Source organism: Eleginops maclovinus, chromosome 21, assembly GCF_036324505.1.
Source record: "Eleginops maclovinus isolate JMC-PN-2008 ecotype Puerto Natales chromosome 21, JC_Emac_rtc_rv5, whole genome shotgun sequence".
Classification (NCBI taxonomy): Eukaryota; Metazoa; Chordata; class Actinopteri; order Perciformes; family Eleginopidae; genus Eleginops; species Eleginops maclovinus.
Genome location: NC_086369.1, coordinates 12855654 through 12999832, shown reverse-complemented (window position 1 = coordinate 12999832; position 144179 = coordinate 12855654). Strand labels below are relative to the sequence as shown.

General features: G+C 41.1%; 3 protein-coding genes and 1 non-coding gene across 7 annotated transcripts; 3 read left to right on the top strand and 1 right to left on the bottom strand.

The window, feature by feature from the left end:
* The first annotated feature begins 33431 nt into the window (after positions 1-33431).
* Positions 33432-38154, top strand: c21h11orf65 (chromosome 21 C11orf65 homolog). The gene is given in 9 exon segments (XM_063874055.1): positions 33432-33460; positions 35019-35109; positions 35186-35278; positions 35352-35405; positions 35506-35715; positions 36029-36159; positions 36379-36549; positions 36691-36746; positions 37298-38154. Coding segments are annotated over 9 exon segments (903 nt in total). The 3' UTR covers positions 37366-38154.
* Positions 38045-38116, bottom strand: trnac-gca (transfer RNA cysteine (anticodon GCA)). Its single transcript has one exon. It is a non-coding gene; the product is annotated as a tRNA-Cys (tRNA).
* Positions 38155-38272: 118 nt separating the features above from the next.
* pomp (proteasome maturation protein) lies at positions 38273-40329 on the top strand. Its single transcript, XM_063874106.1, has 6 exons — positions 38273-38385; positions 38701-38798; positions 39308-39368; positions 39592-39693; positions 39816-39909; positions 40002-40329. Exons 1-6 carry the CDS (start codon positions 38323-38325, stop codon positions 40067-40069), a joined length of 486 nt encoding a protein of 161 aa, XP_063730176.1. The 5' UTR covers positions 38273-38322; the 3' UTR covers positions 40070-40329.
* A 33280-nt stretch (positions 40330-73609) lies between these two features.
* LOC134858051 (matrix metalloproteinase-16-like) lies at positions 73610-138813 on the top strand. Of its 4 annotated transcripts, none has more exons than XM_063873915.1 (11): positions 73610-73714; positions 97588-97736; positions 98746-98760; positions 99223-99345; positions 103591-103895; positions 118990-119151; positions 122598-122815; positions 129298-129436; positions 132809-132959; positions 133395-133510; positions 136708-138813. In XM_063873915.1, the coding sequence occupies exons 2-11, from the start codon at positions 97633-97635 to the stop codon at positions 137040-137042; spliced, it is 1668 nt and encodes a 555-aa protein (XP_063729985.1). In that variant the 5' UTR covers positions 73610-73714; positions 97588-97632; the 3' UTR covers positions 137043-138813. The 4 variants fall into 4 exon arrangements, with proteins under 4 accessions (XP_063729985.1, XP_063729986.1, XP_063729982.1 ...); XM_063873912.1 differs by lacking the exon at positions 73610-73714 and adding an exon at positions 84177-84661; XM_063873916.1 differs by lacking the exon at positions 98746-98760 and having other exon boundaries at positions 73612-73714.
* The last annotated feature ends 5366 nt before the right edge of the window (positions 138814-144179 follow it).

Sequence of the window (144179 nt, the reverse complement as noted above, 5' to 3'; positions counted from 1 at the left end):
TTCCTGTTTACACCCACTCACACACTTTTCCATGCATACAGAGCACATACACACACACACACACACACACACACACACACACACACACACACACACACACACACACACACACACACACACACACACACACACACACACACACACACACACACACAAACACACAAATAGAGATGTATTTATTAATACGCTTTGAATCTACACTTTTTGATTTGAGCTCGTCTAATATGCACTCATGAAAACACTCACAGCTGTAGGCTTATGCAAACACACCTGGGCTGATTTATTATTCTGTCTTTATGTGAATATTTCATGATGCATATCATTATTGTGATCTTCTTCATGTTTTTGCCTACTGTGTGACCTCCCACAATGCACCAGTAGACCAGATGAGCTGTCTCTAAACAGGATTTCCTGTGACATCACCAGCCCCTGCATCTCCTTTTGTATTGGGATGATTCTTTTCACATCCCGTGAACAAATGAAACGTACAGTAATATAAAACAGTCATTTGATTTATTAGCCATTACACTTACCTTTCTAGACACAGAGGCTCGTTTGACTTTTTAGGCCGCAGGAGACAGAAGTAGTGTCTGAGACTTCAGATGAGTAACGCTGGACAAAAACAATCCCATCCCACCACATAAGGATGTTTTTAAACTGTAAGGAATATCTTAACACAAATAAAAACAGAAAACGTTTTTTTAGTTTGCTTCACTTTTTGTCACGTAACTTCGAGGTGGAGTTTGTGGAGAAAAGTAAGAAAAAAAAGTACAGGCTGAAAATAACCCCCCGGAGATATCCTTTTTGAGGCCGTGGCTTCACTTAGGATCATAATGGCCTGAGGGTAAAAGCTCTTCCTAAGCCTCTCAGTGCTGACCTTCTTCAAAAGCCCAACAGCAAGAAAAGGCTGTTATCTGAATGCTTATTCTGTTAGCGCTTGGTATAAATATCCTTTAAGCAGTTTAAAGCAGAGCATATTCGATGTTCATCCAAAGTAACAACTCTTTGCTGGGCTGTGCAATCCAGTTCAGAGCAGTCAGGACCCTTCCGAGGGTGCATGAGTGGAAATTCCTCAGTATGTGTGGAGATACAAGGTAACCCCAAGGACTGAAAAGTGAAACGAATGTGGATATGACTTGTGCTCGGATTATCTCTTAAAGCCAGCAGGAGGTGACTCTACTGTTTGGGAATACTTATATTTCCTGTCCAATTGAATGGCACTTTCCTTTTAAAACTCCTGAATAAGTTGGATCATTCAGGGAATAAAAGTAAACATCATTGTTGTTTCTGAGTTTACTGTAGGTCAAGATTCAGAGAAACTAGACTCCCAATAACCTTAGGTGCTGCCTGTGTCAAAACTGTCCAATGAAAGCCCTGTTAAACGCGTGTTACCAAGCAACCAGAGATGATATAGAGTGTTTAGTGCCACTAAGTGTGGATGTGAAAATGCTCTTAAAGCTCGTTAAACACCTAGTAGCTGGCTCTGTTTTGAGAGCAATTGTACATTGGGCTGGTAAAGTGCTAAAAGTACTTCCAACATTTTATATCTTTTCAAAAACACTATGTTTTGGAGATTCAACCAGCAGGTATTCTCAAGTCCCACCAACCCCTCCACTGTAAAGGAATGTTTCCACCTACAGTACATTACGCTATGTTTTCATTCAAAGTGACAAGCTGCAACAACGTTAGCTTTTTAATGTTTAAATCAAAACAGTGGCCTTAAGCTTGAATTAAATAGACATACTGGGATTTAACTGCTCTCAAGCACAAAATGGTATTTATTTTATATGACGGTAAAGGCCTGACATTGCCTCTCATCAAAGCATACCCATTCCAACGGCTCGATGAAGTCTGTGTTTGTGTGTCCTCATGAGTAATACTCCACATGTCAGCAGCAGCCTGTGGGTTTTTTATTTAATATCCTTATAAAGGCTGCAGAGTCTGCTCTGACAGTCAGTCTGCTATGCGTAGAATGTGTTGCATACACAGATTAGGTTGTACTGACCTACTAGAGCTGGAACTAGCACACGCATGCAAAAACAAACAGTCTATATGATCTAAGCAATATGGTGTGAATCCCATGAGAGCAGATAGGACATCAGTTGGAGGTATGGACTGCAGACCCCCTCCATCTTCGGCTCTGCAAATCTAGCAAGTCTTTGTATTACCCATCAGTACCTGTGAGCGGAGAGGCAGTCGAATGTCACTTAGTCTGAAGCAGTTGAAAGTGGAACTCCTCCAGGACATCTCAAAGGCCACTGCAGACTTTGAAATGCAATGCATTCCTGCTGCATTTGTATTCATATTGCACACTAACACGCATGTTGGGCAGGTGTTCCTGCATGCATAAAATTATATCGGATTTCTCTTTTTACAGGAGGTAAAGGAGGAATAATATGTCAGTTGACTACAGTTAACACACTGAGCAAAAGGCTCTATTTCTATGAGGTGTGCAAATTCTGCTTTTACAGATGGAAACGGTGTAATGTTTTTTACGCCTTCCGAGGACTCGCAACCTTTTATATAATCACATTCCTGAATATGTAATGTTTTGAAAACCTATAATGTTTTTTAATGGAATGAAACAGAAATGTTAAAGGGAGCATTTCTCCTGTCCTTGAAAGCTACCAACACTGATCGGATGTTTCTTTGTAGCCCTTAGTTGTTTTTCCAGTTACAAACACCAACGCCACAAACCACACAAAGTGATTTCTCCGTTTTGGGATTGACAGCCTGACAGCTTTCATTGAGTGTCATTAAATTGCCATGGCGAGCTGCCAGCATCCCACAGGAAGAAGGTTTGAGTGACATGCAGAACCCGCCATAGTGTGAAATGTGGGTTTGCATATAAAGATAATGCAAAAGGAGAATATTTAGGTGAGGTACTGTGAGAATCTGCCCTGAGGCTGGGATTACTGTGAATCCATAAAAAAGAAAGGAGCTGCCATTGTGAGGAATTGTCAATATTTGTGTGCAGCACGCCGCTGTAGGTATCATTATAGGGGACACTCATTTACATATGCTAAATAACCCATTTCATCCCTGGGACTGAACATCATTATCAGATCATTTTCTCCATTGCTTTATATGAAATCACTGCCTCTTAGTCAACAAACTGAAGCAAAGCAAAGCACCAATGATGATGTGATGTAAATATGGATGTGTTTTTCATGGATTATGTTGTAGCATGTCCTTATTTCCTCATCAAACCACAGCTGTCTCTTTGTCCCTTGTCTTCATTGTTATTGTTTCCTATGGCCAATCCAGCACCTAAACTTGTTGTCCTTTTAGGAGCTGTATGGAGGTTTCTGCAGAAAGTTAAAATGACTAAATCATTCATGCAAAGAAATCCCTCTGACAAAGTGTTGAGGATGGTCAGCAGAGTGCAGAATACAGACTTCATAACTAAAGGTTTAAACAACTCAATCTAAAAGCTCTCTCTGTCTACTCTATAACCTATACATCAAATATAAGATCAAACTGTGAATGTATTCAGGCTTTGTATTTAACTCATCTCAGCATATCCTTTTTGTAGCTTTGATATTGCATTACGTTTATTATTGAATTACATCAGAGAGTAGTCATTCAGCACAGTCCTTTTGTCCAATAATTAGTGGCATTATATCTGCAGTATCTGAGAGGTAGGTGTGTTTGTGAACACATTCATTATTATTCCACTGCTTCCAAATAACCCTCTTAGCTGTGATTTTTTTCCATCTTGAGCTTCAGCACATCACAAAATGCACTTTCTGAAGACAGGGGTATGATTAATCAAGACTTCAGAGGATCCTTTAATCTCCTGTAGTTCGCTGCTGTGCTGCAGTTTTCAACCTCATTTACAAATTTGAAGAGCCTCAACAATGAGCTGCAACAAGCAGCCTGAGATTCACCAGGCCACACACTAAACCCCACACAACTGTCACTTATACAGATTTGTTATAGGATTCTGCAAAGCCAGCTGCTGCAATGTTTATTTCTGAGAAGTGTGTGTAATATCTGTATTTGTGCAATTACAAACACAATGACAGAGGCCTTGAGGTGCTTCCAACACTGACAGAACACTGGAAGATTTATCTTGCCCCAGCTTTGCCTTTCACACCACAAAAGACCTCAGTCGCCGCAGACTGTTTTTATGGACACAGTTTAGCATGAAATCCTCTTCATCTTGTCGTTGGGGACAGGAAATAAGCGTGGGAACATACAGCTCACAGCCAATGATATTCTAAAGACCGTCTGATCTTATGTTTGTACTGTTGAATGCCGCTTTTTCATTTAAGTGATTCATCGATTCTGAAGGCATGACGCAGATTCTCCGGTCTGAGGGTCAAAACTACTGCTGACCTCATGCCGTGTTTGTCTCCAATCCTTCCTTTGAATGTTAATGTACCATTTTAAACTCAAGAAGCTCGAAGTGATGGTAAACTCACATGCACTTGGTAGAGCTTCATTAAAATGTGTCTCTCAAGCCATACAATATTTTATTTAAAAAGTTTAGATTTGAGACTACAGTACTTCTTTATCTCTCTGCTACTACCCAACACAAAGTTCTAACATGAGTATTTCTTTGATATCAAACTGAACATTTTAATAAACATCAGTACTTGTACAGCTTCCAATACTGAAGTCTTCTTCTGTGTAAAACTTTTCCGAACAGACTGCAATAACAGCCTTTTATATACTTTATTATCTCACCACACAAAGGATTTTTGCATTTTGCTTCCAATTCAACCAGTAATTCCCAAGCCAGGATGCTCACTGGATTTGGATTTAGGATTTGCTCAATCCCATTTAACTGGGCTGAAGAGTTTTGTCCCAACAACAACTCAAATGTAATGTATTCAGGGTGAATTCATTATAATAACACGTCTAAAATGCTGTCTAATTCAAAATTGATCAACACTTATTTTTATTTTTGAAAAACCACTGATCTTTTTTGGCTCGCAGAGAACTTTTTAAAGTTTAATGAGGGAGGCCAATACACCTCGCCAACTTATGCCCTTGTGTCCATCCAATCACTGCGCTTGTAACTATCATGTCCCCGTCTTTTTGGAGCCAAGAAACTTCCCTTCAATTTACTTGCAGGGGTAAACATATTTACAGAAACACTGAAGGCATTGATAGCTCCCAGTGTCATCCCAGTGATCTTTGGCTATGCGCCACACACACCACGGTATAAACTGACCTAATTGGATCCTATTGTATGTCATATACACATAACCCCCCCCTTTTCTCTTTACTGTAGTTCTGGGAAGGATGTTTGGCTTTATCTTGTGTTTGGGCTAAAGGTCCTGAGGAGATTCCTTGTGTTTACACACAGATAATGCAGTTTGGTTTGACCACTGGCCTGCATCCTGCCTGTCGCTGACTCGACATGAGGAAAACAATGGACCCCCAGAGATGGTTCTCAGGGGTCCCAAAGTGTCTGGTCCCTCCCTAATTTGGATCTCTCATGTATACTTTTGAGTGGTCACAATCTAATTCAGTTGTTTCCGGGAAAATATATTCTGTAAATGAATGTTATAAACATGCACAGTATAAAAGAAGCCTACGTAGGACATCACCATAACATCTACCTTGAGGAATATCAATTTGAAGCGTGTTTTTTGGGGTGGGGGATTGCCATTTTGACTTTTCTTTGTAACCGGAAGTGTCATAGGATGGTGGAGTTAAGTATACGACCAAACCCTCAACAAGATATTTAAGGCTACCAAAATGTTGAAATAACACAATACAGGCATCAGGGAGTTTTTGAGTGAGGTCATGAATCCTGAAAGAATTGACTGAGGATTTATTTCAGACAGATATATGCTGCTCATTATAATGTAGCAACAGTTATGGGAGTTTATTTCTATGTTCTTTGCGATTTTGGCTATTTTTGTTTGCATGCTACACTACATCATAGCTGCTAAAAATCAGATAGGCATGTTTGCAAGATGATGTTTGTGTTTAGCTAGCATTGGAACAAGCAGGAGGAATCGAAGTGTGTGATCCATGCGCTAGAAAGAGCTTTAATTTATCATGACAATGCTGACTTAAAATAGCAGCAAACAAGCATAACCCAACACTTGAACCCATCATTTTTTCTCTCCTCTTTTCCTCCTCCATGCTTATGAATATTTATTTGAACCAGGACTTTGCATGCCTCCCACTTGACTTCTTGAGATGAAGTGTATGGCCTGACCACAAATCCCAAACTGTCTGATTGAACTTCTTTAGATTTGGCGATGACATGTCTGAGTGTTAGTGTGGTGTTCAGCCTGAGCTCTTCCATGTTTAGTTTATTTAACATGCTTCATCTCTAAAGTCCGACCATGACATAGCGAGCTCTCCCTATAAACAAGCTGCTCAGTTTCATCACCTTCAGCTTTTAGTATTGTTTAGAAAATAACCACAAGTTTTGACTTCTTTTAAACTTCTTTAATTTGTTCTCCTTTGTTTGATCCCTCTGTCATGTGAACGCCACATGCTTTTATTATTAACCCCCAGCATTTAAGAGCCAATGATCGATGAGACCTTTAACTCAGTTGGAATGAGGTTTGAATGAGAACTCAGTGGTTTGTGATTAATGGGATCTTTGGGTGCAGGCGCGTTGTGAACGTATATAAACCTCAGAGGCGATTACTAGCAGGAGATTGGTTTTATGGGGACTTTACCGAGCAATAAGCCTCCATGAAAGTCCTCTCAATGTGGGAAATCATGCTGAGAACTATACGAGGCTACTGAACATTTATTCACGATAGAGTGGCTGAACAGGTTTCTTATCCTCCTGGCATGTCATTGTATCGCCTCCCTTAGGGGGAAAGTCTCTACTTGCAGAGCGAAAAGTTCTTGTTGTGTTCTTTTGGAAAAATCAGTTTTAAATGTATTCTCATCACTCAGAGTCGGAGTCTATTTTGGTGATGATTTCATGGATCTGACTACAGTGGCGGGGGCAACTTTTTCTACTGAAGATCCAGCAGACAGTGAAATGTTTTAAGGCTCTGAGAGAAACTTGGAGCAATCACTCTTATCCTTTAGATAAATGTCAAAAGACGTTGGTGCATGCACCCTAAGGTGACAGATCTGTTTTATGATGGAACACCCCTAACAACAATTTGACGCCTCTCTTTCTAAAATAGCACCATTAAATGTAACACCATTAAAATTGACCACTGAAATTAAGACACTTTGTTGTAAAGGTTTTCCGAGATGTTATGTGTACATGTGCAAAGGAGTCATGATCTAATGCTTTGGAAGAATTTGGGAGGAAACAACACAGACGCAAAAAGACAAAGGGATGCACAAATAAACATCAAATGTATTTTAGATGTTTATTTTCCACCAGTCTGAAAAAACTAATACAAGCAAAAAAGCACATAATCTGTTTTTGCTTGGGGTGTCTCATCTAGAGATGGAAACTATCCTAAAAAAATCTGGAAACCGTGGGCTGCTGTTTTTAATTAACCATGCAGCTTCTGCTTCATGCCATTTTGTTCCAACCCTTCACCAAAACCTGACATAATATCACAACCTATATACCATAACCTTTCTATCAACCATGAAAGCTGTGTTTGTGAGTATTCATGCTTCCCAAAGCTTTTAAAGAAGCTTTCCTGGAAATGTTGCCAGAGATGACACTGATGTGTGGGAGACGGAGGACTAAAGACACCCATGAGACTTCTACCAACCACAAGGTTTATGAAATGTGCAGGAAACAGATCAAATGTGTGCAATAAGATGTGCATTGCGGTAGGCGGTGGATATAAACAAACTGAACACATTTCTGTTTGTCTGTGGGATTGGACTAGCAGCTGTAATGCTTCACATTGTGTTACACAGTGAAATACACACACCAAAGCCCCAAAACACTGGAGAGTCTCCGGGTTTTCATGTAAGGCCAAGCATCACTTAACCTGATTCCATTTTCAAACTCCAGGCAAGTATGTTGCATGTGTGTACTGTATACTACAACGGGTGTTGTGTTTATGTTCTCTTCCTCTCACCATCCATGTTCTATATCTGCTTATCCTGCTCAGGGTCAAGGGAAACTGGAGTCAATCCCAGCCTGCAATGAGTGAGAGGGATTTACAGCCTGGACAGGTCACAAGTCTGTTACAGGGGTGTGTGTGTGTGTGTGTGTGTGTGTGTGTGTGTGTGTGTGTGTGTGTGTGTGTGTGTGTGTGTGTGTGTGTGTGTGTGTGTGTGTGTGTGTGTGTGTGTGTGTGTGTGTGTGTGTGTGTGTGTCTGTCTATGTGTGTGTGTGTGTGTGTGTGTGTGTGTGTGTGTGTGTAAATGAAGAAGCATCTTTACCATCTCGACAACACATGTGCAGCTTTCACTAATAGTGCTGCATTACCGAAATGCTGCAAATACAAAATGAAGGCCAATAAAACTTACATTTTAGATAAGTTTGCAGTGACACTGACAGTCTGACAACTTTAGAATCCCATAGTGTCAACCAGCCCCCCCGGTCCAAGCTTTGTACCTGTCGGAAAGCATAAACTAATTAGGCTAACATTAGCTTAATTTGCTAGCTGCAGCTGATAAGACTTGCTAGCATCAGTTGTTATTTCATTCCCCAGCTACAAATGAAAAATCAGAATGTCTGAAATAAAGGACACATTTGTTACGAAGATTTCAGAGCTGCTGAAATTACAAACATTTCATCCAAAAGAAGTAACGTGTTGAATGGGGATTGGTTTTACGCGCATTGTGAATTATGAGCTGACTGTTATGTGTAGTAACCACTATTTATCTGTTGAGAGAAATGTGAACAACTAGGGGAAAGGTCCAGCTCGAGGGGAGTAGTAGTGATTTCAGCCATATTTGGCACAGAGAGTTGTTCTCCTTTGGTTCGACAAGATATCGCTGTCAAGTGTTCTTGACGTGTCAAGTAAGCATTAGTGATGGGAGGAGACCACTCGATAACCCCCGAAACAAGCTAACGCTGCCAGCTTTTAAGCATTTAGATAAGAAGACTCTTGAGCAGAGCTGTCTGTCTGCTGCTGCTACAGATCCATGGTAGAAGATGTCCTGAAGCCGGAGAGACACTCATCATTTGGAGGAGTATCATGAGATACTGTAAAGCTCTACAAATCAGTTTCAGTATAGATTTCTGTTTTGTTGTTGTTGTTTTTCAGATGTTTAATAGAAAAAAACAGGATATTCAGAGACCAGTGTGGTTTAGCATGTTTATCATGCAGACATCATGTCCCATCATGAAGCTCACTGATTCTTTTAATAGCATGGCAATCTTGAATTATGCAAACAAAGCAGGGTAAGATTGCAATATTTTTCGCTCCCTTTTTCTCTGGTACTCAGTACTGATTGAATGCCATTGCTTTACGTCTCACATTTTCTGTGTAATTTTTCTCATAGCTTCTTCAATGCTGACCTATGGCTGTCCAACAGTACGGGGCGCAACATTCTTGTTGTGAGTTGAAACTTGTTTCCTCATCCAACCATGTCTCGTATAGAATAGAGACAAGACGACTTTTATAAAGACAACTTTTTGACTGACGGTGATTATTTTCAGCTCCAGTTGCTGAAAAGTCAAAGACTGCCAATCTTTACGGGGCCATGCCATGTGTTTAAGAGCCCGCGTTTTAATGGGAAAACCAATGCACCCACACAAATAATGTCCACAAGATAAGCTACTGGATCTACTGAAGCTTTGAATGCTACTGCAGTGAGGTGCTGTTTACTCAGTGAGCTGCTGTCAGCTGCTGAGTGTGAGAAACAACAACCAGACAACACAGATTCCCATATGTTGGGGCAACAATAATAAACAACTAATGGTGTCTGTTATAGTACGTGCATGTGTGTGTGTCAGCCATTTTAATTGGACAACCAGAGAGTTAATTATGAAAGCCTCTTTCTTTAAACTTTGGAAAGTTCTCTGTGCCTTGTTTTCTTTTGTTGCCACGTATAAAAAACACAATAACAACACAATCAGTTTGCCTAATTGTATTCCCTTCTGGGATACATTTGACTCCGTCCCTCCTGGTGGATTGTAATTCTATGTTTCTGATTGTTTTATCAGTACACAGCACATTGTGCTTGAGTCTAGCCTGCAGCGCTGTGATTTCTCTCACAATTCTCAGGATGTTGCAGTCGCACTTTGGTTGATTTCCACATTACGATATCAATACAGCATTGACTTCTTTTTAGTGAGGGAAAGTCTAACATTGGGATGTGAGCCAGAAGCATTGTTAACAGGACCTGGTGTCCAAATGGGTTTGAGTCATTGTCAGGATTTTCCCCACACTCCCCAAGGAAGTGACTGGGAGGGATTGATAGTAACTGGAATGAGATATAAAGGCATTTCAGACGCTGCCTCGAATTAATGAAACAAAATAAAAACGTACATTTTAACTTAAAGGCTAAGCAGGGCACACAAAGTCTCTACTCTATGCAGGTTAGAAAAGGGGTGACATACATGACTGATTATACTGTGTACATTAACGTCAATAATATCTGACCTTTAAAGGCCTCAGCAGGTCCATAAATCTAGGCAAAGACCATGAATATTATTAACATTGGAACCTTTAAAAAGGACTCTCCTTTTGATTATACAGTCTTAAATGCAGTAGATAAAGATCGTGGTACGTGGTATTTCTATGGCGCTGTTCCTGGTGCTCAAGCAAGCAAACATATCAATTCCAAATGCTTATGTGGTGTGTAATGAATGCAGCTCAAGGCCTGACTCCTCCCCCAGCCATTCTCCTAATTAGTGCACGTTATATAAGGCACCTGTTGGTCATTGTTTTCTTTGCCCTCTCTAAAGTCTGGTGTTTGGTGGTTCAGGTCAGCACTTTAATTGAATACATGCACACGTTTGCCTCCTTAGACTGCACTCACCTCCTGCTTTCTTGTAGCTGCTGTCCTGCTAACCTTTAGGAGAGATTTGTTAAGAACCATTACCTGCCTTGGTAAGTAGGGCCACAATATTTAAATATGTTCATATGCAGCATGTTGAGGGCTTTCTTAACCTCCATTTAACCTGCGATTTTGATATTCAGTTCTGTGATCAGCGTTGTAATTGTTTAACCACAGTTTGCCTATTGGTTTGCCTTTGTGATTTGGTGGAGCTGAGTGCTGTTTGCAGTGTGTGAATTGCCGTGGCTGCCATTGGTGAGTAATTGGTTGCACCCTAGATACTTTGCTACCCATTCATAAAGGTTATACTGTACCTTTTTCCCCTGGTGGTGTCGGTGTTCTATCTCTGACAACAGATATCTCCTTAGACACTTCCTTCCACAAATTGGATCCCGAAAAAAACCATCTTGGAAAATCAGCAAAGGTTAGGTGCACCACCTGCAGAGTTGAGGCCATATTATGTTGTTTGTGGAACTCTGTAAATCAAAAAGAGAAACGCTACAAACGTTGTTTCTAAACCTTTGTGATTTAGAGACCACTTCACAGAACTGCCATGGGAAATGATTTTTCGTAGTTTATGAAAAATGTTCATGCACAAAACCCAACTCCAAAACCCAGTGCTGGGTCCCAGTCTTGTTGAAAAAACACATTATCAAAGTAAAACTAATTTCAAAGTGGAATGGTTGATACTGTATCGGACCTCTAATTCAAGGCTGTTGTGACAGATATTGTGTAAAATACCACCATGCTAGTAAGCATGTCGGAGAGTGTTTGCGGGGAACTCCACTGCAGCAATTTAGCACTCAAAGAGTACAACTACATTAAAGCTGCAGCGCTATTAAGGAAACTGACCGTAGAGTAACCCTGAGGAGACAAAAGGAGCGAGGATCTGCAATCATGTGCCTCAGACAAACATGGTTAATTATTGGGTCCCACACAAATGAAACCTTTGTTCCATTTGTTGGGAACTCTGGGTCACTGTGGCATGTAAATGGTCGAGGCAGTCTGGTTTGTAGTTGTGTACTCTATTTTGTGTTGATTATAAATCCCGGGGCTCTTGGTCGTGTGGCCTTCCACAAACGAGCATCCATCTCATTGTGGGTGTAATTACCCGTAGGGTCAAACACAGGCTATGTGGACTCTCTGGAAATGCACACTTGAGTAATGGGGTCTTCAAAACCTCATGTACATTTGAGAGGTATGTCACCACTTTTAAATTCAGCTCTTATTAATTGAATCGCTTTCAGTCCCAGTGGTTTTAACGGAAGTTTGACGGTGGGAAATAACTCGTAGCACAACACTGATGATGTTCAAAGCCTTCTTTGTACATTCATAATACGCCTCCTGATACACTTATACTGTAGGTCGATTATAGTCAAATTTGTTCTGTGTAATTTTTCATGCAGTTTAACTTGGACCTCAAAATGAGTGTTTCATCCATCAGACTAACAGGAATGTTGTCTCAAATATATCACTACATTATTATCTTGCAATAACCGGGGAAGATAATAGTTTTCATTAAGTCCATACATCAATTTTCCATATATCCTGCTTCAGGGACAAAGGGAGCTAGAGTTTTTATGAACTGATTCGTATCCCATCTTAACGAGCTCACTATAATTGTATGTGATATAACAAATAGCATCAGGGAATGTATAATTTGCATGAAGACAGAGTAGCTGATACATCTGTACTATTTGAATCTCTTGAGAGAAGCTGCCTTCCACATTCAATCTTTCTCAAATGTAAAAGTTGTTCAAACTCATCTTAGATAAAACTTTTGAAGGATATTATACGAGAAAGCTCGACAGTGAAGCGGATCTGTGAGAAGAACTAGACTTCTCATTAGGTTTCGCTATTAGCTTGTGACATTTTAAATCCATTTAGTGTCGCCTCTCTCTCCGCTGCTTTCATGTTGACTTATGGCTTCTTCAGGAAGCAAAGATGCGTAAAAAGATCAATGACGTGTTGACATTTGAACAATGAGAACATAACGTTGACGCTTATTAGATTGAAAACCGGTCTAAACTGAAGAACAGCTGCTCTGATCATTTATCTGGCACAGCAGCAGAGCAAATGTTCTCCTTTGTTTTGTACTATTGAAAGGAGCTGCTGGTTCGTTTTATTTACCATCAAAAGTAAGAAGGTAAATAAAGTCTGGCAGATTGAGATGATGTGCTGAACAAGTCCCAACTTACCTCCATTTCGGTAGGCAATGCTTTTTGATAGTTTGGGTTATTGACTGTTCTTCTAATGAGAAGTGAAGAGATGGCAACAGTTCAAACATAGAAATGCTAAGCCTCGATACCCAGTAAACGTTGGTACCTTTTGTATTTTAGATCAGTTTGAATCTCAATAGTCCTGTTAATAATTATTTCTGTTCATGACACGAATGGAAAAAAATGACTTGCAATTAGCGTGAGAATGAAAAGACACACACACACACACACACACACACACACACACACACACACACACACACACACACACACACACACACACACACACACACACACACACACACACACACACACACACACACACACACACACACACACACACACTACAGTCTTGCGTGTCATTACACTAAATAGTGCCTCAAGGGTCAAGGTCTGTGTGAATTCACAAATGCCTGAGACACACACGCAGTCCACCATGGAATTCCTCCAGATCATTGAACTCTTCCAGCCCTAATGTACTGAGTGGTGTTCCTCGAGATGAACAGACCCCTGCTTGAAGGACTTGTGTGTGTTATGATTTTAAAACGAGTGTCAAAGTGTTTAATATTAAACAAAACAAATCTCCTGCCCAGATTATTCAAGGCATTCCTGTTTTAATGAGAGAAAGTTTGGAGTGGAAGGAAGAGGTGCTGTGATGAAAGCAGATCAGACTTGAATTTAGTAGTGTCAGTAGTCGACTGCAGAGGCCCGGACACCCCGTGGTGAAGAATTTAAATACTGCAGATGTCATGAAAACTTGGTATAAAGTTGCTGAAATGAACAGACTTCCTAAAGAATTATATAACCTCCACATTGCTCATGACAGTGAAGCAGCTGGGCTCCTCAAAAAGTGTGATTTATATGTGACTCATTTGACGTTATCAGAGGACAATTACATTGCACCAGGGTTTTCCAGTTAAATGTATTTATTGGATATAAAAGAAGTTGATTCTGTAATGTGCGCTGTTGAGCTTAGACTTTACGTACATGTTTTTCTATTGCTGTAATGTCATCTGTCAAAGTTGTGACACTTCAGCTCACTAATTTACACTTCACTGTAAAAGAACTAGGCTAACAGAGTGGATTTACAGGGTCCGATTAAACGGGCATGGTGCACTCTTTTCTGCTGCAACCCCACATCCTGCCAGACTGGTGTTTGGGAAAGAAATGATCATCCATAGTACAGTTTTAAATCACTGCCATTTTGTTTACATGCACAAAGAGCCAGTCATTTTTGCAGCTTCATGAGGAGTAGGAAGAAATATTATGCCTCAAACTTTGGGACAAATAACAATTCCAGTGGCTCATTATGGGCTATATTCTTTACCCAGATAGGATAACTGATGTCCTTGCTATAGGCTTTACAGGCTTGTCTAGACCTATATGCAAAACCTGCTAATTACCTCTCCCTTATCGCGCCCTTCATTCTCTTCCTCTAACTCTCTCGCTCACTTCATTGCAGTCGTCAAATGTTTGTTGCGTTATCTTTTCCACAGGCAGATAAACCTACCCCTGACCGGACTTGCTTTCTGACAAAAGAGCATTGGCCTGTATGATTGAAACACACAAACACAACTAAACACACACACTAGCACGACATAGACTGACAGGTTTACAGTTTGTTAGCCTGCTCCATCTCTTGGGAAACAGGAAGTTTACTGGAAGCTACTGGCTGAGGTTCCCAAGGAGAATTATGGTGTGTTGGGATGTCGGTATGATGTCTGTTTCCTAAACAAAGAGAATACAAGAGAACACAAATATGGGGTATTGATAAAGTACGCAATGAGTACCTACATCCTACACAAAAATGGATATTAAACCTTTGTTAGTACTCTTCTAGTATTGCAACAACTATAGGGGGCTACAACTTGTCTATTTTGTATTACAATTAGACGTAACATGGTGTATTTTATGGTACGCTCCATCGCACGTAAAGTACTTACCCAGTATTTATTTGAAAGAGCCAAACGAGGATCTTTTTTATTGAAATAATAACTTTGAAACATCTGCATATATCTGTAATGTAAAAACTTTTTGGCCAATTTAATTTCCTCCCTGCGGACAAGCTTACAGCTCTCGACTCTGTGGGGAAAACAAAACAGATGACAGCAATTTACTGCTCGATGCTTCTCGCTGAGGGAACAGACTTCGAGTCATTTGGTGTGTCTTTTTGTTTGTGCCCCTTAAAATGAAAGTTTTTGACAGGTAATATGATGCTACGCCGCCCCCTGAGAAGTCCCCTCAATACTTTAACAAACCAAAGCTGTAATGGTGGAGATGGATTACAGTGGGTGTGTAACGGATGTTTTTTGTAGATCGTTGGCTGTAATATTTGCCGTCATTGTATCTGCTCTTATGAAAGACATCAATCTCAACTGAGCTAATCTGTGATTTAGATTTCAAGATGCAGAGAGTAATGAACGCCTCGAGCAAACATAAACGCCTTTGAGTTATGAATGCAAATCCTCGCATTCACGCAGAGTCTCATATTGCTGTATTCCATCATAACGCAGTCGATCTGACAGGCGGGGTTTGTTGGTGGTGTGTATCTTTTCTAAGGCTTTCTGATGCTAGTGCATACAGGACATTTAGGAAAACACAGAGGGAGAGAAATCTGAAGAATTTAGATAGCACTGGGGTGTTGTGCTGATAAAAGACCTCCTGTGAATTCAGCCTCTATGTCTGACTCATCATCTTATCTTGCTGACTGCTCCATCTGACACCTCACCCTTCATGGCAGCTACGTCCGTGTGGGCCTCTGTTTTTCATTATGCTAGTACACACACACTCACAACATTACACAGGCTGCGCTCCAATTTTCTTTTTATGATCACCTGCACACCTGCGGCCTCAGCTCACGCATAGTGTGTGAAATGCCATCAGAGCCAGTTGAACCCACGTGGCAGGTCAGTGACACGATCAAAGGGCCTTTTCTTGTCCTTTTTTAAAGGTGAGGAACAAAAGGGTTTAAATATTATTTAAAACACCTTTTATAAGGTTGAGAACAAACCATTTATTTAAAAGCTGTTAGCGTATTTATTTCCCTCTTCTTTATACCTCTGTATTGTTTTACTGTATACTTGATTTCAGGCCTCATGTGTTGCTCATATCCTCGCCAGCCCAAAGAAAATTGCTATGGCAACCTTTTGGACCAGATCAGCTGGAGAATGGGAGAAACCATTGTTCTTTAGAGGAACGCTGCCCCGTTGCTCTAACGTGATTCCCTCTTTTTTCTTTTGTCCCAATAAGACTCAAATCTTTTTCCTGGGAAAGCGTCACGCTGGCACAAACACAGAGAAAGTCCTGACCCGCTTTAATGGTTTCTTTAGCACATCGTCTTGACCTGTCACATTTCCCATGTGCTGGTACAGAGGAGCGAGGTCAGAAACCCACTGACCTGTGTATAACTGGCAATGCTTCCTAGCAATGGTCGCCCTTTTCTCATTCATCTCCGGTCACATGTGCACTGATGTGAAGGTACAGTAGTGTGTGTGTGTGTGTGTGTGTGTGTGTGTGTGTGTGTGTGTGTGTGTGTGTGTGTGTGTGTGTGTGATAATGAGTCAAAGTTTACCTTTACTTTTGCACCTGCTGGGTTCAGATGACCCTGCAGGGAGCATGATTGAACACACACATGTCAGGCAGTGATATGCATGGCTGGATGAATGGTGAGTGTGAGAGCTGAAAATAATGTCTGTTTGTGTGTTTCTGTATTTATACATTTTTACTGTTACGTTGCTTCATTGAACAGCCCCACTTCTCCCTCATTAGTATTCAGATAGTTTTACATTAATGAAACATGTTTTGCATTTTTCTTTGACTTGTCTTCAGGGAGCGCCACACATAGCATGGCAAACATCTTATGGCTGTTGATGTGTTTTTCTAATTAACGCAACATTCATTTTAACTTCGAAGGATGTCCATAGGTCCTTTTCAATGTCAGAGAGAGAGAGCTACAGTATGTTGTAATATTTTGACAAAGGAAGCAGCAATATTGGGAGACTATTATCAGACTTTATCGATACAAAATGAAAGGGAAACATTTGTTTATCAAGAAAACAAAGTTAATATCCTGTATTTTGAATATTACTTTTTTTATTAAACATTTGGGGAATCAAGTTATTTATTTTAAAATATGGGGGGAAAAGTCATAATTTTGAGTACATTTTTACGAGATTTTTCAAGAAATGATTAGAAGATCTTTAAAATCTTGGGTATTAAATCATAATAATTTGGCCAAAAATAGCCTTTTTGGGGAAACGGGTTGGAGCAAGTATGTAAGAATAAAGTATTAAGTTAACAGTTTAAACAAAAGCACATCAATTTTCAGGACAATAAGATGAATTGTTTAATTATTTCATTGTCTTTACAAACTTTAAGACGGCAAAGAATGGATTATAATCTATTTACTATTTTGTCTTTGATTTGGAAGCTGTCTGATCATCCATCACATTTTAATCAAGACGTCATGGTGTTCTGCCTCGCCAAAGCTTGTGCTGCAAAAGTCCCTGTTTGTGTCTTGGGTATAGTGCTTGATTTGGGAAGAGAAGATTGATGGTAGAGGAGTGAATATGCACCCAAAGCCCTTCCTTGCTGACTCAGTTTTAGCTGTTTTGTGCTTTACATAGGAAATGACCAAGCAGGATAAAGGACGGAGAACAGGGTGTGGATGGAGGGTGGAGAGAAGGGGAAGGCAGACAAGAATTGAAACAAGGAACCAATGAACTCTGGAAAAGTGTTGCAACCTGGGAGGAAACATGAAAGCTAGGAAACAGTAGGATGAAAAATGATGGAAGCATATTAAGGCTTCCAAGAAAAAAGCCTGCAGTTTTCCAATAACCATTCACTATGTTGGACACCTCCTAACATTTTTCACAACACACTTGCATTATTCAGGCTTTATCCCCGAGAAGAGAACTTATGAATACAGTTTTGACAAATGATCTAATATTTACTCAGCCAGATGGGTTTGGTTGGAAAAAAACAAGTCATATTATCCGACTCTCAGATGGGAGAAGTAGCTTTTGAGAGGCTGCTGGTGAGGCATTAGGACTTCTGTTATATTGTTGAATTAATGAATTGAAACAGCTTATCAGTGTTATCCCCCCCGTGTGTCAGGCTTTTCCTTTTGTAGTCCTTTGTTGTGTTTGACAAAGCCCTTCTCTATCTCTACACTCTTTGTGAAGATGAATATAATCTTTAAATGGGTAACGCAGTATTCTCAGTTATCCATGTAGTAATGTGATGTGTAGAGTTTTGACAAGCCGACAATGCTGCTAGCTGTGCAGGGCACTCTGTCATGTTTGATTCCTCTTGTGTCTGACTCTTCTTAACATCGATTAATCATCTGAACCCCTCTCTCTCTCTCTGTCTCCGCGTCAGTTATTATAAGGAATTCAAACAGACAAAACTGTCTGCATTAAAAGGCACAGCATTGGAGGAGATTTAAATGTGAATGTCTTTTTAGAGGAAAACCTTGACAGTGTGCTAAGCTCTGTGCTGTTTTTGCTGTTGCTAAGCTACCCCTCGAGCGCTCTATTCTTGCATATACCGTTTACAATGGTAATGGCAGCAGATTTAAACCACTTGAAGTTCTTAAAACAATTTATCCATGATTTTGTACGATGGTAGACAATGTTTATTACAACGTCTGCAGCCATTGTTCCGGCTGCCCTTTATTTTAAACCAGTGTCTCTGGAAAAAATATCCAATTGGACGGAAAGCCATTTATCCAATAGCCTTTTATGGATAAGAATCAGGAAAACCAAACTCTTCTAATCTATATTTCGAGACCAACAACAGCAAGTGTGTTTTAATACATCTGTCTCATTGATTATTTTTGAGGGAGAAGGAAATGACTGTGTACCTCATGATGTGAGGTGAAAACACTTGAATTGATCTCAGTAACAATAAGAAGACTAAATGTGTTATCAAGGTATGTTCAAAGAGCCAACGTTTATACAAATATGCTTTAGTTTGACTGTTTGAAGTGAATTGGACTCTCATTTCCTCAACATGGACACCAGTGGTAACATGGCTTACAGAATGAACCATTAGTGTCACAAAAGTAGGTTTAATGTTAACCCATGGATTTATAAAGTGAAGTATAGTTTGCATTACCATATGTTGAAAAGTGAGTATAGTCTGTACCACTTCTCTAGTTAATTTGAGCTTTCTGTGCTGTAATATATGTCGTACAAGGTATGAATTAAAAATGATTGTTCAGGTGTCTCCAACAACCTTGTATTTCAGTGTAAATCATAATTAGCCAGAAACGGTGTCCTTTGTGGTGTGTGAGGATTTTAATCAGTCTGTAAAACACGTTACACCTCACCTTGCCTTAAGAAGCTGTCCGCCTACTATAATTAATTTCATTAGCCTGAATATCAAAGAAGATTTTTAAACCTCCCAAAGGGAGTCTGCTGTTTCAGAGGCTTATTTTCTGCTCACAATAACACAATAACACTGCAGGAATAAAAAGAGGTAAAAAAGTTACAGGTTTGAACTTTGTTCTCTTCTTCAGTGTTATGGTCTCTCCATTGTTTTGTAGCTGTGCTTGTTATATAAGCAAGTGCATTTCAGAAGTCAGCTGCATGGTTCAGGAGGGTGTGAAGTGTGACATCCTTTACGTCCACACTGTTCAGGTGGAACACAAGCTGGCCACAGGTGCTGCTGTGGATACATCCATGTCATTATGTTGCACTGGACAAGATGACATGAATACCAAAGCTATGGAGCTGTGGCGATGTTTATTCAGAAGCATTCAAAAAAAGCCACAGGTTTTATTAGCAGAACATGTTCCACAACATGTCTCACCGTCAGGGGTGCTGCCCTCACATCATCATCTCTATTATCATATCTATCGCAACACGCTAATGATGCACTCTTGAATCGGATCATTGAAGCGGCAAACACAACAATACAGCAATGGGAAAACTATTGATTTATGCAGGGTAATAAACATGGCATGCATGTTATTTAAAATGAATTATGCAGAAAAAACATGAAGAATGTGTTTGGATTTATAGAGGCCCTGTTATGCTTATGGTGGGTTTCCCGTTCCTGTCGTCTGTTATATTGTTGAATGTAAATGGTCTGCAAAGGCTTGATTCTCTCCCACACACTCAGAAAAGAGGTGCTGCAGGACAGGCAGTACGAGAACAATAAAGACCTTTTTGAACATTAAAGCATGTCAAAAAGTCACAGAGAATACAAATATGAAACCTGGAAATTAGCATAATAGGGCCCCTTCAAAATAACAGCAACTCGTTATGTTGCAGGATCAGAATCTGGTGGCTGTACAGATAAATGTCGTAACCACTGATGTTGATGATTGAGATTCAGGTTATTGTTCATTTATTTCCCCAGTATCAGCACCTCACAGTACTTATACCCTAAGACTCATGGTTTAAGATATTTACTTTCTTAGCGTGACTGAAGAACATCAACACACATTTCAGCCTCTTGAGAACGACCGCCCGTGGGAGTGTAACATCCACTGAAGCCCGACATAATTGTGACGGATGCCTGGCAATCTAAGCCCTTACCAAATCATTCCTCTTCTTTTCAAATGAGGCAGCAGCCCCCCTAACGCTGCCTCCACTCTGAAACACAAAGCAAATATCATGTGATTAATGCACACATGCTGTGGAGAGGCATTAATGGAAATGTATATCATGAGTGTAGTCATTTCTGATTTAGTTTCCAGTGCTTTGTGTAGTTACAGCACTATTTGTCTTCAGGGGTTTTATACCTTTCTCTCTTGCACACACGCCACCAATGTTACAGTTTGTCCTAGGTCATCTCAAATGGCCTTAACTGCAGCCCCACTTCATTTAGGTTATTTCCCATGGATGTATCTTATTGTTGGCCTCAGAGGACGTTATGAGCAGTAATTGGATTAAAGGGGTCGTTGACGAATCCATCTGAGGAGAGGATGATGCGTACAGGAGGAGACACAGGAGACATGGAAACACAGGCGCAAATGTGAGGTACAGGGTGGATGAAGAAGCAGCAGCAGGGGAGATCATAAGACTGATGTGACACAAAGCAATGAAAGACTGAAAGGGAAGGGAAGGAACAAAGGACAGTGGGTGGAAAGTAAGAACAATGAAGGTGACAATGTGGAGGAGGAGGAGGAGGAGGAGGAGGAGGAGGAGGAGGAGGAGGAGGAGGAGGAGGAGGAGGAGGAGACATTTACAACTGCTGTGAATCATTGAAAGGGAACTGTGGGAGATGTTGAGGCAAAAGTCCAGAGACATGTGAAGGTTATGGTGTTATGTTTGTCCTCCACTAAGTGTATTATTGTATTTTGCAGTTACTTTTTGGGCATTTATTTGGACTATTAAATTACTGGGACATGTCTCCATGCCTTCATGTTCCAAAAGCTCTTTATTGGTCTCATACTGCCTGTGCTGCAGCACCTCTTTTCACCCTCTGTCTGAAACCAGAGCCCAGTCTGCTCTGATTGGTTAGCTGGCTGACTCTGTTGTGATTGGTCAACCCCTCAGCCTATCATGTGTTAGAGCGCTAGCTAATAAAAGTGTGAGTGTAACACAGTGATGTCACTATGTAACAGAAAGTAAAGGAGTCCAATGGAGGCAATTCAGGCAAGGGGGAGTGTGTGGGAGAGAAACTCCCTCCGGAGGGCACACTAGCCTTTGCAGACCATTTACATGCACAGCAACCTATATAACACACTACATGATAGGGAACACCCCCCCCCCCCCCAAACATAATAAGGTCCCTTTAAACAAAACATAGAAACAAATAAAGGAATAATATCCAATCCAGCGCATACTGTAAGAATATAACAGCACCTTATATAAAGAAAGGTTGCTTGTATTATTCAGTACCACAGACTGTTGTATACAGTAACAGATAAAATACTACATGTTCAATTCACTGCTATTGAAATGATATAGATTACAAAACTGTGACGGTTTGTGAAACCAGGGACACGGTTTACATATTCCTCTGTAAGGATTAACTACCTGCGACCCCACAGGGACTTTACTCTGTTAATAACAGTGTTTTCTGCTTTTAAATTGAATTGCAGAGGACAAGTCGGGAAACAACTGAAGATGCCTGTTTTATGAAAGTAGCTCCCAGCATGCATCATTCAGTGCTGTTTTCCTCTTATTAAAGAGATGGATCAGCGATTTTGTGGAAACGCATGTACATGTAAATCTAAAGCTGCCTGTTAAGCTTCCATTCATCATATTCCAACACGTATACATTATGAAGCTCAAACTCAGCAACAATGCATGGATTCACATTACACTGTCCGCATAAACTACCATACATTAGTAATAAAATGTCATGAAATAATCCTGCGTACGTCTTCCATTGTTGCACCAGGGAGCATTGTGCTGGTGAAATGCATAGCTATGTCTCATGTCTTTATGCTAACTGACATCAGCAGTTCATATATAATCCCTGACTGTACAGTGCTTGTATGGGTGAGAGTTAACCCTGAGCTACCTGCCCATATTATGACATCGAAAAAACAGCGGCTGGTAGGCTCAGTATCACACGGTTGACATAAATTACAGCTCGTCACTTTGTCCTAAGAGAGGCTGTTTATAACCCAACAATACATCATCATGGCAGAGTAAGACCTTCTGTACTGACTTGTTGTACAAACAGAAGTTGTATGTAATATTAGCCGTTGTTTTGTATGGAAGAGGAAACTCCTGTCAGAACTGGTTTTTCTTTCACTGCTTTAGTTTTTCTCTATTGAATCAGTACGTCAATAGTTTCCTCTCTTAGTGGTTATGAGTGATGACAGCCTGGTCCCTGCTGTCAGGACTGCAGTCTGCAAGAGTGCTCCCTTGGCATTTCCAATTTTCAGAAAACATTTTTTACTTTTTATAATGTAGCTCCGATGATGTCAAAAGGAAGCAGGTTTTCCTCCAATGCTTAGAATGAATTAAAGGCTCTTAAAGCTCCACAAACACTTGGTCCAACCGGAAGACACCAACCTAAATGGATTTAGATGTTATGGCTGTGATGACCATAAATCATCTTCCCGGATGAGTCGATCTGTTCTTGACAAATAGTCTGTAATTTGAAGCGGGCAGATAATGGAAAACTAACTTTTTCAAGGCTTGTGCACATACCGTTGGGTATTTGATGTGCAAACCAGTTCGTGTTTTGTAACAGCCACATAATGTATCCCCTGAAATAAATTGAGTTACACTTTGTAATTACTTGAAGCTTGTTGTGTTAAAATGTGAATTCTTTTAAACACAGTTCTGTTGGAAATTGGAGCAATCGATATATTTTCCAACCCATTCATCATTGTCCCTGAGGTAGACGCATGGCTGTTGTTGTTGGCTTTACATGCACCTCGCATCCACAAACAAGACTCAAAAGAACTAATTAGAACAACTAAACTTCAAAAGATATTGATGCTCACTTCATCATCTTGCTTATTCTAATTCTGTGTCAATAATTCTCACATCATAAATGCACACACACAACACCCTGAGGAGGATCAATGTCTACGCCCTATATTTTTCTTGGATGCTTTCAAAGACTTTCCATAAGGACGGAGAGAAGTGATTTAACTGTGAGTTCATTTGTAGGATGTGTAATGTTTCTGACAAATTGGTGTGGACATTATTAATGTAAAAAACATCCCAAATAAAATCTGTAAAAGCTGACATTTAATAGCTTTTGTGTTGTTTAGATGGTAGACTGTGACTCTGAGCTGAGGATAACACCTATCTTCAGACAGGTTAAAAAAAAGCCAATACGAGATTCATTTGAAAGATTGGCAGCACTTCAGGGAACGATCTGAACCACCAGAGTGCTATGGAATTCACAGGGGATTGGATGAAGTCTTGTAATAGTGTCTGCTCTGACAGAACCTGAGACATTCTCGCTTGTGTGGCAGAAACCATTTGGAGGTATATTATTTCACACCAGTCCTGTCCTGGAGTTTCAAAATCACCGGAGGTGGATCTCTTTTTTTTAAGTGAAGAAAGAATAAAGGATCCAGAAAAAAGCTTGGGAGGGGGCTTGAGGGTGTACAACTCTTTACAACATGTTCCAACTACAATCCAAGCTTTGAAGTAAACAGAGAGGATGTACGGCATGGATCTTTTCAGTGGACTCCTTCAGGGAGAATACATTGACTTGAGCATGGCAAATTTGAGAAACTTAGTAAGAATTATTATATGACATACACTCTCTGCCCTTTCTATTAGGTTCACCTTGCTAGTACCGGGTTGGACCCTTTTTACCTTCAGAACTGCCTTAATTATTTGTGGCATAGACTCAACAAAGTGCTGGAAACATTCCTGCTGGAAGTAGCAATCAGAAGATATGCAATATGGTTATTAAGGGATGGACATGGTCAGAAACAATACTCAGGTAGGCTGTGGAGGGGTTAGTATCCATGAGTCATGTCATCCTGCTTCATCCCTCATTATTGTCTGCTCTTTAATATTTCATTTTTTGGTGACAGCTTTAATTTAACAAGGTTTTCTGGGTAAACCCTTTTTTAACCTGCCTTCCTCCCTTCATACCGCATTTGGGTCCTGCCTTACTCATGACAATCTGTCCAGGTAATGTGTTCCTGTAATATCCACAGTAATGAGTATGGACCGAATTGGCTTGTCATTAATTACTTAAGGTAGCATGTGTTTATGATGTGACCATGTACATTATCTTACTAATTGCCACAACCAGTATGAATAAGTGGCACATATACCATGCCCATGAATGTCTCGAGGAGTATCAGCACATATTTGGGCAAATTTATGATCTATTTTGTAACACAACAAGGTTTTACCAGAGGGTGGATAAATGATACCGCTGCCAATGACCTAGCAGGGATGTGTGCATGATTAGCATAGAATAGTACAGGATAGCTATGCAATTAAATATCTGTTCTCAGTGAACTTCATCAGCTCCTGAGCAAAAGCAGGTCTAATAACAGCTTCACCTTCTCTTTCAAACTGGTCTGCAGGAGCCACTTATTTTTACTGCCGCCGTCTGCTATATCAAAACCTTTTCCAAGGTGAAAAATAAAGATGAATAACCACTGACTGAAGCCTAGGAAACATGCAACAATCAGGAAGTTTTATTATCATTATATCATCTGTTTTTTACTCTGTTGTAGTCGGAGAGAAATACTCAGTGTTTTGCATTTCCTATTAATCCTACCGCACTTTAATGAAGCCGCACAGCCATTAGGAGTGATCAAATAGCATTTACGTAGCAGTGACTCACTTATGGACTCACTTATGGACCGACAAGAGCATTGTCATCTTGCATAATTTAGCAACATGAGAAGGATTAAGTTTGAAAGCAACACATGAAACGGAGAGTGAATATCGGACTTACTTTCATCGGGTTATTTGGAACACGACTCCACATCAATGCTCATGTTCTCTGTCTCAGCTGTTTGTATAATGAGGTGATGGTTTGTAATGTAATAACATGTCAAAGTTGTGTGCTATGTTGCTGACCCCAAACTACTGTAGCTTCTAAAATGTAATAGAAATTGATTTTCACTGTTGCAGATACAAAGTATAAACAACGGCAATAAAAAAAGAGAAGAAGGAACGTGTTGTGGGTATTAGCTGTTCTTTAAAGCTCCTTGAAACATGGTTTCAGATCTTGCGTATGTTTGTCTTAAACATTAAATATTCAAGGTTTACTTTCATTGAATTGCATTCATTAAGCTATCATCAATAAATATGTTCCTATAGAGGTGATAAATTACTTACAGCGACATGAAAAGTTTCCTCTTCCTTTCTTATAGAGGATGTGGCTCAGTCTGTGAACTTTGTGAGGAGTAAAGTGAGACACACTGTGTAACCATTGACACGGCAGCAGCCACTGGAGCAGATGTGTTCCTGTTTCCTTTAATATAAGCATCGAGCAGCTCAGACCTGGTATCCTGCATCCTTTTGGAGTAGAGCAGACCTGTGTGCTGTGCAGGAGCTCTTTGGGAAGTTCTGGACAGATTGAAAAGCCATTAACAGGGTTATTCTGCACGTGCCTGCACTTAGTCACCCATCCTGTGGAAACCATATCTTTGTGAAGAGTGATGGCTGAGGGAGAAGAGCTGGATGTTGTATCTTGCTGTGGCAATTTTCACTGATGTCTAGCTTCAGATTCTTCAATAAATATATTCACATTCACACACTATTTAAAAAAACTAATACGAGAGAGATATAACCAAGGTGTCACACTTGATATTCAAGCAAGTACTCCTTTACCAATGTCAGTGATAGGATTTGAAAATCAACTCTGTTTTTACCACCCTGACTCCCCTGCTTATGTTGCTATTTGCACTGATTTGAAAATTAGCCCAGTGGGAAAAATGCGATACAATCAGTGTCTCTATTCAAACCTTTACAATGGTCACAGAGGGGAAGAAAACATTGTTTTTTTTGGTTCGCGGTTAAGGCCATGTTAAAATAGCAACAAATATTCTACCCTGGGATAACAAAACAGACTGAGGCTATTCTGCTTTGACAGGCTTTTTCAAATATCTCATAAACAGCTTGGAACAAGTGTGTTAATCTTGAACAATGGAGGAAACCATGACTGAGGCTGCTAAAAATAATGAGGAAAAAAGGTTTATCTGGGCACAATCTGATGTGTGTGTGTGTGTGTGTGTGTGTGTGTGTGTGTGTGTGTGTGTGTGTGTGTGTGTGTGTGTGTGTGTGTGTGTGTGTGTGTGTGTGTGTGTGTGTGTGTGTGTGTGTGTGTGTTCTGGATATCAGTACAAGTTAAGTAATTCTCTATAAGGGGAAGGCCAATGGAGTAAAGCTGTAGAAGGAGGAAGCACCTGTTCTCTCCACACACACACACACACACACACACACACACACACACACACACACACACACACACACACACACACACACACACACACACACACACACACACACACACACACACACACACACACACACACACACACACGTTGTTGCTGCTGAACAATCCGACTTAGAAGGGTTTCATTAGTCTGAGAAATGTGGTAAATAGCAAAACCCCAACAGGCTTTCAGTGGCATTGGGGGGGCCCGGGGAAATCAAGGCAACTCCAAATTCAGGTGCAAAGCTTGACTGCTCTTGAGTGCAAGTAACTAAATCCCTTCCAGTCTATGCAGAGTTGTTCTACAGCTGATGTTATATTGAGCAAAGGAAAGACACATTTCTTTTCAGGGAGCATGGAAGAAAACACAGTCATTTCTTATACTCAAGCTAAGATTGGCTTTTGTGTTGGCCCTAAGTAAACAGTTTCCATCTTTCTTAAAGACCTGGTAAAACTTTTCCTCGCTGTCAATGAGGCTCCCAAAATCGATATGTAAGTAATCAGCCTGCCACTTGCGACTGTTTGAACCTTGCTACTGTTTTCTTAGCCAACTTGAGCTCGTCCATTGCTTGCTTGCTAGGAATGTGTTGTAAAGGTGGAGGCTCCTAGTACAAACCATAATGAACAGTGCACATACAAAACACACCAAGCTAACAATGAAAAATGGTTAACAAGTTCAAGCTTGTTCACACAATGTGTATGCTGAATAAAAGGATATATGGGTTTTTGATTTATTTATTAAACCATCAATAAGTCAATATGATCAGGGAGTCTTTATTTTGGGCGTCCTCTTAAATCAATTATAAGTACCAGAGCAAACGCAGCACTCTTAGACAGGCTTCTTGTGGTTTGTGATGTTTGTGTGCTATTTTCAGTGTGTCTGTGTGGTTGTGCAATCAACCCTCTTTATGTGGACAAAAAAAAACTTTATACTGATTGAATACACCTCCGCCTGACACACACACACCTTCCAACATGATTGCATACTTCTAGAAATAGTTTTGCAAGCTGTGATCACAATGATATAAGCATTAAATACATATTATAACAGACAGGAATGAAAGTAGCAGAGAGCCAGTGTCAGCTTGGGGTCCAGCTTCTGGCTGTCAGTTGGAGCTATTACACAGCAGATAGCATCTTTAATTAGTCCTCTAAAAGAATAGAGACATGGATCTCCCTGTCCATAATCTGTGTTTAATTGGACTGGTTGGTATTGTTTTAGCTGGACTACTCAACACCAACATTATTATCCAAAGTGTCTGTCATAAACAAGCCAACTTTTTAGATATATTTTGAGATAATCTAGACATTAAGTGCTCTCGCTCTTAGCCTTAACACATATTTAAACTATAGATAAAATATACACAAATCAAGATATCATTATTTACAACATTTCAGATAATCTCACGTCATTGGATTTTATTAAAGGGATAAAACTGCATTTCAAGATCTGTGATAGGACTGATACAATTAATTAAAACATTTAGGAACTCCGACTCTGGAGGGAACTTTGGGATTTTAGTCTTTCCATTTACATGCACAAAAACCTATATAACACCCTAGAGGAAAGGGGAAACCCCAAAACGCATAACAGGGCCCTTTAAGTTAAGCTGATGCAGTTGTATGTGTCCATACTACTACACCCAAAAGGTAAGGCCAGTTGAGCCCAATATAACTATCCAGTTCATGTTCAGTATACTCTGTTATTGAGATGTTTTAAGGCGCTTTTAACCTTTAATCCAGTTGGATTTCTGCATTTGTACCACTCACAAGTGTCAAACATGTTTGAACAGCCTGCTCTGGATCTGGATCTCTTTGGAGAGCAACACATTCTTTCTTTCATCAGATGGACAGCCTGATGAAAACCAGAATGGGTCGCTAAGTTGTTCAGAGAGGGAGCGCTGGATATCAGGCAAAGATAACAACGGGTTAGAGAGCAAACAGACAGATGGAGGAAGTGCAGATACAGTAGGTAAAGATTGACTCTTAGCAGCTAATGGCTTCCTCTGAAAGCACTTTCAAAGGAAGCTATTAAATATAGAGCCCAAGAAGGGAAAATAAAAGGTAAATAAGGAAAAAAGCCAAATTAGTGTTTGCTCACTTAGTCTATTTAATCTGAGATGAAATGAGGAGCTAAAATAATATGAGCAAAGCTGTTAAAACAGTGGCATTAATTTGACTTGCATGTTGCTTCAAACCACAGATATACACCGTACTGCCACTCTCAGAGGACAGGAAGTTAGGAGGATAAAGACATGCAAGGAAAAAGAGAAAATGAACAGACTGTGCACGAGAGTCAGAGATATTAGAGACGATGGATCAAAGATGAAAAAGTACAAAAAAGCAAACAATGGAGCCGGTGAGGAAGCGAGGGAATAAAAGGACAAAGTCAAGATCTTACTGTAAGTGCTCCGCCTCCGCCCTCCTGAGTCTATTATTAGTTTTATTGGAAGACGCTTGGTTTATTGTCCACATATTGATTTAAGAGTGTAAGGGCGGAGTGACTTTAATGAAGTACAGGGCATTGTTCTCTATATCTCTGCTACATCTTAAAGGTCAGTACCTACAGAAGCATGTCGTTCTTGTCCTTTTGATGTACAGTCCAACACTGGAGGAAACCCGAAAACATATATAATAGAATATTAAGTTAAACAACAAGACAAGCGTTCAACCAAGCTTGTCATGCTTATTGGAAACTATATTATTCTGTCCATAATAGTTGTTGCAGCCAAATCTCAATGGGTCACTGAGTCAATAAAAATCTACCCTGGAGCTATCTGTCCCTTGCAGATGCACTTGTTTATAGGGTAACTCTTAACTTCTGATCAATAAAGGCTGAAAACAAGCACAATGGAAGAATGCAAAAGTAGTTCTGAATTTTTAAAAATCAAATCCTTCACATTCTTTTTGAAGAAAATACCTACTTAATTGCTTTTTTGAAATTTCACATTTCATATGAGCTGTGTGTTCATCCTTTGAAAGCATTTGAGCGACTAGTACATTTGTTTGCAGATGCCTCTCCTATTATAGCCCACAGATCCATGGCTACCTTTATGTTTATCAATCAATAACAATGCCACACATTATCTTCGCACATTACACAATGCTCTTGTTCATAGAAGTTGTTCTGAAAGAAGGGACCAATGTGAGTTATTAAGCAGAATTAAAAAAGGGATCTGCATTCACCTGTAGTGTGAAGGCTCCTGCTGGTGAGTAATTTATAATTGAATGCGGGCATCACTAAGGACTCTTTAATAATAAATGAAGCCTCCATGATCTTGTTCAGACTTGTAATTGGTGTCGGAGGCAACAACCTGGAAGTGTCTCTATGTTTGAGTGTGTTCACGCTTGTGTGTGGCCACATGTGTAATTAAAGTTTCCATTTATAAACCCTACGAAGTTTCAAGAGTAAATAAGAACGTAGCTGCTGACTCGCTCTCACACTTTGGGGATGATGAGACAGGAAACTTTTGCTCCATCACCACACTGCATGCAGCACTGAGTCATGGTCCTCCACTGTGTTTTTTTACAGAGAGCTTGTAACCACCAGGAGTTACAATGAGCGTGTGCAGAAAACAGTGGAGTGTGTGACGACTGTGATTTTGGATGTAGCTTGTCTTAATCTGCAGGTCACATGGTCGCTCCTTATGAGCATCCTCTGAATATATTCTACCTGTTTAATGTCATATAAACGATAATATTTCAGTAAGTTTTTGTGTATGATTTGCTTTTAATTCTGCAGGTCTTTATCTTGTATATCCTCAGATTACCACCCATCATTTTACACATGTAATATTTCATTGATTTCAAACTGGATGTTATTTGATGTACACTTTTTATTTTTAAATTAGGTCTACTCAACCTTGAATTCATATTGTAACCTTTAACAGAAGCTGTTGTTTCAACCATTTATCCGTTCATTTGAGGGTGTTTGAATTAAGCATTTGGTGTTACAGCTGATTCTGGCTGGTGAGGGTTCTGTGCAGTCAGTCTATTATAACTGCTAATTTAAGGTCAGGTACCAAAATAACTTAACAAACAAGAAACCCCTAATGCAGCAACAATAGAACTAAATACAAACAGAGATACAATGGAGAACAGTTTCATTGCAAATGGAGTAAAGGTGTGTCTTTGGAAAGATAAATATGATTTCCTCACACACTTTGTTTCAAAAGAAGAGAAAGTGCAGTCGCCTTTATTCTTATTACTGGCCTGACCTATCAAAAGGGTTGCTTGGGGATATAAGGCTCATAGAAAGTTAAAAGGTCAACAATAAATCTAGGGGCTAGGCTTTTATGTGCTTGAAAGCCGATTATTAAAATCTTAAATCAATGCTAAATAATAGAGAATATATGCTTACACTGGGGTACCATGGTTTCTGGGTTTAGTGCCAGTTAATATTCACGCTGCAGCATATTGAACAAGCTGCCGGTGTGAGATTTATTTTCTCATTGAGGCAGGTAGCGAGAGATGTAAAAGTCTAAGCAAGACAAAATAAATGCATGATTTCTCTTCTCTAAATCAGCATGGGATTAGAAAGACTTCATTTATGAAACATTTCTGAGCAGAAACATATTGCCCAAAACCCCAAATAACAAATTAGCCTCAAGTAGCTTTACAATTTGTTCAGCATCTGTCCTTAACACTTTTGGTAGCTGTTTATGGTAAATATAATCAAAATGCTCCTCAAGCAAAACATTTCTCATTTGCTTTGTTTATTTTGCTCCAACTGGAACCTGTGTAAAAAATATGAAATCTTAGATTGATGGATAGATAAGTCATTGCATCATCATCTGAATACACTGTACAAATATGAACTTATATTTGGTCATCTATATAATTAAACATCTTCTTGTAACTCTGATGTCTTCCCAGATGTCTTTACACCTTTGTGTTGTTTAAAGCATAAACAGCTACCCCCTTTTTGTGAATGGCACAAGATGCCCTGCAGTAGAAAAGAACAATGCCCAAGAAATCCAAGGAGGAAACACCACAGCTGTATGGCCGATGAGCTGTGCATAGCTGAGAAGCTAATCAGTGACTCTCAGGCTAAATGCGGCACACCTAGTTAATATGCAGAGTTGATATGATTCCATGGTCATGGTGTGAATATGAATTGTGCCTTTGTGTTATAAACAAGGACACGACAAATTCATCTTCCTGTTTTTATATGTGCCAGTGACAGGTCAAGGGCAGCATACCACAATGACATCCATCAATCAATCAGAATATATGTTTTCTTTCCTCACACATCCATGATTTTTATTCTGCTGCGAACGGCTCAATGGGGACCGGTGAGGCTGGGAATTGATGAATCTTGGATTAAAGTGTGTGCAGATAACACAAATCTTATCAACTCTTCCTCCATCAGCTCAGATATTATCAGGTGATTTGGAAAAAAAAATCCTCCTTCTCTTTTCATCAGGTCCCTGCACTCGTTCAGAAGGGGTTGGTGTTTGTGGCTTGCCGTTTCTCTCGGCAGCCAGACAAGTAAAAAAAATTACTAGAGCTGTGATTTCTAACAATAATGAACAGAACAGGACTGTCGGCCAACCTAAAATGAAAAGCCAATTTAATTTCACACTCATTTCACTGCTTATCAAAACTGATTTGTCTCACACACTCCAAAATGTATTGTGTGGTGGGTAATTGACAATAGCTTGCTTATCCTCTTCTGCCTTCACGACACATTTTGGCAGCCAAACCCAGGCAGTCAAGCCAACAAGAGATTTAGAAAGCTAAATTTAGTCCTCAAAAAGTTGGATTTTGAGGGTATTTAGACATATAATAGTTCCACTATGCTGCAAGTCTGGGAATATTTAAATACAAATGACTGTCCTTGTTAAAGGTCAAGATGACACAGCATTTGCCCTGGAGGAAATAAACAGGCTGAAAGAAAAGGCTGCTTTGAAGAAAACTCGACGGAGTTTTGAACATGCCCAAAGGCTTTAGTTAGGAAATGCATCCTGCAGATATTTACATAATGGACATCTGTCTAGTTAGCAATTCATATCAGCAACTATTTTGGTTCTGAATTATGAGCACAATTTGTTTGGGAAGCACACAGGTCTATCAGATGGGTTATCTGTGAGAAACAAACATGTATATTTGCATATCCAGCAGCTCATAAATACAGAGAGCTTCATACTGGGTTTTTTCTTCTTCTGATTTAAGTGTTGTGTGAAACTGTCACAGCTGAGGGCGCTGAAATTGAAATTGAAGGTTTTATTTTTGTGTCTGACTAGATTTCGTTTTTTTAACTTGGATTTGGCATGCATGCTATTGGTGACAAGTTAGTGACTGGCCTTGTAACATTTAATCAACTGAAAACATGAAGCACCAGGAAAACGGGCATGGTGTCATGAGAGTTAAATAAATGTTTGTGTTATTTTATTTCCCCAGGACCTTTAATTGCACCAGTGCCTTTTGAGAATGAAAATGAAAGAAACCATGTTCCTCGTGTGAAGACTTTACTTTATGTAAATGCATACGTTTCATTACTCTGAGACTTGAAGGCAGATGCCAAAGCAAAGTCTAACGGCAAACAGGTAACATTACATTTTAATTTGCATGCACCTGCCCATAGTATTTCTCTCAGAAGTAATCAGTAAATTGTTTTAATAAATAATGTCTTTTTACAATAAATTGTGTTGTTTGGCAAAGGTTTGTGCAATGTGTTCTTTCTTTTTGCTAACAGAGTTTAGTGTGAGTAAATACATTCAGGCCTCATAGATACACTATGATAGTTTAGGATTCTATCTTTAAAAACCATACATTTTGGTCGTATTGAGCAGCATTCCTATTAATATCACAAGGTGAGTGACCTACGTTTATTTTTAGTATTTTGGAAGTCTTCGCTGCTGCAGGTGTTTTATCAAGCTAACCGTAACAACCCTTTAGGTTTGAAAGTCTATCCTGCTTTAGCCACTTGTTGCTAGGTAGCCTGATGAAAGGATCTGTCGACTCGCGTTAGCATTTAGCTTGAACTAGCTAGTTAGCTTTTTAACCTTAGGCATTCATTCCAGTACAGAGGAAGTTATGTGGTAGGAATATTTTCTTGTTGTACATCTTGAGTGTGAATGCAAAATAACAACGTTTTATTCACGTTGTTAAATCTAGCATTATCAAATCATTTGTTATTATATATGTTAGGCTATTGTGTAGCCTGTGTTTTATAACCGGTAGCTAGCATAGGGTACTCTCAACAGCTTGTATTTAATAATAATTATTAATTACAATTAAAGTTCTGCTTTCAAAATCAGGGCTACAACAGTTGTATAGGCAACATCTAATTCCATGATATCTCATTATTTTGCTGTATGGGTGCAATAATTATAAGGAAGCACTATAAGGCTGTAAAAAGGTGAGGTGGGGGTCATTTTGCTAACTTTACTGGGTAGTTTTATAACCAATAAATGATTATTTTCTATAAAATGATCAAGTTTGATACGTTTAAAAAAAAAGTGATATAATGACCAACTGTAGTTAATACAAGCTGTAGAATAGAAAGTATGCTATTTCCCTCTGAAGTGTACTTGAGCTAACGTGTAGCGGATAATGATTCGTACTGCACTAATATATACAATACTTAAATAAAAAAGGCACCTGCTGTAACGCCATCTGCTGTTTAAATTAAGTAAGGACTACCAATGCTTAATTTATAGTGTATATCTAACATACTGTAATACAACACCTATTGGTGAACATGGCTTTGTTTCCAGCAATTTGCCATTGATGTGTTCTCATTTGCATCTGTTTTTCTTTCTGTCTTCTCCCTTTTATGTATGTTTCTTTTGCCCTCCTGTTCCCCTTACAGCTTTGTATTCACATCCACCCAGATAAGGTCAACACGAGTTTGCTTCTGTGACTGATGATGACGGCTAGATTAAACAGAATAAAATCATTTATGCTAAAACCCTCCCAGTGCTTATGTGATGGTTTCACTATATAATATTTAAACATGTTCAGAAATCATCTCCATATCAGGAGCAACAGTGCTGTATCTATCCTTACAAGAAATATTGTTCATAGTTTCATCTCATTGCACCTGACCTCTACTCATCTACGTGTCCTTTTCTCTCTTCACATATCTCAATATGCCTCCAGCTCTCAGGACGAGGGTTCCCAGGAGCCCCAACAGGAGACCCTGCAGCAGATAGCAGCCACAATCATCCAGAAGGCCTGGAGAAGATATGTGGTGGGCTTACACACACTTCACAAAAATAAAAGCAAACAAGCAATAACTTTAACTGTTTTTCCGATCCAAACTGTAGTGCAGAGAGGTGTTCAAGTATGTCAAAGAGCTTATCAGCGACTGCAACCAGCGGGATCCCAAGAAGATCCTAAAATTGGTCAATCCAAGAGAGGTAACAGAAATGATATTCTCCATAAAATGTAAAAAAAGAAATAAAATAGTGAGATTACATTTTCCTGTGGCAGGCAGAGTTGCTGGATGCTGCCGCTGGCGTGTTCATCAGATTTCGACTTGGAGGGGTAGGAGTCACATAATGAAAAAGTGTTAAATCCCCTACTGTATGTATATGTGCTAATCCAGACATACCTGATAACATTTAGCTAATCCTTTTTCCTCAAGCTTACCTTTCCACCCAGCATCTATTACAAGATCTACACCCATCGACCCATTACTGACATGTGTGCCACTAGCCCAAAAGACTACACCCAGCCAGACCTGAAGAAGCCTGTGGCTCAACTGAATAAAAAAACCCAGCCTCTTAAGCAGGAGGACCGATCGGGATGGTACCGACGCTTAGAGAACAACTGCTGGAGGCTCTTCTGTAGCAAGGTGAAGAGTGTGTCAGAGGAAGTTATCTGTTCTGCCTGTTATTTATCAGGAAACAAAAGTAAGCACCACAGATGCAAGGTTTTATTTTCATTTTGTGGCTTGAAAAAACAAAACCAAAAAACAGCCACAAAAGGCATTTTATGTCAGCATTTTGCCTTGATCATGCCAGGGTAGTTTAATAATTTAAAACAACTTGGAAGGAGAACCACCTGTCATGTAATCTACGTAACAGAAAGATGTTCAGATTTGAGTTCAACAGTTAACCACTAAAAGCTGATGCCAGTGTTTTTGTGTTTCCTTTCCTATCTAATAGGTGGTGTCCAAGAGTGAGCCTGTAGAGATCGGCACTAACAAGGAAATGGAATTTCACTATTCCAAGTTGCAGCGGCAACAGGATGTAGACATGTGGAGGAAAAAGAGGAAAATAGAATGGCTGAAGCACATGTGAGTTTTATGTATTTGTCTAAAGCAGCTCTTAATTTTGAGTCAAAGCTAAGAATCAGTTTTCCATAGACACATTCCTGTTGACTTTTGAAAACCCTTAACAAAAACCATTGTCTTTGTAAGTGCTATATTGAAAGATGTGGGACTTTAATTGAAAACATGAACAAAATAAAAGTCTAAGGCATGGTTATGCGTATCACCTCTGTGACTTGCATACAGGTATAACCAGGGTCGTCTGCAGACTCACCCGGTGCATCGACACATGGCTGCACTGGTAGAGAACTCAGCACAGGAAGTGATGGAAACCATTAAGGAGAAAGGGGATGATGAGATACTGGAGTGGGAGCTGGATGAGCTGCTGGCCTGGACCAACACTCTGAACTATGAGGAGTAAGATCCTCTGATCCACTGTAAAATTCTGTAGTAAACTGCAAATGTTTGTGACATTCTGTTGCTTCCTCTTGAAAATACTGCTTTTCATTTGAAACTATTTAATTATTTGTAAGAAATAAATGATTTTTGCCTGTGCAGGTACATGCAGGATTGGAGAGGATTGGCCTGCAGTGACTCCTCTGAGCAAAGCAAAGGTAAATATGTTGTGCTTTTACTTGTTTAGCTACTTATTTAATGCCTCATAGCAGAGGTTTGGAAAGCGAGCAGGTGGTCTCTCCAAGGGGGGCTCCAAGCAGTTTCAGGGGAGGTTCACTGACTTAAAGTTAAAAATAAATACTACCTTAGTTACATTTTTTTTACTGTTTTCCAGAAACTCTTGAAGACAGACCTCTTTTTATGATTTGTAGAAATTATGCCAGACAGAGTTATAACGCTGTCTTGAAAACGAATAAGCAAGTCCCAAAAGAGGTAAACTACGGGGAAAGGGGAAGCCTTTTTCTAATCTTTGTCACATTGGAAATGTTGTTATGTTCTATGCTGTAACGCCATCTGCTGTTTAAATTAAGTAAGGACTACCAATGCTTAATTTATAGTGTATGTCTAACATACATTAATACAACACCTATTGGTGAACATGGCTTTGTTTCCAGCAATTTGCCATTGATGTGTTCTCATTTGCATCTGTTTTTCTTTCTGTCTTCTCCCTTTTATGTATGTTTCTTTTGCCCTCCTGTTCCCCTTACAGCTTTGTATTCACATCCACCCAGATAAGGTCAACACGAGTTTGCTTCTGTGACTGCTGATGACGGCTAGATTAAACAGAATAAAATCATTTATGCTAAAACCCTCCCAGTGCTTATGTGATGGTTTCACTATATAATATTTAAACATGTTCAGAAATCATCTCCATATCAGGAGCAACAGTGCTGTATCTAAAAGCAGGGACACAAACCAGTGTAATTATAAATTCCTGAGAGACTTATTATTCATGCAATCAAGTTATTATCAATGCAATATTAACTTTAGAAAAATGTGATCAATGTGATTAGCTTATGTTGATTTGTGCTATAACAGCAGTTAATTGACGATATTCCTCCTGTGACCCGAAATCAACATTCTATTATCGAATATCTGTGATGTCGAACTGTATCAAGACAGCTCAAGACGTCTGGCTGCATCCACAGAATGGATGGATCTTACAATATGATAAAAAGGGAGGAGTTGCTCCCAATATCATGGGGGGGGCTAACCCTACCTCAATCAATAAGATATTGTTTTTCTACTAACATTATGACATTTATTAGATGTCATCAAGTCTCATCAAATGATGACCGTTGGTCTATTACTGAGTCCCAGCTATGAATGTTAGGAGTGTATGATGAGGATCATTTTAAAATAAAGGATTGTGATGGATCGATTTCACAAATGTGGAATGTGTCTGTCTACCTTTCTCTCTCAATGTGTTTAACATACAAACATATCGCTCGAAAAGAGGGGGCACCCGGATTTGAACCGGGGACCTCTTGATCTGCAGTCAAATGCTCTACCACTGAGCTATACCCCCATTCGTTAACATGTTGACGTGGTCCTTTTTTAAAGATGTTAAAGACTTTGACGTTTGCTGTATTATTGAGGTATGGTGGACCTATCATTCATAACAAAAATGTTAAAAACAAATCAACTACGCATACTGTGCGCGAATGTAAGAAATAAGGTTTTTTTTGTATTAGTGAAATGTACACAGCGTTGGCTTGAACCGGATGTGTCGTAATGAAAACGGGACCGGATATTCGAGTGTGTTCAACAGAAAGTGGAAGAAACGGAATCACAATGGTATGGTTACAGTCTTATATCTTGTAACATGACTTATTCTATCGTTACCATATTTACTTTAAAGTTATTATTATCTATAGTTACACGCATATTTATTTCAGCTGTCCACATCTTGGATTCTATCCTTGAATCATCTGAATCCATTTACGTTGTGAATTTGATTAGTCACTCGAGCTAATGCTAGTTAGCTGTTAGCTAACTACGAGGCTCCCTAATTTAGATAAGGATGATTTTAGCTTTTGGACTTGTAACTTCGCTCTTCTTACTAGATATTACAACTTGTAAACGGTGAATGTGAATATTTTTTTGTTACAGAATACACGAGGACTCCGCTCTCAGCTGAAAGACAGCGTACCTGTGGCAGGCTTGTGTCCACAGGGAGCTTATGGTGTGCAGGACTCTCTGCGTAGTGGGTAAGACATTGCCACAAATAATATTGCTGTGAAGTAACCTAATGCTTTATATATGAACCGTCTTCTACCATGTTTGCACACACTTGGTTAAATTGTCCGGTTTTAGTTGTAGTTGTTGACACTTAATTGACATGGATGATTGTCAAATCACGATTGCACTTCTCACTTTGTTTTGATGTAAATATTATTGTCCATCCATCCATCTACTGCTGCTTATCAGAATATTTAAACATTATAATTAATTAAATAGTATTGTACACTTATTTAATTACATGTCGAAACTCTAAAATATATCATTTCCTCAATATTGGGTAGTTTGTACCTGATAATGAATCCCATCCTGCCATCACAGTTATTTGTCTGACAACTTTCTCTAGTTGAAAATAATTGAAATAATGTGGTTTTTTTTTTGGGTCATAGCTTATAGTAGTACCAGCTCTTAAACCACAGTACATTAACATTATATTGAATGTGTCCTGGTCTTTGTGTTTCTTTTTTTTGCAACACAGATTTACCAGCGTGAAGAATGAGCTCCTTCCAAGCCACCCGCTGGAGCTGTCCGAGAAAAATGTGAGTAATCTTAAGAAAAGTAAGCACAGTATATTTTATTCATGGTGTTTTGACAAAATGTTGTTGATTTACACTATCTTTACTTCTAAAATAGAACACCAAAAGCCATATATTACTTGTTATAGCCAGATCAGTAGCAGTAAGAACCAGAAAACATTTTAATGTTGGGAAATGTCCTTGTTGTCCCAATTACTGAACATTTTTGTGTTTCTGTGGTGTGTAGTTCATGCTGAACCAGGACAAGATGAACTTCTCTTCACTCAGAAACATCCAGGGTCTTCATGCTCCACTTAAACTACAGATGGAGTACAGGGCAGCTAGACAGGTACCACACGCTGCATGTTCCTACTCCCAAATCCTGACTGTTGATTTCTTGCTTTCTCCTCACCCTGTTCATTGTTTTAAAAACTCTCCATAACTCTTGATGTCTGTCCCTTTTCCTTACAGATCCAGCGTCTGCCGTTCTTACAGAGTTCAAACCTGGCTCTAGATACGCTGCGAGGAAGTGATGAGTCCATCGGCTTTGAGGACATCCTCAACGGTGAGAACCTCACCCCTTCATCTTCACACAGCCATTCACACAACTTTCTGAATAAGATATTTAACCTGTGTTTGTATCCTGTTCCCCTGCAGATCCAACCCAGAGTGAAATGATGGGCGAGCCACACATGATGGTGGAATACAAACTGGGAATGTTGTAAAAGATGATGGACATGCATATTACACAGCTACATGCATAGATTTAGGTTTATTATTTGTCTGCATACATTTGTTTAATGGGTTGAGGATTGAGTTGGTCATCTTTTGGGAAAGAAAAGGGTTTGATGGGGTTGTGTGAGTGTTGGGTCACCCTGTAAATCAGATATATCTGGAGTTTTAAACAGTCATTCAGCCAAGCATTCAGTGCTGCTTTTGTATGATTCCAATCCAATTGTTATTTCTAATAAACATCATAACTTTCCTCATGTGATGTGTTGGGTTCATTTGACTAATTGTCTAACTTGCAAGACAATAACAATCGTTCATGTCCAAGTATTCTATCACACATTCTGAAAGTGTTCATCAGGTCACAGGATGTTGTGTGTATTCTTTAAACAACTGCTATTCTTCAGTTTTGGGTTGTCTTTAAAGATAATCTGACCTTATTTCATAGATGTCTGCTGTTTGATACCAATTATGCTGCACTGCAACACTTAACACTACTCCTGTGTTACGCTCTACTTTAAATGTACAGTGGTAAACTGTCATATGCCCTAAAAATGTGCTACTGGTAAAAAGGAAATGGTGTCCCTATACACATATTTTGGCAATGGAAGGATGCAAATATTGATTTGTCTTTAAGTACATAGTTCTATGATATATCATACTATCCAATGTATGCAGTTTTCTCAGAAAGCATTTTAACCGACCAACCTTTTTAATCTGAGTACATTTAAAAACCATGTAATTGAACTTTTACTGGAGTCCAATGCTGTACTGCTCACCATTGTTGTTTATAATGTATGCTGTTCTATGTTAAGGTGTTTTATCAATGAAATAGCAATAATGTTATTAAAACAAAAGCTAAAACAGTCAAAAGGCTAGTCAAAGGCGGCGGTGAGGGAGGGGAGAGAAGAAACGTAGAGGTTCTGTTACTCACTGTAGCAATCAATTGAAATCTCACCGCCATCGGACCAACCGAAACAAATCTCGATTACGAAGTGTATTTATAGTGCTGTCTAGATATGAGTACTTCAGATATGGTGGGAAATAATTAACACGACGGTCCACAAACGGATGTGAATTATTAGAATATATCAATGCCAATACAATATACACACTTCAGTAAATAAGCTTGAAATTGTCAAAATGTGCAACAAATCCTGCCCTGTAGAGCATGCTGGGAAAATACGTCACAATAGAGAATTTAGCTCTAACTGTTAACAAACCATATTTTCTGATATTAATGTGAACTTTCAACAACAATGTAAGTCTGAACTATGGTGTAAACGCAAAACAAGTACGATAGTCCGGCTGTATTTGAAGATAAAACGGTAAATAGGATGCTAGGCAGGCTGACAGTTGATCAAAGATGAATTAATTGTCAAGAGAAGAATCCGTCTCTAAATCCCAATCGGTCACAGAGCTCCACACTCAATGACATATAACTCCCTGTAAAACAGCAAATAGTACAAAACATAGCAAGTTGTTGCGACTGCTGATACTTTGTTCAATAAGCCATAACGACTTAAGACTTGTTTTGCCCAATTGAAACACTATATAAAGAAGTTATTCGAGGAGCACCACTATATGTCATTACTTTTACAATGAAGAGAAAGGTGGGATTAATACATCAAAGTATGATAAAAAATAAAACCGTTTGGTTATCCTACAGCAAGGCTTAATGTGCACACTGCAGGTTAAATACACATGACATCCATACATGTAATATACTGCTTGATGGTTTTAATAGTGAACCAGTAACATACTTGTTTCAGGCCAAAGTGATGCTGATGAAACTCTGATGAAATGGCATAAAAGGGAGATTTAACCACCCCCTTGGATCTGTCTTGTGTTAAATATATGTGAAACCTCCCCATTGATTAAAAATTCATATAGTATACACTCTCTTGGGAAACGCTGAGTCAGTTATCTCCCAACACAAACAACGTGCATTTTAAAGCTACTTTGATCATGTTAGAAGACAGCCTGGAGAAAATACAACACAACAAACACAGTGTAGCTTGAGCAAAGTGTAAGGGAGAAAGGATTCCTTTTGTTGTGGCATGAGCTACAATTCTAATTAAAAGTAAGGGGCCTGACCTACTTTGGTAAAATGTTAGGCCTGTTATTGGTTTTTGGGGGCTGTGGATTTGGAATAGTTTTATAATTAAAGTTCAGCCTATTTAAATTATTTTATAGGGTATGCTATATTTGTTATGTTAACCTGTCAACATCCAAGTGCACATTTTCAGTGACGTACCCAAGTTGAGTCTAACTATATAGGAACGAAGGAATCTCATCGCGACATCCATGCGACACGTGGCGGATGTATCCCTGCTGCAGACCAAATGGCGTGCAGTTAATTTCACGTTGAATATTAATACGCCTTGATAAACAAGCGACCATCATGTCGTCAGCAGCGGGCCTTGTTGACAGCAGTTCACTAATGCCACTATATGCTAGATAGACTAACGTTACATGCTAACAAAAAATAACATGTCATACATAGATGATAGATGTTCAAGAATATAAACTATATATTTTCTTCATGTCCTCGGAGTGAACGAGCGCGAGCAGATATCCTACAGGAAGCAGATTGTACACCTGCACGTGAGTTAACAGTTACGTATTTGTTACACTGTTTTTCTCCGTTGTATGAACTCATACTAACGTATAACAATTTACCGAGTCCGACCCTATAACAACTTACCGCCACATACGTCAGGTATTATTAACAAACTATGATTGGTGTCTCGCTAGTAAGGCTGGAAAGTTATTGCAGTTATATTTGCTTTAGCGTACTACCTTTGTGACCGTTTTGACCTATTGGCGGATTTCTCTCTTGACACTTAAAATCCTCTTTGGTAAGTCAGCCTTACTTTCCTAAAACGAAATATGAACAGGTGAACTGCAATAGTCTGCATTGAAATTATTATTTTAAGCGAAGATAGAAAGATACGTATTATCTCCAAAACATTTACTTAATGTCTGTATATATCTCTCAATTTTATTGTAATGCTGGATATTTACTGGTCTCGATTGACATCTCCTCTTTGACCACAAGATGGCAGTGTTATTCCACATTGAGCTGTTCACACATTGGCCTGCAGTGTTTTTGTTAACCTACTTTCTGATCCAGTACATCAGATAAACAGGTCCTGTGTTGGTAAAGGCTCGGCTATGGACATTTAGTTTTAGTACCTAAGGGGACTCAGCTGACAGCCTGATGTCATTCTTCATACATGGCTGGAAAGCAGCTTAGCCCTAGGCTGTTAAAGGCTGTCTTTGAAAACAAGTAACACTGTCGGTTAGCCCGGGCCAGCCGGTAGCCATGATACATACACAAGATATGTTTTCCCCGGATCCTCAATGATTTTTCTGCTAGCATTGAATGTATCCTTCACTGAGCATATCAAGATTACACAGCATGTAAAAGCAATGCCTGAAAATACAAAGCAAGCATTAAACAGTGCATTGCTCCAGTGATCTCAGTGAATCTGAAAGAACACTTTAGAAAAGAAGTCCTTAACACCAGGATGTTTTACTCTCAGTGCCTTATGTTAATGAATAGCTACAGTTTACAGCTTTCTTCTGAGTAATTAAAATATTTCCTAGCTTGTGGGCATCACTTAAGACTGACACTGCGGAACCAAGGATTTCTCATTAGGCTGCTAAGGCTCCTTCATTCTCTTCAAGGAAGAGGGAGGGAAGCGAGCAGACAAGCATCATAATTATGCCATAGAGTGCTCCTTTTAAATTCCCAATGGAGCTTGTAATACACACTATTGTGCTACTGTAGTCGGTAGAGTACACACAATTGATTGTTAGAGCTCAAAATTGATCTTTGCACAAAATATTCATCTGTGACTGTATGCGTTTGTCTGTAAGTAGACAGTGCACTGTAGTTGCTGCAGCCTGGCTTATTTGCTACACACAGCTTGTGTGGTGGCCTTGTTGGTCGGCTGGTCGGTTCACCATGTCGGTCCAGGCTGGAACTTTTGCATGAGTTGCATGAATTTTGGTCCAGACATTTATGGTCGACAGGATAAATCCTTTTGACACAAAGTTTATGCTTTTGTTTTTCAGGGAAATGTCTTGACAACTGTTGGGTGGATTGCTATAAAACTTCCTTTACATACTTACATACTAGAATTGCAATAATCTTTGGTAACACTTCACATTTCATCCAGCCTTATCTTCGGCCTATATTTGAAGTTGTCCCTTCCTTTGACCAAATATCTGCAAAACGTATGTTAGCGTTTGATGCAGGTTGTATTTAGTGCTAATTTGCAAATAGGAACTATAGCAATACCTGCTTTACCATTAGCTTTGACATTTTGATCATGTCAGCATGCTGATGCAGCTCAAAGCACCACACTGCCCATAAAGCAGAGCCACTAGAGCTGCTGTAGGCTTTTGTACAATCAAAGAGGGGCAGTTAAAACATAATTATGATGATGTCAGGGAGAGGCATTTATTCGCAGGCGAAAGTAAAAGTTGTTTTGGTGTTGGGAGGGTATCTTCTCTTGTGAGATTCCCCACACACTGTCTCTGTGATTTAGCTCTTGTTTCAGGGCACTGTTCACTGAGCTGCAGAGCTATTTTTAATCCAAGTTAGTAAACCAACACACTCTCTGCTTGACTTTATATCTCAGCTTTCAGACACTCTGGGATAACTGCTCACACAAAGTAACTTTTCTCCCCCATTTCCAGCTTCAACTCACACATAACATGGGGTTTCGTTTCCACTCCAGACTCAGGTGCTCGCCCCTGAGTGCGCGTGGTAGCAGACACCGCCAGGATGTCACGCATTAGGCGGGACACCGACTTGTCTCGCTGAAGTGCTGCTTCTCCTCTAGCTGCGTGGTAATTGCTCCACAAATCACAATGACTGCCGGAGGAAGTGCAGAGCCTCACCGCCACTCACCATTTGGGAGCAGGTTGCCATGGCCACAGATGCACTTCAACTTTCTGGGAATGAGATTAGTCTTAATTAATCCTAATGATCAGCCAACACGCTTGCTTTCCGCTTTATACCGTACACACACTTCTCTTCCTAACAGTATATCAATACACCTCCCCTGATTAACAATAAGCTATACTTCTGTTTACACCTATGGCTGATAACCACACGAGAAGAAGTTCTGTGACAACATCAAATGTTGTTTCATCTGTCTAGTTTCAGACTTGAACCCACACTCAGTCTTTAAATAGCTGTTGATTGGAGCTGCTGCACCAGAATATCTGCGTTCCCGCGGAGCCTCAGTGGGTGGTGGATGCTATTCTGCACGCTGGCCCTCTCAGCCTCCTTATTGACGGCCTGCGCCTCAGCAGCACCCACTGACAGGAACACTGGAGGCTTCCCTTCTCCCCTTTTAGGCAAGTTGATGATATAAAAGCTGCTTGAGTTGAATACTTTGAAACTCTTAAATCTAATTGTCAATAAGCAGAAACACATAGGTCGCCGTGCAGATTCATCGCAACGACAGCGTTACAGGCGTGTGTGATGTGTGCAATCAAAATAGACAACTTCCTGTCCTCCTTTCGTGGGAATTTGACTGATGATGCGTAGCCTAACATCAATTTGTCGTGGGTGTTAAACTCTCCCTCCTTCTTTCTCTTCATGTCTCCCTTTTAGTGGGTGGGGGAAGTCTCTACATCAATCGCAATGCAGCAACACAATTTAAACCTGACTCCCACACCTTGTAAAGGACAGGCCTCTCCTGCCACGCTATCATCAAATGTCAGACACCCTCGCAGTCCCCGCTGCTTCCGCCACATCTCACAGATGGGTAAAATGTCATGCTATATGTCTCACCTGCCCCTTCTTCCCTTTTTTTCCCGCCTTTCTTTCTTTACAAAGTCAAATGTCAGTTCAAGTCAGACAGGTCCAATCTAGAGAGGAACAAACTGAGTGGCGTTAGGCCTACCACCATGCTGCCTGGCTAAGTGGCTACACATTTGGTCGATATGAGCTGCTTTGATTCACACCAGAACAGCTAACTGATGCTTCGTAGCTAAAGCAAGAGAGCTGACTCAAGTTGAAGCTACATAGCTGGTGAGGTAGTTTTAAAGCTGAAGCTAAAATTAAACTTCCTTCCTTTTCTTTTTTCTCTGTTCCTTAACAAGACATTTATGTTTATTTATATTTATAGTTTGGTAAATCAGTTATGTACTCGACTTATTGTGGAGGTACCAGATGAAAAATACTTGGCTTGTAGCTAGCTTAGCAGAGTAGCAGTAGGCCATCTCAGCTTTTGACTATAGTTCCATTTATGCATCGGTTGATGTTAAGCTAAATTTAAATAGGCATGTGTGTAACTTAAATTGAAGGTATTAACTTAAATGAAGAAGTAGCAAAGCAGAGACAACATGTTAAATATAGCTTGTAATTTATTGAGCCTGTAAGGTCAGACTCACACACTGCAGCCCTGCCTCTCAAATGTTTTTCATAAAAAGGTTTGACAGTTTCTCTGTCACTTAATATGGCGTGCAAACCATTTCCAGTAGGGCTGTAAAGGCTTGTTTATTCATAATGACAGATAGGATACCCTGCTTCACTTGCTGAAACTTGCCACATGCAAACGTCCTTTAAATAAATGGACCAACATTTATTCGGGAAATCAGTACTGTGCTTTCTAAACGCACGCAGCCTGATAAGCCTTCTCTAAAACACAGCTACGAGACGAATAGCCCGACATGAATCACTCTGACACTGGAGGATGTTGCTGCCCGCTTTGAATGTTGTCTTTTTAATGAGATGGAAAAGAGAACTGCTTTGCCTAATGTTATGTGCTGATCCATCTTTATCAAGCACGACATCGAGAGCCACGCCGGCATCCTCCTCGACTGAACCACTGCCAATAAAACCAATCGGAGCGTGGAGAGACCCCCTCCGGCAACCTGGAGATGTGGGAGGCAAAGAGAGGGTGGAGGGGCATAGAAATAAAAAGTCTTTCAGTCACACTACATGATGCCTCTCAAGGACACAAGGAGAATTCCTCCGAGGCACAGCAGTTTGGAGAAACTTCTCACTTTTTCTCTTTACTACCCACCTCACATAAATGCAGCTCTGCAAATCACACTGAAGCGCGATAAGTCAAACAAGGAGGGGGAGAAAAAGTGCTGTTGCATGCTTTAAAAAACACCCGTCTTTGATATATTGTGTTTTGTTGGGAGTGTGTTCAATTTAAAGAAGTTTAAAGGTCCCCTCTGCCAGGTGCCTTTCTAGATTCTCGTGTCTTTACACCTTAAAATGCAAGGCAATTTTATTCTGATCGCTATGGGTTTTCAAAGGCAGATACCGTCTTTGAACTTGCCATACCAAAGCCTTTTTAGTTTTTTGAACATAAATATTTTAAGAAAAAAAGAATCCCACAAAAACAAACTGCATTTATTTATTACACCATATAGTTTAAAGGTTTCCGTACTCTGAAGAAACCTAGTTTCTTTGCAAATGAGGGTCGTTAATAGTAGCAGCTCCCATTTAGAATAATTCCATGCGTGTAGAAATAACGATCACTGTTTGTTACTGCAGGGAACTTTAAAGTGTGATTATTCTCAAGAAGCGTCTTATTTCTGTCATTTCAAAGCAATCTATGGGCTTTTATCCGGAGATTATGATCATACTGAAGCTAAAACTATGTGTATTATGTCTGACTGATTGGATTTAGTTATGACTCGGAGAACTTTCCCAGACTTTAAACATTGAGGTGTGTTTATGAGCATGTTAGATCACAGCAGTAGATGTGTGTACCTGCCCCCCCGGCCTGGACTCCCCTCTGCTTTTATCACAGTCAGACGACACGACTCAACCTTTTATTTTCCTTATTCGATTCATCTAATATGTCAAGGCAACAAAGCACTGCTCTGGATAGCCACCAACACACCCTTTTAGAACAAAAAATAACCTCCTGTCTCACAGATTAAAAGACTTTTGACGTCAATGCTACCTTTCCTGCTATTTTATTCCTCATCGTCACTGTTACAGAATGGTGAAAATGGCCCATGTCCAAAGTCACGTAATCCCACAGAAGAAGTTCATTGATTATTTGACATTAACTCTCCCTTCGAGTGTCTCAGCCCTGCCTGGACGACCAATCAGAGCTCTCACCAGTTCCTACAACTTATTTAGAGACTAAAAGAAAGCAGCAGTGTTTTTATAACCTCTCTAATATCCATTTATTGACTTGGTTACTTTCAACGGCAAAGGTTGGCAAATTCTATTTTGCACCATTCAGTGCAGCTTTGAAGTGATTTACATTTAAAGTTAATATGGAAAATAATTGGATATCCAAAGTGAGCCAAATCCAATATTTTGTAGCCTTGAGTAAAATCCTGTTTTAATGGGACTTGGGTGTTTACGTGTTGACTTTCAACATGTCTAAAACTAAACCAAAACTGGCCATAATGATCACAAGGCATTAACCGCATCATTATGCAGCCATGCCTCCAGGTGAGTGCAGAAAAAACAACCGATTACTTTTACATTAGAAATGGTAATGGGGAAATATTAACATTATGTCCTCCTGATTTTTATTTGCATATTTTTGTTCCTCCGAAGGGCTTGGATAATCATATTAATATAAATGTTGTACGGTATGTGAGCTGGAATTATTGTCGTTAAAGGTGACTCATGTTATGAGCACACTGCAATTTTCTGGTAATCATATGGTGATGAATCATCACTCGAGTTCACAGCGTGCAGCCTAATGCATACTGATTAGTATTTGGGGTAATACTCAGTCTTAAAAACAGGCAGAATTATTGCTTAGAAATTTAGCTGCGATTTGCCGTAAAAAGTACAAACTTCTTCAGTCATTGACTATCCTTATCGTCCCTCTGCTCCGTAGGAAATGAATGAACTTCCTGTGAATTGTTGATCGTTTTTCTCACAGTGCAAATGCAAAGCTGGCGTTCACTGATTTATCCCTGGATTGAATCGATGCTGCTTCTGCATCCTTGCCCCATACTTCAGGTTGGTTGTGTTTCCCTGTGTGTCTCCAGCATGCAGTGATCTCTTTCCTTTCCCCCCCCCCTCACAGGTATGGTTCCTGAGTGTGTCCCCCTCTGGCTGTCCGTTGGTGGTGAGTTGTTATTCTTATCACATTCTCGCTCTGAAGTCCCCTCCAAAAATCACAATCTCTCCTGGGCCTGTGAACTCAATCTGACTCCGGCCCACACTGGGAGGAGCTCAAGTGGGTCAATTCTTTTTGTTTTGTAACAGCCAAACCAGTGCTGTTAGGTATTGTTATTGACAGATTATCATGTTAACAGGACTGGTTTTGTATAGCTGAATGCGTGCCGACGGGAGCCTTTTCATTAGCGTCACTCATCCCTGCGTGCGACACCTTTCCCAACCTGTCACATTGGACACGCACAACATCTATTAGGGGAACATTTCTGATGACGTGACATGTGAAAATAAACTCCACCATGCAGGCTTACAGGAGGTGTTTGTCGGGGAAGGGAGGGAAAATAGACCCCATACTGTACTCTCTAGTGAATCACGTCAGCTGTCGCCTTGACCTTAACGTAGCCTAAATGCGTAGTTAACTCCTCAAAGATGTCCATAACAACATTTTGAGTCTGTGTATTGTTACATTTTGCAGTCGGAATAGTTTGTATATAAAGAAGGGATGAGGAATGAGCCAGCACACAGCAAATGGCAGCGGTTTCCTGTATCTGCAGAGGAGAAAAGTTTAACTACAGGGCTGATTTCATTATTGCAATTCCTTGAGCACCACTCTCAGTCAGAAATCAATCAGCCTCTGCGCAGCCAGGTCGCCTTATAACGGAGGAGTATTGAATTAGCAGATTTAAAACCATGGTTACTGCAGGAGCTGATAATCCTGCTCTGATTAATTTATGATATCATTTACAATTCCAATGACAACTGTGGTTGTGAAAGTATTTGCAGTCTTATCAGTAGCAGAAGCAGTGGGAGAGGTCGGTGTGTGGGAAGATGTATTTATAATAATAGTTTCAGGAGTGGTGCTAGCATCAGTTGTGTTTTAGTATGAGCGTTTAGTGGCAGATGCACCTTTTCTGTGGGGCCTGGGGTTAGTAATTCATTTGTATGTTTACACACAAATGTAGTTGTTCCTTTTCTAATAAACACCATGTAAGTGCAATATAAACAGAAATTAGGAAGTAGATAAAAAACGATATACTATTAATATAATATCTGTCCCCCTCTGCAAATGTTTGCCTCAATATTATTCCACTATAGAGCTACTACTCCTGTGGTTTATAAGCTTTAGTTGTTCACACTATCTCTACGTTTTGTTAAACCTAAAGTATCCTGGGCGTTTCTGGTTCAAGAGTAAAAGAACTTAGTGTCACAAGACCCAAAACTTTTTTGCTATAGTAAGGTTTTATCATGTATTCAAATGTTGATCATTGAAAGAAGGGATACAACGCCGACATCTTGCAACCATTGTAGTTCTGACAGGATGAAAAGTAAATTGTCAACTTCATTATTCTGGGGGCGGGGGGTTGTGACTCACTGGATAACCAGCGAGCTCACAAAAGTGCTGTAACAGTTTGGCAGCTTTCCTTTGTTAACGTATTGTTGCTTTAGTCGTCAGCAGCAGTTGCTTCTAAAGGTTCTTCTCAAACTCTGAGAGAGTAACGTAGCTCTAACACCAGTGCTAAAACGCACACATTGAAGCCTTCTGTCCGCCGTGCTCACCTCTGTCCTGGGATGGCCCGCAGCTCTGTCCCCTGCCGAGCTTCAGTGCCCGGCCAAATCAACCATTTGTTTCCGTTTAACCTTTCACATAGACGTGACATCCAGGGGCTGGTATTGATGCTGACATGCCATTTGTGATGCAGGATGCTTTTCTACTGGTGTGTGTGTGTGTGTGTGTGGTGACTATTCCACTGTGTAGTCCTCCATCCCTCTCACCCTAATGTAATGAGCTCCCCGACCCATCAGTCTCCGGCCAGAGAGCGACTGCAATGCTGCGTCTCGTTTTTCTCTCTGCTCGCGTTCCATGCTCTGCTTGCTAACAACGTGGCAGTGTGTGTGATCACGTTTGAGTCAATTGTTTGTCTGGACAAAAGAGCTTTCGGAAAGTTTCATCTTTTTTCTCCCGACACCTGAAGTGGCATACAGCTTAGTTTTATTTGTATGCTATTATTTTGTGCCAGTACCCCTGGCATGGGTGAAAGCAGGCTTTTGGAAAAGAGACAAAACAGAATCAACCACCATGGAAGGCCTTTATCAGAAATTCACAAATAAAAGTCCTTCACTGAAATCTCAGTTTGTGAAGCGTTTGGATTCCTTTTATTCTTGTTGTGTTTTCCTCCTCTTTAATCTGCCTGTGTTTGCTTCTTGGTACGCCACAGTTTCTGCAGATGCAAACTGCTCAGCCCGTTCTCGCCTTGGCACAGGCACTACTGGCAGATTGGCGGCAAACAAAATAAAACCTGTTGCTTTTTTCTCCCTCACTGCCATTGAAAAGCCTTTTTGCGGCCTTCATAAGGCTACAGGTCTCTTAAACAACTTCATGGAGTGGCAAATTGAAAAAGAATCAAAATAGGCAAGGCCAGCTAGGTTCTGCTTCCATCTGTGGTCCAGAAGTGAATCAGCAGGAAGTTGGACGACACTATAACTAATGTCAAACACAGCTTCGGGAAAAAAACACACCAGCAGAAGACGGCTGGTCAGGGGTGGAACTGTAGCTGGAAGAAAGAGACGGGATTAAAGCTGCTCTGTGGGTGTGCATATGTATGCGAGCATAGCTGTGTGTTTCACCATGTGTGCACCAGTGTGTGGGCACTCCAACATGCATAATGAAAGTTTGCAGAGATGTGCGTATGACAAGCTGACAGCTAGCACATTAGGCAAATCTGACAGGAATTCAATTACACAGCACTTGTCTCCATGTTGTCAGTCGGTCTTCCGTGCTGCAGAAGCAGAGCCTTATTTTGGGCTGTTCGCTTCTTTTGACCATATTGGTGTTTTTATCTGTAGGCATATGAGGAAAAAGCCACTGAAAAGATTATAACGCGTCTTTACATTAGGCTGACACATTTACTGTGGACTGCTTTGGTTAAGCCTCCCCAGGCTGATCAACATGTTTGAGTGGTGCATGCTGGGAAAGACCTGCAGGTTTTAAATTCTTTGTTGTTATGCTCTAACTGATGCTGAAACTCTTTGTGTTATTGTTTGTGTTTGCCGCCACGCTCCTTGTGGATAAGATGCGTGACTTCATCGCCACGTCAACAGATGTCTGAGAGATGCTTTATGCTAATCCTAATGCTAATCTGTTGCCCCTATCAGAGATTTCAAATCCTGGGTCACTGATGGAGAGTTTCCTCACACCACAGAAAAACATTCTGTTATCCCTTTTTGTTTACGGAGCGCCAAAGAAGTAAAGTCAAGTAAAATCCAAGGTTTGGCCATGTGTGTTAGTAGGCTAAGCTTGGTGTGTTCTTTACGTCTTTGTGCATCAGATGCTGGGGTGAACTGAGGTCAGTCTCTTGATTTTGTTTGTCCAGAAGCCACAGATTGCTGAGACGCTGACATCGGCACCACAGGCTGTTCAGGGATCAGCTTTCACCCCCCAAAGTGTTACTCTTAATCTCCCCCCACTAGTCCTGATGAGATTTAAGTCCTCCACTCTTCAAAATACCATCAACAGCAGCTCTGAATTGGAACGAAAAAGAAAAAAGTTCTCCCTATAAATAGATATTAAATCAAACAGGGTCTGATTTGAGTCTTCTGGACCTTTTTTGAACTTAGACATCAGGGCATAATGTCATATTCTTCCTTTCTCTTGTTTGGAGAGTTCATTTGTGGTCGCAGCAGGCGGCTAAAGCTCTGCCTTGCTGTTTGATTCTGAGGGAGGCTTTTTCAGGACATTTTTCAAAGCTTAGATACAGTAGACTGACCATTCCTCCATCCATTTCAACTACTTTTTATCAGCATATGCACAACCCTGTCTGTTGTTGCTTCAGAGGAAGCGCTTTTTAAAGATAAATTAGTTATAAATAATTCTCAATTTGTTGTCGGCTGCCGATTGTTAATTAAGGGGTTATGCAGTTTATCACAAAACTGCTGTTTAAGTGGAAAATAAGCAGTTTCTGTTTGATGGAACATGCAAAATGCTTATCTTCCAGACTAAAAAAGCATTTTATGTACAGAAATATGCATGTGTGTGTGCTTAAAGGGCCCTATTTGGCTTTCTTTGGGATTTCCTGTAGTGTACTATATAGGTTTTTTGTATATGTTAATGGTCTCCAGAGTGAGCTTAAGATTTGTAAGAAAATGCCCTTGTCATTTCAGTAAGTTGTGTCTTGAACGTCATTGGGTCTCTTGGCTTGTATTACATGATTTCTGATTGGTAATCTATTTCCAGTAATACACACGGTTGCTGAGATGTGGCCATTAGTTGATGTGTCTTCAGGGAAGGCGAAAGAGTGCGTGGACACCATGTCAACAGCTGATGATAAAAGGAATGAAGGTGAATTTAATTCTAACAGCACTTCGGGGTAGCAGCTGCCCATAGCAATACTCCACATTCCTCCGAGTCTAATGAGAGGTTTCACTTACAGAGAATCATTTGATTACATGCACCTCACTCCAGCAGAACTCATGTGAGCAGAGAGGACAAGAGGAGCTTTATTTGGGTACGACTGGCCAAAGCTCAAAATGAATTCAGAATTCAACTGCAAGCTTTTATTTTCCTGGAATATGTAAATGATATTAAGATGCTCATGCACATGCTCTTAAAGTAAAATGAGGTTGAAATTGACTCTTGAGCTGCAAACTGACCTAACATCCAACAACTCATCAGTCGGACTCACGTTGTCAATCTCCTCATATCCCTGTGTCCGGCTGCTGTGACTCGATAACAACTGAACCATAAACACATCAAACTAATAAAACATCTCCTTCTCAAACACTTTGCCGTCCTGTTCATCACTTTTAAAGTGTGGAGGCCGGTCAGGGCATAAACAGATCCTGAGGAGAAGCAAAGACTATAAAAACCGAAGAGATGTGCTGCCGCAGATAAACACAAGAGACAGAGCACGGGGAAGCAAAGCAGCTTTGAGAGCCCTGCAGGATCTATTCAACATAAAAAGAGAGGGAGGAAGACTAAAGGGTTTTCCCATATGAAGAGGTGTTGTACGTCCACATAAGGGAAGTAAACAACATCATAAAATAAACATATCCGCAAAACAAAAAGCGCCATAAAACAAATGAGCATTGCAGACAACGGACCTCATTGCTGTGGGGTACCTCATAAAAACAAGCCATTGTGTTCTTAAAGTTCTCACTCCTGCGTGATGTGAATGTCTGCCATAGTCTCCTATTGTTCATTCAAATATTGTTGTTTTAATTTGGCCCCGGAGTTGTTTATGCACACTCGCATTATCCTCAGCAGATAAGCGCTGGTTATTGCCAGCTAATCTAATCAATATTAATTACAGCAGAATTACCGATTCAGAATGGCGCTCATCATTCCCAGCGTGTAGCTTTATATCTTTTCAAGTCGTACAGTCATTTCATCATCAGAGTGATTCATCATGCCGGAGCTGTAAGTCTTTAATTTTTTACAGAGGGCAGGACAACTTTTTAAATTGAATATCCTGCAGGGCCAAATTGACATCTCCTCCTCTTCTCTCCCTCTCGCTGAAAGCCGTCTTGTAGCTAAATGTCCAGGCGAGTTGACCTTTTTCTGCTGATGACTCATGCGCGCCTGTTGTCAGCTGAGTCAGCAGACGATCACCACTGATCACATCACATCACTGGAGACAACAACAAAACTCGGTACAGTTTTGAGATACTTACTTTACATACTTACTTACTTTACTTGAGTATTTCCATTTTGTGCTACTTTGTTCTTCTACCATACTACAATTCAGAGGTAAATGGTGTACTTTTACTCCACTACATCTATTTAATCCCTTTGGTTGCTAGGCAGATTTGGATTCATGATGGTAAATATAATCAACCCTTAAATCAGACTTTAGTTCACCTGTAGTAAATCCAGCAGCTACCCTGCAGTATACAAAGCCATTCAAACTAGCTGCACCTTTACCAGCTCTGAGAACACTTTAATGATCAATCATTATAAAACATATCAGAGATATTATTCTGAAATGGACCAATCAAACAATGACTACTTTTGGTACTTTTAAGTATATGCGGAACATTTTGAAAGCAGGACTTTGACTTGTACCGGAGTATTCCTACACTCTGGTACTTCTACTTTAACTCAAGTACAAGACCTGAGTACTTTTTCGACCTCTACCTTTTGGCTATGTTGTAGCCTCTACTTGTGATGTTTGCAATTCAAGAAATCTTTGTGAACTTGGGTCGTCATTTTGCGGGCAATTACCCTTAATATAATTTATAGTTATGCATAAATAACCAGGGGCAGGGCTAGCATGTAGAAAAAGCTCTAATAAATGTAGGATGGAGTGACGTATTCGTAAAGGGAAAACATGAACGATCCTACCATTCATCGGTTTCAAGGTGCTTCCTTTGCCATTGTAGTCACTAAGTTATGAATATCAACATATGACGAAATGTAGTTGTAGCCGAGCAAGCGCTGAATACAAGTAATTGTTATTTAATTTCTAGATCATAGTCACAAAACCGTTTCCAATTCTCTGGTACTGCACCAGAATACACAACTACGCAAACCAGCAGTCAGTCTTGAAAGGCTGACTATAGGAAGCTCCTATAGATGTATTTGTGTATGCAGTGTGTGTTCTGTGTGTGCAGAAGTGTGAGGTCAATGCGATTGCATGCGCCGCAGCTTTAATGCATTTTATTAAGGTAAATGAGAGGCAGCGGGGTGCCAGTGTCACTGTGGTTAACATAAGTGTTTTGGTATTTGGGCGGAGGTTGTTGTGCTGAAAGGTCAGACTCATTGCATCGCTGCTTTAAATATGTGGCAAAAAGATGACCTTCAGCTCTCCGCTTTCCGCCATCCCTCAGTGAATAGACATGTGGCTTCAAGGATATGGTGTGATCCCGGCCTTTCTCTAAAGTTAAGAACCACTATCTGGGGAATCGCAGGCTTGTGTACAGTAGAAGCAGTATATTGATTGAAGTCCTCACATTGTTTGTAGACAACATCGTATTATTGTCTCTGTCTTGGCACATTTTCGGACTTGCAATCCTCAGGCGGTGTTCGTCTCAAATCTTCCTGGAACATAGACGCTCTCTCCTACCGTTTCTGTTTTCGTGTGCTCTGTTTTTCTTTACTTGCCGCTGATTTCACACTTACACGCAGTGCCCTCTGACGTCCCTGTGTTTTATTTTCCCCAAGAAGTGCTTTAGGGACACTAAATGTCCCACCAGATTCAATAGCCTCGTGTTTCCCTTTAATTACTTGCTCATTTTGAAATGGTTTGCTCTCTCTGTCATTTAACCATTTTTTTATGGCAAGTTAATGTGCAAACATTTGCACTATTTAATTTCACAGCTTTATTATTCACATAAAGAGACCATTTTAAGCAGAAATCAACAAAAAGTATCTGAAAATTAAATCAAATCACATCTCTGAGTATATGCTAATCTTTTACACCTTTAATCACAATAATAACACACTGCCATGTATCAGGTTTTGCTCTGAAGTGCTTCAAGAGAGAGAAATATAGCACGGCATTACAAGAGGGCTGGTAGAAGGCGTGACTCACTTGACATTTAAAGTTTCTTATCACCACATGTGTTTGACTGTAAGCGCTCTCCTGGCTGTGATCATGTTACTGTGAGTAGAGGCCGTATGGATTCATGCTACTCAGACTGATATCATCTGTGACTTTCTATTGGATGACTGCTCCTCTGATGTGCCTGTTTGGCCCCTGAGTTAATTACCTGATACTGGATCTGAAAACTGTCGTAACCTGAGAGGTAAAGGTGCATCACAGCAGCATGATGTCACAGAACATTTAGTCAAGATAAGGAGTAGGGAGTCTCTATTCTTTATTCACCAGACAGACATATGAATGTTTTCTTTGATGTGGAAAACAAAGTAAAAAAGGTACAAGGGAACTGTTCTGGCAAATACTCAGAAAGCCTTTTATATCACAGTGCCTCAGCATGCTAAAATAGAGCTTGGTTAACATCCAACACATAGTGCCACAAACATATGCTATTTAGCCATTACAAATACAGTATATACACTTTAATGATAGAACACCATATGAGTAAAGGTCTTCATCTGTCCAGAAATTTGGACCAGAGTATAATTTGAGCAATCCAAAATGCAGTCCACAAAAAGTCTTCATCTGTGCTGTCTTGTCACAAACAACAAAACTGTATCACAGTTGCAGCAGACCAACACAGTAATCATACAGGCACAGCTACGAGCAGATCGTTTATAATCTAGCTTTAAGCTCTTTTTCAGGATCAAATCGTCAGCTGACAATTAGCATTAGTATTCAGAAAATGGATTTTGCACCTAACGTTATAGGTCAATACTAAACGGACTACCAATGCAAACCAGAAAGCTCCTCTGACCAAAATATTGTCCCGTCATTCTGTTTAAAGAGATTACTGAGATGGTATGAAGAGTAATCTGTAGATCCACTTCCTGTTGTTGTCATCAAGCTCTTCATATCTGTTCAACTATAAACACTTGTTGATCACTTGGCAATCTCTACCTTTTATTTCTGGTCTCCATGTCCGTTTGTGTTCTTCTACCATGTGTTTCCCACTTCAATAATAGGGCGTATTTCCTTGACCTTGAAAGAATTTAATCAACTCTTCCAAAGCGAAGCAAAAAGACACATAACATCCACCCACAAGGACTCCGTAAACAAAGGACTAACAGCTTTACTAATAGTGTTAGTGCGTAGAGCAAGTAAGGAATAAAAGTGAAAATGAATAAGATCACACGCATAATAGGCCTAAATATGTAAATATGTGGACATCAGCTCAACATTAAACCATATGGCAGTCGTCACCGCTCCTTTTAGGATGTTTGGAACATGTCGACTTCTACATGTCGGGCTCTTTCCACAGCCGTACATATTTAATAATAGAGCATATGGTTGTCATCGGAGGAGGTCAGGGCTAGAGGCAAAGCGGCGGCTGCGTCCTGTTGGCTTTACATCTGCCCTCCCCTCCTCGAATGGGGGGAGGGAGGTATCAAAGAGGTGAGACACTTGAGCTGCACGAAGGAATGCCTGCCGAGGAAACTATGAATAAAATCCAGACAAAATAAACTTTAAGTTACTGTATTGTTGTCTCCTATTTTACAAAGGCCAGCTGAGTTTCCTTTTGAATCCCACAGCTTTATAGGACAGCAATACCAAACGGAATAAACCAGAATTTGGACAAAAATAAACCATGTAGGGTTAAATAAAACTGAGCAGCATAACTTCTTTTTCGAGTTTCAAAACATAAATGCTTCTATGAAGAAAGGGGGACATTGGTGACGCTCCTTTGGGTTTATAACAGAATCCATAGCATGTTAAAAGGACAGCTGAACTTCCACTGACAAGCTTAACATTTTCCTTATTTCGACTAAATGCCTCCAGTGGTCCTACAAATGATATCCATTACTTTCAGAAAAATGACAGCAATTGCTGCTTAAGGGAATGCATTTGAAAAAATCGGACTGCTAAACATTGTTATATTGCACAGAAAGTCCACGTGATGTTTAACCAAGTTAAGCAGCTTCAACCCACAACATGAAGAATAAGATTGTGAACACTTGTCCTGTCTTATCTTTTGTTAGGTTGTAAAATATTTATAGCCATATAAAACCCAAAACACTTCAAAACATGTCTTACTGGCTCAAATTTCATTATCATTTTCAGGTTTTCTCATTGTGTTTGGAGCAGAAAAAACACACTCATCCTTAATTAAATACACATGCCCCCCCCCCCCCACACATACACACACTGTATAGCGGTCTGTTCTTTTGCATTCTCATGGTCGCTTGTTGCAGCATGGCTGAGGTTGACGAGGCTGATCTTCCTAATGCACCCTCCTCTGCAGAGGTCATAAATTAGTCTGAAATACGGAGCGGTCCGCCGTTGCCAACCTCATCTGCAAAGTGAGTGAAGTGAAGCAGAAAGAGACAGCCTGAGATGCAGCGTCAGGCTGTTCTCAATACAGAAGTCTGGCATGTCTTCAGAGCCCCTCTGACTCAGAAATGAGATATTACATTTTGTCATGTCAGAGTCCTCGTTCTGCTCCACGGCGAAGACTGCATGCAGCTCCCACTGTAGATAATTTTGACTGATCGGCCTCATTTTATAAACCCAGCATTAATTAGAATTTCTATGAGTAATAAAATGTATTGGATTTCCATTATTATAGAGAGAAAAGATAAGGAGCTCTTTTTGTCTGAGCGAATTTTCTGGGCTTCGCAGTGCCTCAGGCATGAGCGACTCTTTAAAAGTAGAGAAAGGAAAAAGAAAAGACATGAAGCAGACAATGCTTTTTCTAATTTTCCATTGTAATTTCATTTCTCTAACCTTTTGGACCATAATGGAAATTGAAAATTGAGCATTCAAGAGAAAAGACTAATTTTATTTTGACCCAAAAAAGCAACCTTTCATTTGAGTCTTTGTATCGTGTTCCCAGATTGTCTCTTTGTTTGGCTTGATTGGAAGGTAATTGCACACGGATTGATATAAACTCAACAGTAGTTGCTTTATTTCACTTCTCGACCAAGACGTCTGTTTATAGATATTTCTTTCGCCAGCAACTATGATAATTTACAAGCCACTAAACTAAATTATACATCCACAAACTGCCAGCAAACATCACTTGAAAACCAATTAAAATAAGCTGTAGGTCATGCTCTACCATTGAAATGATTTGTACTTTTTGCCTGAAAGACTCCCTTAAAGAGTGAAGATCGGTCTGTACATCAGCATGTTGTGAGTATTACGAGAGAGTGTCTATCCTGCAGTCTAGACGGTGTCTCTATCCAGATCTCCGTAAGATTTTACAGCACTCTTATAGAAAAGAGGTTACCTTGGCAGGGTAACATTTATTTCCCTGAGTTGTACAAACTAAGATTGATTAGCTTCCCGTTCATGTGGCTGAGTAACAATTCATTTTGATGATGCAGATAAATCAAAAGTGTCTCTGCTTGGTTGGCTGCATTGCTTCTGCAAGTGTTGGCTTTGAGGGAATGTGTCTTATGCGCACACTTGCACCAATAAAGTGAATTTTCCAGGCAGTGAAACATACTAAACTCATTTGATTTGGTTACAAAAAGTGAAAATACATCTGTTTTTTTACACTTAGGATACCAATTCTCCTCTTCTCTCAGGATAGCTTCGCCACTTTTACTAAATGCGAACGGTGATGTTTGCTGGACGAGTAAATTCACCATACACACTCGCAGACAGAGCAAAGTTCCTCCTCCTGTCTCACCTAACAAATATCAACCATTTAACATTACTGTATAATCAGCAGGAGATGAAGGAAGTCAGGTACAGGATTAGTTTAATCAGCCTCTTCCTCTTCCCGGCTCATTACAGTCATCAAGGTGCAAATTAACAGGTGAGGCTGAAACCTTTCCTAATAATTCCCAGCATAGGACATTAATATTAACTTCAATAATAAGCAGCTACAGCATTGCCTCATGCACGTACTGTTCGATACAGAGAACTACCTGAGAGGCCGTCTCTGAAAACTGATTGGACAAAGCAGGTCCTTTTTGGCATGTAATTGCATAAACCATCTGTCAATCAAACTCAAAGCCAGTTGAGATGAGAGCAAACACATATTTTAAATCGAGAAAGGCCTTCAGTTAAGTTCTTTGCCCTTTTCTCAATTAAGATATGCTCTTAAGTTGTGATTTAATTAAGGCTATTGCAGCGTCTACCCTAGCTTTTATGAAAACCGCCTTTCTTTGTTTAGAAAAAATGCTCACATCTCTTAGTCCTTGTGTCACATCATACATCTTGAAGCATGACAAGACAGAATTTTGTGAAATGGGATTGTATGATCTGTGCTTTCACCATAATCCAGCTGCTGTGAACAACGAATACTGTGGCTACAACCCTCAAATCTGATGAGTTAACAAGACGTTTTGCCAAGTTCTGTACATTTGAGGCAGTATCAGACTCTAACATGTGGTAATAGATGACCTTTTTTAGAATACAAAACCTAATATTGGTACATCAACAAGCTAATGTCAGCCATCCTAATCAGACCATCCTCTTTTCATTACCTGCGTCCTGTCAGATCTTCCCTTCTTTTGAAGTGCTCGTTTCAGCAGTCTTTCCCATCATGCCTCTGAACGCTCCCCGCTCACTGTCTGCTGCAGACACACTTAAGGTAATGAATAGCTGGGGGAGGCTGGCGTTCTTTACTGCAGCCCAGTAAAAGGGCACCCTGTCTGGATCCACAAGGCAAAATAAAATAAGAAATCTGTCCGCCAGTATCTGGTGACGAATTAGCACGCTGAAGCTCTTTGGATCTAAATGAATTCAGATGGTTGTATTACAGATACTCATGTTGCTACGAACAATCTGTAAAGGAGAACATATATTCTTTACCTATTTTCTATATTCATCCTCCTGTATATGCCCATGACTCTCTACAGGAAGTTCAGCTGTTTCTGTTCTTTGCCAATAACTTAAAGGGGTGAGGGGGTTGGAGGACCTTTAGAAGAGGCTGATGACAACACTGGTTTTTAATTGTCATCATATTTTTCTGCCAAGATGTTGTTGGCAGCGTCTCTGAAACCTATTTTAGTGTGTACTAATGAATTCATCTCATTGAGCCAAATTGTTGGAATTGGCACTTTTAATAACCCTATTTGGAGTCACAAGAAAGTATGGCTGCTAGATGCTGCTGGATCAAAACGTGCAAAACGTGTTGTTTGGCATCCTTAGTGTCGGATCATAAGTTCATACAGACTCGTGTTACATAGTGATGGAGGAAAAAACACATTCGATTTTAGGTTTACATTTTCAAAAAGTGCAATTGAAGTGTCCATGGAATCCTTTCATACGATAAGAGTGTAAATAATCAAATAAATACTTAACTTTGTAGAGTTTATGATTATAACTTTTGAGCTTATCAATAACTCAAAGAATAGAGAAAAAAGAGATCAAATTCCTGAAACAAAGACAGTCAGAACAGTGGCTCTATTTAAATACATATAACTATACATATTATTTCTATTTAAATCTGCTCATATTGTAGACTGATAAAACTCAAGACTACATCATTAAATCACCCCGCACACATGGCTGACATATTTGAAATACAGAATCTGCTGAATCCTCACAGTTAATAAACTCCTTTCTCTCTCTTTTTTTTAATGTTCACATTTCTATATACAGCTGTAGTCGAAGAGTCCTTCAGACTGCGTGTTATGCAAGACGTGGTTAAACGTCTCCAACGAAAGCCAGAAATGGGTCAGGGGATATTCGGGGAGAAGACAGTGCTCGGGGAGTGTAGACGGGAGGATTCGGAGGGATTGGAAAAGCTGTTTGTTTCACCACCATTTGTTTTTGAAGCAGAGGGGATTATGATTAGTTTTTTTCATCACTGTTCTCAGCAGTATACTGTAGAGTGAGCTGAATTGGGTCAAAAGGGCACTGTAAAAGGCAAGAGATCCTTTAGAGGCAGCCGGTTTACTGTAAGCTATTTACATAAAATGCTCCCTGGATAGTAAGTGTTCCCAGGATTGTTCAGGGTAACTGAGGCTACATTGTGCTGGGCAGATGCTAGCATACTGAATAATATTTCACTATGAAACAAGATGTTGGAGTGAAAAATATAAGAACCTCTGTTCTGTTTGCTTTTGGTAATGTTATTTTTTTTAATTAAAGATCGATAGCTCAGGATTTTACTGAAAAAACATGTGTACATCACCCTAAACTCTCAATGTGTGTATTATCAAACACTAAAACAAATAGACTCATCTTTATCTGCACATTGATGGCAGAACATGACAAACACGACCTTCCTAAGCAGAGCTTTAATGAGGGAGATGATCGCAACACATATGCTGAGAATGAGCCATACAGGAAGGGGGTTCCAAAATACATAATTACACAGATCACAATCTTTTCAGGATGTGTCCAACACTCATTTGCAACATGATATTTTGCCTTGTAAAAATACATTGCACACTTTGACGGATAGAAAAAGTAAGAGGCAGCGATATAAACATCAGAATATTAAAGTAAAGGTAATAATGTGTCTGAACATTTCTTGTGAGGGCAATACAATGTTCAAAGCAGTTTCTTTTGGTCAGAAATCAAATTAACTCTTTGTTCAAGAATAGGAAATCCAATTAAAAGGAAGGTTAACCATTTCTGTGACGAGAGTATATTCTGTGTAGAGAGAAATTGGCACATACGTTTGGCATGGGTCTTCAAGAACTCTCCAACGTAAAAAGCTACAAAATGGAACAATAAGTGATGATAAGATGAAGTTTCTCTCCCGTTCCCTTAGCACCCCTGGGTGTCTTTAGCAGCCTGTACCGTCAGTATCACAGATGTGTCCCCATTGACTTATTTCAGTCCTTATTCAGGTCAGGCAGTGAGACGCACTGTAGCGCCGAGGGGCAGTGTACACTTCCATCCTCACACTGTACATTGACATCACACACACACACACACACAGACACACACATACTGTAGCCATGCATGCATGAACTAGCAAGCAAACACAGACTAGCGGGCACGTACTCACACAAAAACACTCTAACATACACAAACACATATACCGGGTCATTTCTCGCTCTGGCGCGCTTCCCCTCGCTGAAACACACACACACACACACACATACACACACACACACATGCTGGGCGAGGAAGCCAGATGGAATCACAGCGTGGGCTGTTGGCCTTTCACACTCCGGAGACTTGATTTCTCACTGTTTCTTCTCCTCCACCGGCCCTTTTCCCTCTTCTTCCTCCTCCCGCTTACCCCCTTTCTTCTGCCTTCTCCCTTCTTTTTCAACTCGCTTTCACCTTTCTTTGTGACCTTTTTATTCATTCTTCAATTGCCTTTTGCATTTCACAAACAATACATGACAAAGGTCAATCGTATTGAGCAGATTTTTCCATTCACTATGAGGCATGCATCTCTGAAGACAGGACAATAGTGGAAAGTCAGGAGTTATCACATGGATCCTATAGATACAAATCTACATTTGGTCATAAGCTCTAACCAGTAAGCGCAGTCTGCCCGCAGTCTTTCCTAATCAAATCAGAGGCAAGAGAAAAGGAAGAAATGCTTAGTCCTTCAAGCTTTTAGGTTGTCTGTGTCGTAAATATTGATTACAGGTTAAAGGCAATTAGAATAATGGAGCTGAAAAACCTTGCAGCCTCTGCCAAAACCCTCTTGGCTGTGGTGTGCACTTCATAGAATAAAGATGGTGGAGAAAGCTTGCAAGCAGGCCGGGTTCTGATTTAAAGAGCCCGAGTGTCTTACCGAAATAAGCCCTTAATACATCTTAGAGAGGATAATGCACATTTTACACAAACGATGAACATCCTGAGCAAGGGAAATCGCTTGCCGATGCCCAAGAGCCAAACTTAAAAAGGTAAACCCAAAATTACACTAGGAAGTGTTTAAGGAAATCGACTGCCCGAAAACACTGAAGATTTAATTAGCGAAAAACAAGAGAAAGTGTTTAAAGTCCCAATAGTCTCTATTCAGAAGAACAGGAAGCCGAAGAGGCAGACACGCTGCATCCTGTAGACCAATGAAATCCAGAGCTTAACTGTCTGATGTTCCCCACAGCCAAACCTAACATTTCTTCAACACACTTTTTGTTCCAAATGTTCTTTTTATTGGATTCTTACATGGATGGTATTCAACACTTCTGGATATTTTAAAGTAGATATTGTTACGCTATTTCTTAACTGTCACTTGTTGAGTCGGTTAGGTTTTATATTCGTACTACCACTTGGTGTGAATATTAACTTTGTATTTTTTAAGCTAACTATTGAAACACTTAACTAATCCTTTAAAAAAAAATTCAACTAGCTTTACTGTCAGCCGTAGTTAGCTAAAAGATACTTAAGTTAACAACTATATTAATTACGCATAGCATTTCAACATTGAAGCTAGCCAGATATTCAATTGGTTTGTTGATAACGTTTAAAGTTTTAGGTGGTTATTAGTTTTCACACACAAAGTACCAAAGTGTTTTGGCAGACTATGCCTAAAAAAAGAATCCCTAGTTCAGTCTTTTAAGGTTTTTGGTGAGTAGCACTAAATACATTATATTTGCTTTTAAATGGGGAACAGAAACTTAACATATGATGGTGGGAAATGTCTTCTTAGCACACATCACAGTCCAGTTCTGTCTCTGTGTGCCACACAGCTCAGGGCAAAGTCTCTCGCTCTCTCTCGCTCTCTCTCGCTCTCTCTCGCTCTCTCTCTCTCTCTCTCTCGCTCTCTCTCTCTCTCGCTCTCTCTCTCTCTCTCGCTCGCTCTCTCTCTCTCTCTCTCTCTCTCTCTCTCTCTCGCTCTCTCTCTCTCTCTCTCTCTCTCTCTCTCTGTCTCTCTCCATCTATCTACACAGTCGCTGTCTGTGTCAAAATGTCATAAATATTTAAAGTGTGATCAGGGGACAGCGGGCAGCCAAAGATTCCCGGAGGGTCGAAACTCCCATTTCTTACTTTCAATGCAATCCATTTTCTGGTCAGACTCCATGCATTCCCACAGGTCCGAGTTTCCAACCCACACTCGCACACGTACACACAAAGTCACTTTCTTTATCAATACAACCATTCAATCAGCAGCACAGTGGGAGAGCGCTGTGGAATACACTTTAAAACTCACATTGGACTGAAAAAGGTCTTCACTAGATAAATGTTGGCTCTATACTGAAAAAGTTTCTTTGCCTTTTTAAATGAAAACTCTTCCAAAACTGCACCTACTCCTTGTCCTTGCTACTGCAATATCGACCAGATGTAAATCCTACACTATTTTCTAAGTTGCAGCAACCTTAGGGGGCAAATAAAAGACTCTGCTTGTAAATAACAAACACATATCCACCTCCAGTAAGAATCAACCCACTGTGAGCCACTGAAGGATTCATTTTCCAACTGGGACCAAATAAAGCGTACTATGTGATGATGATTCAGTCTCTAAAGCCTAACTCAGCTCTGGTTTTACAAAATAAATCAGCCTTGCTTGTCCATTGAGTCCCACCGAAGGCAGGAATGTAAACTGGGTGACGGTTTGACCCTAAATAAACACGGGGACCCCTGTGGCCCCTCAAGTCTTTCCCATAACCACCGTCTTGCCCTGTGAGGAGGTTTTAAGGATGGACTGTCAGGCTACTCTCAAACCGACAAGAGAGTATGTGCAAGTGCAGGCATGTTTGCTAACTTTAGTAAAAATACGTGGGCAAACATGTGTCCTCCGTGTGATTGATACACTATGTTTGTATGTGCATGAGAGGGGGGATGCTGTGCAACTTTTATGAATGCTTGTTTGTCATGCTTCTCTGGGTAATCTTTTAATCACACGGAATAGTATGACATTTCAGAAAGACATTCATTTGCAGTCTTTCCTGGACTTAGATTGATTCCACTCTAATGTTTATCAGCTAGATATGTCAGCAAACAATTGGCTGAGTTTATCATAAACATTAGGGTTTTAAAAGAAATCCCTCTCTCAGCAGCTCTTAATAAAAATAACAGAAATGGACCAACAGGTTTAAGCTAAGCTAATAGCCTGCTCTATCTTACTGTTTTGTTTGCAGAGATGTACCAAAACACAGTCCTCCACTGTGCAGTGGATGCCCAAGCTCCAGCAGTAACTGGACTAACAGCATTTCGCCAAAAATCGCTGAAACAAAATGTAATTATAAAATATTCAGGTTTATTTCCTGCCAGCGCTGATTCACAGCAGCCTGATGGCTGATAAAGGCAGCAGAGTGGTCTTATAATTACCAGACCACATTGAGTGCTTATTTTATAGATATTATAGCTGTCTACTAAGTATATGTTTGCCTGAAGAGTGATCATTTACCTGATGTGTTAATTAAGAGCTATTCACAACACAATTTAAAAACATAGAATGACTGTATGCTCTTCAGCAATAGGCTATTATTTCAATTTAAATAAGGAAACTCTGTCAAAGCTAAAACTACTGCTGCTTTGTCAGAGACTTGGACTGAACTGGTTTTGTCACAGTAATCCAGATTTAGAAAGAGAACGAGTGTAGCTACATCTTAACAACTACTCTCCTCAGATGCCTGTTGTATTTCCAGGCTTCAACTTAAATATGTGTGAAGACAACTGATGTTATACTATGTTCATTTTGCGAGTATAGCATCTGCTTATTAGCTCTAAAACCAAAGTGCAACTTAGTGTTGATGTCATTAGTTTTGAAGGCTTTAATTAAGTCATAAACCAAAACGCAGATGGTGGGGGTAGATGGAAAGCTTATTACACCAAAGTTCATCCTGAGGGGATCATGAGCGTGCAGATGTTTATGATATGCATGTTTATTGTAATTGTTGTCAATTGTTGGATGGGTGGGTGGAAGGTGAGATTCTGGGAGGGCAGAATTGAAATCAGCTTTGTGTGTGTGAAATATATATTTGTTGAGGCATATTGATGTGGCATGTGCGCTTTTAAATATCCCATCGTCTGAGAGTGTAAAAAAAGTTTCTGTAGTGCAAATATGCTTAGTTCTTGTTTGTGTTTGCACGGGACAAAGGTGAAATGATATAGGATATGCCCGGAGTGAGGGGAGAAAGAGAGAGTTGGCAAACCCACTTGGCTAAAATTGCTTCCAGCTTTAAAAGAAAAGAGGAAATACCATTCTGGAAGAGAGATCCTTTGCGTCTGTGTTAAACATCATTGGCATTGTTCATGTCTGCAGAATTTAAGCTGAAACACCTGCTTAAAGAGGCCCTGTCAAGCTGAAAAGCCAGTTTTTCCCTGTTCACTGTTGAAGTTTGTCTTTCATACAAAAAGATTTGGACTGCAGAGAGTTGTCATAATGGCCTCGGGTTAACCCTGCCAGGGCCATTAGCATTTGCTTCGGCTCAGGAAGGCAGAAATGTTCCACACACTAAAGCACACCGGCGGTTTGAGGAGAAAATCACAAGGATCTGCTTGTATTGAACATGTGCTGCAGACAGAATCTTGAACATTTAACTACTTTTTCAAGGTTACTCTAACAACTACCGTTCTGTTTTTACAACTCGGTGTAGCGAGGTGGGCGCGCAACACGCTTACATAATACGGCACTGCTGAGCCAGCTCCTACTGCACAAAGAAGGATTTCACCCTCTGCTGGAGATGTGGATCCAATTGATTGCAATATAATGAGGCGACCTGATTTTGAACTATGTTTGTTGAATCAAATATAGAAATAAGTCAGTGCCAGCAGACACAGAATAATGAAAAACTTGCCGGCGTACATTAAGGATACACGTGCATATGCAAGGTGGTAGCTCGATGAGCTCATGTCCTCAGCATGTTGGTGACTGTGAAGGTGTTTGTTACTGTTTTTAAGATAATGTTTAGTGACTAAATCATCTTTTATTTAAATATGTAGACTAGTGTGTCCTCCTTCCCTGTAATGTAGATAGCCTTATAAGGTTGTTTTGGTTTTCTGGAATATATGCCATCCCATCAGTGATGTAAGACTTTCTTTTCTTTAGAAGATTAAACATTTGAAAGGGCCTCTTGTTTCATGAAGTTTGCATCTCACTTTCAAAGTGGAAGCTAGCCTTGGTTGGTTGCTGCTCTCTGGTCACTCAGAAAACTGTGGGTACAGCTTTCGTTAGTTGTCACTCCTTGGTCCATTTGTGGTGGTGGAAGATGACCAGTATGTCAAAACTCACAGTGATGGGTAGTCCGGTAACACCCTCAGCACTTCAGAATTGGTTTTATTGCCAAGTAGGTTTACTTTGGTATATGTGGTGCATACTAGAAGTAACATAGCAGCGTTTAAATCCCAGATGAAATAAGCAACGTGGAACCTTGGTAAGCTGGTTTATGGCCTGCGTGTCTGTTGGAATTTAAGTGATATTCCAAATATTTTTCCGCATGCTTTAAAGCAGTCATAACAAATACAACAAATATAAAATCAAATAATTGACCTTAAGAAATGTGTCTGCTGAGGATCACATAGTATAACTAGACTGGTTAATACATTTTTCTAACAAATGGCGTTGTGTAAATGGAATTTAAAGACCTGAACATATTGCGTTAATACATTCAGCTAAGCAGACAATGATTGAAAGGATCCGTGAACGCGCGGTGTTCACGGTGTGCCGGCTGATCCAAAGTACAAATGCATTTTTGTGGTAAAGCTTATATAGAAAGCAGCTGAAAGGCAAACCCCATTAAACCACTGAAAATATGCCAAGGAGGGAAAAAAAGTCAGACATTTCCTGAAAAGAGGGTGATAAAATCAAAGGCACATGTTGCACATACCATGCCAGTGAACAAGTATAGATGTATAGCTGAAAAACGTTAACCACTTGGACACAAATGTTCTGGGTTTGATGTCTTTTGATGCTCGGCGGACAGGTTGCGATGCCACACGATGATCACGCAGTACAGGACATAGTTCACCCACCCACCTCGTCTCATGTCCGATTCTTTGGCTCTTCATCTCTCTCTTTCTCTGTGTAGAGTGAACGGTGCACACGGTGTCTCGTCATCGCCATTTGGGCCCAGACTGCAGCGCCAGATGGATAAAACGAGAACCTTTAGTACTGTGAATGGAAAGGAACATTTTCTAACTGATGTGATAAGAAGCAGGATGTTTCGACATATCCAACTTCTCTTTGCCAAATTGTTTCTTATACAACCTGCCTCATTGATTATAAGACACATAACTCAGCAATAGTCAAAGACGTATCTCAAGGTCAGTCTGTGACTCTTTGCAGGGAACGGTGGGTAATTATGATGTGCTAAGATATTTATTGAATATATGTGAATTAATCACAGGGAATGTGTGAAATGACCTTAAGAGCAGAGTGTAAACTGCAATGATAATAGCATCGGCACATACATCTAAGGTGCTTATGAGGGGCCTGAATAAAGAGGAGATTAATAACAGGGTAAATAATGTGTCATTGTCCCATTCATCATTTGCTATGAGCCTTTTATGAGCAAATAACTAATTCTGTTCTATCATAACAGCTGTGCAGCATAACACTAAAATGTGTTTCTATTACCAAATGTATCTTTTTCTCGCTGCACGCGTCTGCAAAATCACTCATTGTAATACAGTATCTCCACTACTCGAAAATAGCAGCATGTTGCATTTAGTGATCCAGTGTTTTAGCTTGTTAACACCTTAGCAGAGGTCCACGTTCAAACCTCAGGTGAGAAATGAAAAGGTTGTACTTTTATCCAGCAGCAGGTCAAGTCTTTTGAAGATATTTCCGTGATATCACAGTTGTCTTCTGTATGCAAGTGTTGCATTTGGATCTCGATGTGTTCAACTCAGAGTTACAATAACCGAAAATGGGATTTAGTCTCAAGCTAAGACTAGAAGAATATTATGGTGACAACTAATTAATCAAACCAACCAAACCCTCAAAATTCTAGAAAATTGATCAATGACTAAAATCTGTCTACAGCTCAATCTAAATCATGTGCCAAAACTGCTTTTCATCTTGTAAACAACATCATATAGCCTTACGTGCACTTCTAGTTTAGCCAAGCTTACTTCTTCAAAGAGCTATTGCCACAAGTACAGCTTTCCTGTGTGACTTCTCATGGATGTATCGCCTAATATCCTCACGTGTCCTCCTGTTCACCCCAAGGGGCCTCTAGCCATTCTTCAGTGTCTCAGAGAGCCCATCGCTCTCATGATGAATAAGCTGTTTGGAGGCAGGGATACCCTTGAGGGGCACAGTTAACCTAGTGAGTCTGCAGATATAAGCAAGGTAATATGGAACCCTTTGGTTGAAACCTTGAAACCTTGAAATGGAACCCTTTGGTTGGCTAACGAGAACGCTGCTTGGTGAAGTCCTCATTGATCACTGGATGCTGTCACGATGATGAACACGGGCTTAGATTTACATTGTGTTGACAGTGAGTTAGAGTTGGAAGTGATGGCTGAACATTTGAAATGGAGGCAGGCAGACGGGGAGTAAAGGTGAGAGCTCAGGAGAGTGCGACGAGATGGTGATGACAGGTCAATGGGAACCTCATCAGGAGAATGTCAGGTATATGTCAAAGGCTGTTGACAGGACTGAGTGCCATACACTGCTGTCTTACCTACTACTTAGATTTACAGCTTTCTTGCCCTTGAGAAACCAGCCTTGAGACACAGGAGCAGAGTCTGTACCGGACTGAAAAATACCTCTCATCGAGAGAAATTGAAGACTTCGACTCTCACAGTTAACTGCACATATAGAGCTCAAATGATCTCCGATGACCTCCCTTTGAGACACAGAGAAGCATTTCCTGCCCCTGTGATTGCCATGAAGTTGAATCAAATTCTATTCAATTACTCTCTTCTGTAAGTGCACCATGACCCCGGTGAAAATCACCACTGCAGGGCTCGCAGAAGTGAAGAGATGGGACTCATTCGGACCATCTTTAGCAGAGTGTCAGGGGCTGACAACACCCATAACCTCCCGGTGAGTCAGAGTTTCAAGGTTCCACAGGAATTGGACATAAAAACAGTCCCTTAGGGCAATCATACCGTCTTGATTTTTATGCCACAGTATACTCAGTCCATAAAATGGTGTCCTCTCGTAGCTGACCTTGCCACACTTGAACGGTGTGTTAGTTTTTTTATCGATCACGTTTAGATTTCTCTCTTCTTCAGCCACTTTCACGGTTGCTGCCTAGAGCGTGCGACGCAAACAGTGGGGGGTTAATGTCTTTTTGTTGTGCCTTCATAACGCCTTTCTGCGTATTAAGAGGAGTTTTATTATTATTGCTCTCATAGGTGCGCTGTTTCACCAGTTCAGAAATGCACGAGCAGCAGTGATGGCCACAATGCAGGCTTTCAGCAACTTCTGAGCGTAACTAATGTGCCTAAAGGACAGATAAAGAATAATGGAAGAGAAAGCTGTTGTTTTATGATCCTTTTTAATATTTGTCAGAAAGTAAACTTTTGACTTTCAAACTCATTCAACAAAACCACTTCTGCTGGCAACAGTTTGCTGGTTCATTGGGTTTAATGTCTAAGTTGTGATTTTGTCACAAAGGTTCTTCTGATGTTAATCTATAATCATCCTTTTGAAAAGTTTGGCAATGTTAAAAATATGAAAGGAGAAGAAAAATATTGCGAGCTTTACGACACACAATCCCGTCATAAAGACAAAGTTATTGCCTCTCGAGATATAGCTCTGGAGATTATATCCTTGGGTCAAAAATCAAGTTAAAGTAGAGGATGTTCACACAGTATTTAAAGCTAGGGGGAAAGAAGTAATCTTACCTTTTAATTGAGTAAAAGTGTTGGAAAAGTTGAATTCTAATAGACTTACATGTTGGAAATGTGTTTTTATCCCAAATTAAAGCAGTTTTTCCTGAAATTCGACCTTTTTGTTAGTAATATGATTGTATTTTAGCTGCATTCTAAATGGCGTTTAAGACCAGTCATGTTGGTGATTGTTGTAAGCTGACAGTTATGTTGATTTAAGGCATTAAAACGGCAAGGAAATGATTCAGGCCAAGTTTCCTATAAAAAGTTAATGGGAACCTGTTTTAAACCATGTGCTTTGCCAGAGGGCATTAACAGAACGGCCTCCCAGATTTCTCCTCGGTGAGATGAACATTTGGAGGAGCCGGTGTTCATTTTCTGACACAGCAGGCCATAAAATCTTCTCTTGAGTGTTGACTTCACTAGGAAGTGAAGACGGATATATAAAAATCATGAAATTAGCTATTAATGACCAGGGGAGCGTTGTGTCATAAGCCCCAGTCTTTTTATTGGTTCTGTTTGAAGATGCTGACTGAACCTGCATCCAAATTGGTAGTATTTTAGTTTATTCACAGCCTTTCTTTGCCTATTGTTTGCAGTGAGTTTGTATTGTCTGGACATAATGGAGTTGTATATGAAAAACAAAAAACATGCGTGCAACGGAACGGAATAAATACGCTAATCATTCCTCTCTATCAAAATGCATTTGTTAGCATTTCTGGATAGCTATGTTACTTGCGATACTTGTGATAGTTTATAGTTTTACCCTAGAACAAGCGCAAATGTATCTAAATTTCAATAACACATCGTTTTCTGTAATACGCATACTGCTCTCATGCATGTAATGAATATTTATTTCCCTAGATTATCTCTCCCTCTTTGGTTTAACTAATATTGTTTTATTAAAGAAATACATGATAAATATTCAGGAAGTCCTGAAGCAACGTTTTAATCCACCCAAAAGTTGAGAGAGCGTTTTTCCTCCATGGCCAGACGTCTGGCCTTCGTTAAAGCTAAGGGAAAAGATGTATAGTTCAACACTTCCTCTGAGAAGCAGGGAAGAGCAGCTGACGCCTGTACAGAATGTGAGGGAAGATGTGTTTTGAAATGACCTGTAATCCAATCCGAGCTCCGCAGTTCCTCCCTGATGGGACTCCCTCTGCTGCCTCTGTTGTTTTCCTTTCTGACAACATGCTGGAGCACATTTCATCTCCCTGCAGTGAGCGAGCTCCTCTGAAGGCCGACATGTTGGGGTGGTGTTGCTGAGCCAGGTGCCCTCGTTCAAAGGAGGACATGCATTTTCGGGATGGTTGTCTCCTGTGGTGAGCAAACCGCAGGATTTTACGATAACAAGCTTTACACACTGAGTTTCACAGGACCAGAGCGCTCATAGCTGGGAACTCTGACTACCCTGCAACATCGTTAGACTTTATTCCAAACCGTAAGTCAACGGAAACACGAAACGTTTTAGAAGGCGTATAGGGAGGTCACTACCACAGATTCTTAGCAGGTACACTGTTAACCCATTCCCTCCATCTTGGATGAGGCTATTGCATGCAAATGGTGGCAATATAATTAGTTTGGTAATGATGATAAACAATATACTTTAGTATCTGTGTCTGCAAAGAAGATGGTATTTTTGTTTTAATTTCAATACCTTGGTGGTTAAAGCAAGTCTTTACAGTTCAGCTTGTTCTCCCAGAGACAGGCAAAACTTTTCATTGGTATCTTTTTTCTTCTCTTTGCCCTGAAGCTTTTTTGTGCAAAAAGTAGGCTGCACAGCTTCAGCTTGCTTCTCCAGCAACGGCTCCATCTGGGCACCAAATGACAAGTGGGTGGAGGGAAGGGGGAGAGGGGGAGAAAGAGGAAAAAGAAGTGTGCAAAGTGACCGGTGTCCCTCCCCAATGTCAGCTCTGTAACAGAGACAGATTGAGGTGGGAGGGGAATGTCCCATTTCTGAGTGTGAGTAACACGGAAAGCAGAGGACAACATGATCCCATTCAAAGAGGCTGTCAGGGTTGAAGGGATGGACACCGAGAGAGCCAAAGAAATTGATGTACTGTAAAACTACACACACACACACACACACACACACACACACACACACACACACACACACACACACACACACACACACACACACACACACACACAACAAAGGTTTTTAGTGGGGCAAACCAAAATCTGTTGGGATTTGTAGCAACTGTGTCATAGTGAGACCATCCATCATTTTTTAAACATAGGCAGCAATCAAATACAACCGTATTTTGTAACAGGTCTGTCTGTTGCAGGAAAGACAAAGAAAGGTTGACTTTTGAGACCAGGGAACCCAAAAGTGCTAAAATCCTAACTCATTTTGTTTGTTTAGGACTGGATTTACTGCACTACTGCATAATGCTCATTTGCTCAAATTCTGTTGTGCAATGGATCCATTGTTATAAACTGTTGTTGACTTGCAGTTCAGCATAAGAACACACAGGGTAATGAAGGCAACACATTAAACATTACGTGCAAACATTACATTTGAGATACACATGATAAGCAGCCTCAGTAACTGTCTCCAGATCCATTTTGAACTGTATTTGCAGATCATAAACGCTTCTCCCCTCTTAGTTACCCGGCACACTGGCACCTCATATCCGTCAGAGTGATTATTGTCTTCCCACTCGGAACATCTACCCTGCAGCTGGCCACTACGCTCAATACCCGCCCTGAAACATCGTAGAGGACCCAATCCGATAATCCAATCCCACCTGGCCGTCCAAACGAGCGGCCGAGCTGCATGGATGGTCATTAGCCATTGATTACAGCTCTCAATGATTGCCTATCAGAGCTTTGGATAAAGCTCCAAGCTCCCATGTGCTGCACACCCACACTGGGTTAAATGGTTGATAACGCAGACAGCCATGTGCAGCATTGATGGGGATATTACAGCTACAGCCGTTGGGCTCAGCAACAGGCTGGGGGATAACACAATGGACTCTTTACACAACGGATTGGGAGTAAATGAGCAATGTACACTGGTGCAGAAATGACACTTAAACCCAGAGAGAGGTTAGCTTTTTAGCACTTCTGGGTTCCTGTTCCTGCTTTCTGCAAGGAAGTAAACACACGGCTATTTGTTGATTGGTTGAAATTGTGTTTGTACGTCTGTACAGCGTCTAGCTTCAAGGGTTCAATACACAGATAATATCATGTTTGCAAATATCTTCAGTTGTCTATTTCACACACCTGACCTTTTAAATGATTATACCTTCTTACCATGATCACACATTTGACACATTTGATAGAACCTGTGCTGCATACAAACAACAGTGATCCCTTTGGCTGCTGATATTTGCTGTGGCATTGTAATGTTACAGTAAGCTGTTCCTCATCCTCTGGGAGGAGAGATAGCTGACCCACACCACACACTCGAGACCAAAACAGAGGGTAGATATCTGCTCTTCCATCTGGGGTCAACAACCTTATCCACAAACCTGTCTGGATTTACATATTAAGAAAGTCATAGTGTGGAATGTACTGTTGGTAAACACATGGCTGTCTATCAGCTGCTGTCATGGTGCTCGCCTTCTCTATAGGGAATCTACCAACATCAGTTATATAAGGGAGATTTAACTGCTTCAAAATTGTTGTACACCTACAGCATGCACTTGCTTGACCGTCTTTCTCTTAGAATTGTATGCTAATGGAACTTTTAGATTTAAACATACAGTAGATATGGACTTTTTAGCTACTACCCGAGAAAGCGGTCGTGTCATGGAGAACTACTCGATCAAACTGTCAACAAAGACGCATATCATCGGAAGTTTCTTATTAATACTTATTCAGCAGTTCATAAAAAGTCAAACTGCGTGGCACTTTGTTTGGATTGGACTTAAAAGGCAAATACACAGTAAATATCGGAGGATGTGACCTATCACTTCCTCTGTGCAGGGATGCTGATGCAACACACGCATAAACACATTCTCACCCCAGTTGGCAGTATGGTTTATGAGTCAGGGTCAAAAGCAGCAGGCGAACTTCCTGTGACTTCCATAACTAGTGTGTGTCGGGGGGGGCAGCCAGGAAATGACAGGTTGTCTAGGAGGCAATGCTGCCAGGTTGCTCTCTGACATCAGCGGAGGCACATATTCTTTTTGTCTATGCGTGTATTTATCTGTGACGCTCCCCCTTATGTTTCAGAATACAATCTCCATCCCTTAGGATCTTTCTTACGTATCATTCCCGTATGGACCACATGATCCCGGTTGTATGCAGGGCGATGTTGTGGATGTCAATGGAGCTCGAAGTATCGCTAGAACATATCTTTATTTTGGGCATTTGATGCATTTGTGGAAAATAGGCAACATGGTGTACTTTGTAAAGATATAGCGATACAAATACTCAAGTATTGGATTTAGTTACGCATGTTTGTCGGAAAGGATCAAAGTAGCCGTTCTAGTGTGACCACAAACACCTTTAGTTGTAATCGTTGCAGTCTTTGGGACATAAAATAAATATTTTCAGCATTACATTATTTGGTGTTAACAAGCGCAGCGAGCCCCCACCCCTTCACTCTTTTTGTTTTTGTTGCTCCCAGTAGTTTTTCCACTTCTCCTCTTTCAGCCATCTGGAAGTTGATTTTATTCAGGATGGTTTTCCTGTATCTGTGTCACGGTGAGACACAATACTGAACCCTCTGTACTCCATTTGACTCTGCACCAATGTTCCCAATTCACCCAGCTCATTAGCAAGGCACTTCTCCCCTAATGATCACAGTCTGAGAGTCTTCCTCTTCATATCAGCTGCAGCATCGCTTCCTCCTCAAGTGTTTCTTAACTGTTTGAGCAATTTTATCTTTGAATGCCCAGGGCTTTTTGCTTATAATTAACATTTTTAAAGGCCTCTCGTGTCATAACACCTTTGTTTTAATGTGATCATCCATCTGGGAAGCATCTGCAGGATAATGGTTTTCCCATGGCATATTCTTAGCTCACAATTATTCTTGGCTGAGGGCTAATTTAGCCCATTACATTTTCTTACATTTGCATTTTAGACGGGTAGCTAGCACTTCCACTATCTGGAGCTGCTTACAGTGAGAACTGGAAGAGGCTTTAACTCCAAAATTACCAGAAGTTAGTGTTTGAAATTATGTATATTCAAAGAGGTGAGAATTGGCGCACATTATTCATAAACCTAGCACTCAAAAGAGCAATGAAATGTCATAGAGTTCAGCTGCTCTACTCAATATTGCTAAAATAACAAAAGGTCCGATGCATATGTGTAATGTCACATATGCATCGGACCTCAGGAGTTGGAGGAGACCAATCTGGAACTAAAAGGAGAGTGAATATAGACTAAGTCTATTGAAGTAATGCAGATTTAAGAAACAATACTTTTAAAGACAAAAAACGGGCAAAGCATTATCACATCTCTATTCATTCTAACAAATCGATCTGTGCGAACAAGCATGAATACTATATTTTATGAGACCCCTATTACAGAAAGTAATTGAAAATGGCACAATAAGGTTGTTTTATCCTGATAAAATGTCACTAAATAGTATTGAGATTAATTTAGAGTATCTTAGCCTTTGTCCAATGCAGTAGTCCGGTAGTTCCTGTTCATTTTAATTTCTCTCCTTGGGAAAACTGCTAAGTCTTGCACTGCTTCACACTACATGGACCTGGCCAGTCTGGGCGAACAATGCAGACACAATTTTAAAAATTCATACAGGGCTGTGTCTGCAGTCCGGACCCTGCTCTGCAGTCAGAAGTGTCTCGGTGTTCAACACCGTCAGACTACAGGTTAATCTGTGCTGACAGCTAGGGTACCGCAGTCACACTCTTGACACGAATAAAACTCATTTAGTGTATTGTAGCATTAATTCATATGCAGACTGTGACAGGTATAAGCTACCCTCCTCTGCAGGCTTCAGTCTGCTTTAAAAGGAGGCTGTGCCAAAAGCCAAGAGCCAATTTGGTGTAGAGCAAAGAGCGGTGTGAGAGGGAGCTACAATCAATCAGAATTTCTCAAAGTAGGGTGGTAAGTGCATTGCTCATCTTTCTGCTGTGGCATTCCCCTCACTGCTGAACCTGCATCATTCAGTTTTTATTCAGCAGTATGTCGAGGTGGACGACAGGTGGGGAACAGCAGCCATTAGCTGCAGGTGATGGATCCATCACTGAAAGTATTCCCACCTTTACAGCAGCTGGATTAAAGCATATTGGCCTTATGTCATATCACTCGCTCAAAGTCTGTGTGTTTCCTTGGAGTCTGTGATGAAGAAAGAAGCATCTGGCTGCAATTTCAAACATACAGGAAGTTGAATAAGATGCAGATATCATTAAACTCTGACAGACTGGTAAATTATACATGAGTAAATCCTTAAGCCGTAAGAGAAGAGCAATTTTTGCTTCTTCTATGCAACGTTTTGGGGAAAAATACACTATGAATAATGTATTGGTGACTGTATTTTTACACTTTTTTATTTATGTCTGTTTACTAAACCCATGCACTTCTGCTGCTTCTTATATTACTCGATTGCTCAGGATTTTTAGAAACAGAACTGCTCAATGCTCACTTTTTTGTCCTTTACTCCCTGACTTCACTAGATGTTAATTATAGATAAGAAAACGCTTCCCAAAATGTCAAACTATTGCTTTAAACTCTCAGTGATTCCACCATTTCAAAGAAAAACACACTTAGTTGAAAATATAGACTCCATGACTCCTCACGTAGTACTTTTTTTAATATCCTGTCATAAACTGCAGGAGAAAGGAAGCGCCTTCGCCTTCTATAGTGTTTTACTTCCCCTCCAAGTTTCTCCCACTGAAGTTATTAACAGCTCTGTTATGGCATCAGTCTGCCTTATTCCCAAAAGCACAAGTTAGAAAAAGAAACTGTTGGTCACACTGAGCCAGAGAGAGAAGGAGAGTCGGTTAGAGAGAGACAGTTTGCCAACAGCGCCAATCGACCTACTTCCGATTTTGCGGTGCGGATCAGTTTCAGGTTTTTGGCCAATGGGAAGCCGCCTGGTACGAATGTTTACACGTACAGGAAGGGTGGAAACATTTCAGTGCAGGGAAGAGACTAAGGGCTTCAGAGTCGCTGTAACCACAACCAATCACAGGGGAAAATCTCCCCAAAGCCCTTTCTGAGAGTGGAGGGAATTAGCTTTAATTTCTCAGACTTTGAAGCCCCCAGTTTCTATCTTATCAGATCTACAGGGGGGTACTTCTATTTTTGGTGTTGCATTGGCCTTCTGGGAAGTAAAGTCAGTAAAGTGCTGTATGTTGGCTTTGTTCGCTAAAAGTGATTTGGTGGATAAGTGTCCATTCAAATTAACCAGAAGCAAAATATGAAGTACGTTTATTTCCTTATTATTTACTTAACAGAAGCTTAAAATAAGCATGTTTTGGGTTTACCCTTCAAATGAATGGATCTCTATGGGATTAATGTTTACAATCAGCCATTTAGCACATGTTACGTCCTTTGCCAGTGTAATTCTGAAGTAAACCATTCAAGTCTTTCTTCTTTTGATGTACGCTCGAGTTTAAATAAATATTGGGGGCCAATAAAGTAAAATGACTCGCGCTAATAATAAAGGAACATTAGGCGTGTTATCTATCGGTCTTACTCTCCTTAGATTTCATTAGAAATACTTTACATCTGTGGTTTGCCCACAAACTGAGACACATTGTTCCATATAATAATACAAAGCCCAACGTTTAACAAACACATGTCCCATGAGACGTTGTGAAAATTGGATGCAGTGCAAACACCTGAATTCGTCCACACCTCCTCTTTGTGTTCCTCTTTATCTTTCCGTCTTTCAACGCTGCTTCCTCTTGTTTGGATTTCTGCTTTCATCAGCAGAGACAGACAGGACTCGAAAGCCCAAAAAAATCCACTCTTCTCCCCACGCGTCTTCATCTAATCTGCTGCCAAATCAGCTGACAACCCCTGTTCCTGCAAAGCTTCATCTCCTTCTAACATCGTCTTTCTGATCTGCGTTCGTTTGTGAAGCACGGCACACGTGTGTTACCCACATTTTTCACTCACGGTTCAGATAACGGGACTGTATTGATTCTGCAAAGTGAATCTGTTTTTGTTGCTGGTGTGAAACTGACTGCACGACTAAGCTCATTATGTAAATATTCAATCTGTTCTCAGTGATGGCTACGTGTGGGCTGTAATCAAGTTATTTTTACATCAAGCAATCCCCTTTCTGTAAGTCTGTCTGTCCGTCCAAAGTTTCAACAAGTGTCCGGCTCATGGAAGGGACTCTGGCATCATGGCTAGGTTAAGACAAGGTTAATAAACTGGCTAGAAGAAGGTGTGATCACGTCCCTGATGGGCTGTGATCAGTGCCAGAGACCCATGTTGAAATCCTGTGTCCTTTGGCTGAAAGCTTAGCCATGACTCAAAAGGACTACCACTTTTTATATCAGTGCCATTATCTGGTTGGTTTAAAGACTTGATTGAATGTAGTCAAACTGTAGTTGGACTTTTTGTACAGCAGGTACTTGCATACATTAGGTATTTGATGCAAGTTGGGAAAGAGTGAGTCAAAGCTTTCCATCTTCTATTAAACTGAATAACTAAATGTTTACTGGCAGACTTCTGTAATAAATCCACTATAAGGGGGAAAATAAAGAACCATTGAAACACTTGAAATCAAACATTTGAGCCAACAAAACATGAGAACCAAACTATTTTGAATAGAGTATCTTTATTTACAATATTGTGAGTATCTGATACTTTTTAGGGAATAAATAAAGAACAGAGTGGCATAATAAAAACAAAACATTGTGCTGAGAGCTGCAAACCTTTCTTGGTTGGGAAGAAAGAAACCCTGTGAGAGTGAAAATCGCCCCGAAAGGATTTTGAGTTTAGAATGGTCCAACTTTGTAAAAGACTCTTGTTGAAAGAGAGCGGTTATTTCTTTCTGGAGTGCTTTTTATTGGGCTCTAGCTGGCCATGCGATAACACAGCAATCAATCCTAGACCTTGTTGTGAGGGCGGCTTCCCTCTGAGCCTACAAAGCATCCCCGGAGCTTCATCTGGAGAGAATGCGATCTGATCGTGATCACACCCAACCTCAGGAAGCACATTAACAGTTGAACATGCTGTGAAGCCTGAGCTAAAGAGAAGTTTTACTGCTAACTAAAAGAGGGAAATCTCTAGCTTTTTATTAATAAGTTGAACTGTTATTGCATGAGCGAATCAGAGGTACACAGGAAATGTTAATTCCCAGACAAATGTACATTTTACAATACCTTGAATAATACAATCCCTTAAGAGGAAACTCTGCGCTTCTTTGCAGATCAATGCTTCTCTTTATCTTCGCCTCACACTCTTTTTTTTTTTCATTCGTGTGCTCAGAGAAAAAGGGAGACAGACGGGAGGCTTTGGTTCATGCTGCCAGGAGATCTAGGAGGTCTGACTGGGAGCAGATGCAGCAGTTATGAGACAGTCATGTTTGGAAAGGGAAGGATTTGAAGATCCTGGCAAAGCTCTGCGCTGGTGGGAGGACCAGTTGGAAAGGGCCAGAACCTTTCAGAAAGGGTATTCAGGATTATAGAGCGAGAGAGGAAATCATTAAGAGGAGGAGAGGAAGGGAGACCGTGAGGGCGAGAGATTTAAAAAAGGAAAGAGGAAGTCAGGATGAGAAAATGATTTTACCAGCCAGCAACCTTCTAAATGAGCACAAGGAGAACAAAGAAAGGAAGTGTAACTTTCACACTGGCTGCATTATTGTACACTTTTATCGTGGCTAAATACGGTGACGTTTTTTATTCCGAGGGATAAAGAAAAGGCCCACAAGTTTCTATTGTTCAGCTTCGACAGTTGCTACGTTTGGAGTTTTGGAAATGCCTCAAATGATTTAACCTCTAAACTGGAATTTGTACTACTTTTTCAGCAACATACACTATTTCGAGCGAGAGAAAAATATGAGCGTTATCTCAACAGTGAGAAGAAATAAGAATTTGTCAGGTTAGGATGAATCATTGATCTACTCCGGAGTCCCAGAGTCTAGTCTCTATATTCTCATCACTTTATGAGGTAAATCAACAATCACTGTCTTGCATAAATCTCTAGAATTTTAAACGGAGGCGCAGCTGTGCGAAAGGTAGATTAACAATTCATGAGTCTGCAAATGTGCCTTGTTACACACAGTGGGAAGTAATGGCTTTGTGAATCAGCAGACCTAAAAGAACAGCACATCCTTTATCCGGTTCCCAACCCGTGATGGGCTGTCACATGTCAACCCCGGAGAAACAGACCAAGATTCTCACTTATTGTATCTACTTTTAATTCACATCATAGTAGTCCGGCTTTGACCTACAGTGAGTGGGATAATGTTTGTTTTAGTGTGACAGTGTCCTGCGGAAACTCCAGACTCATGGGTCACACACTAATTGAAAGCTAATCAATGGGCCGATGCAGCGGCTCACCTTGCTTTTGTGTGGCTGACACACACTGACTTGTTCCTCATCCCCTAGTGTCAGTCTAAGTGGAAAATCATTGATTGGGTTCTTTAGATCTGACCCTTCTCTATTGTCCGCAGAAATTAGAGAAAGCCTTCCTCATTAAATTCAGTCAAGTCTATTATATTTTCAACAGCAATTACATAACCCTTTGAGTATCTTAAATATGACGGATAAAATAATCTATCTAATGTATAGCTGTTTACATCTTGATGAAAACTTTGCCCGTAAAAGCAGGATCTTGATACCTCACATCACATCATTTACTTAAAGTATCTGCAATCAGAGTTGATGGCATCATTATCATCTGCTGGTAACAGCTGAGTCACAGAAGGGGCTTCTGGGTACCAGAGAAGACTCTTTAATACACTGAGGGTTGGGGTTATTTAAATAAGCTTTGAGCCTATCAACGCCCTCTAGTGGCCTGGAATGATTTATAATAGTAACAGTAAATTAACCCCACACAGATGGAAACACTGATACACCATGCGGTTTGTTATGGGTAGATGGAAACTCATCAAAAACCAAAATCATGCCTTCATCATTTAATGAAAAGGCAGAAATCCTACCAATATGAAGGAATGATGTAAGGATAATACAGATTTGTCATTGAAGGTTCTCTATTTTCATATAACTGTCAGTGTTTATATGCAATTACTGGGAACATTAATGCCAGGAAAAAGTCATTTGTGCTATATTAACGCAATGCTTCAACCATACGCCCATTACTGACCTTTCTTTCTGCAGCTACCCCAAATTATTCAATCGTACACTTGCCCAAAGTAAGCCGGGTACAGAGCTTTGCTCAAATACTAAGCTACTTTCTACTTTTATTTAAAAGAAAATGATGACCAGATTTGTCTTTGTATTGTAGAATCTTGTCCTGGGTGACAAAGGTTAACTTAAATGAAACACATGTTGTTGAGTGAAAAACTTGAACTTCGAAATAGGAAAGTTAATTTAATGTTTTGGGTTTTTTTTTACACTACAATTTATTTAGCTGATGCTTTTATCTGAAGTGACTTCCAATGAGGGAACTAATCCTAAATATACAAACGCAGAACAATAGGAAACAATCAGATTTTCACAAACCATGGTTGATGAACCCCTTTAAGTTCTACAATGCTGTGATAGAAAAGTGTTTATTTGCAAGAACAATGAGTTTTAATGTACTGGCATAAGCTAGTGAAGACATTTGGAACACTATCGGTCAGTGCTGTGACTGGACTGTTTTCATAGAGTTTGGCTGAGGAGTGGGATGGGGGCGCTCGTGCCAGTACGCACATGCGCATTCGGTGGGAAACACAATTGAAAACGGGCAGCTATGCCGCGCGGTGCAGAAAACGGGCTGGACGCGTCCGCTTGGAACAAGGGCAGGAGTACCGGAGGACAGACCCGGGGACTGCAGCACCGGGAGTTAGCTGACAGGCGTTAACAGCGAGACTTTTCCCCGGGAATAACCTCCTCCTGAAACAGGGGAGAAAGCAGCGGCGCAAACGGTCGACGAATCTCCCCTTTCCCCTCTCTTCTCCTCCGCTTCCTGCACCGCAAGAGACAGCGAGACATCAGCAATGTTGCCGCTAAACGTGTAGGATTTATCCCCGGTGTCCGTTTCTTTGTATCGACTGTAAATAAAACTGAGCAGAGACAATAACAGCGGGGTTCACTATGGTTTTGTTGGCATTCCGCAATAGGAGATGTCTTAATAGCTGCTGTATGGGGACGTTATGCTTGCAGTTGTTGCTGTGGATTTTATGTGCCGTGAACGGAGAGGAGCAGCCGTTCAGTGTAGAGGTAAGAGCAGGGACCGTTATGTTTATATATAGGAACAGGACAAAAGCTCTCTGTCCAATAAGTCTGCTTTTTTCTTGTCTCAATTCAGAATTAGTAAAGCATTTGAGACGCATTGTTGCCTATGTTTAGTCTGTGTTGATGTTTCAACAACAGGCTCTTTGTGAGGAGCCCAGCTGCATGGTAGCTCCATCATGTCCTTTTTTCACTTTTGAATTTTCTCTGAATGAAATGTATGATATTATTTGAAATATCTATCACTAACATAATGTATGCCCCTTTATGACTTGTTCATGTTCTCAAAGTGGGCTAACATTTCAAAAGAAGCAACGTCAAAACCAAAGTAAGAAGTAGTGTAATTGGATTATATTACACTATAATAGAAACAGTGCACAAAAAAAAATATAAACTAGTTTAAACTCTTATAATTAATAAATATCTAAACTACTGCTGTATATCTTGAATTGTCATCAACTACTCCCAAAGGAAACAGTGGGATGTCTTTGTGTTTTTAAGGGTCCACGATTTTAAAACATGACACAAGTACCTCTATGTAACAGCATTCAATGTATCACTTGTACTATTATAAACAAAGGCAGCACATGCTCCAGGGCTAGTTCTGTTGAAAGAGATCTTATGTGTTCACATTCAACAATGCAGGCAGCTAGAGGAGATGTTAACTGACAAAGAGTGCTGTTATTCTCATCTCATATCCCTAGTTAATGGATTGTTAAAAGCCTTCAGGCTAGCAATTAGCTCAAACACTCAATCAGCCTTAAGCAGAATCAGTGGTTTTTGTTTTTTCCATCAAGATTATGCAGAAGCTTTTCTTCCATTGGTAAAGAGAGAAAATGAAGGGCACATCTGTCTACTTTACATCCTCTTTTGTTTCCAGATCAATTCACCTCTGTTTAGCCAAAGTTGAGTGCATACGGCTATCATAAAGTGTTACAGCGCAACCCCTCGCTGTCTCTCACACTTGGCTGCACACAGAGACACCACACAGAACATCCTGGCATGTCTACTGAAAGTCATCAAGTCCTGCATTCACATATCCACATGATTTGCAAGCTTGGCATGCCACACTATTCCCATTGGAGAGGCAGGGAGTCGATTTAGTCCAGATGCTACTGATTATTCGGTTAAAATGTCCAAGCTCGCATGACCGACGGGAGTTAGTTCACCATTGTCCACTAAAGTGACCAAAATAACCTTTGCTCTCTGCCAATCAGATGCCAAAACCTGTTCTTTTCAAGCGATTACAGCTAGTATTGTTATAGTCATCGTACAGCATTTCATCCTTTGTTTCAAGTTTCTTCATATTCTCTTCTCCCACGTCCTCTGTGTTGACTTGCATGTTATTATCCTCCCACAGCCTTTGCTTCTTGCCCTTTCTTTTCAAAGCTTTTCTTTGTCATAATTTCACATGAATGTGCTGTAAACCAGGCCCTCTGTACTTTCCTGTTTTATATTTGTTATTTGTATTTCACAAAACGAAGCTGTGGCAAGAGAAAACTATAAAATGCAAGACCTTTTGACTTTTAAGTATGTGCTCAAACAAAACCATTGCTTTTAACAATAGGTTGTCTTGTGAATAAATGTAAGAATAACAGACCAACATTTCTGCATTTGCAAGAGTAGAAGCATTATAAGATGAGACCTAGATATGGCAGCCTCCTGCTATGCCTGTCATGTGTCCTGCCAAAAGAATGCATGAATAAATGTGGTTACAGTAGTTTCATATCTGCGATCAGTGTTTACAGCGTCCTGACATACTGGTATGTGTTGCAGGAATTCAAGCTTCCCAGTCAGTACTATAGGAGAATTCACTGTAATGGGAGCCATTTACTGTATGTCCCATAATGGGTAATTGTCTCGGTTATCCTATCACTATAATTTCTAGTCTGATTTTCAGGTTGCCCACTGAGTGTGTATTCTCACCCGAGATGAGAATACACACTCAGTGGGCAATGCATTGGAGACAATAGGATTCAAAAATACAACTTTATGTGACCCTAAGAGGTCGTTGAAGCAGGATAAAGCTATGGTCTAACATGTCTTGCTGTGAGGGCTTTGTAAACAGTGTTTCTGGCTTCAAAGGCGCAATCCTGCAGTATAATGCTCTGTTAGACGGCATTATAAAGGCAGTAACCTGATGACTAATGTCCCTCTGTGGGTCTGTGAGGTTTTAAACAGTTTCTGGCTTGTAAAGAGTGTAGAGAGCAGTGCTAAACTTGTTTCATTGGAGCCATTTGTTATGACTTTTTCAAAAGGCTTTAGTGCGGACTTCCTGGATTTGACTTCATGGCTGAGTGTATTGCCAATTTTCTCATTTCTTCCAATTTTCTTTGCTTTGGATTACTTTTTACAGACAGTACAGCCTGTCAGCGGGTGATAAAACAGTAATTAATACTCACTTGTAACACCTCACTTCAGTCTAACAATACAGTCTGTGCTTACTGCTGAAATATTTCCCCCAAAGCTCTTCAGCTTTTGTTTATCCGATTGTCTTCCCTCAAGAAGTAATTTTCTCTGCAAATTAGACAATGTCGTTAACAATGGCACAGGCGCAGCTTAATTTCATTTATCTCCTTGTGAGTTTTATTTTCCGTTTCAATCCTTATTGGTTTTTATAGGAAGTCATTTTTTGATATTTCTCTGTGAGGCAACATACAGTAGGAGGGCTGTGTAAGCAGTCAAGCTATCATTTTTTTTATCATTAACTTTTACATAACACAGTAATTAAAAGAGATAATGGATTTTTAATCTCTTTTCCCTGTCTGTGTTTGACACTGTCACACAGTTAGGATGAAATTTCACTTAATATTGCATCAGAGTTGCCTCCGCTCATTGCCACAGACACATCATCGTGCTCAGCTGTGTTTGACTATCCTCTCATTTTGTCTAAATCGGTTATTCAAGGCTTTCAGTTGAAGATAAAACCTCATATTTACCAGGTTCAGAGGCCAATGCACCGGTTAAACTCTTACTCCTGTGCTGCTTTGAATGGATTGATAATGCCAGAGAGCGTTAAGTGCAGGCTCCAACAGGTTCATTTGAATAGTTTAGCAAACTAGAAGATGTTCAACTTTGTCTTTGCATGTGTATCGAAAAGTGTCTGCCTGCTTATATCAGAATTGTATCAGCCACATCTATTTCTGTGCTCAATAGTGGTATAATGGAGGCAGACTTTAGCACAAACACAAGTTCTATTTTTTCATTCGGAATATTGCCAAACATAAGATCTATGACAACCACGTGATTATGATACGTAGTCGTTTTGTTCAACGAATAATCTCCTCACATTAACACCAGCTGTAGGATTTTTGAACTCAACATGAGCATGACTTAAACTTGTGTCAATCACAGACCTTATTTCAGGATTTAACTAAACACGTTGGTTAGAGATGAGGGAACCAGATGAGCTTAAATGCTAACTTGTGTCCCGGTTGTTAGGACTCATTCCTGCTCCACTCTTTAATGTCCCCTCCTTTAATTGCACTGGGAGTTTTCATATCTCGACTCACGGATGATTTTTCTCACCATAGTAGCTTCCTCTGGGAACACAAAAGCATAAACAAGGCGGAAGTGCCAAAGCCTCATGAGCATCCCTTTGGTTGGACTTAATATTTCTCAGATACATCAGGTGCCTGCCTCGCTCTGAGTCACATTAAGTGTTTGAACCATGCCACTACGCTCACCAGAGACAAAGCCAAGTTGCTTAGTCAGAGATAATCTGCTGTACAAGAAAGAGAGCGCAAAGTTTCTCCGTCGTACTCCCATCTGTTAACACATCCTGTCTCAGATGGAGGAATGAATGAATAAAAGCTGGTTTGGCTAGGCTCCGCCGACTGTCAGTTGTAATAACTCCATCAAGGATTTTATCTGTTCCCTCTGTGTCTCGTTGTCAGCGAAGTATCTCCACACTCCATGATCAGATTCCTATGAACTCTGGTGAACAGTCAAAAGAAATGGATTAGATTTTGGTCGCGATCCAACCTTTGTTTGTGATTTTCCCTCGGATAAAACAGATCCGAACCAACGACATATGATCGCAGAATTTGTGTGGGTGTTATTTGAATCAAATATGTTTGGGGCTGCACAAATATGCATTAACTATCGCTTGAATAATATTACTTTCAATAAACAGACAGTGAACAAATGTCTGTCCTTCTGCTGCGTTCAGTTAACTTGTCAAAGCGCTTTTTGAATTTATGAAATGAACAAAAGAACACAAATGTCACCCTGAGTGCAATCAGTCCTTTTGCAATGTGTTAATGCTCGTTAATTAAGCTTTTGATTGGATTTTGCATGTATTAATGTATATCTACTTAAAAACTACTTGTATGATTAGTCTATATTGATCTTTATATTGAAAAAAATAGTTTTGCAAATGTCTTTTATACATGTTCAAAAAGTGTTGTCGAGTATATCGAATAACATTCAATAGGTTGTGCCTATTTTAGCCAATTCTATGCATGTTATCTTTACTATATTCTATAATTATTCTCATTTTCTCAATTGATGCCCAAGTCTGCACAGTACATTTGGAAACTATTAGTCACATGCATTGTACATGGTGAGTGCTGTAGCAGTTTTCAACACTTAGCTAATGCTAAGCTCGGCTCAGTCCAATGCAAACTACTTAGTGCTGTTGTCACTCTGTGGAGGCGTGGGGGTGGGGGGGGCGGGTAGAGCTTCATTCCTGTCACTGATCATGTTTCCAGACGGCATGCTCAGCCTCAGAGTGGCATCTAAATAAATGGAAAGCAACTGGTGTGTACGGTGTGTGTGTGTGTGTGTGTGTGTATGATTTGTGTGTGCGTGAAAAAAATGACAGATTTTTCTATTGCTGGACTAAACTGAGGCTTAAATATAACTCAATCCATTTCATATGCTCATATCCATAACTCATACTTACTTTTTCCCGAGGATAAGCCTTCATTGGCATGTGTTTTTTGCCCCGCATTTCCCAAAAATACCATGGCAGTATTTAAGTTTGTTTCTTTACTTCTTGTGCCACGGTGGTTATATTAACCACTTAACGTTCAATATAGCCTAACATTTAAAAATAAGGTCTCTGTCCTTTGTTTCTTAATTTTTCTATCCTTATCTTTAACAAATACTTGTTTAATTGTGGTCTCTATGCAGCCATATTTTCCTCCTACATACAAAACCGGCTTACCTTCTGTGTGTGAGTGCATGCCGGCGGACTTCTGAGTGTATTGTGTGCTTTGCCCTCGTTTCTCACTGAGCAATCATATGGATTGCAAGTACACAAACACACACTCTCACACACTCTCACACATGGCATTCTTGACGTCATTTGGCTTTGTTAAGAGAGCAGATTTCGGAGCCACCGGGGTGTCTGTGTCAGTCTGTTCACCCAATTCCAGAGAATACACAACACCTGCACTGACCTAAATGATTCATAGTCACACACACAGACGCTGAAACACACTCACTTGGTTTTCCACACTTGTTATTGTTATGTGTTGTTCCCAATCTTACTCGCTGTATTGTCAACCCAGCGTCTCTGTTTGAGATGTGTCTCTGGTCACAGCTTACTGAGCTGGTGAATCTTTAATGTGACTGACAACTGCAACATTAGATGGTGCCAATGGGGCGTCACATGTAAGGCTGTCAGTGAAGCTGCAGACTTACACACTTGGGGGACGGGTGTGTTTGTGTGATTCTGTGTTCGGATTTCTTACATGGCATCATTTTGTGGGCAACTGCAATTTGTTTCTGTGTGCAGTGATCAAGTTTTACAGCATCAGGTTATTACAGTTCATCCAAAAGAAAGATCAGCCATATGGAGATTCTGTCTTTTAGGATTGAGAAAGGTCTACAAAGTGAGTTTGTAAGACATTAGCTGGTGTCAGATATTATGATCTAGACATCTGAATGCCTTGGAATAACCACCACCTCCCCCCAGTAGAATAGGCTCTGTTCTGATCAGTATGTATGATCAGACCCTGACATTTATAGCGTGACATTTTTGTGACATTTGTCCTAATGGTGCCACGGGGATGGTGAACATGGTGTGTGTGTGTGTGTGTGTGTGTGTGTGTGTGTGTGTGTGTGTGTGTGTGTGTGTGTGTGTGTGTGTGTGTGTGTGTGTGTGTGTGTGTGTGTGTGTGTGTGTGTGTGTGTGTGTGTGTGTGTGTGTGTGTGTGTGTGTGTGTGTGTGTGTGTGTGTGTGTGTGTGTGTGTGTGTGTGTGTGTGTGTGTGTGTGTGTGTGTGTGTGTGTGTATGTGTGTGAGAGAAAGGGCTAAATATGAAGCGCTGTCCTGTTCCCCCCCCTGCTATAATCACATTGCACTGTGGGGTCATGAGAGTTTTGCTATCATTAAAAGTCATGTTGAGTAAATGCAAATTGTACAGTCGCACAGCAGTTAAATTATGTGTGTATGTGTGTGTGTGTGTGTGTGTGTGTGTGTGTGTGGGTTTGTGGTTACTGGTGTGGGCAGGAAAGGCTGCGGTTGCCTTGACGACCCTGGCACACTCGCCAGCGGTTCAGTGTGTAGCCCATGAATAATTCAGGCTGGTCAGCGGCGGCAGGCTTTCCCTGGAGGTGGAGATCATGTTCCCACGAGTCACCTGTGCACGGTCACCGACTGTTACTGGACACAGAACCAATTTTACCCATCGCCCACATTGTTTCATGAACCGAGATGCATTGCACGCCCACTGGATGTTGTAATACCGCTACTTTGCTTTACTGAATACTAAGAAATGTAGCAATAGGGAATTAAATCGAAGAAAAGGTTGGGAAGTGAGTTTACAGCAGGATTCTTAGTCCGCTTTCTTACCGCTCACAATGGACCTCCTTATTAGGGACACACGTTAATTACAATTATATTGACATTTTTAAATGGAGTAGTGCAATATTGAATTTACAGGAAGAACAATATTTGTTAAAGGTTAAATATTTGGTAAAAGGCCATTTTGTTGAGGTATTGTGCAGCTGAAGAGATATGTTTGCATACACATTGACTCTACAGAAACATGTTTGTTTGGTACAGATCTTTAAAAGAACTCAATCTGTAATCATTCATATATTCTTCAACATTAATGAGAATTATTATGCATAAAAGAATCAATCTCTTGATTCATATTCCATTTGCAATATCAGTCGCAAATAGTAATTTTTCTTCAAATTCCCACACCATGCAGCCAAAATGTGATTTCTTCTTCCACTTTCTGGACTTTTTAATAACTGGTAGACCTTATTCGTGGTATGAGAAAGGACTCGGGGCAAGGTTTTTTCTCCTGCCGATTTTCTGCCTCAGCAGGGAGCTAATTGTATTCACTCAGCATCCCTGGGTGTAAATCATTCACTGATTAGATGAGTGGACTGAAAGCAAAAGGCTCTGAGGCAAGTACTGACAAGAAGTCAGCCACAGCACAGGAACTTATTGACATTGAGCAGCCTGCAGCCAGAACCCTAAACCTGTCACACTCTGTGTCTGTGAAACTGAGCCGAGTGGCAAATGGCTCCAAATGTCCGGCTACATTATTGTGAAATGTTATCCTGTAGTGACTGATGGATGCTCTGAGGAATTAGATCCAAAAATACAATTATTGAGTGTCTGATAATATCATAATAGGCATTTGAAAATAATGATATCATTACTACAAAACTAAACAGTATCATCTTTTTGTGACAGAGTTTAACCAAAAACTCTAAAGTGTACGTCAAATGCATAATGCAGTTACTATCGCTGATGCATGTGGGCGTATTACAGTAAATATATTGCTGTTATTAACATGAGAGAACAGTGTGTACTCAACAGAGTAAAACTGCTTTATATACGACGTACAGTTAATCTCGTTTGTCCCATTCTACCTAACCTTCTCCGAGTAGCCCAGTCAACAAATCCTACTCTCTGAATGATTGTTTTAGTGTCCGTGACAAAAACACTCTGATCACAAGCACCATTTTATAGAACAGCCTGGGCCTCATTTTTTTTGGGGGGGGGGGGCTTTTTGCCTTTAATCGGATAGGACAGTGGAGAGTGACAGGAAAGTGGGAGAGAGAGTCGGGGTGGGATCCTGAAAGGACCACGGGTCGCCGGCATACGGTGCGTGTGTATCACTAACATTAAAATAAAGTGTTTGACGTCATTTTTTAGAAATAGATGCAATTTCAGCAACTTATACAAACATGTTTGCACTTTTGCATACTGTTTATTTTCAATTGTCCTAAAGCTGTATCCACATAGTGTAAACATAAATATAATAATTATAATAATGGATGTTACTATAAAGTTTGCCATGCCGTTCTTAAAGTGTCTTTACTGTCAAAAGTCTAACTGAATACATTGTTAATGCACACGTGCGTGACATGCCGTACCTGTAACCTGAGGGGACAGAGCTACTATCAGCTGATCGGTGGCAAACGTCAACATCAGCAGCCACCGCACGCCCCCAGCACGTTCCCATGCCAACCGTGCTTCCTGAGGCACATCTCATTCATAATAGAGTGATCCCATCCCCTCGCAGGTTGGCCTTTTGATGGCACCCATCGGCTAATTGGCCCTCCTTCTGCTCGTCAGGTGGTTGAGAGGTTCTCCGGGGACACGAGTGCTCCAAGTTCACCTCAGTTCAGTGCTTGTGTGAGGCACCTGGCTTCTGAGTCACTCCGCTTCTCTTTTGTAGTGTGATTGTGCTGTTGTTGGAAACTGTTCTGTAACTCATTGGTCTTTTATATAGCCTCAGAGAACCAGCGTACTACATTTTTAACACACAGTTAAAATACACTGAAGTGTTCTTTTAGGGCAGCCAGGATTTGAAACCACAACTTGTGTTTTCTTGGTGTTGCAAAGGTAAAAAATGAAAAGCACTGTGTGTGGAGAAGTGAGGTGAGGCTGGGTGTTTCCACCTTCAGGAGCACGAGAGGAATTTACTTCAAAGTGGAGTGAAATCAAGTGTGGAGAACCCAAGAATAGGCGCTGATGCATTTTAGCCTTCATCGAGGCACACTAGTGGACTCCTTATCTTTCCACTTCAAGAGAGCCTTGATTTCTGGAGAAGTTTAACCTCATTATAGCGGGCCACTCTTTTTTGAACCAAACTATTATGAGATGAAAGACTTATTTTTGTTTAAGCGTGGTTACCATTCTGTATCATTAATATTAACACTACTACAGATTGCAGCTGTATTGAAACGCTACCCTGTGCTTACACGCTCCCTCGTTATCCATTTACAGAGAGAACGGGGGGGGGGGGGGGGCTGTCGAGCTGCAGCCTCCCGCTCTCAGGAATCCTTGCCTTGGCAGAACACCGGGAACCATAGATCATGAAGACAAAGAGTGGATCAATAGGAAAGAGAAGAAGGCAGCAGAGCGGGAGGAGAGGGGGAGAAAACAGACAGAGATGAGGACAGATAGGAGAGTGAACGGTAGGAAAAAGCAAAGGGCTCGCTGATGATTCAGCAGTTTGAGGATGTCTCATCTCTAGGATTGTTTAAAAAAAAACATGGGTCATTATCCTGGGCAGCACAAAGGTGTGCTGTGAGGTAAGCAGTGGTAAATACCTGCTGTAAATCTATTGTGGTGTTTCAGAATCTACATTTTCATGCACCTGTATTAAAGGAGTGGTCTATCAGCAGATTAACAGCACCGTTTTTAGCATGTATAAGAGTGATGGCTGCTTCAGATTTGAAGACAGATATCTCAAGTCTCATTTGAAACCTGAATCAAGGACATCGGGTGCAGTCGTACTTCGGCGTAATGATGGAATCAAAGATCAAAGACTTGGATTGAACCTTTGAAAATGTATGTAGTATTAATTTAGCTTTGAGCTTCTGTTACTCTTTGAAACTTGAAGGGTTAATTTTGACTTCTGTTTGACCATGTGTTTCTATGACTTGAGAGCCACAGGTTCGTAGGAAAAGGCAAAAAGTAGCAGAGAATATAAAGTGGTAACAGAAAGAGTGGAGTTTAAAAGATGTGGACACCTACCAGGCAATTTTGATTTCCAATAAGTGAAAAGTAGAAAAATGTATTTATTTTATTTAAATATCTGTAGCTGTATATCCATCCCTGCTGTTCTTCACCTGCACCAAATGATATGCTGCCTTGCTGTTACACCGGATAAAAAGCATCTAGTGTGACAGCTACACCCTCCATGTGCTGTCGGTGTCTCCATCTTATTCTCTGAACAACCCCCTCACCTTCTGCATGCACACACACACACACACACACACACACACACACACACACACACACACACACACACACACACACACACACACACACACACACACACCATCCAATATCCTGTCAATGTCTGAGTGACAGACATATCTAACAGCAGCCTCTTTTCTAATACATCTCTGTATCTGATAATGGCTGCATTGTCCCCCCACCTCACTTTAATACCGACTGCCAATACCTCCTGAAAAACACCATCCCTCATGTTGTTTTGGTTGCTGCTTCACATTTACATAAAAGTGGTGTTGCTCATACTGCAGATACATTTTATAAACAACAAGCACGATCTCCAAACATCTAAATCCTTTCACATAGACGACACAATGAACAGACAGTAGGGCTGCACAATCATTCAAAATGTCAACACATTTGAAAAAGTAGTCCCAATGTTTCAAAAGCCATCTGATGACCTGAAGTTGTGCTTCCCTTCCGGCTCAATCTACCAGTTGTACAGTATTTTGGGGCTTTTAGTTCTACATAACATTTGGATTTGAGCAAAAATCTGCAGTGCCACGTTGAAACTGGTCATCAATAACTTCTTTTTTAAATTGGAAAAGCAGCATGGAATTCACAGAGGCAGTAGTTATAGGATAGGACGGAGCCAAACGTGGTTACAATGAAAGAGGACATGTGAGGGAGGGACAGGGATGATTACAGGTCCAGAAAATGGAAAGTAGAAATTAGGAGGAAAAGGAGCGGCAGTAGAGAGAGAGACACAGAGAAGATGAAGACTCATTGTGCGTGTACGCGCTTATTGTAGTCAGCTTTTTGTAACCTGCTTAAAACGATGTAGTTATTGATCTATTTATTCATGCAAAACATAGTATTGATCAGAATCTAAACACAGTAAAGAAGGATGATGTTATTCTATGTTGAATACATACTAATATTAGTGTTCTTACCTGCCCCATTCCTACTGACATGATATTTAATGGAGTACTAACAGTGGGATTTGAATCCCTGCAACAACTGCTGTGTACTGTTACTGTTTGCCTGTTTCCGAGATCTCATCTAACTTTGTGTGCATGCCTTCTGGAGATCCAGAACTGTTCTTCCTCAGAGATTAAAACATGCCCTTTAGTCTTTGCGAGCTGGTATCTAGGATACTATTTTAACAGGAGATAGATCTACAACTCTAGGAGCTCTATCAAAGCCAGACTTGGCAAAGGTTCAATAAATCATCTGTACTTTATAACTTAATCTTAGTTGAAACTTTACCAGTTTATGCATTTTTCCTATACTTTGTGGCTCTATAAAACCAGATTACTAAACCATGACAGATTAAATTCTAACGTGTGTTGTGGAAAGAGATGCTAGTTGTGTGTCTGTGGTATTATCTTTGATCTTTTTCCCCTAACTGTCTTTTTTCAGAGTGTCGTTGGGCTTTAGCGTGTGTGTTGTTTTGAGTGTCCGTGTCTCTGTCTAAACTCTGTGCATATGTGTGTGTCAGATTACAGAGCTGTATTGTCAGTACCCGAGCATCCAAATGGAAATCTCACCCATGCACTGTATCCCCGGAGGTGTATATTGAGAGTGCAGGAACCTGACACACATCATCACATTTTCACCCACCCACTGTGTGAGCGGGAGGAGTGAAGATAGAGGAACAGAGAGCGGAGAATGATGATGGTGTTATGGAAATGAAAAGGTGGAAGGAGGACGACTAAGTGCAAAACATTTGAACCATGACATAACATTTGGACATCTGACACAAGTTGGACATGATACTGTAGGTCACTGTTGCATTGTGGGAGTCTGTGCATGGGCCAGTCGTGAGATAGTGGTGAAATGACAATGCCAACCTTTCCAGCTGTTTTCTTATGCACATATTTACAGTGTTCAGGCTCCTTTTGCTATATTTAAACATTCCCAGCCAGATTTCCATCTTAAACAGTTTTTTCCCAGTTTATAGCACTTTATAAAATCTACCAGCCCCGTCCTGAGTATCTTAAGAGCTCATTGTTGCTGCTTGGAGCCTGACACTGTAACCGAGGCTGTAGACTCACATTTGTTCCATTGTTGAATAATGGCTTGCCTTTTATTGCCTTCTCCTCGACGGCTCTCACACCATGCTTCCCTTCCTGTTTAGTGAATTCCCTCAGTGTGTATGCTATCCTGAGCAGCAGACCTACAGAATGACAGCAGCTTTGACATCGTTGTGTAGCAGAATAGCGCTCAGGTGTCACAGCTCAGTGGCAGAATAAAGAATAAAAAGGTGCATCTGTTTTCCAGTTGTTGCTCGACACTTCAAACCTTTTCTTTCATATTGGTTTCAATTTCTTTTTTTTAATTAGTGGTTTGGCTTTGTTTTTTGCCAAATGCAACACATCTCTTTGCCATTTTAATGATGAAGACGGAGAGAATACACAGAGGCTGGCACTATTTAAATCCCTAAAGCCTCTTCTGGGGGTAAGCTCGACCGATACCCTCGTCTTCTCCCTGGTTGCAGAGATCTTAGCTGTGATTCCCTCTGGCAGGATTTTATGGGACACTGACAGCTATTACACAACAGTCTTCCTCTGACAAGCCTAATGCCTTGAAAATAGATGAACTTTTGAACTATAAACTAACTCATGCCCTATCCTAACCAAAAGTCTTGGGAAAGTGCTTTTTAGATTTATATTTTCTGATCCTTTTCTTACTTTTTCACCTGGAGATCCCTCATTCTTTAATATTAACCGTTCCCTTTGTGCATGTTCTGTCCACAGTCATGGCTCCAGAGGTACGGCTACCTCCCCCCTGCAGACCCCAGAATGTCGGTGCTGCGTTCTGCTCGAGTCATGCAGTCCGCTATCGCTGCCATGCAGCGCCGCTACGGCCTCAATGTCACAGGGTCCCTGGACAGCAGCACTATAGGGTGAGTCACACTGCTTTAAAGAGGCCACACTGTGGGGAATTGATTTATGAGCCTTTTGGAAACATGGATGGGAGTTATAAAATATGTAAAGATGAATAGACGTGGCCGGTTGTTGATGGAATCCATTGAACATCCTTTTTATGATATTATTCCCGGTGTGTTGGTGGTATTCATGCTTGATTTGTCTTATTTAATAAACACTGGAATTTGGATTTGCTAAGCCATAAATCTATTATTTACAACAGGGATGAACAACAGAAATGAAGTAAACGTGCAGTAAAGCAACCGCTTCCGGTAAAAGATTTTTCTAAATGGGGCCAAATGGTTGATTCCTCCCTGTTTTGCATTCTGCAGTCATTTTGCCAGACTTTACTTTACTCCAACATGGATTAAGTGGGAAGTTGTAATTTGATCAAAGGGGCCTTTTACTGAGAGAACACCTACTGTATGTTGTTAGATCAAAGGCTGCAGAAAGCCCAAGTATTCTCACTCTTACATTAAGAGAGGGAAGAACAGTGACAGCGCTTGGTCTGTTCTTGTCTGATCTGTCAAACCTGAACGCATCAGACAAGTGTGGCGTGGGTTTAGAGGAAGAGCTTATTTTTACTACAACAACAATATCATTTCTGGGGTTTACATAAGGGGAATCAACAAATTGTACTTTACGTTAAGGGTTAAAACAACATCAGTTATGTCAGGATGTTACGGTTAAATGTCTGTCGCTCAGATTATACCCGGTGGAACCCTTGGGACATCGTTTTACTGTACCTGCAAATCACTGAAACCAGTGTTCGCTGACATTTGTCCCCGCCTACACTGAAGTGTCATCCGTCCTACACATAGAACAGAGCTCAAATTGACCACTGAACTGTGACGTGTCGATGTGGTGGCCAGCGGTGTGAATGCACGCTAACAGCTGTCCAACCACCGGGCTGAAACAGAGAGCGATGTGATAATCTAACAGTGTGCCTGTTTCTCTCTCCTCCTCTGCTTCTCTGTGTCGATGTAGCGATAACACAATAAGGTGAGGCGTCTTTTGTGTGAATAAATATGTCTCTTTTGGTACAGTAAGAGGATTAAGAAAAATAGCATGTAGTGTGTTAAGATTGTGAAAAGCCCTGTATGTGTGTGTGTGTCATGTGTCTGTTTTGTTTGCGTATCCAACACTTCATATCATGTTAGAATGGAGTTTATATATAAATGCATATAGGGCTTCTTTTTTCTTTTTAGAAGGATATGTGCCAAACAAGGATTTAGACTTCTCTGCAGCATTTCATTCAAATCATTTTTGTTCATATTTTAACTTTATCAAATGTGGCACTCTGCAATTTGGGTATTGTAGTTAATCCAATTTTGATAAAATGTCTAATTAATTTAGCAGGCCTTCTTGTCACCATGTCATCATCACTCTATTAAAAATCTGCATCCATAGCAGAATGACTAGTCTGTGCTCCGTGTTAAATGGCCTCCTCTCGTCTTCCTGCAGATGGATGAAGAAGCCCAGGTGTGGAGTTCCTGACCAGGTAGGAGGCGCGTCCAGATTGAGTGTCAGGAAACGGCGGTACGCCCTCACAGGACAGAAGTGGCAACACAAACATATCACATACAGGTGGGTGGTTTTAAATATGTCAAGATTATGTCAAGTTTAATAAAGAAGTGCTGTCATTAGAGCATTTTAGAATAATCCAATTCCCCTGCAATCCCCATAACCAACCCAGCCACACACACTGACTGTACCCATCAACGGGGCTTTTGTCAAGTTGTGAAGACAACCAGTGAACAATATTAACCCAGCATGTGCCTACAGCCTCACAGAATAATATGTGCACACACACAGGCTTGTTTACACAAACAGGGCGATTGACCTTTTAATTAAGAAAGCACATTCCTTTAAAAGGGCAGAACGAGGAACAGACATTTTCTCATGCAGTTCTTGCTCTTGTTCATCCTCTGTGTGTTCCTTTTGAACGATCATTCTGTGTTGGTCTCTTTATAGACTTTTGTGCTTAAACATTTCCCAATTCCCTTTTGTGGATCACACAAGCACCACTGAACACAATATTTGGATTGTACAGAAGGCTACAAGCCATAAATTAAACCAACATTTACAATTGCTTTAAGCCAAACTAAAAACACACAGTTCTTGCTCCTCAAAAACAGTCCTGAACATGAACCAGATTCATCCTCTTAACATGTAGCACAAATGGGAAAAGAGTGTACATGAAAGAGCCATGCATGCTCAGGGAACTCATCATTAATTTCACAATTCTTAAGCGCATTTTCCAGCATTTGGCTACATGAGTAATAATGTATAGAACAACGTGTTGTATAATATTTCCCTTTCGATTTAGTGAGGCCAGTAGCCCGTATTCTGTTATACATACTATGCCATAGCTTGCCCCCAGCTCCATGTTTTATAGGATAATCCTTGAGTAGTGGGCTTGGTTTTATTTTTTTTGCTCTGCCCAGAGGATAAATGTATAAACAGTGTTACATGCAGGATATAATCTAGTGGATCAGCCAACCACAGCCGAAGCAGCGCAGTATATCACTGATGACAGAACTGTACAGATGAACGCCTGTGCATTTTTCCTTTAAAACACTGGGATTTGGTTCATTTGTGAGGGCACAGATTTAAAAAGAAGAAAATAAGCAGACTTGATGGAGAGTGAAGAAGTAAATGGAAGGATTTGAGGAAGTGGGGGTTTGAGGAGTGGAGGGAGTTAGAGGAGAAGCAGCTGCAGAGAGAAAGAGACGAGCTGAGAGGGGAGGAGAGCAGAGGAGGAAACCCCAGTGGAAAGCAGAGGGTGCTTTCTGACAGATTAGGGTTATGTAATAGAAAAGGAGCATTCTGTGTGTGTGTGTGTGTGTGTGTGTGTGTGTGTGGGTGCGTGCGTGCGTGCCTGCGTGCGTGCGTGCGTGTGTGCGTGTCATACATGGATGTGTGCCTGGCCCTCAGTCAGCAGTCACATTCGTCTGCAGCTGCTCCTTTTAACTCAAATTGATGCAACTAGTGCACTGCCAGTTCGCAACGTGACTTTTCGGAAACAGGCATTCCTTGGCATCCGGTGTTGCTGCTTGCAGATTTCTCGGGAACTTATCATCCGATCAACTTCACATTCCACAATGCACTTCCTTGGATCCTCAGAAAACACACCCGCCAAGTGTGAGGTTGATTAGATGAACAATTGTGGAGAAAATGACAGATAAATACGTCCTGTAGATTTCGCCTCTAGGTGTTCTTGAATTGACTGTATAGACAGAATTCTACCCTTCATGCTGATAGGTATTGTAATATTCCTCTCTCAAACAGTATACAATGTGTACATAACACACTACTGATAAAATGTCCCTTTAGCTATTAAGACCTTTGACTCTAAATTGTACTTCCTTCAGTCCTTAGTAATACACCAACCATGTGTAAGTCGATCTAATATACAGTTGTTGTAGAAAAGGATAGACATGCCGGAGACTCTTTCCATTTTAAGCTAAATGTTAAACTCTGGCATCTAGAAAAGTCTAACCAATGCATGGCTCCTCAGGTGTATGCTGCTTTTTATCTAACCACATCCAGTATTTACTGTGGCAATGCACCAATTGGCCTTGGCATCCTACAGTTAGCCCTGCATGCAGCTGCTATTGAAGCGCATGCATTATGTCTGGAATCATTCTCACCTCCCAACATGGAGTGTCATATTTTATATACAGGTTGGAGATTCTTCTTCTTTGAGGTTTTTCAGCTTCTCCCTGCTATGCTCTTAAAATAGGACACACAAACTGTACGGTGAGATGAGTAATAAAATCAAATAAAACCGTCTTGGTAGTCCTCAAGAGGAAACCGTTGATGCTAAAGCCTCTCGTTTTTATGAGAGGGTTCATGGAGAACCCTTGAGGTGCTAGAATATTTCTTCTTCATTCAAATCTCCGAGAAAACATTTGTGCCTCTGCAGACTCTCTCTGGGTCAGATGATATGCATTTGAAGTGATTTGATTTGTACTTCTTGTGAATCTCTTACTGCTCTACATAAGCACTTGAAAAGACTAAAGGGCCATTTTGTGTTTTCTCCCTAAGTGGCCCCAATCAGACAGACTATTTGCTCACTCTCCAGCCGACCGTCGCGCTAACAACACTCCAATTGTTCAAGATTGTTTCTGTAATTCAAGAGAACTGGAAGCATTTATTACTCACACATGTTTAAGTGCAGTTGATGAAACAGAACACATTTCAAGCTTTAATTTGACACAGTTTACCAATATCAACCCTCAACTGCTTAGTCTCACTGTCACTGACATCATCAGTGTTGTTTTCCGACCAAACAGACAGCAATTTCCTGCTGTAAAGCACTGAAAGCCCTCAGTACACTACTTTTACTAGCATAGCAGGCAGACCAAGTTAGCAACTAGCCTGTTAGGATAGTTTAACTCTTAGCAGTTTAGAAGCCAAAAGCTAGACCAAACACCAAAGCTAGAGCAACAAAAGGAGTGACCATTGGACAAAAGCATTGCCCACAAATGGTGAAATCAAGTTACTGTAGATTCAACTCTCATCTTTGCAGATATAACCACTCCATCGCTTTTGACTAATTTAAAAGCGAACATCATTTCTGTCGCCACAACACCTCTGCTTGCTTTTTCTACCAATGCATTTCTGATGATTTGATTTGGTAGCTTTATCAATTCATTCATGACTGTGTCCTGTGCTTCTGTCAAAATAGAAAACCATTAGCTGCAAGTGAACATTTCACCAAAACTCTGCAAGACTATAATTAAAGCAAACACAACTTAGCCAACGTGTTAGTCAGCTGTCAGCATGTCTGTCTTAAAAGTAGTAGGAAGTAAACGTAATTTGTGGTTTGTGTCAAGCATCAGGACATTTTTTAATGAACATTTCAGGTCAATCAGTGGCACTCCATTTTCAGTGACTTTGATTCAATAATTAAGCTCTTAGCAAGCATACAGTATATAAATGTTCCTAACCCAGCATGCAGAAGAAGATGAGCAATTCGAGGATAAAAAAAACCTCTGATAATGTTTATTTCTATTATGGAATGTGACAGCTTGACAGCCGAACAGAGATGAAACAACGAAGAGGAGGGAAGAAGGGAGAGCAGGTTACACATCAAGGAAACAGGCTGGATGGGAGGAGAAAAGGGGATTCCTTAAGCTACTTGACACGTCAAAGCAAGGAGAAAGAAAAAAGACAACGGAATTGTCACTTTATTTCCACTCGGCACTTATCAACTGAGCATCAGACAACTAGCTCTCCTCCAAACTCTGCGCTTAGAGAATACAGAGTATTGTGTGTTTACAAGCGTCTCAGTTGAGTGATGTAAACTACACCTATCCGTCTATCCTGGGAGAGAAACCAAATGTTAATAGAGCGTGACACTGTGATATTTTCAAATGAAGTGAGGTTTTTCCTGATTGGCCAATCCAGACGGGGACTCTCAGCAGGCAGTGGGCTGTTGATAATCCTTAATTAGAAAATAAATTCCAGTGGCAGGAAATTGTCCCGGCGTCTCCACACCTGCAGCAACTTAAAGCCGGTGGGGGAGGACTCAGCTGTTTCCTCTCCCAAATCGCTCCATTTAGCTCTCTGACGGCTATAAGCGTGAAATGGCAGCGTGCAGGGGAAGCGGTAATGGATGGGTGGATTTATTTCTTTTTTGGGCATTTATCGACCCGGCAGGTACACTAATTCACCCACAATTTGTCATGCTTCACAGGTATTGGAGGCTTTCTTGGGTTCTAAAAAACCCAAGACTGTTTTGAGACCCATTTAGAATTCAGGTCTTAATATTTACATTGACTTCTAGTGTCTAACTTTTCCGTTCTGTATCCCGTGTCTCTGCAGCATAAAGAACGTGACACCCAAAGTCGGTGCGGAGGAGACCCACGACGCAATCCGGCGAGCTTTCGACGTTTGGCAAAACGTGACGCCGCTGCGCTTCGAGGCCGTTCCCTACAGCGAGCTGGAGAGGACCAAGAAAGACGTGGACATCACCATCATCTTCGCTTCAGGTTTCCATGGTGACAGCTCGCCCTTTGACGGAGAGGGTGGCTTTCTGGCTCACGCCTACTTCCCAGGGCCGGGAATAGGAGGCGACACACACTTTGACTCGGATGAACCGTGGACTCTGGGCAACCCCAACCATGACGGTAAGCACTGGTTAATGTTCTGGGATTTCAATGATGGCTGTCAAAAAGAAAGGAAACTAAATTCCCATTTTGTGTGGATGTACCTCATTTCCCCTGCCTGTTCCGATCAGCTCCACTCAACTTGACTATTTTTTGGTTTTCCATTAGCAAAGGTTGTCCATAGTACCTTTAATTTTTTTGATACCACCCCGGTTAAAGGTCCAAGCAAACTGAGCCAATACTAGAAGGTTGGTGGTATTCCAACCTCTTTGGCAGGGTACAACATCTTTCCTGGAAGAATCACCAAACCTACGGCAGATTTATGGCATCATCCCTGTTGGTAATATGCCCCTAATTCAATATCGGGCCATTCGTGCATAATGTAAAATAATTTCTATCCTCTGGAAGCCTTTGGGTGGTCAAAAGCTAACCTTCACATGTCTTCTGGTGAGGGACACTGGTATCAGTCTCAGAAATGATTTGAACAGCCTTGGGCGACCTGAAAGGCTGAAGACTGTAGTGCGAGGTTTTTGGACTACGATCACACAATGATGACTAGAAGGTAGATTGGACCTGAGGTGACGCGAATGACTCCAAGGATACATAGGCTCAGGGTCTACAGGAGGATGCTGAGGAGGAGGTCTTTCTTTTTACATGCTGTATAAACCACAGAAAAAGCAACACGAGAAAGCATAGCTTTGAGGTGAGCTGTGTTGAAGCAGAAATGGCATAAAATGAGGGATTAGAGCTCTGGATGCTTATTCAGTAAACACACCATCATCTACTCTCACTAAACCACAGATTTTGATGCTCTACTAGCATGTTATTGGTTCTGCTGGTCGGCGTGCTGTAGATTTCCAGTCTGATCTGGTGTGTTCTAAGTCTTGTGGCTCGCACAGTCCTGTCTCTTTGTAAACATCCTAGCCTGCCAGGAGATATCTCCCCTGGTGAGCCGCAGTAATCACGGCACCTCTCACTCCGCTGCGACCTCCAGCTCCTGCCCTCACTGAGTACTTGCCACGGAGCTTTACTGCTTGTCAGGCTGTATGTAAGCCTTTAGCGGGGTCCAAGAGGCACTTTTATTGTGTGGGTTGCATGTTGAGCAGCTTTGTTGCTGTTTAGCGTTGCGTCGAGGTCCAACAGATCTCTACTGGTGTGTGTGTGTGGCAGCCAGTAGCCACGCAACTTAGCTCCAGGGTTGGCCTCTGACCCCTGAGCAGCATTCCATGTAATGATGGAAGGTGCTGGAGTGGATGGAGGAAAGAGTAGAAGAAAATACTGAGAAACAGACACAATACAAATAAAGCAAGTAAGTGCAAGCAAGAACGGAAAGTTAAATGGATTCCTTGTTAATATTCTTGACTCTGAGGATCGTTAACGCAGGGAAATAATATGTCTTTTCAGCTTTCTTTTTTAGAGTTTCTCCTTTTCCTCATGGTCCATTGAGACAACTCAGAGGAGTCATGACGTTTACTGAGTCACGAGTCAAAACAATGACTGAGATGAGTGTGCAGGGGACTCTTAAAACAACAGATGAAAAGGTAAAAAAAAAAGTGGAGTTACTAGCAGGAAGGCAGCGGAGATAAGCGTGAAAGAGAGGATAAGAGAGAATGGCAGAGTATCTCTAGACAAATATTGGAGGTTCAAGAGCTCACAAGAGAGATAGACGGAGAGGGAAAGACCGAGAAAGATATATTGTGAGAAGTAAAGAAAACATTTGAAGAGGGAGAGGAGATGAGTGGGAGCTGATGAGCGCTGAAATAGAAGTGAGAAGTTGCTGCTGAAGACTGAATGTTAAGCAGGGGCGGGGGGGCTTTTCGAGGCTTAGATAATAGGTTGCAAATGGCTGTGTTTAAGGCTTTTGATAATTCCTAGATTAGTGAAACTGACAAAAAATCAATGCCATCAACACTTACTGATAAAAAATAACCTCAAGTAAACGTTTGAGGTGACTGCTTTCAACCCACTGCTTACACAACTCGTATCAATCATACACGTACACATGTGCAGGTAAACATCCAGCCCACACACACACACACACACACACACACACACACACACACACACACACACACACACACACACACACACACACACACACACACACACACACACACACACACACACCCACATACAGTGGTCCTTGTCCCTGCTGTTGTCCCTTGCAGGAAGTAGAAGCAGCTGTCAGTGAAGGCTATGATTCACCCCTCCAACACTCGCATACAGACACCCTTTCTCCCTCTACCCTCCGTGAAATATTAATACAGCCCTGCTGTGGGCCCACACTTCTGTCAAATGCATCCCATAATGCATGCAGTTCTATTACGCTCACTCCAGCTGGCTTTCCTGCCAAATAGGAACATGCAGGGGGGGGGGACCTGCTCTTATTCCTGCGTGATGACTTGTGTTCCACTGGGATGAATATCTAAAGTCTCTTACAGCTTGAAGTTAGTCCACAGACAGCACAGATATCAGTTACTGGTTTTAGTTTTTGTCATTTTCTGAGGCGATGCGTAGATTTGGGCAAAACTAAAAACCTGAATGGTAATAGTACTGCATGTAGTAGTCATGTTACTACTTATGATGTATCAATATGTGAAATCAGTGCTCCATTCACCAGCTTTATATTTCAACCCCCTCTGATATGATATCGATAATCTGGCTGCAGTCTTTCTGAGCCAGCAGTGCTTTCTTTTCTTTTAGTGATCACATTAAAAGCCTGAAATGCCTTTGTAGCTCTTTGGCATTGAGAAGTGGTGTGTGGGTGTGTTTGTACATTTTGGTACACACTGTTTAATCTTGTAAAACAGAAAGCTTTTCACAATGCAATAAAAAATACATAATAGGCTTGTTTCCTGTTTTGTGAAACGAAAGCCTTACCATGACTGGATTTATGAGGCTGTTACTCCTAAAAATCTGACAATTTATTGAACCAATGTTCTAAATAATAAACAAGCATGTAGATGTTCATTTGAATCTAAATATTGTCTCCAAATCTCTTCCGGCAGAGGTACATAATTCCATATATTTCCAATGAAACTAGCTCCAAGGATTTGTAATCCATCTGTCACCCATCTCCTCCTGTATCCACGCGTGGTTGACAGCTGGGAATGATGTAATTTGAGCTCGGAACAGCACATTACATCTGTCAGGCTTTTTTCTTGTTTCTCATCTCTCTTTCTTTGAATCTCCTCTCCTTCCTTTTATTGATTTTTAAAAGTAACACACACACACACACGCACACACACACACACACACACACACACACACACACACACACACACACACACACACACACACACTGAAGATCAGCTGCTGTCCAGTAAGCTACCCATGCCTGTCCTACTTTAATCCTCCACGCTGTTGTCGGGTAGGATCAGTTACCCCAGCGATCGTCGCCAGAGAGGTTTTTTGTTGTTGTTTTGGATGATGACATCACGGCTGCACATTGGAGGATTAATCCCCGGCTGCGTCGTGACAAACACTCTCAAACACGTGTTAAAGTACTCACACACTTCCTCGCTCTCACACACACTTATGCATCTGCACTGTTTTGTTTGCACCTCAACCCGAGCTGCAACTCTGAGAGGATTACTCAGAAGTTATATTCTGTGGGATTTTGAGCACACGCAGCAGAATGAGGTTCTTACTAAGATTAGCTAGTGGTAGCAGAGACTTGGTTGCACAGTCTACAGCATCTGCTTTATATAAGTGTGTGATTTGTTGCTTTTATCAAAGAGGAGTGTGTGATGTCAGCAAAATCTAACCCTATGAAATGCAGATACGCATCAAGAAAGCGTAACTGATCTGAGGATTGGGTTGCAAAATGTTTATTCCTGATGGAAGTAAGTACCTTTGCTACTCAATATGTTGCATATTTGACTTTATCTTCAGCTGGATCTTGTAGCTTAATCTTGGGTCCAGAGAAATATAAACAGAAAACCGCTATGACATTAAAGTTTAAAAAAACAAAACAGGTTGATTGATCAATCAGGAAACAGATTTTACTGTCTCTCATTTATATTTTGCAAAGGAAGTATTGTTCTTGGTTTGGTTTTGTCAGAAAGATCTTGAAATCCTTGAGAGTTTTGTTATTGCCTCATTTTCACACAAAACGTTTGAATCACTTTGGAGAAATCCTGTTTTTACAAAGCATACTGATGCATTTCCTCCCTCCTTCCCTCCCTCCCTCCCTCCCTCCCTCCCTCCCTCCCTCTCTGTCTCGCTCCTCTACAGTTGCAAAGTGTGTGTCAGCCTTTGGCACTGATTATACAATGGAACTAGCATTCTAGGAAAAGGATTTGTTTAAGCAATGTTTAAATGAAGCAGTGTTTCCAAGAGTGGATTAGAGAAGCACTTGTGCTGATTTTATTCCATCACAGTCAAACTCTGTTCATATCAGATTGGTCTTGTTAACAACGTGGGACACATCTGAGAGTGACAGAAAAAGTAAATTGAACACGTGCCATCTGCCAGTTAGCAAGTGTGATGCTGTACTTTTCGTATACAAAGACACTGTACACAAAGGATCAACATTCTTGGTGATTTTACAAAATTGAGCAACATCCTTGATGATTTGTGGACTGTGTGATTTGGGTATCCTTCTTAGAGTTAGATAACAACACCGTTATGTAATCATAAAGCTTTTGGCACTTCAGATGGATCAGTTTCAAGTTTTTCTTTCTCAGTATTTCCTTTATCTCTTACAGCTGTTTGAAAGACACAAAGTCCAATATTAAACACAAGTATGATGAAGTCTTTCCTTGGATCTTTATATTTTGTCCATCCCTCGCTCTGTGAATACAGTATCATTTGACACTGTTGGTATTCACACATAATTGTGTTACGGCTTGCATAATTTTAACTGCAAGCATTCAGTATTTTGGCCAAGAGTAAGAGAACAGGGAAGGAGTGGGTGATAAGCCAATATCCCCATTGAGATTGTAACATGCCTGGGGGCAAAACAAAGACAATTGGTCCTGGAGCTTCTTTACAGTGGCTGCCCTACATTCCCAGGCTTTAGAGAGTGATGGATGAATGGCTGTGAGGGATCAATAGATGGAAGGACAGATCTGTGCATGGGAAAACAAACTAAAGACACAACAGGTTTCGACGAAGGAGGGCAGGGGTTGGATTGGAAAATGATAAAGCGGGAGTAAGAAGATGAAATATGATTGGATGAAACATCGGAGAAAATGTTTCAACAAAGGGAAAATCTGGATGCAGAGTGCTGGAGGGCAGAAAAAAGAGGATTGCAAGGGGATTTAGTGTGAACACGGGATAAAAAGAAGAAGGGAAACTGGAACTGGAGATAGAAATAGAGATGATTAGCCTTTTCATCAGAGCTCAACGTGCCACAACCACTTATGAAGGGGAGCACATTCGCAGGAGGCGTTTTTATTTGACAGGTTTCCATTTGTGTCAGAAAAAGGCGAACAAGCAGACGCTCATCCATGCTTTATCACAAGGTCATCTCTGTGGGCCGAGGCCGCTGTGTTTTTCTTTGTGAAAAATCAAAGCATTGCGCGCTGGAACAGATAAGACAGATTTCATTGTGACTTTCAGTCACACTGGGGCTGATTGGATTTTACAAAAAAAACAGCTTGGCAACAGAAGAAAAAGGCATTTCATCTCTGCCACTGCATACAGCGAGTGTACACAAACACCCAGTCCCACCCAAGGGTGACTTATAAGGCTCGGTATGCCTCGAAGGAGCTCCAGCCTCCAGTAATATCAGTGAATTCTATTTAACATAACACAGCATGCGGGCTAGACCTACACACAGGAAATGAGAGATTCCAGGGCTTTATTATTTTCTTCACCCTTACCCCCACAATCAGCCGAAGAGGTTAGAAAAACACACAAGGAAAAATACACCAAGGATTTATGTCTCCAGGTATCGGGATAAGATAACGCTGGCTCATTTGGTGGGGCAGTCGATAACAGAGATGATTGGCTGAGGGAGGGGATGTCGCAATGGTCTCAGCATTGATCCGCTGATTGATTGATGGTCTCAGGAGAAAGCTTGGATCCCTGGCATCGATTGGCCGAACGTTTTATCATTGATGTCCAATCTTGTACATTCAAAGCGGACATCATTTGGGGTGTTGTGACCAGCGGACAATGGAAAGACATCAATCTTCTGCTTCTAAGCAGCGGACCGTGTAATAAGAGAGGATATTATCAGTGGTATTAGAGGATGTAGAGGAGAGGAAAAAAGAGCAGATCTTGAGGAGCATATGGTGTCCTCGGCAGGTTTATTTTTAGCTTGCTACTCCTACTGGGTGGTGAAAAAGAAGAAACTGGAAAAAAAGATACAAAATACAAATATGGTTCAGTGATGCGAGTGTCTGTTCAGCCACACAAATGGAGAAACCACCTTTTTTGTTGCTTGGTTTGCTTGATGATATTTCCTGCTTTCTCTCTAGTCTTTATGTGGCGGGCGGTAATGTATTTAACATCCAGCCCTACCCCAGAGAGTCATTCCTCCTTGTTGTCCAGACGATGAAATTACAGTGTATATTTTTCCAAATGTTGGAAGGAATGTCCCTTCATGTTTGTTGGAGGACTTTTGTCTGGAGAGTGAGGTCCATTTGTCTGCTGTCGGACTACGGTCATTAAGTCTACAGTCTATTTCCTTACCTTATTTGTTCTTTAGTTTTATATATACATAATCATCTGCATAAAGGATCATTCGCTTCTTAATCTTTTTCCCGTCTTTAATTAGATTAGCTATTCGTAATTGTTGTTATAACCCCCCGATTGACTTATTGACAAACTGACTCTTTCTCTATAATAGACAAAAGTTCTTCATTCTTTCAAGGTTGTTCAGCTTCTCAGAAAACCTTCATGTTCTACAAAGCTCTTCAATCTCTCCCATGTCCTTCTGTTTCTATCTTTGTCCCTCTATCTCCTCTACTCTGCCGCTGCCTGGCTCTATCTCCCACAGAAAATAAATGGGGAGAATAAGTGGCTTTTTTTCTTACTGCAGGAGCAGATATTTATCTTTCGCTGGAAGCAAGTGTATGCGTGCGTATCTAGCGTTACATCCAACATGGCTCCTTTTGGGAATGCAGAAATGATGGTATTTAACGCTGGGTTGCTTTAAGTTAAGGACTTTGTGGGAGGAAGAAGCCGGTAAAACAGCACCGAAAGCCACACACACATTTGAAGGGTGCTTGAAGAACTACCTTGTGGCAGTAAATCTGAAGCATGTGGTATGACAGTGGACATCAAATCATATAGGCCTAACACTTATGATATGATTCCAGTGTCATATCATGTATAGAATACTCCATGATCCATTCCTGGAACATGATGAATATACCACCGTTTATGTTATACAATCTTAATATCATATATCTGGGAGATATGAAGATAAATAAGACTCTGTATGTTTAAGGAGCAACAGCCAGTAATATGTGGAAGGGTTTTTTTGCCCCTGGTTTTGCCTCTCAAGCGTCATACATGCTGTCCTAACCTGTCCTTTAGTCAAATCTTAAGCTTTGCTAGATTGATATAAAGGTGTAAGTGCAGGAACTGGACTTCAAATAGTAAATTGACTGATCTGATCTTTAATTTGCTACATAGAGCACCTTTTAATGTTCCCTTTATTGTGTGCGAAAATGCCCTTTGTGGTTACTCCCTGTTAGTTTAAATTCCAAATATGAATCCCACCTTTGGGAGGGATAAGAGATTCAAACTGCTTTCACAAAATCTCAAAAAGCACTGAAGGGAAAGAAAGAGGAGATATCAGCATGCGTTCCAGCCCACCATGCTGCCACTAGAAATAGACGGCCACCTACTGACAGCAGCATCAACTTCCACGTGGGCGGCACTACTCTCTTCCGCCCCCACACATGGAAACACACACACACACACGCACACTTACACTCTCAGAAGGGCACGAAAATCGCACACCTAGGGATGCTTGCCCTCCCACTAGTCTGTCAGATGGTTTCATAACCTCGTACCCATAATCCTTAGCAAACAACAAGTGTAAACAGCCCTGCCTCACTCTTTTATCACTCTTTAAGAAATATCACATGTGATCAGGGATGTCCGGTCTGTTTTTGTACTTGTATTAAAAAGGATAGTGGTTACAGTAATGGTATGCGTTGGAACAGGTGTTTGGGTTGCTCCCACCATTGGTAACTATTTAAATCATGACAACGTTTGCTACAACTCTTGAGTCAGCTTATAACCTACATACAGTAAGACCTCAGGCCAGAAGCTCCGTGACACATCCACAAAGGCAGATATCTTTCTGTAAATATCAGATTTGTAGTTCTGCATTGGGGAAGAAAGTCTCACTGGCCTAACAATTCTACATTTGACCCAGTTACAGAAGCTAAGAGGGGTTTTGGTGACAAGTTAAAGCATGTTAGTCTAAAGAGAACTGGATGCAAAGTTGCTCAGTGGCAAGTGAAGCCAATATGGCCTGACTTTATATTACAAAATACCCGTATCTGAGCCCACAGTGCGTTGTCCTTAAGCCCCGCCTCCAAACAGTACAATTCGAATGAATGGAGAATTATGCTAGATTCGGCTTGTAGTGCATTTCTCACCCTTTAGGGCTATTCTAATAGTGTACGGGGTGTTTGGGTTAGCTAGGAAATAATGATCTGCTAATAACCGCTCTAAAATAATGTCATTCAATGGGATAAGTATTTTTGAGCCGAATTACGTCACACACTGACACAAGTTGAAGTACCACCATAACAAATGTGCTTCAACTCCCCATGCACTTCCCGGGGTTCCTTGAAAAAAGGCTTCTTGGTTAAAGTGTTGAAAAGAGAATCAATACTAGTTGAAGAAAACAACCTGTTTATCCCACCAATGAACGCAGTTTAATCTTCTTTGGAGAGTAGGAGATGAAGTTTCAGTTGACCTGTCAGCTGCTAAATTTCAGAATCAGAATCCCTTTATTGGTCCCACAGAAGGGAAATTTAAAACCCGCAGTGGACGCACTGAAAGAAACTGAAACAGGGAGAATTCTTTGGCAAATGTAAACAAGTTCTTCTTCCCAAAAGATAGAAAAGAAACAAAAACTCTTTATAAAAGTTAGGATTTATTGTTTGGCGGGTCATCGCTTGTTTGCGTCCATGGACACAGCTGCAGAAGTGTGCTCGCGAATACATTATTAATGATTAATGATCACAACTGAAGCATTCACACGTCCCTGTCTCTTTTCCAGGTGCTGCACAGAGATAAACATGACAAGAATTAAGGATGTCCTTTCCTTGGCAGCATTTATTTTTCCTCCTTGCTCCTTCTTTATTTACCTCCAGTCCACAGGAACGGCCAATATTTGGATCCCTGGCAATGTTCCACACTGAATTTCAGTCTGTAGCAGTCTCTGTAAATAAACAATTACTGCTGTGTACATATGTTGCTCCATTCAGCCGGGGTTTTGTTCTTTGACAAGCTGGTAAGAATGAGGTGTAATGGATTCAACAGCACAAGGTGTTGCTCAACCAATGTCAACAGCCCAGAGAGAGACAGAGAAAGTGTGAGGGCAGGCAAATCAGGGGTAGAAGAAGAGCTAGAGGAACAGCAGAGTATTCTCTACGGGATAGTGCACGATTCTGACACTAACACTGCCAGTATTTACTTTTAAAACATATTCCAAAGTCAAATAGTGTGAGAACTCTGGTGTGAACTTATGCTATCACACGTTTATCACATTAAATGCTGATTTCCAGCTTTATCAGTTGTGAAAACTGTGGACACGTAAAGACGTGTAAAGTTTATTCAATTATTTTTGGTAGGGTACAACATGTATTCACATCCTTTTTTTATTGGTGAGAAATACATTTTCTTCTCATTTTTATCTTGAATTGTGCTCACAACAAGCAAGAAGGAATGCAAATGCTGCTCCAGCATGGCATATCACATGTGAGCACCGTGGTATTATACCAGTGGTAATGTTAGTTAATTTGGTGAACCACATTGCACACTGCATGCTTCTGCTTCGTGCTGCGAGGGTATGTTGGAAGCACAGTGTGTGAAATTGAAGCAAGCAGAATGCAGCCATTGTTCTTTGGCTGCATTCTTCACAATGGTCACTCTGTCAAGTCAGGCACACAGCTCTGTTTTGACAGCCAGCAGAGTGCCGTGTGCCCCGGGCCCTCTGAGCCAGGCACTGAACCACTAGGCTGAGATCCTCTGGCCGCCTGTCAGCACAGTGAGCTCACTGCTGCCTCTCTGCACTTTTCCCTCTCACTTCACATAGTATAGCTCCAGCTTGCTTCAGTGTGAAGGTTGTTCTGATTTCCGATGACGTACCGACTAAAGGGACCAATATACAGATATAATATTGTGAACTGCTCTTCGGCTTGTGGATAACAGCTGATTTCCTTCCTTTCCTGTTGCTGCGCTCCACTGCTGAGCTCTCAGTCAGTCTCAAAGACTGTAGATTGAAAAAAGAAAAATACTAATCGCGATTAATTTGTGCAATACCAGAAATGTGATATGATTAGCAAACTTTAGGAGGATTTGTACCGTCTTTTTTTAGCAAGTCTGTAGAATAACTTTATTGGCCAGGACTTCTCTGCTCATCTGAAAGATTCATTTCTGATATTTCCTCATATTTTTACCAAATGTCTTACTGATGTTAGTCCATATATTGGCATTTCAATAACATGTTGGTTAATTTAGCTATATAGTCACAATTTTACTTTGCTTTTCACACAGAATAAAGCTACTGTTAAAGATGATTCCTCTCTGCACCAGTGATTCCGAACCATGGGTGCAATAGAAGCATGTTGTAATTGAGCGGAGTGCGATTTAAAAGTGAAAAGGTTGGAAAGATCCATCCTGTGTTTCCAAAGACTTCACCAACCCAATTGCAAAATGGACAGTTAAATTGCATGGAAATATTCTTAAAGTAATCTCCACTTTAAGATAGTAAATAGTGTTTAATAGCCTCCAGTTATTTAGAGTAAGCACAATTGCAACACATTGTGGTTTAAAAGAAAAAAGGTTTGTACCCACTGCCTCACTCCCAGAAAGTATTTTTAACTGACCACTTTTCGCATTTTCTTCCCCTTGCAAAACAAGTTTTCCCAAGACCAGTCCTGAAAGTGCAGTGTCAGCCACCCAGGGAATTGTGGGCGCTGAACAAAGGGAAACATTTGAGGTCCTCCGGGACAAACACACGGCAAAACAACAGCAATGAGACGCAGTCAACAGTAGTAACAATCGCAGCTGTGTTTTCTAAAGACAGGGTGGAGGAGGTACAAATGGCCGGTCTCTGCAGGGCGTCTGTACAATTACAATTTGTTATAGCTTTGTTTGCGACCAATCGCTTGTTGTTGGTATGGTTTTAACATTGTTGTGTTCTCCAAAAAAGCTTTCCTGCCTGGAGAGAGATAATTGGTCTCTTGATGAACTCAAATAAGCGTGATAATAAACATTCGAAAAGGCTGAGTGAAAGGGATTGAAGAATAGATAAACCAACAAGTGGACAGCCGACTGGTCCCCAGGCTTGTAGCTGACGTCACATGTCACGTATTGAGTGAACCGCGGGCTCTTAGTTAAACAGAAAGGCAGCAGAAAGGGTTACAAGCCTCTGGGGGCCTGCGCTGACAACTTGAGCTATTATTGCAATTGAACAGTGGTGTCCAGGGCCCCATGTCTGATTTGTGGGCCGGTGTGTGTTTGTCTATGTGTGTTTATGTCTGAAACCCGCTTTTCCCATGTCACTTCAGCCAGCAGACGGGCTGTAGCAGCGGCGGCATGTGCAGGGAGCCGGGAAATTATGGCGCAAGGAGCAGGTAGAGGTTTCTGGTTTCTAATCACAACTGCTGTTTACGTTACTGCAACCCTGAGGCGAGAGACGGAGAGAGGTACTTCTGAGCATAAATCTCCGGTGACTCTCCTCCTGCACCTCTTCCACTTTATCTTCCCTTCGTACTTTTTCTGGGGAGTTTTCTTAAACACTATCTAATTAAAGCAACCTTGACCTACCCGTGGGGAGTCTGCTGCTACCGCAGGCTGCCACTAAGATCATTGCACACTTTTAATTTCAGTGTTTTGTTGCATCAAAAGTGGCTTTTATGATTTACACAGTAGCTTGGACTGCGTTGTTTTCATGCAAAATTCTTGCCCACACCAACGGATGGCACAGATGAATCACAGTATGGTGAACATGTCTCTTCTTTTCCCCCGACAAACAAAGAAGTTGTTGCCTTCAGGGTTTATCACAGAAGCCCTGCACAGCTTTAAGTATCTCATCTCTCAGCATTGTTTCCTTCAAATGTATCCCGCTGTGGAAGCCCTCTCGCTATATTTTAGCTTTATTTTGTTGTGGCTGAGAAACAGCCACGGACAGGAGGGTGATGATACAAATCCCAAGGTCAAAGGTTACGGTTGTATAATTCTTCATCTCCGTCTTGTGTGATTGTAGGGACATCTCACAAGATAACAAATAGTCCCTAACTTATCGCTTTCCTCGCCTTAGTTTTTGCCCTTCTCTTTATCACCCTGTGTTTCTCTTTCCCACTTTTCCAAATGCCCTTTCTCCTCTTTTATCCGACCTTTTTATCTCTTTATTTATCTACTCATTTGATTCTTTATCTTGTCTCTTCCTCCCTTCCCTAACTTTTTCCTTCCTCTTTCTTCCTTTCCCCTTTTGAACACTGCCTCTTTCTTTCTCCCTCTGCCTCTACCCTCTCTACCTTCCTCTGTGTATATTCTGTCCAGCTGATAATTAGCCAGGCAGTGCAACCGTGCTCAGCTTTGTTTGTGGCCCCAGGGCCAACAGGACATCCCTATATACCACAGCGACTTATATAAGCAGCCGAAACAAAGTGACAGCGCTGGCCTCAAATGGCCCCAGGAGGCAGAAAGGCTGACTCAATTTGAGGGATAGAACAAGATGGAGATGTAAGAAGACAGACAGTCCTTCCCTTTACTCGCACAGCATCTTTAGTTATAGGACCTGCATTGGTACAGCTTCAATTACCTATATATATATACCCAGTTAATTTATCAAATATTTACAGTATATGTATTTTATCATTTTAGATGCTATGATTTAAACTCTTTTAATCAATTGTTGTGATTTGTTTAGTGTATTAGAGTCTTAAGGAGGCTTATTTATCATGCTGATGTGTATCTTTTGAGTTATATACATATGTCGCTAGACCTAAGACTTGCTTCTTGCAGCTTTGGCAAGAACCTCTCGTCCAGACAACTTCACACTCAACACGGCGCTCCCTTGGGTCCCCAGCAATACACCCACCAAGGGTCAATTCAATAGGATGCTATAAGATAAACATACATGCAAACAAAGACTCCTTCCATCTTTTTGTCAGATTCATTGAAGCCTAATTTAAAAAAGTGTTTAAAAGCATACCCTATGCATTTGATATTGAAAGGGTCATTCAGAAGTGATTCCCGTCTGCCTCAGTGCACACAGTAAACACACGCATTCCCTTCAAGAAGTGCTTCTCTAGGTGAATGGGTTTACACCAAAAATACATCCACCTTAAGGAAACCCACTAGTGCCACAGAGCATTCTGTAGGAAAGCTGCACAAGGTTATGTCTACATTTTCTGTACATTTACAATGACATATTGATGTTCAAAGTGGCCTTTTCAGGACTGTATCTTCCCTGCTCCCACTGACATAGTAGCATGGACTTAAGATAGGTGTTTATCTGCAGAAGAGTATGATTTCTAACCCGTTGAGCAATTTCTTTTTCCCTTTAAATCCGTTCTCTTGCTCTTTACCTCCTTCAACATTACAAGCTAGCATTAATGTATCCTCAGTTTCTCTACTAGCTTTCTACTTCATTGTGAATATTTAGCCAAAGAGTACCTTGGATATCAATGTCTGTCCTTTTACATTCGTGCAACGGAGGCCTTAACATTGCACAAATTTAGACTCACGGACATTTTTACAGTCAAATATGATCCACCAGGTTCCAATTAGGCCATCTCTTTATAGGAGTCTGATGCGTAAATTCAAGCATTGTACTGAACCTGCTAGCAAGTGTTCTGAATCACCGTCTGTATCTGATGATGTGTTATTCATGTGGCAGATTTGCAGCAGATAAGTGCCTCATTTTCGTAGGAAATGCAATGAATAAGTGATGCTCTTTTTCATGCCTGTCGAGTCACTCAGCGTGATGACAAAAAGAGAGAGAAAGGTAAGAACTGAGGAGGAAGGCAGCGGGGAGAGCATCGGGAAAGACAACCTGGAAACAGAGAATTTTAGATGTTCAATTTGATCAGTCCAATTCCAAATCTCTACCCAAAAAGGAGCTTTATTTCTCCCAAAGTTTGCTGACTTAAAGGTGTGATTCAAATACCCAAAGATCACAGTTTGCTCTCACATTTAATTCATGAATGGTTGAAAAGACTTCCACATGCAGTACTGTATTTTAAAGCGTTAGGTGTCTCCTTGGATTCACATGAATAGCTTCCCACAGACAGCCAGACCATAAGACATACTGTACAACCCTCATGGTACACCCTCCAGTTTCCCAACAATGATGAGTTTCTTTATGGGTCACATTTGACATATTGGCGTGACATCAGAGAGGAGGAGTGTTTTTTGTTGCTGTTTGTGTTGCCTGTGATGTAAGTCGAAGAACTTAAATGGGACACAGGGGGGCGGCTTTAAATCCCAAACATCCAAACCTAATACAGTTGGGATTGGGTAGGGGCTTTGCTGTGGGCCACAGTGGGCTTCTGAGTTAAAAGGTCAACCCAGCGCAGTCATCGGCTTACCACAGCCCGGAGACTAATTACACAGCAGGGGGTTTACTCAGTGAGGGGGGATTGTGTGTAAACAATATGAATGTATACATGTATAAGGGGCTGTGTAATGTGTCCCATCAGGGGCTGCAGCCTGCCACATAATCCACTCATGAGGTGCATGCATAGTGGATTATCTATGCTCGTACACATGTTTAGGTACGTATTGTTGCATCGACATGGGCTATTTTTGCTGGCTAACTGTGAACTGAACTGAAACGAGAACCAAAGGTCTGTTTGGCTTTAATCTTGGCTTTATTTTGAGGGAAATACACTACAAACGCTACCTAGAAGAGGTGCAGTTTATGAGAGATTTTTAAAAGGACTGCTCCTTTCCTTTCTGTTTCTAGGTAACGATTTGTTCCTGGTAGCGGTCCACGAGCTCGGCCATGCACTGGGCCTCGAGCACTCCAACGATCCCACGGCCATCATGGCTCCTTTCTACCAGTACATGGACACCGATAACTTCAAACTGCCCATGGACGACCTGCTGGGCATCCAGAAGATTTATGGTAAGGCTTCATTTAAATGTAGAAAGTTACATCACAAAATAATAGGACATTTAAATGATGTGTGGAGGAGGCGTATATCTGTGGCCTTATAACTAGGTCTCACATCAGCATAACTGTGTGTGCTCTGTGTTATTCTAACCCAGATATAGTAAAAGATCACTTTGATAAGCGGATAAGGCAGAGATCTGAGGTTAAAACCTAAATTCAAGGCAAGGCAATTTTATTTCTGCATCACATTTCAGCAGGAGGTATTTTAAAGCACACTACACAAAACATCAAGGCATCGAGACAAAGTGCAAAAGAAACACATCATGAAAGGGCATTTAAATCCAACTAAAAGGCAGTCACCGTGGGGATGTTTCATAATGTAGCAGGAGATAAGGAACGACTTTTGGCACTCTATGATTCAGTGCTTTATAAACTAACACTAGTATTTTAATCAATCAGTGATTTGCCGGTGTAGATATGGGAAATGAAGGGACTGATCCACATTCCTGGTTTAAGTCTCGAGCGGCAGCATATGAAATCAGCTGGCGCCGTCTAATCGATTTTTGGGGAGATCACTAGAGGCGAGTGTCATTATCAAAGCACCTACACATGTCTCATTGACACACATTTGGAGTTGTCAAAAGCTGATTGCAGTGCTTTGTCTGCTCATAAAGCTCCGGGTGTATCAGAAGTGTGAAATTCAATTTGACAATAACATATTTAGGTGATCATCAGCGTAGTCTTCATTTCTACTCTCTCCGAGTTGAAGAAGTGGCTCAAAGGGGAGGAATTTGCAATGACGTTTTTTTATTGTTGTGGAGGAAACGCATCATTTTTAGATTCAGGAATTCCTACGTTCATGTTTGACATCAAAGTTCAAAAACAACACGGTCGCAAGTGACAGTATTGTCCCGTACAGCTACACACACACACACACACACACACACACACACACACACACACACACACACACAAGAACCTGCCATCTGCTTACATGGTCAGGGCACGTCCCTCAGGGAGTGACAGACCTGGGCAAGCGATCAAATCTCTCTTCATCTCTCTTGCATTTAACTCCTTTCCGCTGCTGCCCCTCCCGCCTCCCCTCAGTCGTACCAAGAGTTGAAGGGCAGGACGAGTGATGGCATCTCCACTCTCGGCCTCCTTTTATTTTTTTTCCTGTAAGTTAAGATGAATTAGAAGGTGAAGCGCCGTGGTCGAATAAGAAATAGTTGTTTTAAATAAAGATATATTGAGATGTTAAGAGAGTGAAGGGTGTAGGAGGGGCAGTGGAAAGGAGACGTTTAGTCTAGGACTTTGATTTGCAGGTAGTGGAAGCCAGGAGAGATCACACAGTGAATTGTGGGGAGAAAAGGGCCAGGAAGGGAGATTCACATCTGTACTCGTTCTGTATTCTAACTATTGAAGTACATTGTGTTAGTCGCGTATACATGAAAAATAACCCTACATTATTTACATAATATGTAATACTAATTATGCAGGGGCTACACATGTTTCAAACTACATTTTGGGAAACGTAGGATACCATAACAGGGTTTATAACGACATTGTGTGTCCCTGATTTTATGAAATGAAATGCTGTGTTGCCCTGTATTGACACGCAGACGCTCTTCAAACTTTCAGTCTAATGACTACATTTCATCAGGGCACAGGAGTATGGAGTGTTCACCACAGCCAATCACCACACCCGCTGAGTTCCAACATGTAGGGGCAACTCCCCATCGTTGGGAAAAATGCTTTGTGGCTAAAATTAACTCAAAGATCCTAAATCTGACTGATACAATGTTCCATTTTCCTTGCCATGGCTTTACTGTAATACTGCGCTGTGTGTACACATTGGTATGTTTGTCTACATTTCCAGTCTTCCCGATGCTTACATAACAGCACAGCGCTTAGGCTCCGCTAATCTGGGGTGTATTTCAGGGGATTTAATTCAGTCCGTGAATGGGATCTCTCGTGTAGACTCGCTGATCAGCTGTGCGAACTGGCTGGTGTCTAACAGAGCAGAGTCCTCTGTAATCCCTCAATCACACGGGTGTGTTAACCAGTGTGATGGTTATTTCTTTGTTTGACAGTCCTCCTTTAGTTAAACCATTGCTCATTCAGTTCCTTTTAATCCTCAAATGATTTGTCGACTCTTTAAATCCTTCATTCATAACTCCTGAATGTTTACTGTAGCTCTCCAGGTCATTATTTATACATGCCAACAATGATACTGTGCATGAGTAAGGGACTGGGGGGGGGGGGGGTCGCTCGTCACATTTCCATGTTTCATGTTACACTCATCTAATTCCTGCATCTGCTGGCCCCAATCAACACATGGCAACTCATATCCTGGTTTTCACAGTTACAAAGTGTGTTATTCATGTGTCAAATATTCATACAAACAACCAACTCGCTTGGCCTCCCTCTACCTCCCTCCTCGCCTTCCTTTTTGCCTCTCTGTCTCCCGCTCTCCCTCTCATGTAAATCATGAATGTGGAATGACGCTGAGGCTCGTCTGGGCCTCCATTTGGGAGGAGATTTTATTTTTATCACCACAGTAGCCTTTATACATTTAAGTCCCATATGCTTTTAATTCCTGTTTTATTCATCTTAACATATCATATTAGGCTCTGAAGAGCTCACTTCCTGAACTTGGCAGTGTTATACACTACCCACTGTTTTCTTTTCTGCTTGAGCTCTTCTTGTTTTTCCATCTTCTCCTTTATCCGTCATGTGTTTTTGTCTTCAAACTCACTTCCTCTTTTGCCATCGCCGTCAGTTGAGTTACAGGTGAAAAAATTGCTTAAGCATTAAGCTCTCCCTCTTCTGCATGCTGAGGTGGCTGCTTGGCTATAAATGACACAGTAAAAATGAAAATGATTCATTTTTACATCATTAACAATCTGTTAAGCCGTATATAAACTAGTTTTCCCGTTCATTTCTAACTCTCTTGAATTGGTATTGTTCGTTGCCAAATAAACTTACTTCGTTTTTTAAAGAGAAGATCATAATCACTCTCTTGATGTACAGTAAATTCGAAGCTAGGTGCTTAGCTTACTTACCTTACCTTAGCTTAGCTTAGCACACAAACAGGACTTGATACAGGGCTGAAATTGCAACCCTAGCTCCGTCCTCAGGTAGCAAAACCACCACCCTGAGTATTGCAAACCCACAACCACCTCTGAAGTAATTTGCAAAACCCACCAACCACCTCTGAAGTAATTTGTCATCACTATGGTAGTAACTGGGCCCACTGGGCCTTACAACATTATGTGTTGATTAGTGATCTTTAGAGATGCGTATCCATGGATGTGTGGTAAGCTAAGCTAACCAGTTGCTAGCTCTGGCTGTTCGGTCCAAATAAATCTCCCTACCCTCGTGAAATTCAGTCAAAAAACAGTGAATTTGTGTGTCTTTTATCAAACAAGTGAGATGTTTCTCTTGACATCCTACAGGGCCTCCTGATAAACTTCCCCAGCCCACCAAGCCTTTGCCGACAGCACCTCCTCCCCGCTCCCATCCTCCATCAGACCCCCGCAAGCCAGACAGGCAGACGAGACCTCCGAGGCTGCCCCCAGGAGACAGGCCGTCCCACCCCAATGCTAAACCCAACATCTGCGACGGGGGCTTCAACACCTTGGGCATACTGAGGAGAGAGATGTTCGTCTTCAAGGTAAGAGAACAGTCTGTGACACAAAACCTGAGGCATTTTCACTTTGTGTTTGTTCTGAGGAGTCGTTTTTAACCCTGGAGCAGTTTTACCCCAAACGTGGGTCTCTAAAAGCACAGCAATCAGTCTTTACAGGACAAATAACTTGTGACATCATGTTTGAAGGATAGAACCATGTGATATTTACAAACCAACACCATATGCCTTTCTGTGTATAACTTAAGCAGCTAGTAAATGCAACAGAAATGAACTCATCCCTTGATTCAGACAATTTAAAATGGCCTGCAGGTTTGAAAACCCCCTGTGGAGAGATAGCTGGCAAGAGAGCTGGCTAGAGAGCTGCAAGGATATACAGAGGGTGGGAGCTTTTCTGATAAGCTGTTTCATGTTTTGTATGTGCATGGTGTGCATAATGTGGAAACGGCCCACTTGGATGTAATATAAATTGTTTGGTTGAGTTTTCTACACGTAGAAAGTGGGATGGATTTGCTAGGGTAGAGAAGTTTGAAACTGTGGTTATGCATGTAGAAGTATGGTGGATTCTCCTCAATGATCTGAAAACTTTTGCCATTTCAGTGCATGATTAAAGCAGCTAATATGTTTAAAATGAGCTATATCCAGATCACTTTGTGGCAGTTGAGCAGGAATTTGAACAACATTGGTATTTAACAAAGCATATGATGCAATGCACAGCGTAGCACAGCTTTCTCGCAGCATACTCAGCCTGTTTTCATTTTTGTGCTAAAGGAAAAAGTACACATGTCCCTTAATGCATCTTTATCCATGGTCTATGCTTGTGAGAAAATGGATACACGCGGTAAGGAATGGAGGAAAACCTTGAGGCAACACAAAGATGTGCTGTGTTCTCCACTGAAAGCAGAACGAGCGCCTCTCATTCTCCATGTGAGAGTGACTGTATTTTCTGTGGATATAAATAGATAGATTTCAACGGTTAAATAAGAGACCTGTGCAGCCTGGGGAAACCCCCTTTCTACCCCCTCTCTGAGTGTGTTCTTTAAATATAAAGAAAATACATCCAGCTCAGGGAACAGAGCTCCAACCTGTGAAGGAATTCACCCCAAAATTGTACTCAAACTTCACACTGTCTGAGATATTTCTTTCTGCTTGTGAGAAGAATCCAAACGCTATGTCTCTCACACGTTGCCTGCAGTGGTTGCTCTCACCGTTGAACAAAGGGCCTGATCTGACCGAGTGATGAAGATCATGGGATTTCTGCACAGCTCAAAGGCTCTTAGAAACATAGAGAACGTTTAGCCAACATTTTTTATTATTTAAGGAAGACTCTCTGGGTATGAAATTTGATTTGCGTGCATTGGCGAAACAACACATTGAGATGGCGCTACTTTAAAGAACACATTGTAGTATAATTACTATTATTATAAACATGCCAGTCCTTTTACTTCAAATTGCCATAACTGATCCAACATCCCTTTGAAGTTGTTCTACCTGTTTTTTTATTGACCAGATTGTAATCATAATCCAAGGATTTCTTTCAGAATAAGAAAATAAAACTGTCTTTTCTCCTTACTTGAATAGTAATCCAGGCAATTTCCCCAACTCTAAATACTTTGCTGATGCTATGCTCCTTGGAAACGTGCATCAGATAGGCATCTCTTTAATTTATTGCCAAGCTAGTGCTGGAATTATTATTATAATGTGATAGTTCTCCAGCAAGCAGCTGTTTTATGTATAAATGCAACAGATTCATAGATACAATCACTATTGTTTCTGCACTTGTTCTCTTGAATTAAGGTTGTTAGGGATCTCTCCCTTACATTTTATATAACTGTAGCTTAGAGTCGAATGAGCATGTGATCCGCATACACCCAGATGTAAATGAAACGTTCTGCTTGTTACAGCCACATTTCCAATTAATACTTTTTAATTAAATGTATATAATTGTTTTATATTAATAGGGAAATGAGATATAAAGTATGTATCTTGAAAAATGTGTTAAAAATTGAGCTTTTGAAGCAACCCACGCACAACAGATTTAAAGTCTTTGATCCAAACGAAATGCTTGGTTTGTGAATTATGTATGACATGAGACAAACATATAAATTAAAAGTACAAAGTAGGGTTGTGAATCGGCGATACCACTGATGTGTAAAGGGCTTTGATGTATGTTTCTCCTCCCTGGAGTAGTGGAAGGACTGACCGAACGTGATGATTTGTTACAGAACACGTGTAAATGAAGTTGTAAATCCACCATCATTAGGACCACCAGTCACATTATGACGCACGAATGATTTGCTGGGCATAATCACCGGCTTAGCCAGTGAATCAAATGTGTTTAGGGAAGTGAAATCAATAAGGGATCACTGGTTTGGAAGCATGTTTCACAGGAGGAGCAGGTGGTCCTAATATTTCTTGATTCTCAGTGATAGTTTTGCCAATTTTCTCCAAGAAGTCCGAGGTATCATGTTAATGCCTGGCTTCCTCCTGGCAGATGAAGCTGCCCGACTGTAAAACAGTTGATCTGCAATCCTAATTGGAGAGGGTTTCGTTACTCCAGAGGCTGATGTGTTCCCTTAAGAGCGTGCCAAGGTCTACGTATTAGACTAAAGACTGATTCAAATGTTGGCTGACAGAATAGGAATGATGTAAAGCTCTGGCTTACTTCTTTTTTTATTGGAGGCAACGTCTCTTGTTGCCGGCATTTAAATAGGTGCCTTTTTCCGTCTTTCTTTCGATTATACGATTGATTGTCTTCTTAGTTACTTCATGCTGTAGGTCCATGTCCTGAACAGCAGGACTATACTCACCATCCCAACTTGATTGTTTTGGAAGAGCTGAGTCAAGTCGATGCCAAGTCATTATAGGAGTGATCTCAGCGGTCCCACTGGCCCTGAAGTCCACAGGTGGTCCAGGAATGTGGAGTAGGTAGGGATTTAGAGAGGAGACTTTATCTCGTGAAATACACTGAGAGCGCTGAGGAAAGGTTGCATATGCTGTTGGAACGAGTCGGTTGATCTCCAAGAAATCTTCAACTCATTAATGCCACAGCACTAAGAATTATTGAACTTTGGGAAGCTATTCCAAAAGCCACTGAAGACATTATTTAGCTGTTACATCTAACTGAACTGCACGTGTAAAACTGGTTTATTGCCCCTTCTACTTCAGTGATAATGTTGCAGTTACAGATGGAGGTAAAAGGTTAATTGTCTCCGTTCTGCCTTTCAAGCATCATGGTTGTAACTCAGACAACTTGGATTTTATGTGAGAAAGGGACATCACAAGTGCTTTCCCAGCTGGAGGAACTACTGCAGTTGACCAGTGGGTTTAATAGGTTTTGTTCCCAACGTAGCTCAGAGGCTCCTGATTTATTCCGGGCACGTTAATCTACAAAGGCAGGTTAGAGTCATGCTTGTTAAGGTGGTGGTTTACGATCGATCATTTTCCTCTCCGGTGGGGTGACACAGGGTCGCTTGAGGTTCACGCCGTGTAGATCCAGTGTCACCAGTAAATGCCTCAGTGAAATTACACAGCTACCACTTTTATGGCTTGAGGCACTTCGCGTTCAACTCTCTGTGAACCTGCGAACTGTATGAGACAGAGGATAACTCATTCACATATATGCTTTTCTCAGGCGCCTCTCTGCTAAAATTGTACTAGACTGTGACCTCACTTATACTGTCAGACAGTGAACCAGACAGCAAGTTACCAAGAGTACGTTCATTTCCCATCCCATTCCCATCAGTGGAGTAAAATATGTACATACAATCTTCGACCAGCCGACGTTTAGAAGTCTGGATTTGAGTTTGTGGCTCCCTGCCATCTTGTCCGTTTGTTAAGCAAGAAAATCCAAACCAGGCTTTCAGGTTTCAGGCCAGACATTCCTTAAGAACATACCTCTTTTATAGTCTAGCATTCTCTTCATGGAACCATGATTTTGGGAATCAATACAAGGTGCTCCAGGCTTTACATCCATTTACCTAACAGCCATTTAAAGCCAGTGAACTGCCCACTGTTCACTACAACCTTCTGTTGAAGAGTAGATGAAGATGGTGCAAGGTTTGTAGATGTAGACCTTGCCTGGCTACAATCAAAGCCTCCTGCACTGCCTACAGCCAGGAATAAAATAACAGATCCCCATCAGTCCAGCTCTACCCTCTTACCTGTCACTGAGAGACCTAAGTGCCTTGATGTGGACAGATTTAAAGAAGGGGATTCAGTGGACCCCAGAGGTTGCCTTGTGTTTCTGGATTGGCCACTTGGCCGCTGGTGTTGGAGACGAGCTTTGATGCCGACATCCATTAATGAGAACCCGGTGTCCAACGGGGCAGTGAGCTGTCCCCTCTTCTCAATGTCTCTCCTCTTGAATAAGTAGGAAGAAAGAACTTCCATATAAGGATCAAATCTGCAGGTTAAACAGCTGAACAATTGCTTATAGCTTAAGCTTGAAGAGAGGTTTCCCATTCTGTATTGTAGCTTCTAGTTGAGAAAACACAACAACAACAACAACAACAACAACTCCTCTGCAGTTCTTTTCCTCAGTAAAAGCTGATTGTGTAAAGCAATACTGATGGATGATGTGTTCTCAGGCTTCAACCCCAATCCTCCACACCTCTGAATTATTTACACCTGCAGTCTGCTCTCAGTCAAGGCAAGTGTGTGCGTCACATTAGCCGAGTGAGAGGTGAGCAACACGGTCGTCGTAACACCAACACACACATGGCGGCAGCAGTTGCTCACCGGGGGTCGACCTTGATGTTGGCTGGTTTGAGGTTCTGAAATAAAATTAGAAAATGTGAGGATTTTTCATAAAGAAATGAAGATTATAGATCAGGTTTATCCTTGTGTCTGATTGGCTCTTCTCTGATTGATCATGTGAAAGATTGGTAGCTGCTCTTTAAGTCTACTTCTAATGAGTCACCTGAAAAAGATAATCTTCTCTTTTGGAAAAAATTCTCTCTCTAGTTTCTGCCTCACTTTCAACATGGTACGTACACTTTGTTAACGCCGTTCAGAACTTAGAAAGAGCTAATCCAACTTTATGCGTTATCATGACAGAGTATGCATGGCGAGCCTGTCTCTAAAAGCAGAGAAAATAAATAGTATTTCCTATTTCTGTTTAAACTATATTTGTTGTGGTTATTATAGACTTTTGTCTTATTGCAAAGCTTAAAATCGCCTAGAGGTGGAGCCCAGGCAGGTCGAGCATTCAGGTACAAGAAGGGACATTCTGTATAAAGTCAAAAGGGAATTTTAATGGATCCAATTTCACAGTTTGATCTGTTTCCAATTACTGGCTAGGCCATGTACAGTAGAAATGAACAACTGAAATCCGTGGAGGCAGTAGGTAGAGGGAAAGGAAGAGAGGAGGAATTGGAATGAGGGACAAGGGGAAATGAAAAGAAAGAGGAGGAAGAGTCCAGGGAGAGAGGAGAGTCCAGGAGAAACAATTGGATTAGACGGGGAGAGAGAGGAGGAGAGAAGTGAGGGAGTGTTTGATAAATGGCCTGTTTATGTAGCTTTCAGTGTGAGTGAGGCGGGGTGGGATGATGTCTCGTCTCCCCTCACTCTGTCTCTACGTCCCTCGCTATGAGGTCAGGCTTTCTGGCCATCCAAAACGCAATTGACCGTTTATTGCCAAAGGGTGGGACATCTCTCTGTGTCCTAATGGCTTTCACAGCTGGGCCTCCCCTCTGTCATCAAGTTTCATCCAACATCAAAAAGACACACCTTCCACTTGGCCGCGCTCACGTCTCCCCTTCCCCACACACCCTCCGAAGGAAATCGGAGCCCCTTGGCTTCCCATAAAGCTCCTGGCTATCACTCTGCCCCCGTTCCTTGATGGATTTCCCAGTATGTTCTGTGTGCGTAGCGGTGGCCTCATGGGCTTTCCTCAGCAACCTGAGAAAGTAAACGCAGATCTTAATGCCATCAGAGATATCAAAGCAGCAGCTTGAAGTGATCGTCGCCAGCAGGTGTGAAAGTGAGGAGCTGGCCTCAACTCACCTCCATCAGATGTTCTAATTCACCGAACGTTGTGGCCCTCCAGAACGATCTGTTAGGATTGCAACCAGATCACACATTTCATCTGCTCCTCTGTATCAGAAGCTCCAGATTCTCACTTTTCATGACCTCAACATTTATCAAATATGTGTTTTTACCTACAGAATACTTTCAGGTAATGGGAATACAACAGTAGCACTTCAAAACCTACTTTAAAGGGAAATCACAGTTTCATTCTGTTAATCAGAACTTCCTCTCTCACAATTTTGGGGTACCAAATTATTGAATGGTTTTCCCCACCTGGAAAAACACTCTTCCCCTATAAATTGCTACAGAAAACAACTAGTAGTACCACATATAGCTAAAAATGAACGCTGTTTGGGAACTGCTTTTCATTTTTACGTTTATACTCACAAACTGATGTACATGTTCGTCATCACTATTTAATTCATGCTTTGTTTAATATTAGCCTTTTATTTTGAACAGCGTCCTTTCTTCTCTTTCAGGATCACTGGTTTTGGCGGGTGAGAGATAACTCCGTGATGCCGGGGTACCCCATGCTCATCAGTGTCTTCTGGAGGGGCCTGCCGCCTAAGATTGACGCCGTCTACGAGAACAGCGAGGGCAAGTTCGTCTTCTTCAAAGGTAAGCCCGCACGATTCCCCACCACCATCGCTTGTGAGTGAAGCTTTGATTTAATTCATCTTAGCCCAAAAACACATTTTGTTTAATGCACATGTGTTTAATATTCGGGCTCTGTTTTCTTTTTGTGATCATAGAAGGCAACACACGTTTTGTAATCTTTAATCACTGCTATATGAACTCATGTTCACTCAAAGGACTGCCTTGATCTTATCTGTGTGAGAGTTCAACATAAATCTGTAAAAGATTAATTCAACGTTTGGCCCTCTTGGTTGGAAAATCCAGCATAATCTGCTGCTGGATGTATGTTTGAGGTTAAATCTCCAACTGTAGCTCAACATGTTTTAAAATACATAGAAATCAGGGGGCAAAGAGCTTCACTACTCACCGTCTGATATAGTTTTAATTATTTACCTCTCTGAACAGATTTGTCCACATATTCAAATCTAGACTAATTATCTCTAAATCCAAAAAGCCACTCCAGAGAGCGAAACAGACAGAGAGAGAGGGTGTTGATGAAAGGAGAGGTAAGCAATGAAGGTCCGCTGAGATAAAAACGACTAATCTCCACTCCGACATGTTTCTATTATCAACAACAAACAATTCCTGGAAGCACTGCTGGTCTCGCGTGCGCCGCGATCTCTCCACGTTTGATTCCGCTGCTTCATCCTCCAACAACCCGCTCCCTACCCCGCGGTGGGTAGCAACAGGATTGCGCACAGATTTATAGAAACTTCTACTAACAGAATGCTATTTTTCATTTGAACACGCACAGCTGATTTCCCAGAAGGCCTTATTCTGTCTGTCTGTCCCTATTTGGAACAAAACATTAGTAAGAAAGTCGGTCAGGATACTAATGCAGGTCCTCGTCTAAAAGCGCCTTGTCTGATGAATTCTCCTGAAGTCAAATGCACAGATGGAGGCTTCAGAGTGTAGGTCGCACTGAAGTCATGGCTGAGACACTGATTAGCTTAGCGCTGTTCGACCATCTGAGGGCAGGTCAGTGAGCAGACACCACTGGCTTTCATTAGAAATAGATTGAGCATGTGTTCTTCATTCCCACAGTCGGGATTCCTGCCAATTTTGAGGCCATGTTTGCCTGTTTCCAGACCTTAGGAAGGTGTAGTCGGCTTTCTAACAGATAGTATCAACATAAAGGCATGCAGCTCTATAGGTTACACTATTCCATTATACTAAATCGCAAACAGAGGTTGCATTTTGAACTACAATGAAGTTAATCAAACAACATTTTTTGCAGTAGCAAGGTTTCATAACAGCCCCTACACATGCAGCAAGATCTATATGTCTTAATGTATTTCCCCTCGGGAAGCAGGATCCAATCAGAGCCTGATTGCTGCTTTTCGTGTCTAAGAACAGACAGAGTTTCATTTACCTCCTGCAGGCATGTCTGAGAGTGTGTTATTTAGGATTAGAGCAAGGCGATTAATCAGCAGGGCATACGTTTGCAGACATATGCTTATTGCACATTTAAAGTCTTCTTTATTTTTAACTTAAATGGAGAAAAGCCAAACGTCGCCAAAGACCTTGATGCTTCCAAAAACTGTGAAAATAAAAGAACAACAGTCTGCTTTACTGTAATGCTGCTTTTAATACACATTGATTATGTGACACCGAATGCACATGCGTTTAATTTGGCTGTACGGTATGTGTTTGTGTGTGGCCTGTTAAAGGAGGAAGGTTCTCTTTTTGGAACCGATCTTCATCCTACAGTATATATCCCTCTTCATACAGTGTTGAGGGCAGGCAGGGGGATTAGTGGTTCCACTGAAGCAGACGCCAGAGCTGCCACTACATCAAAGCTGCCCTCACTGCTCTGAAGATGAAGCCAGACTTTTATGTGGAGGGCAAAAAGAGTCAACTTCATTTTTTAAAACAAGAAGAATCCTAAGAAGATAGGAGAGCTTTTTTTTTAGGTTGTTTTTTCTGAATCAAGTTGAACTTTTGTGGATGGGATAATCTGAGGGTGCGGTGTGTGTATGTGTGTGTGTCAGCGCCAGAGGAAGTGTGACCCAGAATGAGAACTGTGAAGGAAAGAGGTGAAACGACAGGAATTTCCTCTCCAAAAAGAGGCCACTGCAGCCGTCCTATCTCTCCATCTATAAATCTCCCTTCTTCCCCTTTAGCCGTATAGAGTAAACACTCCATGAAGGCTGAATGTCAGATTTGTTGTCTTTATGAGGCTAAAGCATGAGTGCCGGGATTAAGAGGGCTTTATTTCCCACCCTTTTCCTGCAATTGTGCCGGTCATCTTACAGCTGACCTCGCAAAAGTGAATCATAATCTATCTGCCATTCATGTAGGGTAAAAAGTACAACCTGATTTATTTAACAGTTGTTAATTGAATACATACACATGGTATTTTTTTAAACCTTTCATGTTTTTTCTGCTCATCTTTACTTGAACAAGCTTAGTTTAAACTCCCAGAAAGGGACAGATCTATATTTTGTTATTTGAGATTTTCTTTTCTTTTTTATGGATTTGATCTTATCCATGTTCTTTGTGAACATTGTTTCCACTCTATGGAATAATGAATGCTGACAGCCTGAAGCCTCATTTCACTGATTAATGAAATGGAATTGTCTCAAAGGATTATGACTCAAAAAAGTGTCTGTGTGAAATGATTTTGCAAAAAGGGCTACAAGTCTTTAATCGATATTCATAGTTTTTATGCTCTCTGCCTTCGTCATTCCTCCTCCTCAACTTCCTCCTCTCTCTAGCGACACACTTCACCTTCCCATCACTTCCCACCCACTTCCTGTCGGAACACCCTACGCCTCCACAAATGACGCAAAAAAGCACTTCCCGGGGTCACACTGTGTCACAATTGGCCTCTCTAACCCTAAACACTTCACCGGAAGAGAGAGAGGGTCAAACCAAAAATTGCAAAATGTAATATGATCTGAAAAATAGAAACATGTGACATGTTTTTGCATTTTTAAGCAGGAAGTCCTCTTCTTTAACTTCATGGATTTGTTTTAATCCTATGGGCTCGAAATCACTCAGATATTCTAATTTGTCTCTGGTCGCACATTTTCCCATGAGGGTCATTGCCATTTCTTATTTTCTCAGCTGAGTGTTAACAGATCAGTTTGCCAATGCTCAAAAGTTCCTAGAGTGCCTTGAGGCAAGGGCAAGGAGAGCTTGTCACGACGTGTGTCCTATTTTAAATTAGCAGAACATCAACTTCAAAAAGAGTAATACAAGGCAACAGGTTATTGCCTGCCATTTGTTACAAGGCTTGTGTCTGTCCTTGGAATTCTGCCCTTCTCGTGTTTTGCTCCTGGAGGGTAATCCCAGCTGTTTCTTGTCCTTCTTCATCTAATTTATTTTCCCTTTCTCTTGCTCGGTGTGCAGGGAAGCAGTTCTGGGTCTTTAAGGACACAGTGTTGCAGTCTGGATACCCCAAAGACATCGCCCAGTTCGGAAACGGCATGCCGGCCCAGAGCATCGAGACCGCCGTGTGGTGGGAGGACGTGGCCAAGACCTACTTCTTCAAAGGGGACAGGTGTGTGCAATGGAGAAAGTGCTAGGGCTGCACAAAAAGTCTTAGCTAATGATGTCTCTATGTTACGGAAGTAAACAAAGGAGTCCAATGGAGGTGTTTCAGGCGGGAGGTGGGAGGGAAACTCGAGCGAACTTGAAGATTTTAGCCTTTGCAGACCATTATATTAGGGCCTCTTCATTGGTGATCATTTGCTGATTTGATGATGGGATTGGAGGTCTTGCATGTGGTGCTGCTGAAGGTCGCTGCATGTGATTGATAATTAGCATCGCATTATAAAGTTGGAGGGCAGATTAAAAAAAAGAACAGTTTGACATATGGTGCTACGATACAACACATGAAATGAATCACCATCTGTTGTCACCTATTTCCTTCTGCCTGCATAGAGATACACTGCCTGCTTTGTGTTCCCGCTGCTCATCATTTGTTCCCCTTTAGGTACTGGCGTTACAATGAGGATATGAGAACCATGGACCCCGGCTACCCGAAGCCTGTGACAGTGTGGAGAGGTGTGCCTGATTCGCCACAGGGGGCCTTCGTGGACAAAGCCAACGGTACGAGTTGTCCTGCCTGATACTCTGATTTGGCAACAACACCACGCTTCATGTGCCAGCAGCATTGATTTCAGCCGGTCACTGGCACACGCTACGCGGGAGGTAATCCAGGGTAGCATTGATTGAAATTTGCCCCAGTTATTATACTGAGGTTTAGTGGGTGGCACGCTTCCATGCATGCTATATCAGGTGAAAACAGACCGATAGTGCTGTAGTACAGTAAATAGTGTACAGCAAATAAAAGATGAAAAGAGGTCAGTTTTGAATTGTTTCACGAGCACAATGTTCCATAATCAGTCCATCCTGCTCCATGAGACCCAGTTGGAGCAGGATTGTGGAAAGCAGAAAGGACAAGACCACCGCTGGGCCCTCATTCCGGTTTCAGCCAGTTGGTCCTCGCCAAGGGTGGGGGAGGCGGGATTTAAAAATCTCTAACACCTCTCCCATAGGCTAGCCTGACAGTGTGAAGACGTAAAGAGCTTCTTCTATTGGATGATAATGCCAGGTGGGCTCGGGCCTGGTCTTGGCATCGCCTGGGTTGGAAAAAGCAGGGCAGGTGGTGCCGAGGCTCTGGCCATCTGTGCTGTGGATCTGCTGCCAGATCTGTAGCCGGGCGTGTCCAGGTGGAGCGGGCATCAACCGAAGCATGAAGGTTGGGGATGATGTGTGCATCACACATATATGAAAATGGTTCTGCCTGGTGTTGGTCTGGCTATCTGTTTGCAGACAGTGTGTCAAGTGGCACGCTCATGACTTTGACCCAGATAACAGGCGTAATTGAGTTTGATGATGATGGTGTGTGAACATGTTGCAGAGCAGCGGACCCCAAGGCGATGATGACCTGGCTCTGACCCACCAAGCTCAGGCTGCCTCACCTCCTACCTCCCTTCTCTCTCCCTCTCTTAATATTCATGCTCAACATTTATCTGTTGCTTCATCCGGATCTTTCAGTCGCTCAATAAATCCACCTCATTTGAGTTTAATGTGCGAGAAAACTGTTGCAGAGGCCAGATTGGAGGAAAAATACTCATAAAACTCATCTGAGCCTCAAGTGAGGTTTGGAAGTGTGTTGTGTACAAGAGTTATATCAAAGGATTGATACCACTTTTAGGTCTGACTGCTAAGTATATAGCTTAGCTTAGCATGCCATGGAGCCACATTTGTGGAAAACCAAAATGTAAAAACAATGAGTAACTATTTGAAGTGCAGGACTCCAGGAAATGCTTCTTGCTTCCTTTTAGGAGAATGACATTTAATGCATTTTAAGACGCAATTTAAAAGATAACATGCTTTCATTTGTAAAGATAATGCCGTGGTATATAAGAGTTTCCCCATGCCTCCAGTCTTTATAATAATCTAATTTTACTATTTGGCTAAGCTAATCGGATCCTGGCTCAAACTACCTTTTGGCAAAATAGCCAGTTAGTGTTTTTCCCAAAATGATAGCAGTGGTTTCCTACTGCTCATGGATCAGTTGAACGATGTCTGCTGTATAGGCACAAAAAAACACAATTGAACACCAAAAAGGTATTCACTGATATCTTCTGTTTTTATACGTTTGTCATTCTCTCATACAAGAGGGCATATTTGAGCACTTCAGCTGCTTTGGTGGAAGTCTTCCTGCCTCCTTTATGAGGTTTGATCATGTCCTCCCCCTTCCAGATGAATCTTTTAAAGCTTCGTTCTGGGCTTCCTCACAAGAAACATCTCCACCTCAAGTGATTTAAAGAGGACCTGGCTTTTACAATAGCCTTCTTGCCATATAACTGGAAATCTGGAGCAATACCTAGCCTATTTTTCCCAGAGAAGAAGCCTGTGCATTAATAATAAATAGTGAGAAACACGGCGTTAAAGGGGCCAGGAGAAGAACACAGAACATATTCTCACAACCAGGGACACATTCAAATCTGGCAAAGGAGGAGAGGTCATATCAAGGGGTTTAAATGTAATGCCTTTCTTGATTTATTATACTGCGATTTATTTTGTGTCGCACTGTTTGTCGGCATGGGTTTCTGAATCATATTTGTTATCTTCTGCCCTCATTTTAATTGCTTTTGACTCAAACAAAGTGTGTTCTCCTCTAGGGGAGGGCATGCAAAATAAACACTGACTCACTGTAAGTGAACTAATGAACTTGTGTGACATCAGAATAATTGCCCCCCCCCCCCTCAAATGTTCACTCTTCATAGAAAGCACCGCAGCAGCAGGGCTCTCAATGACTTCTGTTGTTGTTGTTGTTGTGTGATATGAGCTGTGGGCTCTGGCTCCTGGCTGGGTGTGTTTCCTCCTTTATGACCAGATATAATGAGTCCCGAGGGACAGAGAGAGACACCTCAGCTGAACAATAGAGCTCAAATGGAAACGGCAAAAACAATTGTCTGAGGTGCGCTCTCTTACCGACAGCCAGGTTATTGTCACTTTGATTTCAGTTCCATTTCTATTTTTTCTGTTGGTAGAAGATGCTCCTCTTGGAGTGAGCTGCACGTTGTCCTGCATGGCGCACAGAAACACATCTCGTCAGTGCAAGACATTACAGCATGTTTTATTTTGTTTCTCCACAAATAACTGCATTGTGTGGCACTAGTTTTTGTACAGATAAATATTTATCACATTATCTTATTTCATAGGATGCTTTGTTATGGATGAAATGACTGAATGTATAAAGTAGTAAAGAGAACCTCATTTAGAAGCTGCTTTCATGTTACTGCAGCAGTAATCATGCTCAAATAATATAATGTATAAACCTTTAAAAGGAATCCAGCAGCAAGTACGTTTTGCTAGCACAAATGATGCCTTTACTAAAGTATAATTCAGGATGCACTTTTTAAATGAAGTTTTAAAACTTAGATATTTAAACAGATAAGAAATCCAACTTGCAGAGATATTTATATCTTCTTCCACTAAGACAAATTAAAGTGTGAACCTTTCCATCACTTCAACGTAAGTGTCATTGTTTTATCCAGTGTATTTTGAATCGATTGGATCGCTTGTTGTCCGTTATCGCTTGATTTTAATATATTTGAATATGTTTTTAAAGAGCAGCTGTGAACACACCCTGAAAAGCTTGTTGCTGACTTGTGTACCCCATGAGTTTCAGTGCACTCTGACGTCACTGCCTCAGGAAAAACTGACATTAAGCAATAGAAACCAGTGGGTTAACGAACTCCAGATAACATGTCCTTTCTTTGCTCCTCCAGGTTTCACCTACTTCTACAAGGGTAAGGAGTACTGGAAGTTCAACAACCACTTCCTGCGGGTGGAGCCGGGCTACCCACGCTCCATCCTCAAAGACTTCATGGGCTGCGACCTGACGCCCATCGACCCCGCCCGGCCGCCGGCAGACGACGGCAACACGGACGTGGTGATCGAGCTGGACAACGAGGCGAACACGGTGAAGGCCATCGCCATCGTCATCCCCTGCGTGCTGGCGCTGTGCCTGTTGGTGCTGGTCTACACGGTGGTGCAGTTCAAGAGGAAGGGCACGCCGCGCCACATACTGTACTGCAAACGCTCCATGCAGGAATGGGTGTGAAACGGGACGAGATGTAGGTGGGACGAGGGAGGACAACCCCACCTTTCACAGAGGAGGACAGTGGACTTTGGACATCTTTAGTGACAGCCACGCCTCCACCTTTCGGCTGATCTGATGCTGTGGTTCAGAAACAGGCGGCCCCTCAGGCATACGGGGACCCCAGGACTTGAAGCTGACTCCGATAACCTCCGCCTTTTTAACAAACAGAGGGGGCAGCTTGTGGGGATCTTCTTTGCTTGGAATGACAGTAAAAAAAGAGGGGCGTTATCACTTTGTATCTCAGAAACTTGACTTCCTATCCCATAACTCTTTTTATTTCTTTGCCCGACTGCTCTTAATCAGAAAGAGGACGCACTCCCACAAGGCGCTGTCATCTGTCATATCAGGCTGTTGATGAAAACAGCAGTTTTATATTTTCTGATCTCTGCCCCCTCCCCTGCGCTTCATACTGTGCTCAAAAGATAAACTGTCTCGGATGGACACGAGTTAATCACAATACCGATCTTATATCTCTTTTATTTTGTTCAGTTAATTTGCAAAAGGCGGTCCTCACTGTTCCCTTTAACACGCTCGTGAGAAAGAGACCAAACGAAACCAAATAATCAATTTCTCTCCAAAGAGGATCACTTTTTATTTTCCATTTCAGCTCATCCTTCCTTCCCCTTCTCTGGATCTTTGCAGCAATTAAGAGTGGGGGAGCTCTGACTGTTGTGGCAGTCTGTCTGAGACACAGGGGCCAAATTATTCTGCAATATTTTAACTCGCCTTAATTATACATCGTACTACTTGTGTTCGGTTCTGCTCTTTCTTGGACTTTTGTTTTTTTAATTTTGTATACCGCTTTTGTTTGTTTGTAAAAGAAGTTAATTGAGCGCTTCTTGTGATTTGGTATTTTATGTTTCTTATTACATTACCCAGAGTTCTCAGCACTGGCTTGCTGAGCCATTCTGGACAGATATACAGTAGGGCGAGCCTGTATCGAGAGTAATGTATTGTATCGTTAAAAACATGTCGGAAGGTTCTGGAGTAAAGCCACTATTTTTGTGTGTTAAGATATTTGTTAATCATTTCCATTCAGCAGAAATCAGGCGCATTATGAGCTTAAGTGCTTGTTACTGGAATTTATTTTGTCCTTGGCCCATATTCCCCTCAGTGTGCATCCGATGGTCATTCTGAATGGTTGTTTGTGAATGGACAGACCATTTTTTTTTTATCCTGTTGACTGCCTTGTTGAGAGAGCTTACAGTTCCCAGAATGCTCTTTGTCTCCTGACTGAGGACCCACAAAGTGAGACACCAAGTCAAGATCAGTGCCTGTGTCAACGTGCATGCAAGCATTTACTGTACATCCAACCAGTTCTGCTCAACGTGGCTTCAGAACCCCTCAAACCTGAGGAGGAGGTTTTCTCTTGAAAATACTGTTTGATTTATTTTTGTACATCTTAAGTGTACCCCGACATCCCCTCCCCTTAATTCCAGGTACAATTAAATCAGAGGAAACCCTTTAAAAGATTCAAGTGGTACATTTGGGAAATGTTGATGGGTAATTGGCTAATCAAATTGGCTTCAGCTAACTTTAAGCGTCCTGGCTGTCATGGCGGGCAGTCTGGGAATGTGTGTCTGTTTTCATGATCACATACTGGTTTTCTTTTCTTTCCTGTTTTCTGGTCAAAACAAATTGGACATCTCACAATGACTTCTTTGTGTAAGACTTTGGGACAGCGGAGAAACGTGTCCTGACAGAATGAATAAATTGATCAATATATGATTAAGAGCTGCCTTTGAACTCTTTGCTCATCTTGTATCGTGTGTGCGTTTAATGCAGGTCCTGCTGTCTGAGTGTGTGTGTTCCTCTCTACTGAGTCAACTTCAGATTATGTTAACCCTAAGAGGCCCTATTATGCCTTTTTAGGGTTTCCCCTTTCCTGTAGTGTGTTATATAGGCTTTTGTGTACAATATGTAAATCGTCTGCAAAGGCTAGAATCTCAAAGTTCCCTCCAGAGGGAGTTTCTCTCCCACACACTCCCCTGCTGCCTGAAACGCCTCCATTGGACTACTTTGATTACTTCAGAAACATAATGACATCACTGTACGTTATACTCAAACTTCTATTTGCCAGCGCTCCAACACATTGTACATGATAGGCTAAGGGGTTGGACATACAACAGAGCCAGCCAGCTAACCAATCAGAGCAGACTGGGCTGTGGTTTCAGACAGAGGGGAATAACAAGCTGATGTTCCCCCAACTTTATTCTATTAAAAAAGACCTGTTGACATTATGTTTTATCACAGAAACATGGGACTTCAGTTGGACTTTAGGCCACTTGGCTGGAACCAGCTTTATCCAAACATTGCAGAGAGAAACTTCTGTGAACACTGAACTCCAGAGATAAACCAGCCATTATCAGCAAAGAAAATATGAAAAGTAAATATGATAAAAATCCAGCAGTCCTATTGTGTGCTCCTGTGTTTTAGGGCGGTGCGATAAAAATCAGTGCTTTAGATGTAGGATCCCAGCAGAGCAGCGTGGGCATTTATTGCAAAAGTGAAACAGGAGCAGTCTACTGTTTATTCTAGCTTTGCCGGAACGGATTTGACTTACAGTTTATGTTCGTACAACAAAGAAGCTGAGGTCAAGCCAGTTTACTGACTGCGGTTTGTGTGTGTGTGTGTGTGTGTGTGTGTGTGTGTGTGTGTGTGTGTGTGTGTGTGTGTGTGTGTGTGTGTGTGTGTGTGTGTGTGTGTGTGTGTGTGTGTGTGTGTGTGTGTGTGTGTGTGTGTGTGTGTGTGTGTGTGTGTGTGTGTGTGTGTGTGTGTGTGTGTGTGTGTGTGTGTGTGTGTGTGTGTGTGATTAAATTACACTTTTAGGGATAACACTTCATCGGGTCTCATCACAGGCCTGTTCACTGGTGAAATTGCCTCTTCTGCTTTTGGACAAAAGCTTTTTTATGCTCAGCTATGTTTAGATCGCTGCTGTTTCCTGAGGCTCTCTATTGTCTATTCTGCCTCCATCCCTTTAAAGTAGAGGCTGAGTGTCCATGTGCCTATTTCTGTTCTCCCTTATGTGTGCTCTGTACGCACCAGATAGCAGCAACACAAGCAGATGTTTAAAAGTCAGTCAGCAGTCTTTCACTTACCTCTATTTGTGTGTGTGAGTGTGTGAGTGTGTGCTCTGAGCAGAATGCAGTGTGGGTGTTAGAGAAGTAATAAGTTGGCCCATAAACCCCATGTTGCCCGCCTCTGTGTATTTGTGTCTCCGTCTGGCTTACAACAATTCAATCTCTTCCTGCTTCTTGGTCTTTTTTTGGTGTTTTTGCAACCTCACATTCGGAGAAACCATATGTGCCCAGCAGCCTTCTTTTTAGAACAGCCAGGCTAAAATATTGGTGCCAAACTAACCTACACTGGCCATTGCCATTTTAAGTCTTCCCTCCTCCTTTTTTCTCCTGCTGTCATTTTCTCAAAACTTGAGTGATTACCACAGCAACCGAAGTAATTCATTTTCATTTAACCCAGGTCCTTACTGTGCCCAGCTTAATGGCCCTACTCGTTTAAGAACCATATATCCCAGTGCTGGTTATTAGCGCAGCACAGAAAAGCAGCTTAGAGGAGCTTGTTGAAGGTCAGCATGGGTCAAGCTGTTGCTTTGGCCCAGAAGAAAGTGGTTAAAACATATAAAGGAGACACACACACACACACACACACACACACACACAGATGAATGGTTTCCTACTAGTTGTATCTTTTACAGTAGGGAGGCCTGTGGATCCATATTCAGAGATAACTTTATCAAACATCCCTTGGGGCTAAAATTAGCTTCATTAGCTCCTGTAGCTGATGAATTCTGCTAGCAACAGCTGTCATTTCACCGGGCCAAAATTTGAAGGCTGTTCTGGTTACTTTTGAATGAAATCAAATACCAATTGATTAAAAAATGACTCAATGATGCATTTATGTGACATGATGCTTTGACATATAAAAAGTACCACATGACGCAGAAACGGCAGGTGTGTTGATGCATTTTCCTTAAAAGAGTCTATTTACATATGAAAGAGCCATACCTGGGATCCAAATTCTATTTTTTTAACTTAACAACCATTTTTCCATATCCATAGCTTGATCAAATGTCCGCCTCTCATGTCATTCCTCCCACACCCGTTCAGGGATCCTCTATCCTTCCTTCAGAGGTGAATGGAACCGTGGCAGGATTTTCTTTGTTTTTTATTGCAGAGGAATAGAATAGTCATTATGTGGAGTGTTACAGATGAAAGCCATCTTCCAATCTCCCTCAGGTCCATTCAGATGCAGAGAGGCTTTCTCCCTCATAGCACAGAAGAGAACGTCTTCATATTTCTCCAGCAATCAACCCACTCTGCAATTCAGATGGAGGATAAAGTTTGTAACGCAGCAACATGTAGAATTATATTGGAAATACAAATCAACGACACCTCTCTCCCGCAATAAGCCTCCAAAGAAACACCAATTTCTGTGTCTGCTGGCTTTGAACAGGCTGCTCGGACCAGATGGGCTCGTAATCTGTTTCCAATTTCTATCATTCCCATCATTGGTTCCAAATGGTTTTTCCTCCCTGCACCTTCTCTCTGAAATCTGTTGGAATAGCACCTACATGCATATGAAAACATACCCAAGGCATATTGTACATTCCAGACACTCAAAATGAGGCACATTATGCTTTTGTTGAAAGTATCACTGCACTGTTGCAACATTATTAGACTCCTTTTCTCCCCCCATTTGCGGACCTTTTGTTTGGATTTCCCACCGTGTTTTGACGAGAATTTTCTTAGTTTGTGATTCTCCGTCGGTCCCCGGCCTGCTGTTAGTGTGCTGTGTCCACATCATTAGCTTCAGCGGTATGGGGCTGATGGAATGAGACACAAAGGAAAGAGGGTTAATGCTGAACAGACCTAAATGAAGTAAGTAATACTACTTTCCTACACTTTCATTTGCTCCCTGTAGCATACATTTGGTTTAATGGTAGCCTACTGAGGGTAATACATGGCAGAGCATGGGATTATTTTACCATGTAGATTAAGTTAAAATACACTTACTCTTTAAGGTTTCCTTAATACAACATAAACTTACTTACTTTTCAAAATTAAAATCAAAAAGATGTATTTTATTGATGTGGTGGCCCTAATTTACAGAGTATCCAGCAAATATGTATTTTTTATATTTACATGGCTCAAAACCATCAAATATGTAAAATAATGATGACGTTTTTTCAGCGAACTGTTTAAAAAAATGGACCAAAAATGTGGAACTACAGTTTGCGCTTCATGAGGTTACGCCAGTCAGTGAGTAATGGAGTCACAGCTCAGCTGACTCGTGTTGTCAGCATCACACCTCTATTGTACAAGCCCCAATGGGCCCATTTTCTCCCTCCTCTCGTACGCGGGTCACAAGTTCATATTTTGTAGGGGTCGTCCTGAGATACCAGCCCCAGGAGGCTCCTTGTTTTCAGTCGAATCTCAAACGGGGGTCTCAGGCGGCCTTTGCAGCTACATTCACGATGCTTTACTTATTGTTGCTCTGGGATTCAACTGTCCAAAATGTCAACTCTGCAAGAGTCCAGAAAAACCCGCCTTGATCTTATGTTGACCTTATCTTAACCATAAAGCATTTGTCATTTTGAAGGGGCTTCACAGTCATAAAAAGTAGAGTAAAAAACACCAACGGTCAAGGTTTTTACATGAGCATCTTACACTCACATTGACCTTAAACTTAAACCCAAACGGATAATGTCCAGACTAGCCTAACAGCCTGTACGGTTATGGATAGGAAAATGGATTCTGTCCTTGTCTATTCTAACGTTAGCTCTATAGTAATATAGTAACCCAGTGTTAATGTGTAGGTCAAGGCATGTAATATGTGTAAAACTGGTTTTCTGGGGTTACAGGATGTGTTTATAGGATGCGAAATGTTTTGGGCTAATGTTAGCATGCTTGCTAGATAGCTACAGCTGCTACAATCAGCTAGCTACCAAATGGATGGTAGGTGTATACAAAGGAGAAACCTGATTTTGTATACTTCCATTAAAGTTGAAGATACATTGTTTAATAAACACTTAATCACTTCGAGTACTTCCTTATGTAACCATTCAATTATTTGTCCAATCCGTCTGAAGTAACGGTTTTTCTCCTACAATTGTGTTCTTGTAATGATTGAAAATTCCCTTAGACAACATGATAGGCTAAAACTTTCCATCCCCTACTGAAATGTTGTTATGAAACACGTATGCTGGGTAACATTTCAAGTCTACACACTGTCAGGGGTGGACACTGCGGAGAAGGTCATGACTGTGTGAGCTGCAGGCTGCGGTCCCTGAAGACCTGTCGTCCGTGGCTTTACCCTCCGCTGTCCTCTGTCTCTCTGCAGGATTCTCATTAGTGAAGCAAACACATTATCCACGCTGACTTCCATATAGACAACAGGAAGGAGGGGATGGAGAGCAGGAAGTAATGATCCGCAGTGTCCAGGTAAAATTAGCTCCATTAATCACACCATTGATTCGTCAGCTGCAGATTGCAAGGCCTCTTCCCTGTCTCTTTCACAAAAGGCAAAAATGGGCTCTAGATCCATGGTCCACTTTCATAATATGTTTTGATTGTGGGGGAATAGTCTTTGCTGAAACGTCTTTGTTTATCCTGAGGCTCTTTGCTCGTGCTGTTTGTGTTTTCCAGTCTTTGGAGGAACAATCAATACCTGTCACCTTGCAGATTAAGAAGAATTAGGTTGGAAAACTTCCTCCATCTTATGCCCATTCAAAGAGACTCAACAGCGATTTCCCAGAAAACTTTTTAAATCTCACTTTCTGCATCACCACCTGTGTCCTTTCTCCCTTCCACCTCCGATAGATTTTCTCTCGGCTTCCTGACCCACACATTATGAACTGTTTTCATTTTATTCCAGAGCGGGAGCGAAAGAGCTTTCTCTGTGATTGATATCAGCCTTTCAGAAAGATGTATGAGATTTCAAAATGGAGAGGCCATTACTATGCATCAACCACCAAATACCTGGAAACGTCAAAGAAACCCTGTTGTTATTTTCCACACCTATGACAGATTTCTACCTCTTCAATAAATACAATGGCAGAAATGAAGGTCTGTTTCATTTTAA

Bases quoted from the DNA above. Each gene is read 5' to 3' on its own strand.
- pomp (XM_063874106.1), top strand. From the start codon at position 38,323: ATGAAAACGGGACCGGATATTCGAGTGTGTTCAACAGAAAGTGGAAGA. The intron at 39,369-39,591 runs GTGAGTAATCTT...TGTGGTGTGTAG, and splicing joins TGGAGCTGTCCGAGAAAAAT to TTCATGCTGAACCAGGACAA. The intron at 39,694-39,815 runs GTACCACACGCT...TTTTCCTTACAG, and splicing joins AGTACAGGGCAGCTAGACAG to ATCCAGCGTCTGCCGTTCTT.
- LOC134858051 (XM_063873912.1), top strand. From the start codon at position 84,536: ATGGTTTTGTTGGCATTCCGCAATAGGAGATGTCTTAATAGCTGCTGT. The intron at 129,437-132,808 runs GTAAGCCCGCAC...CTCGGTGTGCAG, and splicing joins CAAGTTCGTCTTCTTCAAAG to GGAAGCAGTTCTGGGTCTTT. The intron at 132,960-133,394 runs GTGTGTGCAATG...GTTCCCCTTTAG, and splicing joins TACTTCTTCAAAGGGGACAG to GTACTGGCGTTACAATGAGG.